At 37.1% G+C, this 113133-nt stretch overlaps 6 protein-coding genes and 1 long non-coding RNA gene across 10 annotated transcripts; 3 read left to right on the top strand and 4 right to left on the bottom strand.

Moving 5' to 3' along the window:
- Positions 1-6354: 6354 nt before the first annotated feature.
- On the bottom strand, positions 6355-7301 carry hes2.1 (hes family bHLH transcription factor 2, tandem duplicate 1; the record flags this gene model as incomplete). The annotated part of the gene is made up of 4 exons (XM_083555142.1): positions 6355-6680; positions 6801-6888; positions 6999-7094; positions 7212-7301. 4 exons carry the CDS (start codon positions 7299-7301, stop codon positions 6355-6357), a joined length of 600 nt encoding a protein of 199 aa, XP_083411268.1.
- Positions 7302-20454: 13153 nt separating this feature from the next.
- Positions 20455-66309, top strand: espn (espin). Of its 3 annotated transcripts, none has more exons than XM_083554656.1 (14): positions 20455-21225; positions 26014-26207; positions 31415-31601; positions 32479-32661; positions 34482-34613; positions 34804-35020; positions 36388-36656; positions 43874-44032; positions 46760-46976; positions 53056-53201; positions 55291-55653; positions 63084-63163; positions 64088-64099; positions 66025-66309. In XM_083554656.1, exons 1-14 carry the CDS (start codon positions 20932-20934, stop codon positions 66170-66172), a joined length of 2601 nt encoding a protein of 866 aa, XP_083410782.1. In that variant the 5' UTR covers positions 20455-20931; the 3' UTR covers positions 66173-66309. The 3 variants fall into 3 exon arrangements, with proteins under 3 accessions (XP_083410782.1, XP_083410781.1, XP_083410780.1); XM_083554655.1 differs by having other exon boundaries at positions 63084-63164; positions 64080-64099; XM_083554654.1 differs by lacking the exons at positions 63084-63163; positions 64088-64099; positions 66025-66309 and adding an exon at positions 57511-60538.
- A 1872-nt stretch (positions 66310-68181) lies between these two features.
- arhgef16 (Rho guanine nucleotide exchange factor (GEF) 16) lies at positions 68182-79864 on the top strand. Its single transcript, XM_083554706.1, has 15 exons — positions 68182-68317; positions 70078-70684; positions 72052-72103; positions 72301-72455; positions 72805-72861; positions 74145-74305; positions 76155-76307; positions 76575-76704; positions 76829-76903; positions 77080-77172; positions 77436-77590; positions 78331-78474; positions 78805-78875; positions 79059-79157; positions 79470-79864. Exons 2-15 carry the CDS (start codon positions 70175-70177, stop codon positions 79607-79609), a joined length of 1995 nt encoding a protein of 664 aa, XP_083410832.1. The 5' UTR covers positions 68182-68317; positions 70078-70174; the 3' UTR covers positions 79610-79864.
- ybx1 (Y box binding protein 1) lies at positions 79779-84657 on the bottom strand. Its single transcript, XM_083554703.1, is given in 9 exon segments — positions 79779-80123; positions 80915-81185; positions 81307-81404; positions 81516-81827; positions 82048-82137; positions 82242-82275; positions 82457-82520; positions 84329-84486; positions 84488-84657. Coding segments are annotated over 8 exon segments (1137 nt in total). The 5' UTR covers positions 84640-84657; the 3' UTR covers positions 79779-80123; positions 80915-80956.
- Positions 84658-85898: 1241 nt separating this feature from the next.
- ppih (peptidylprolyl isomerase H (cyclophilin H)) lies at positions 85899-112584 on the bottom strand. Its single transcript, XM_083554704.1, has 9 exons — positions 112388-112584; positions 99914-99978; positions 98764-98787; positions 98120-98164; positions 94136-94178; positions 91494-91586; positions 90024-90111; positions 89805-89845; positions 85899-86291 (listed from the first exon to the last, which is right to left on the bottom strand). The coding sequence occupies exons 1-9, from the start codon at positions 112451-112453 to the stop codon at positions 86223-86225; spliced, it is 534 nt and encodes a 177-aa protein (XP_083410830.1). The 5' UTR covers positions 112454-112584; the 3' UTR covers positions 85899-86222.
- Positions 105050-107398, top strand: LOC310733450 (putative G-protein coupled receptor 160). Of its 2 annotated transcripts, none has more exons than XM_083554691.1 (2): positions 105050-105190; positions 106151-107398. In XM_083554691.1, exon 2 carries the CDS (start codon positions 106165-106167, stop codon positions 107263-107265), a length of 1101 nt encoding a protein of 366 aa, XP_083410817.1. In that variant the 5' UTR covers positions 105050-105190; positions 106151-106164; the 3' UTR covers positions 107266-107398. The 2 variants fall into 2 exon arrangements, with proteins under 2 accessions (XP_083410817.1, XP_083410818.1); XM_083554692.1 differs by lacking the exon at positions 105050-105190 and adding an exon at positions 105976-106064.
- On the bottom strand, positions 105066-108481 carry LOC310733458. Its single transcript, XR_014535752.1, has 2 exons — positions 107649-108481; positions 105066-107400 (listed from the first exon to the last, which is right to left on the bottom strand). It is a non-coding gene; the product is annotated as an uncharacterized lncRNA (long non-coding RNA).
- Positions 112585-113133: the final 549 nt, after the last annotated feature.

Here is a 113133-nt window from a genome sequence, read left to right as displayed (position 1 = left end):
CGATCAACAATAGTTTTTTTTTTTGTCATCATGCGATGACGTAAGTGTTCACCTGCATCCTTGGTGCGCGAGTGTTGGTGTGTGTGTATATGTGTGTGTGCTTGGCAGGGGGTGGTTTTGAATAGCGTCTCTACGTCTGGCTTATGTTTAGTTTAAAGAGTCCACGAGTACATATAATGAAAGGTCTAGAAAATGTGTATCCAACATGCAAAATAGAAATATTCTGTACTTTTACGCATGAGGACTTTGGGTGTCCATGCTGTGACGCACGACTGAAAACTGTTATATTTGTGACTTAAACAATTTCACCGACTTAAAAGAGAACACGAGGGCTTTGTTTGATGCCCATACAGAAATATTTTCAGTTTGTAATCCGTGGATCCCTACGGGATCCACGCGTCCAGCACGCGTCATTGTAAGGAGACCAGATGGCTGCTAACTATCCACCCCCTCCCCACTCCTTGCGCGCAATGGTTATGCGTATGTACGTGTGTGTGTGTGTGTGTGTGTGTGTGTGTGTGTGTGTGTGTGTGTGTGTGTGTGTGTGTGTGTGTGTGTGTGTGTGTGTGTGTGTGTGTTTATGTGTGTGTGTGCATGCACTATAGTTTTTGAAAAATATTTGGCGTCAGTAGCCCATCTGCATGCCCGTCATCGGTGGATTTGGATTACTTGGATCAGACAAAAGAAGAAGCGTTTCTTGGCCCTTTGCGCGTGCTCATTGGCTGCCATGTTTACGGATGTTAATATTGAACGAGGTTTTGGGACAAAGCGACGCGTGTTTATGATTATTATGCCTGGACTCAAAATGGACGGTTTGGGGAATAAAAAATCCATTCGGTTTGGGCGAATGAGGGCTTTAGTAAACAATGGCCTGCAAAATATTCTTTATAATTGCTGTTTAAAATATATATGATTATATTAAATATTTGGGTTCATTACATTGAAATCTTTGCAGATAAGAGTTGTCTATCGCTATGCGTACCTGTGCGTAAGTGTGTTTAAAATGCGGGTAGATCTGTCTCGTTCGTTTTAAAAAGAAGAAGAAAAGGTTCCTGGGGGGTTTATATGTATTATTTTGTTGTTAAAAACCTGCCTCGTAATGTTGAAATGATGTCGTTTGGATTGCACAAGCAAACACAAGGGTGCGACAGAGGCTCCCCGCTCAATCGCTTGTAACTGACGCGCGCTCCGCACGCGCCCTAATTCCCTGCGGGCATCTTAATTACCGGCCGCACGAGCCGCTCGGCGCGGGCTAGGAATTGTGAACTCGAGAACTTTGTTTTAGATGAATTGCATTCGGTTGGTCTTTCTTTTGTCCTCAGAAACGCGTTTTAGCGTGGGTACCCCATCTGTGAATGCGCAAACTGAGAGCGAGGTTGTTTTTTTTTTTTTTTTGTCCAGGCTACGGAAATGATAAGGTTTGATGTTTCCTAGTAAGAAAGTGATGAGAGAACAGCAAGAGGACATGCCGTTTTAAACCCCCTCCGTTTTCAAGCCCAATCATTGTGGAGAACAATAAAGCTTTGGGTTTACGCATGGGAAGAAAGAGACGCACAAGGCTTTGGCTCACGGGACACGACTCACAGCAGATTGATCAGGTTTTCAGAAAATATCGTGTTTCCTTTGTCATGAAACCTCTTTAATTTAGACAATTTGCTTAGTAAAAGCCTACCATAATATACCTCAATATATTTATAGACAAATATTTAAATTCAGACGTTTTCCTAAACTTTGCTGCATACATTGGGTATTGTTTTCTCCAGGCACTATACCTGAAGTATATACACAACATACATCTGACAGGCTTTTGCAGGAATTAAAGAGGTAAGATCAGAAAAAAAAAAGAAATCACAATCACAATCTTCATTTTGAAGCATAGGTGATTCGTAGCTCAACATTCTTTATTTAGAAAATACATTATAATTCATGACAACAAAATATGTAAAAGCAGCACAAGCTGAGAAATACTAACTGATTAAAGATCAGCTTCAGATACATGGGAAATGCATATGGTGACTGAAAGTTCTAGCAACATGTAGTTAACAATTATAGCATTTATTGTCTTACTTCATATGCAGATTTATTATGCATATATGTTCTTACATTCTTTAATAGATATAATTATTTCCACATTTTCACAGCCCATAGATTGCATATTGTTGCTCTTTAATAAAAAAAAAAAAATCACCTTTTTTTCTCTCTCTCTGTCATATTGAGTCCACCAAGCAACACTCTTTCTTTTGGAAAAAATAAAATGAACTCATTATTTATACATTCTGCCTTCTGAATTTCATTCCACATTTTCATGTTGATGTTCTCAATGCATGCATGATGTGTATAAAAAAAAGTATGGGAAGACAATAAGAATATGGTTAATATAATATATAAAAATCTTGTGCAAAAGGTTTGCACAATCTTAACAATAAGCTGGTGCTGAGGAGGGGGTATAATGATTTTAGAGCCTGCTGAATCAGATGACATGGGGGAAGGGATTTGTCTGATATTCTACAAGTGCACTCAGCTAAAACTGGATGCAGAAAATGTTATAATATAAACTTCTTATTCAACAAGCACAATAAGATAACAGAATTCTGAAAATAATTCAGGATGTTCGTATGAAAATTTCTTAAGTGATGTATATTTTTCACCCTAGGCAAAGCTACTGTATGTCTTTTCCGATGTATTTCCTAATTGTCGTATTGTTTTTATTACAATCACCCCGTTTTAGCCCAAGAATAAACACCTCGGTAATATATTTAAATCTAATCAAAATATCAGTGTCAAGAATTAGTTTGTCACGTTTTTTTCAAAGGAGATCAATAAGTCTTTCACTATTAAAAATGGTGGGCTTTTAGTTTCATCTGTGTTTTACAGAGATTTAAAGTGTATAAATGTGCATACAGCAAATGTATCAGCTAATATGGAGACTACATCTAACTGGGTGACAGATATTTTGTTTTCAGTACTCTGCACTTAACCTAAAATGAATGAACAATTATGAAAGATGATTCTCTTTTCTGGTGCCAGAATAAATCAAAGGTCTGACTGGGCTAACCAGCTGCTAACCCCCACCCCAAGCTCTTGAAGCATGTGGCTACCAGACATGTAGTGATGCGCTACTTTATTTTTGAGTTATGAATCAAGAAAGGAGTAGAAGCACTGAATTAAGTGACTTTATAAGTATTTGCATTCAACTTTCTGTAATGTTACAGATACAGTAGTATCTGTAATGTTACAGATACTACTGTATATTCTCAATTGTTGGTACACACCTAATCATCACCGTATGTACTAGATGATCAGACTTTTTAGTGCGTCTTTTCTCTTATAAAATCCTTCATTGTTCTAGGAGGGCGTGCTACTACATTTTGCAGTGTGGCTGTGTGGATTTTTTTTACATTCAGAGGAGTATAGGTGTATACACCGTTGTCATTGGATTAAGGCCAGGCAAATAAATGCAGTTTGTAATTTTTACAAATAAAACAAAAATAGAAGTACTTATTGTGTATGTAATCACCCTATTGCATTGATACCCCTGATTTAGATTCAGCACTAATAAGAAATAATAAGTCATTGTATGGAGTTCATGTGTGTGCCAGTATTTCATCTGTTTGTCATGTGATCTCAGTATGTGTATCTGAAAAGACAAAGTTTTGAAAATCACAGTTGCTTTAGAAATAAACATCACAAACCATGAACATTCCACATAGCAGCATTAAAAATATGGACAACCACAAATTAAGACTGGACAGAGAAGCAACCAAATGGTCTAGAGTCATGCACAACATGTTGCCATCAACAATATATTTCACTATGTGGATGATGTTCTCAGGTGGATAAGCAATGCTGGGTTTTGACTTTTCCACATGTTTGCTGAGTTTCAAAATGACTTTTATAAATTCAAAACAAAAATATCTTTTCATTTGACAGACTTTCATAATGCCAAGGTTTTTAAGATTGTCCAGGATATGAGTGTATGAATGGACACTGGAGGGATACAGAAACGGTTCACAACTGAAAGGATTGGTGGAACTGTAAACAGTTGCACCCATTAAAGCTGTATCTCTCCAGCTTCTTCAGGGTTACCCTTGAGCGCTTGATGCTTATCCTCCTTACTCAACTAATAACTTTTGGTGGATGGCTGATAAAGCCATGTCATTCCAGTTTAGTAATTAATAAATGAAACTCAAATTTAAAGTTTAGGATATTTTGTATAATTTTTTTGGCATTCTTTTCCATAATTTTGTCTCTGCCTTGTTTTCATATTTGCTTCTTGGTCCTCTAGGAACTTTTGTATTGAGGTTATGTGACACTTTAATCACACATAAGTGGGCTTCACTTAAAGAACTATTTGAGATCTGATGGCAGTTGGATGAACCAGGCCGAGTGAATTTCAGTTAAAGGTTTGTAAAACTGCAAGACTACTGATTTTTCTCTGGATTTCTTTTTCTCAAAAAGATGGTACAGATAATAGTTTTTACTTTCCATCACCCAGTTATTCCAGATAGAAATTTTTTACAGCAACTGTTTTTTTATTGAAGTGTTTTTAATTGAATTCATCCAATGATGAGCCACTGGATTCTCCTGAATACATTTGGTGAAAGCAACACATGAGCTGCCAAATTGTACATTTTGAAAATAAAAGAATTGCCTCAAATTTTTTGGTTTCTGACTCATGTTGAGTTTAGTAATTTTGTTTCTGCTTAGATCTCATCATGTTTGGCAGATATCTCATCACGGATGGCAACTCATCAGATGAAGCTCGATCCCAGCAAAACTGAACAGCTGGTAATCATAAGTGATATATCTCCACAGTAAGATCTTGTGATTTTTACAGACAACTCACTGATCTCCCTCTTTGGTCACTTAATGAAGCCTTGGGGTGATCATGGACAATCAACTGTTCTTTACTTCTACCATGTTAATTTCTCCTTCACAGCATTGGAAGAATTTGCTGGTTTTTGTCCACACAGGCCACTCAGATGATTGTTCCGTCACTCATCATCTCAAAATTTGTCTAATGCCATTTAATCTTGTTAGATCTGCCTTTGAAATTTGACCTCCTCAATGATCCAGAAGGCAGTCGCACAACTTGTTTTCAATCTGCCACACTACCCACTCTAACCCATTGCTACATTTTCCCACTGGTTTCTAGTGGCTGCCTGCATCAGATTTTAAACTCTGATTAAAATTAACTTCCAATTAACAACATTAAACACCTAAAAAACAACCTTTTGAGGAATTAAACATTTAGAGCATACTGTTGTAGTGATACAACCCACAACATTCTCAAAATCTTTTAATAATTGCATGATTTTCCATTTATTAAGGATGTTTAAATATGTTGATTAATAATGCTATATGACAGTTTTAACCATTTATATCTTGGTTATATATATAATATTGCAAAATGCTCACAGTTTATCCTGTAAACAGTCATTCTCTCGCTGGCTTCATTTTTCCCCCCATTCGAAAAAAATAATATAAAAAACACTCAGCTTGATATGCTACCAGGAAAACAAAAATGCAAAGCTCTCTGTTCTTAACACTTTCCAAGTTTACCCATTTATGGTTATGCAAAACATCTGACCTGCAAGTCCCTTTATTGAGACTGTATGAATAAAACCCTTCTTGACTAATCATTTTCCAAATTCCAAAATGTATTATTTGGATCTGTGCTTTGCCTATATTTGATTGATGCGATGTTTCACAGGCTCCAAACACTGCAGCATAGATTTTATTTATGCATAAATAGAAATATCCTGTGCTTTATAGAGGGGCAACAGGATATTTTAATTACCACTGATGCAATCACTCAATATAGACTCTAAGATTTCCAATACTGATTTCACCCTTTGTCCTTTCTGTTATTTTTTGCTTTTATTTATCCTTTCCAAAAATACAATCAACTTAATTTCATTTCAACTTCAGTCACCATTTTATTTAATATGGCAAAATGAAGCAAATCAACTCGCACATAATTTTCATGAAAAATGTGTTTATTATTGTCTGATAACACAAGAACACACAGTGTTTACCATTTCTTTTTTGCACAGACCAAATAAACAAAAGTCAATCGTGCAAACCTCATGAAATACATTATAACCCGTGGGGTTTACAATTTTTGTTGTTTACAACCTGAATGTCTTGACACCCCAGAGAGGATTGCATTAAGTCTCTCTAACATTGTTTCTATACCTATGATCTGTGCTTTACTGGCTCTATATTATATACTGTGTTGGGTCATATTCCACGGCCAGTTTGCAAAGCTTATGACTTACGCATAAAACAATAAATACATTTTTTGCACAAATAAAAATATATATACACAAAATCCGTGGCATGTTCATTGCTCTACCACGGTCTCCACATGTTTGGAGCTGCTGTCTGAGGTGCTGTATGAACTCCACCGGAAATCGGTCCAGTGACGCTCGAGCGGTTTTCACATCGCAGGAGGTCGTTGGATTTCGGGCTCAGAATGCGCTCGTGCTGGTTTGGTGCAAGCACGCTGGAGGTGCGTGCGCTGCACGTGCGGCAGGCTGGCGAGCTCGGGAGCTTCGCCTGCTGGACGAAGTCGTGCACCCGCGCGCGCGTTTCGCGGTCGAGGCTCGTGCGCGGGAGAAGCGCCGAGACCCGCTGCAGGCACGCGTCATAACCCTCTCTGTAACTGTCTGCTTGGGCTGGAGGGGGAAAAAGAGGAGAAACTAACATTAGATATGCTACATTTCAGCAACAAAAAAAGAAATAATGATTCTTCTTATTGTTATTGTTATTGCATAAAAACGCACGCGCGAAATTACCTTCAGCAGGTGAAGACTGGAGATCTCTGAGAAACTTCACGGTCATTTCCAAGATGTCGGCTTTCTCCAGCTTTGAGTAGCGAGACGTCTAAAACAGAGGACGAATTGGAGACATTAGACATCGATTCTTATCAATAATCTTACTGAACTTTGTCATTTGTAATTATATGTGATTAATTCTCGAAACTTGATACTTACATCTTTGCCAGCCAGAGGAACAATCAGATCCTTTAACTTGTTGAGGCTCTCATTGATGCGCGCGCGCCTTCTTTTCTCCATTAGAGGTTTGAGAGTCTGCAATGAAAGAGAGAAAAAAAAAGCAACAATTAAAGACATGAAAATTGAAAAACAAAATGCATTTGTGATGGTGGAAATGATGGGGGGGGGGGAAGCAGCAGAAATGGTCTTCACCTTTCTCAGTTCGTTTGCCTCTTTCCTTTGAGCCACAGTCATTCTGGAGCTCATGGAGTATGTTGTGTCAGGGATGATGTGAGGAGGCATGTTTGCTTTGAGATGTGAGCTCGTTGAAAGTCGATGCTGGTTTGTGGTCCTAAGACCGGACTCCTGTCTTATATAGGGGCCTTGAGCGTCGGTGGGGAGGGTCCCAAACCTATTGTGGCTCTGTGATGAGGAGGAGGAGGAGGAGGAGGGTGCCGTTGGTGTCTCCGCGCGCTTTTTCACGGCCATCTGCTGACTACATGATTGAGGTTTAATCTAAACTCCTGGCACGCGCCGGACTGTTCCGATCGCATGAGCGTGTAATAGTGTATGAACGTTTCATTTCTATATGTTTCTATGAGCATTTCCGACCATTAAAAATGTGCACTATGCAAAATGTGACTTTGCAAATTATTTTTTACATTCCAGAGAATTAATGCATGGTTTCATTTCCTAGAAGGCTTTTTGACGGAGTTCACAGCTTGATTAACTGTTCAATCTTATGGCACAATGAAATTCACAAATGATCACATGTGGGCAGTGTATATTTAGTTTCTTTAATGAGCATGTATAGGCTTTTTATGTGTTTTAGTCACTGGCATGAAAGAAAGAAAGAAAGAAAGAAAGAAAGAAAGAAAGAAAGAAAGAAAGAAAGAAAGAAAGAAAGAAAGAAAGAAAGAAAGAAAAGAAAAATAATCTATATGGCTTTTATCTCGACACATAACATCCTAATAGTTTGTTTTGTAATTAATAAACGAGTTTTTGGTATTACAAGCAAATGATAGATAGATAGATAGATAGATAGATAGATAGATAGATAGATAGATAGATAGATAGATAGATAGATAGATAGATAGATAGATAGATAGATAGATAGATAGATAGATAGATAGATAGATAGATAGATAGATAGATAGATTAACACTTAATGTGTTGCTTCTAAGCAAATTTGCTGTAGTTTTTCTATATAAATGTACTTTGTTGTAGGTTTAAATGTGACATTACTGCAGATGGTCCTTGGAACAGGGGTCATGTATCTCGATCCCCAAGCTTTCAGCACCCAAGCCACGCCATATGCATACACGTATTTGATGTTTACGTAAACTTTACTGCAGTTCTGATTGGCTGAAATAGCTTGTGTAATGACGTTCAGTGTAGATTTGGAACTATGTGGCTTAATGTAAGCTGGGGGAGGGGGGAGTGGTCTGCAAACACCACATGGACATGCTTCAGCTGATCCCGAGTCTAACATGTTTGCATAATGAATATCTAATCAAAACAAGTATATTGTAATGACAAAGAAACGTTTTGGTTGCTTTTAAACTAAAATGAAAGCACAAATCGGAAAGCATTATTTGAAATCCAATTGCAAGCCAATCTAGTAAGAATTGTTGGTTTTATAAATGAAAATAAGTTTAATCTTAAATTCGGCAAAACCGTTTATCGTTATACACGTCGATGTTTCAATGGATACTGTTTTCACGCGCTCGGCACGAGCCAATAATGCGCGCCACATGGACATCTGCTACTGCAACCACTGCGCGCCACCGTACCGTCTACCAACCCCCCACAACCCTGCCCCACTTCTAACCTGTTCAGTACATATTGACAGCAAGTTTGTGTGCATTCATAATGGTGATTGCAAACAATGTTCACAGTATCAAGTTATGATTTTATCTTAACACTAAGTATTGTAATAAAACGAGTTGGCTAAATGCTGCCCAGCGCATGCGCCCTGTGCTTAACGGTGCACCAGCTAAAACTGTCTTCTTTTTTCTTGCTAACTTGAGTCCTAAGAATGATAAGGATCCCAAAGGATGATTTCGGTTTGACGCCGTCTTTTGTGCATATTTATGGCGTGGGTATGCCATCTGTGCACTCTTCAATTTGTGTCAAAGAAAAAACCTGGACCTCCCTGTATACTTCTTGGAGTCCAGAGGCACATAAATAACTTATGCAGTTTTATACTATTAACATTGTTGCTAACATTATTGACCAATTTATGAACAACATTCGACAAATAATAATAATTTTTGCTTAAATGATTGAACCTGTTTAATTAGTCTGTAAATAATTTATTGTGCTCTAAGCAAACAGTTTACAAACTCTATACAAACCTCACACTCATTATGTGTTTCACTAAATAACAGAACAGAATGTCTTTAGTTCTGGTTTAATATTAAAATCTGAACTACACATGTATCTTTACAAAGACTAACATTATTGGATGCTTTATTGACTGCAAACAAAACATAGGTCTAGCAGGAATACAGAGACAGGAAGTAGTCTTAAACTCATGACATAGTGACTCAAAACTCATGTTGGGAATTAGACATTAACAATGCTGACTTGTAATATGGCAAGTCAAAATAAACTGATGAACAAATGCTTTTTTGTTGGCGGAAATTTGTAGCCTGTGCCCACCAATAGTTGTTGAACCCAAGTATTAAAATTGCACTGTATCAGGCTTTCATTTGACTCTAAATATTTTGCTAATTTAAAGTGGCCTTATTTAAACATGAAATGACAACCTTTCATATCACCATTTACATTATTTACATGCTGGCCAAGTTCAAAGCAGGAAGTATTTTAATACGGACCACCAGACATGAAACTAGATCACTGCAAAGCATCACACCCACTCTAACACAATGAATAGCATTTAGGAAAAACAATCCTGGTTTATTTTGAGTGAGAAAACACACTAAAGCACCTGTAACTTATGTTTTGAGCATAACTCTGCACTAACATTAACCAGAGCTCAGGGTCCAACCATAGAAAATGCAGCTTTGGGGCACCAACAACAGCAGGATTTGCTATATAATTTTTGCATATTGGAACATTCTTGGCACCAATCAACAACAAGGGATTGGAGTCCATTTCCATAGGATTGTGTTAAGATGAAGAAACACTAGAGGAAAAAGAAAAGACTTAGAGCAATTATAACATGTAATTCTTTATATATTAATTAATTGGAAAATTCCAGCTTATTCCTTATCGGTCAAATATTAGCAATAAAGTGATGCCAGCAGCTTAATGTTTTATATGCAACAAGCTGAAGTGAATGCAAGGAGTGGAATGTTGATCTCTTTATGTTCATGGCTAGAACATTCTCAGGGTGAGTCTCTGAAGCACTTCCAAGTTCTTTCAGTGGAACTCCCTTATCTTGGTTTTACCTTTTTTACACCTTTCTTTTGCACTGAAAAGAAAGAATATCATCTTACACTCTTCAACTATCTGTTTTGGTCATTCTGTGCCCACTGTTCCCTCTGATTCATGTTCTTGACCAGCAGAAATGGAACCTGAGGGTGTTGTGAAAAAAACAAAAAACAAGGAATCAGTAGTTTTTGAACTATTTAAACCAGTTCATATGACACCTATGCTAAAATTAAAATAACCTTTTTTACCTTTTTGGCTGTTTGATGTGTGTTTGATTGCATTCAAAGACTGTATCTACTCTACTTGCATTTAGTTTGTTTAGCTGATTGATTAAATGTACATAAAGGTGTTCAAGTGTTCAGTAAGTGTATTAGCGGCTATATTACATTTCTTCTTCTATTTGACTAATACACTCGCTAAGACCTAAAGTACTTTGTAAAAATTTTAGGTGGGAAAAATTCTGTAAGGAAAGAATGCTCTTACTTAACAAAATAAAAAGTAAATGAATAGAAAAGAAATCCAAATCAAATGAATATGTGACCGCCCTTTGCCTACAAAACTGCATAAAATCTTCATGGAACACTTTTTGAGTTTTTGAAGGCATTTGGCAGATATTGTTCCAAACATCTTGGAGACCTAAGCACAGCTCTTCTGTGGATATAGGCTGCCTCAAATAATTCTGTATCTTTATGTCATTCCAAACAGGACTCAGAGCTCTGTGGGGGCCGAACTATTACTTTTAGGGCTCCTTGTTCCTGTTTACACTGAATATATATCTTGATTGCATTGGCTGTATTTCTGGGGTAGTTTTATTGCTGCACAATAATTTTGGGGCCATTCAGACATGGTATTGAATGATGGATAAGTACCTGCCTGTATTTCTCAGCAATAAGGTGACCAGCAATCCTGGTCAAAACTCCATTTGCACAAATGCAGCCCCAAACTTACAAGGAACCAAATTTCACTGTTGCCTGCAAGCACCCATTATTGTACCGCTCTCCAGCCACTTGTTTTTTTACTACAGCCAAATATTTCAGATTTTGACTTATCATTCAGAGCACTTGCTGCTTTTTTCTGCCCCCAGTTCCTTTGTTTTTGGTGCATTGTTGAATTGCTTAGCCTTGATTCCATATCAGAGACATGGGTTTTTGGCTCCAATTTTTCCAAGAAGACCACTTCTTGCCAGACTTCTCCAGACAGTAAATGGGTTAACCTGGCTCCATTGGTTTCACCAGTTCTTTGAAGGGAAATAAGCATGATGTGTCTTTTATTTGCTGCATTATTTTTCCTTGGCTGACCACTATGTCTATGTTTCCCAAAATTGCCTGATTCTGATTCAAAGTACTGTAATTTGAACAGCACATATTGAAACCATATTCTGTTTTGAAATCTTTGCCTCAGTGAGACCTTGATGATGCAGTATAACTACCTTGTGTCTCGTTGCCATGGTTTACGACCTGTGACAAGAAACTGATTCTATAAAAAGAATATCTGGTCTGTTTATTTGCTTTCCATTTTTTTATTGATAAAAAAAATTAATGATGAATACAATTTATTTTTTGAAAGCACTTTACATTAAAACTTTTGCACAGTACAATACTGTACTTAATAAGCCCCTGGCTGCAAAACGCTTGCAAACCCTTGACTCTTTACTCAAATAAAGAATGTGTCTGAATCAAACAATGTTATGACAGCTACGCTTAGCCTTTCCAAAGTTTTTCAAGCATCCAAATCAAATGCCACCATTATCAAATCATATATTTACAAGCTTCCCGTTGTGCGAGGGGCACTGTCATGACAGGTTTTGGAAATATCTATTAGGTAAAGTGAATGGAACTCATAACGCAGCTGCATATAAAGACATTCTAGGCAGTACGCTTGACAACTTTGTGGCAATAGTTGGGAAAGACCCACATATGGGTTTGATGGTTAGGTGTCTATGTACTTTTGAAGTGTAGTTTTTAAGAGCAATATTTACATACACACCTTCTAAACAGAAGTTGGGATAGTTGTAAAAACTACACTCTCTTGTAACAACTACAGTTGGTTGATTGATGTTCCAGCAATGTTACTAAATTGAGTTTCAATACAAACTCATTCATACAATATATGGACAATAGTTTGTGGACACCTGAGCATAAGATTCCTATGTGCTTTTGGAACATCCCATTCCACATTTAATCCTTTAGTCTTCTGGAGAAATGTTCCTCTAGATTTTGGAAAGTTTTTCTGGTGATTAAAAGTGAATATGTTCTTTATAAGTGTAAGTTTGTCCCTGATGAGCAAGCCGGTGGCGACTGTGGCAAGGAAAAACTCCCTGAGATAGCATAAGAAAGAAACTTTAAGAGGAACCAGACTCAAGAGGGAACCCATCATCATCTGGGTTGCACTGAATGTCCATTTGTAGCAGATATACGATGTTGCGGGGTACAGTGATGATAATCAGAAAATATATAGCCAAGTACTGATGTAGAGTGAGAAGTCCTGGGGTGCAGCATTCTGATTCACCTCAAACATGTTCAATAGGTTTAAGAACAGATCTCTTCAGCAGGCTACCCAAGATCTTCCACTCCACCCCATGTGAGCCATATTTTCTGGAGCTTGCTTTGTACACAGAGGTATTGCCATGCTGGAACAGGTATGGGTCTGTTAGTTTAAGTGACAGGAATTTTTATGCTATGAATCACATTCAAAGACATCATATACAATTGTGTGCCTCCAGCTTGTTGACCATATACAGTACTGTAATCATTAATATACACATATATTACCCTTGTTTTGAAAGATATATAGGAATAATGTGTAGACACATGTAAAGCCCAATTTACATGTTTCACATTTACAATTTTCATATATATATATATATATATATATATATATATATATATATATATATATATATATATATATATATATATATATATATATATATATATACATATACATACATACATACATACATATGTGTGTGTGTGTGTGTGTGTGTGTGTGTGTGTGTGTGTGTGTGTGTGTGTGTGTGTGTGTGTGTGTGTGTGTGTGTGTGTAAGTATATATCCCTTGGACTTCTGGACTTAGTTCTTTTGTTTATATGAAGTGCACTTTCATACTAAGAATAACAAAATAATTTATTGTTTCAATTTCTATTAAATCGTTTTATTCAGCAGTTTTACTGGTAAGTTAATTAAAAATGCATTTAAAAAATGTTTTAATAGATGTATTAAAAATGTGTCCCCAGTTGATGGTCAGACATGGCTTGGGATGCTGTGCATCAAGCATTTAGGGTCCAATAATTAAGCAATCCAAATCTGCAGTTGAGCTTCCCAAGCCTAACCTAATGTTATTTTTGTGGACATCTGTTATTGTGCACATGTGTTTTGTGTAGAATGAATATAAGATTCAATTTTTGGATTGTGGTTTCTTCTTTGCAATGCATCTGTTGAAACACCAAGCATGTGTGGTTCTGGGCTGTTCAAGGTGGAGTTTGTTCAGTTTCTTTTATCGCTTTATTATTCAATCTGATGGCATAAGACATATCTTTGTACTTCATAACTAAGGTTGAATGTATCTTATTTTTAGAGAAGCTACCCGAAGCCCATAAAGGATCAAGCTTTCAAGAGCGTCCAACAGCCAGACAAGCTTATGTGTAATGTCATAATACCATCAAGACTTACAATTAGGCTTTAATTATACCCAAAAACCCAAGCCAAACATCAAGCCAAATAAAGTGAACATCTGCTGATGTGTAACTTTACGCACAAACATTCCTGTTTTTCGGTCCCACTGCGTATTTTGTGACGTGGAACAGCATGTCTATCTTTTCCACCAATTAAAATGCAGTATTCACTCCTACATAAGGCTTTTGGAGCAATGATGCGCCTGCGTCCATGAGAGAAGCCTGGAAGGTGTGTAGAATGTCACTCTTTATCTGGTTGTCCATGTAGCACGCACACACTGCGCAATGCATCGTAGCATAGCTGTTCTATCAATCCTATTGTGCGCGTGCTGGAAAGAAGGGCGCGTTTTTTGAAAAGTGCTGCGCCCTGGGGTCCCGAGGGTGCTGATTTGGGGTCATATTCAATGCACGAGAACGGCACGAGCCACGCAGACAAAAGAGCAGATGGCTCTGCAATTAGAATGAATTACAGAGACGAACAGGCAGCGAACTCGTGCGTTTTTCATGCCATTTTCCATCTTATGATGATGCAGTCTCGATGGCTGCATGTTCAAAATAAAATAAAAAAAAACCCTGGATGTCCAGCAATAACAGTATAGATACATCTCTAGACATAATGCAAAAAAGATTTCCAATATATTGTATTAGATGTCAAATAAATAAATAAATAAATAGTTTGTAATGCTTGGTGCAAGTCGTTCTTTGCTGCAAGCTACTTGTTCAGATAATACATTTATATAGTTAAAATACTGTATACTAAATGCATTGTTGAATTGCTTTTCGATTTAAAGTCTCCCAGAAAGGACTCCGATGGTTCACGTGGTTGTGGAAAGGGCGGAGATCTGCCCCGCCCCACGAAGCACGTGCTCTCGTCTCATTTGCGCTCGAGCTCCTCGGCGGAAAAGCGCGCTCGATACAAGCGCACGCGCCTGCACTGCACACCTCCAGTATACAGTTCCTGCAGAACCAGGGCGAAAAAGACATCCCCGGTGAGTCCCATCTCAAAATCTATTTTTATGAATTGTTTTTGGTAGACATAAAACAACATTGCATAGTTCTATATCGGTATTTAATCAATTGTATATTTATATATTCGTTATTGCATTGTTAATCTTCACAAGTTTATTCCTAAGAGACGTGGTTCTGAATCGTGCCTCTAATATACTTCTGATGTGATGAAATCATACTCATGGTGCATGCCTGAAGGGTTCTTTGGCTTGACTTGAATAAGGCATATTTATGTATAACCTTGCATCTGTAACTGTAATGTAACCGTAAACAAATGACCCTCAATGAATCACTTGGAAGAGTGAAGAAGACCTGGTAATAAAAATGCTTATTTTAATTTCAGAAATATTACCAGAATTAGTTGTTTTATCAATTTATCTGAAAAGGAATTTGTTTTATGAAATGACCAGCAACAAGAGAAAGGCCACATGTGCACCCATCTTCAGACTGTGGTAAGTCCTATTTCTATGTAAGAATGATAAACAAGAGCAAAGGAGCAAATAAAAAATGAGTGCATTTGTGATTTTTTTGTAAACATCTGTGTAATAATGTTCGCATGCATTAAGTCAGTGTTATTGTATAAAACAATTCAGAATTACTATATTAAAGTTTCATAAATGGTTGAATCGTATTGTAGGTTTTTTAGACCAGGTTTATTTTGGATTTGTTGTACAAAATAATGCTTCAAATAATAAGATCATATTATTTGAAGTATGTATATATATTAAATGTATATAATAGAAGTATGTATTTAAGAAGTATGTCTTTAAATTGTTAAACCCATTATAGTGATTGATCATTTGATAACTATAATAACTATAAAATGATTTCCACATCTGTAATAAAAAAAAAAGTGGACCCACATTGCTTCACCAATCTTAAAAGGCGCCTTAAACTCATCTTGGGAAAAAGTGGTTTATAATATGTCTGACTCTGATATTTACATCTGTAAAATAAAGTACAATTCATATATTTATTTTAGAAGTGGTATTTTAAGCCATACACATTCATGCTTCTTCCAGATGTTTTCATCTCGAGTCATCTAGCACACTATACATGCACATAACAGGTTAGTGTCTTCATATTGATAATTATATATATATATATATATATATGAATAAGTTAATTAAATTATTTCTGAATTTGTACAAGCTGTGTTTCAGCAGTATTGCCTACATTAAACTAATTTGGCATCTAAAAAGATACTTGACAAATTTTATATAGTCATAATATCCTGATTTGGTTCATTGTATAGTATGAAAAATACTTAAACATATTAATGCTCTTTATTTTGTTATGTGCACTCAAAAGCATAAATTGTACTACATAAGTTGGCAGAGTGGCACAGTGGGCAGCACAAGTGAGAGGCCAACCTTAAAACTCCAGAATCTCAGATTTGATCCTGAACTTAGATTGCTTTTCATGTGGAACTATTTATGTTCTCCCTGTATTTTTGTGTGAGCTTCCTCCAGGTTCTTCTGTTTTCTCCCACTGAACAAAACATGGAAGCAGGTGGACTGGCTATTCTTTATAACTCTCAAATGGAAATAAATGTGTGAATGTGTGTAGAAGAGGTGGACTGTGATGGACTGGTGATTCATCTCAGTGAAATCTTCTGTCTTGTGGCCAATGTACCAGCTTTAAATCCATTACAACCCTCACCAGTATTAACTGGTTTCTGAAGATAAATAAACGAATGATTACAGCACATTAATCATTAAATAAATCAATTGTGTGAATAGTAGTTGTCAGGTCCCAGAATATCTACTGGTACATCCGTGTGTGTGTGTGTGTGTGTGTGTGTGTGTGTGTGTGTGTGTGTGTGTGTGTGTGTGTGTGTGTGTGTGTGTGTGTGTGTGAAAGAGAGAGAGAGAGAGAGAGAGAGAGAGAGAGAGGAAGAGAGAGAGAGAGAGAGAGAGAGAAAGAGAGAGAGAGAGAGAGAGAGAGAGAGAGAGAGAGAGAGAGAGAGAGAAATAAAGCTTTTTTATGTGCTTTCTGGTTTTGTGTCTTTTTTGAACACACACCCAAAGCCCAAAATAAAATAATTTTCTCCTTGTTGTCTGTGTTTTTTTTTAAAGAGTTGGCTGTATTTTTTAAGTGTTTCCTTTTACATAAATCCTCAATATGTCCAGCATAATAAAACAATAAATGATTTTGTCATTTGTCTTCAAACGCTTTAAAGTGGTGTACACAAAGCACTGATTACAAAAATACAAAACCATTAACACATAACCCACAAATAAGTGCAAAATTAAAATGGATAAATAAAGAATCATTTATAAGCATGTGGAGTGTCAAAATATTAAGAGAAGAAAACACAGGGTTTCGTTGATCTTTGAGTTCAAATATAAAGAGCTGATTATCCCATAAATAATCAGTATAAAAAAAAAATGCAAAATGAGCTTTGTGAAGAAACGCAATGGTTACTGTTAAAGAAAGGCTACAGTGGTGCATGCAAAATGTTTCTCATGACCGATTTTTTTATTTTATTTTATAAGAGGTCTATAGTTGTTCACACCCGAAATAACCGCATTTGTAAAAAGAAATTATAAATATAGGTACAAAAAAAAAAAAAAAAAAAAAAAAAAAAAATATATATATATATATTCCCGTGGGCTCACCACCTGCAGGAGGGATCATAAGGGACGGTGCTGTGAGGATTGGGCAGCAGTCGAAGGCGGGGGCCTGCTTAGACTGCTGCCCCCGCGACCCGGATTACGGATAAGCGGTAGAAAATGGATGGATGGATGGATGGATATATATATATATATATATATATATATATATATATATATATATATATATATATATATATATATATATATATATATATGTGTGTGTGTGTGTGTGTGTGTGTGTGTGTGTGAGTGTGTGTGTGTGTGTGTGCGTGCGTGTGTGTGTGTGTGTGTGTGTGTGTGTATTCTGCTTCAAGCTGGTTTTAAGCTGGTTATATTAGTTAAAAAAAAAAGGCTATTTAAACACATAATAATGTATAATATTATCAAAAGATCTTTTGACAATGCAATTTCCCGGCTCGCGCCCCAACATGGTGTCCGTGGGTAAAGTTCAAAGCTTTCACTCTCACGCTAAAGGCTTTAGTTCTGTTTTGTTCTGATGAAACTGCCAGAGCAGCAGCAGATGGCACTTTTTCCGTTGGCGCTTTTCTGACTCCTGACTCTGATCATTGGAGGGAAATTTGAATAACTGTCACGCGTCGGACGCGTGCGACTTATAATCCCTGCATTTCCCACGCCACGGCTGAGTGACTCTCAGCAGGCTGGCCAGATCTTCTATATATATAGAAAGTATATATATATATATATATATATATATATATATATATATATATATATATATATATATATATATATATATATATATATATATATATATATATATATATATATATATATATATATATATATACTTTTTAATAAATGTTACTTTTTAAACCAAATTATTATTATTATTATTATTATTATTATTATTATTATTATTATAGTTTGGAATAATTTTTGTTTTCCACATATTGCTATACTTACTTACTCAATATGAATGGAATTGTCTTCAATAATTCAATAATATTTCATTCATATTTAGCATGACGTAAGCAACCTACACGTACACGTTCACATTTCGGTTTTTCAATGGTTGCAATCCCTCCAATATAAATTGCATTTATAATTAATAAATCAATATTTTTTTTTATAATTCTTATTAAAGCAATAAATATTGGGAATTTGCATAAAAATAGCTAAGTCATTTAAACATACGGTGAAGTCCATGCTCAGAGTGAGTGGCTGAGACAACATTCATAGTGGTCTTTGGGGACTTGTTGCCCCCCCCCCCCGACATACACACACACACACACACACACACACACACACACACACACACATGACCCCGAGGAATGAACCACCGCCGTCAGAATGGCGCGTGCGGCTCAATATCTGTTAAGTACTTGAAGAGGAGGGGGGGCGGGGGGGGGGGTGATACGAGTACGCGGCACGCGCCGGGCACGAGCTTGATTTCCCCTTCCAACACACACACACACACACACACACGTTTCCTTCCCAGGGGCTTTGGCTGGACAAAAGCGCGAGAGGAATAATTAGGCTCTGAAATATAAATGTGTTGGACAGTTATGTTGACTGTGAACAAAAAATGCCTGTGTTTGCGTGTAAAAATTATATAAATACAATAATGACATCTAAGGTATAAAGTACATTTGTTTTTATTTGTTTACAATTTAACATAAATAACAAATAATAATATAATTTTTAACGTAAACATATAATCTTACAGTGTAATAAGTGTAATAAGTGTAATAAGGCCTGTCATTGCTTTAAGGTATAATTGGTTGTATTTCACAGCAATCAAACTAAAATGCAAACATTGTACGATACATTTGCAGGGGTCTACTTTTTTACTTTCTTGGGCTGCGGATGTTTTATAAATAAAAATAAATTCCGCTTGTGCCAATTTCCCGCAGTTGTTTCAGTCGCAGGTTTTTATGCATATTATAGTGTGAGATACATTTTCATTATATATTCAACTTAATTAATAATTACATCACATTATACATAATAGTTTTCGTTGGGAGTGACGACGATGGACAGGATTAGAAATGAGTTTATTAGAGGGACAGCGCATGTAGGACGTATTGGAGACAAGGTGAGGGAGGTGAGATTGAGATGGTTTGGACATAGGCAGAGGAGAGACATGAGGTATATCAGTAGGAGAATGCTGAGGATGGAGCCACTAGGAAGGAGGACAAGATGAAGATCAAGGAGGAGGTTTATGGATGTGGTGAAGGAAGACATGCAGGTAGTTGGTTTGAAAGAGGCAGATGGTATGGAGATGGAGATGAATGATCTGCTGTGGCGACTCCTAATGGGAGAAGCTAAAAAAAGAAGAAGAAGAAGATAGAGATAAAATGTGCGGCAGGCACCCACGCTAAAATTGTATTGCATGAAACTGGTCTGTAAAGCAAAAAAAAGGTTGAGGACCGCTGCTTTAATGAATCAACGCAAAATAAAAGCCTCATTAATCAGACTGGGCTTGTCTGCCACCTATTGGTAATGAAGGGTAATACAGGTTATTTTAATATTTATTACAGCCTGGTGTTTATAGGCTACACACAAATGGTAATAATAATAATAATAATAATAATAATAATAATAATAATAATAATAATAATAATAATACCCCGACAAACTATAGTATATAATAATTTAAAAAATTTAAACCAAGGATAAAATCCTTCGTGGGACTGAACGATTCCAATGACACGGAACGCGCGCGCTATTAGACGGCGTGATGAACCGAGGCTCGCGCGCGGCGCTGCTGGTTTGCGCGCGCTGCCCCTTTAACGCTGAGCCGGTTTTAAAGTGAGGCAGGTAACAACTAAAGCAGCTGATCCTCCTCCCCTTCATAGATTATTTAACTAGTTGTCCAGGCAGCGAAGAGCGTCTAAAGGGACCCGAAAGAGAAAACACATCATAACTTCCGATTATTTATCATCATAATGTAGGCGGGCTGACTAGGAAGTAACGGAAACGGGTAACGGGGAAAGTCTGGAGCGCGCACGAGGAAAACTTTAGCTTGCATTCAGATCAAATGTTCCGTCTCCGCTAGCTCGTGCGCATCTTGGGTTCGTTATCAGTTAACAAAAGAGTAACGCTGCGCGGCCATGTGATGCGACATATCCACGGTGCATCTCTTGCATTCATTTTTTTTCCAAACCGTCCAGGCTCCGTTTCTGAGAATTTTTTTGCTTTGCATCGCAGGACACCTGAGGGTTTTTTTTTTACATGTTAAATTGTGCATGAATAGTTGTCACAAGGAGTCGTTATGATCGGGGAGGCGACGCTCCTCGCCGCCAGGCAAGGGGAAATCGAAACCCTTAAAGTGCATTTAGAGGAAAACGTGCTCCACGGGGATGTGAAGGACTCGCTCGGAGCGACACCCGTGCACCACGCGGCGCGCGCTGGGAAGCTCAAGTGCCTCCAGTTCCTGGTAGAAGAAGCCAGCTTACCGGCGAACAGCCTGGCTCATAACGGCGCGAGCCCTGCTCATGACGCCGCCGCCACCGGTAAACTGGCATGTCTGCAGTGGCTGCTGACTCAGGGAGGCTGCCGAGCTTCGGTAAATTTCTTGATATTTTTTTCAACACCAACCATCATGTTTCCGTTAAAAAAAAAAACACATTTATCTCGGGTTGCACACCACACATTGAGCTGGTGCGCCAACTATGCATGGCCTGGCACCTGGCAGCTTTTACCCAATGGAGTGTTCAGTGTTGGTGTGGGTGCATATTTCATTCCAACCAAGCAGCAGCCACACCTGATTCCACCTGTTTCATCAGGTAATCAGTAGATCCAGGTTTGGATTCTGCTTAGCTGGAATAAAAACCTGCACTCATACTGTCCCTATTTGGATAAAAGTGGACACATCATTCATTGAGATCAGAAATCGTCTTAAATGACTATGGGATTAGTTTGATTTCTCTGTGCTGAGTATGATAAACTCACCAAAGTACATATCTTGTTAGTGATGCACTTGAAGTGGTCACCTTTCAATAACAAGACTGAAAATGTTTAGTGTTCCAATTAACAAGTTTATCAAAATAGCAGTATGTGTTGTACTTTTGTCTTTGAATGTTTGTATATTATGTCTCTTTTAGAGGATTAATTAATTGCTCCCAAATTTCGTAAACTGATTATCTCAGAAATGTTGCACATTTGTATCTGCTGTAAGACAATCATGCAGCTTTGTGTGTAACAAATAAAAAAAGCAACGCATCTGTATTAGATGTGGGACACTTTAAATAAAAACAGTCTTTGTTTGCCTATGCATTTGTTTGTATACCGGATAAGTGGCCCAAATCTTTGCATATAGCTGTAGGCATGATAATGGTAATGTTGTTTACTTTCCAGGAATGTACCCAATTTAGGCAGATCGCCCATTCTACTGTCATAGAACATCAAATTATAAGATTATAATATATGTGATATGATTTGTTATCTATTACAACAAATATGTGCTGGTTATTATTTATACACACATTATTTTCATTCAGCTGAATAGACATATAATCGTATATAGTAATTAAAATATAGAAATATGTCAATACTGTTAATTAAGCTCAGTTCCTCTTATAAAGTACAATTATTGATTTGTTTTGTCATGTTAAAGGGGTATGAACTCTTTAGGACCTTAGAGCTGAATCACATTAAACAAATAGCTAGTTTTGGTATGCAGTCTTTGTGTATTTGAGAGAGTTCATTTACAAACAAAGCAAAACTTCTGTCATATTTCTGTACAAATAGTCTGCCTGAAATCAATAGGGTTGGTTAATAAGGTGGCTATTATTCTAAATCTATAAAAGAAATATAGCCCTGTTCAAAAACACGGAAAAAAATATATATTTTCATGGGTAAAAGATGATGACTGTAGTGGGAAAAATAATTCTTCATATAGACCAGGGGTCACCAACGTGGTTCAGGTAGCCCGCAAGGACCACATGAGTAGCTCGTGGGCCTTTTCTAAAAATAGCTGTTTTCTACTTTGTTCAATCATTGTTGATAACTATTATGAGAAATCATTAACATGATCAGTGTCTTCACATAGATGAATATCATTAATTATTAATAATAACATATAATAAAAGGTAAATTTAGCAAATTTCTTATTTCAGATCAAACTGAAAATTGTTGTGTATCAAAGTGGTAGCCCTTCACATTAATTGGTACCTAAGAAGTAGCTCTTAGTTTCAAAAAGGTTGGTGACCCCTGATATAGAACATGTTGTAAATGTAAACGTTAACCACCTGCCTAATCATATGCTACTCCTTCTGCCACATGGATGCCAAAACCTAGGATTTTTCAGGGGAACATTGTCCAAAACAGGGGTCACCAACTTTTTTTTTTTTTTTTTTTTTTTTATTATATGTTATTATTAATAATTAATGATATTCATCTATGTGAAGTCACTAATCATGTTAATGATTTCTCATAATAATTATCAACAATGATTGAACAAAGTAGAAAACAGCTATTTTTAGAAAAAACCCTTGGGCTACTCATGTGGTCCTTGCCACCACCACGTTGGTGACCCCTGGTCCAGAGCATCACAGTGCTTCCACCAGCTTGGCTTTTTCTCATTGTGATTCCTGATGCCATCTTAGAAGTGGCCCTACACACGATGTAAAAGAAAATGACCAGGCCACCTTCTTCTATTGCTCCATGCTCCAGGCCTGTGCCCATTCTGCAGCCACTCAGCCCAATATACTGCATGCTGCGGTGCATGGTGTGTTTAGACACCTTTCTAATAGAGGCAGTATTAATTTTTTCAGCATTTTGTACTCCAGGAGCTCTTCTGTGGTATTGGACAAGAGAGGCTAGCCTTTACTCCCCAAGTGCATCACTGAGCCTGGGGGCCGGTAAACTGCGTTTCTTCCTTGAACCTTTGTTGGAAGGTACTAACCACAGCATACCAGGAACATCCTACATGACCTGGCATTTTGAAGCTGATCCAAATCAATCAACTATTCATCACAATTTGGCCCTGGTCAAAATTGCTCAGATCTTTACAGTTGTCTATTTTTTGCTGCCTATACACCAGTTGACTGTTTTAGAGTAACAGTTACTAGGAAGGTATCTAGAAGTGGCCTGAGACTTGATCACAGAATATACCATAGCTATATTTTCCTTATGTAAAGCAGCACATAAGGCAGTTATTGTTTCTTCCTTCATTTGACCTTGTGCTCTGATTTGCATGACCTAGATGGAATGCCATTTGCATGATTCCACTATGGTACTCCACATGGCTTCCTGTTTCAGCAACCTGATCTCATGTGATATTTGTAGACTTTGTAGGAAGCAAAAGGTAGTGTATTGGTTTTCATATCTAAAAGTCACACGAGAAACCCTGTCTATTTTCTGAATATTATGTACATTTAAGAAGCAACAATACATTGTTTAGATGTTTGGGGAAGGATGACTTTGATGATAACATCTTAACAAAGGTAAATCTAAAGGTTTAGTGAGTATTTTAAGTAACCATATTAAAGACTGCTTAAAGTTGAACAGATTTGAGTGTGATTTGAGAGTGTACACCACTATGTAACTTTAAAGCTATGCACACCGATTTGCAACAAAATTCTAATATGTAATCTGGTCAAAAGCCCCTGAAAAACCTAATATTAAAGCAAAACATGCTGCTACTTTTATAGCAGTAATTGAGGCATTTCTGATGGTTTCTGGTTGGGGATAGTTGCATTTCAAAGTCATGTTACTACCCTAGCTGGTTAGATTGCTAGCTGTATAATAGTATATAACATTTCCTATTCACACGCAGGGTTAAAATCTGCAGACTAAAAATATGCTTAGCAGTATTTACGTGTCTTCAGCTATTTTTTTTTGGGTTTTTTTTGTTAAGATGAACACTTTTTTGGAACAGATAGTGTGGTTCATGAGAATGGGGCAGCATGATACCTGCCCCAATGTGCTTGTCTTAGTTCTAGTTTTTGAACAATAGGCGTAATAACAACACTTTGGGGCTATATAGAGCAGTAAGCATGCTGCTCTATGATTGTGCAATATTTCGAAAATCAACCAAATAAATATGACATTATGTAAAATCAAATAGTCAACATTTTATTTGTATCATTGTGCTATAATGGACTATGATTAATGTCATTTGAAATGTTATTCAGTTTAGGAATAAGGACACTGTCAGTGTGTGATTATGGACATAAACAGTTGATTTATTTTTTGTTACTGACTGACCCAGTTATCGAGAAGTTCTTTTAATTTGCGTGTTTTTAGACATCTTTTATACACACACACACACACACACACACACACACACACACACACACACACACACACACACACACACAGAAATAGAAATAAAGCTAGCATATCATGTAAAAACATAAACGGATTTATATCCAGTGACCTTTGTGTTAAAAGGTTAGGGTGGTAGCTACCATAATAGAGATGTAACAAGAGCTTCTTCTTTCAATTCTATTTCCCTACATTCACTCACATCAGTTATTTTCTCTGCAGTTTGGAAGCTCTGATTCATTCATTGTAACATAAACCTTATGGGATTAGCAAGAACACCGTGTTTGATACATGAGGTGGCTACTGAAGTACTGCTAAAAGAGCTTTTGTTTGTTTGAACTGCCCCTTAAAGCTACAGGTTGCAGAATCTATACATTTGATCCTCTCTGGTAGAGAAACGCTATTGCAAGCAAAGAACATTTAATAATGTGGGCTCTACTGTGCCCATTTTCACTGTCAAATCAAATCTCATTGCTGTGTGCCAACTTCATACACATTCAAACTGAATTCATGGCTGTGTCCTAAACCAGTTTGCCTAAATTGTTTATACCAGTGGTGCACCGATTAACTTTTTAGTACACAGTTTTGGATGCGGCTCAAGAATTTGAGGAAATAATTATTATTTAATTCAATTTAATTCTATTGTATAGTGTAGTATTAACAATGGAAATTGCAGTTTTACAGAAAGAAATAGATCACAAATATAAATGTGATTTATAAATGAGTTTTTAGATTAATCCCAAAGTTTATCCCTAATGCCAGTGCTACAGTGGCAAGAAAATAATTCCCTGAGATAGTAAGAGGAAGAAACTGTTAAAGAAACCAGGCTCACCCTCATATGGGTGACGTCCATTGATTATAAGGCTATCACAGTTAAGGTTAATAACTGTTCACTGATGGAGCCTTGAGAATAAAAATGTTCATGGTGATTGTAGTCCCCAATGAGACTGCAACCCTCTTCAGTAACCTCATGGATTATAAAATGAGAACAGGAGTCATAACATGACTGCAATGATTCATTTCCCATAACTGCATAACCCTCAATGAGCTTATATCTTGTTGTATTTGTCTCCTATATTTGCAGAATAAAGACAACTCTGGAGCCACCGTCCTGCACCTGGCTTCACGCTTCAGCCATCATGAGGTCACAGACTGGTTACTAAAGAGTGGAGAAGGGGATCCCAGCATTGCCATGGACACAGGTGCTCTGCCTGTTCACTATGCTGCTGCTAAAGGCGACTTGGCCATGCTCAGGCTACTATTGGGGCACGACCCAAAGTAAGATGATAACCCTATTCCCTAATAACCCTAATATTACACCTTATCATTGAGCACCCCACTATGTTTAGATTGGTCAAATGAAGCCTAATTAGTCACTAAGCTTAATAAAGTATTTATCCTATATAGAATATCTTTACAAATCCCAGAAAAAGTCTCCCATGGCCACACATACAGTCAATTTTAGATATTGAGCATCTTAAAAAGACATAGAGAGGTCAAAATATGATCAGATAACTGCCAATTTGTTTGTATCAGGTTGGAAAGTTCTATTGTTAGATGTAGAATCTTGGAAGAAATTAGGGTAAGTGTGGTAAAAATTGTTAACGGGAAAATTGGTTAAACAGAAGCCAAATACTGTAGTATAGCTGCTCAACTGTGCAATAGCACAATAAAAAAGACTTACAGATGTATGTCTGTAATTCCAGTCCAAAATGCTACCTCGCATTACTGTATGTATAACCACAGGATTAGTAGCTTTAGTATACTAATACTAATACACCCCTGCATTATGTATGTGGATAAAATGTCCATGCTTGTTAAGTGTTTAAGATCGTTAAAAATGTCTTATTTAATTTATGTAGCTGCCATTTAATTTGTCCATTTCACATAACTCCTGTTGGACAGGAGATCTTTAGAAGATTTATTTTTTTATTAAAAAAAAAAAAAAAAGCATACATATATACACTGTTGCTAATCAGATCTGTCTCAGAGGAACTCTGCCCCATAGAGATAACACTAAACACTTATGGCCTTGTTATTGTGATTCCGATTCTACATGCACCATTGAACATGTACATCCTTAACGACATTGGCCAGGCCTATTATGTAATTTCCAAGTTAAATGGCAGCCTGCAGGTGCATCTGCTGCCATAAATCCACAGCTATATCTTGAACGTAGCATATCTTGAACCTAGAAGTCTTCAGTGTTTAAGGTTCCCATCTAGATGTATTTATGTTGTTTCCTTTCCCTGAAGCAGCCAAGCATGCAACAGTTGAAAGAAAACACTTTAACACTTGAAGATTGAAACAGGACCAGGCAATGTTTTAACAATCTTCATGCAGTCAAGTTTCGGTGAGACTGTGCCCACTGTAGCTTCAGATTCCTGTTCTTGGCAGATAGAAATAGAGCCCGGTGTGGTTCTCTGCTTTTCTAGGCTGTCTGTCTAAAGATTTGACAGATTGAACTTTTTGGGATGCTTTTTCGCTCACTGTGGTTGTAAAGAGAGGTAATATGAGTTACTGTAGATTTCTCAGTCTGGTCATTTTCCCTTGGCCTCTTTCTTTAGCAAGGCAATTTCTCCCACACAAAATGTTTTGTTTCTCCATTCCATAACTGTTGTGTGTGGAAATCCCAGGTCCCAAGTCTGTACGCTACACTATTTGGCATCAACAACCACATCAAAAATCACTGCAATTATATATATTTTTCCCAATATTTTATGTAAATATTGACTGAAGATATTGGCCTGTGCCTCCATGATTTTAGCATTGGCTGTTGCATTGGCTTAGTGGATAACTGTACAAATGCCAGGTGTAAATGAGTTCCTAGGTAACTGGTTTGTAAATGTGCATATTTTAGTCACAACTTCATGTACACCTACTTTGCATGTACATTCACTGGGAATTTTATGGTGTACATCATGTACAGTACATTGAATAGGTCAAAACAAATATTGCAAATGGAGCACCTCTGTCCAAGTGGTGACATATTTATTCTGCACTAAACTGACACTGACTGGTGGGCATTTGGGTCAATTCAATTATGGGATCTTGGACATAACTAGCAACCATACACATGCATCCTACAGCATATGACTCACTTGCATGACAAATTATGTATATACACTGATTACATTTGTTGCTGTCTGCTGTCTGTTTCCCAAATGTTTCCCAAAAATAAGAATAATGGGAAATATTTTTCAAATACTCAGTGACATTTCACACTTATAATTACATATTTGTCAGTTAGCTTTACTGTAGTCACTAAACAATTTGTAGTGTTTACCGAATAATATGCTCGAAGATGAATAACTAAATTATAACTAAAAAATGTAGTGTAGTTCTCAAAAACTCTTGCATGTGCTGGATATGCTTGTGGCATGGTTAGGTTTTAGACCAGGTCTGGACTGTACTAAAGGTGCTCTTACACTAGGAGTTCCCTTTCTAGTGCTTAAATTAGACAGATGCAATACTCATGAAAATTTAATAGGAAAGAAAGCTGTGCTAGAGCTCAGTACCTCAGTCCCATTCAGCAGTGTGTACTTCCGTCACCATGGTAACCCCTGGCTTAATGAGGAAAACAAATACTGTTGAATAGGGGTCCGCTTTCTGCGGGACCTGCCTTGTGTTGATAGGCTTGTTTTAGAACACAGGAGATAACGCCCCCATGGTCGAATCTGTTGCCTCAGTGAAATGTGGCAGATATGGAATAATGGCAGAGAAGGACCGTCATTAGAATTATAGTGTTTTTACTGGCACTTGAGAATGATTTTGATAGGGATTGAATGGTGACCCAACACAAACGCATTTTGGCTCTTTATACTGAGGTGATTTATCTAAGGAAAACTAAAAGTAGATGGATTCTCTCAAGTCTAGTTCCTCTTAAGGGTTATTCCTTCTTCATTCAGGATCTAAAAACTATACTCACATTTCTGTAAAGCTGCTTTGTTGCAATATAAATTATTAAATGTTCTCTACAAATGAAATAAATTGAACTGACACTAAACTTGGCATTAGCACCTTTGAATGGAAATGTACACTATTCTGTTTTATTTTAATGTTATTCCACAACAGTAATGCAATCGTTAATGTCTAATTTAAGAAGATTGAAGATCGGAGGTCCGACTTTTAGCCTCTATATAGAAATAAAACAGTTTCTTTCTTGTGTAAAGAACACCAGATAAACAGAAGGCTAAATGGCTTAATTGCACGGTATCATAAATGAATGCTATCGCACTGTTGAACTGTGTTTTGTCCAAAAGTCTAGCTTGTCACATCTTGTTTTCTTTCTATCTGTTCCAAACACCAGACATGCTGGCTATCAACTGCTATTCACACCAGCTGTTTAATGGTGTGGAATGTGTCCGTCGTTAGGATATCAGTGTCCTTTTGTGCAATAAAGAAATGGATCGGAGACAGGCCTAGATAAAGCCCTCGGACAGCGTGACAGCGATTTATGCGAGTGGATGAGATTGGGCTTTTGTCTGCTTGTATCCTGTTGTCACAGGCTGTGGACTATTATGTGTGGCTGTGCACTGATAACACTAATGGCGTATATACACAAATCAAGACACATGGACATAAAACTGCCCAGACACATAAAACTCAGTTAGTACAGATTAGGTCTTCAGATGGGCTTAGCCACTGTTATGCTCTCTTCAGCCATGCTGAAGAAACACACAGTATAAATGTTGAAAAATAAATAAATGACAGTTAAATTAAGTTTCTCTTTACCATTATTGGACATGTAGTATTTCTATTTTTGTTCATTCAGGGTCTCTTTCTCTCTCTCTCTCTCTCTCTCTCTCTCTCTCTCTCTCTCTCTCTCTCTCTCTCTCTCTCTCTCTCTCTATATATATATATATATATATTGCTAACTCTTATCTTTTTAAAAAGAAACTTCTCTTCAAAGCAACTTATAGTGAGTTATTAGCATTTAGCTAGCAGCTGAGGGGTACAGGTCTTGCTCGCTAATTGAATGATTTGTTTAAGTGATTTAGATATATTTTATCTTTCTTGTTTGTATTTATACATTTTAAATGTAAGTCTGAACAATGAATGAAAGCTAGAGGGAACAAGTAAGGCTGATCACTGCTAGCCAAATTATATTTAAAGCTAACTTTAAACAGCATTGCTTAAAAGTTTGGTAATCTTTTTTATTTTATTTTAGGTTTATGTTAAGATTAAATCAAAAGGTTGCACTTGGTAGACATGATACAGTCTACACCATCAATGAATTTCAATCTTTTTGGTTAGTTAAATTGCAGTAACATTATCATGCTGAACCACAGGTCACCTCATTGAGAAAAGCCTTCAGTATCTCTCACCAGATATCCAATATGTCTGTGCTATGAACATAAGTGTGACACTTTGCTTCGGCCGAAAGTGTTTGTGGTTTAAACAAAAGGTCATCTGAGACTTTTTTAGGCTCCATTTTTCAGCTACTAATTTTTTTAACTTGAGCCTAAATTATTTATACATTTCCACCACTGAGACAAATAGTGACATCAGACATGGAAATCAGGAGATGGCCATATATTGGAAATTGCTTTGAATACATTTCTCAGGTTTCTGTTTCATGAAATATGCCTGTGTTGTTTCTGAAATTTGTGTATGTATACATTTGTTGTGGTGTATAGTGATTCTGAGCTTATTTAGCTTTCTCCTTGACCCAGTACACAGGTGACTAAGCCTGCTAGATTAGGCTCATTAATCTTTCACCTGTCTGACCACTTCCTAATGACAGAGCCCCTGAAAAAGCCCTTCTTCTACTGTGAAATATTCAGTGGACCGGCATAAACAATGTTGACTAGTTTGTGGGACTTGAAATTGTTATAAACACAAAAATTTATCTTGCCGATTTAACTGTAGAATGGAATATTTCCTCCAGTGTGTGGGAGAGCGTGTGTGGGAGGGAGAAAGAGACAACGTGAGAATGTGTTTTGTTTTTTCTGTTGTGAAAAAGGACCCAGGTTTAAAGGGCACTTCTGTTCTCCAGTCTTTTTTTCTTTTCCCCTCTTTGACCCTCTCACTCCATTTCCATCACTTAACCCTGTGCAAACACTGAAACAAATGGAGCAACACTAATCCTCTTAGGGAACTCATTGCTAACATGTCAGTTGGTGTTTAAATAAAACCATCCTTATGGGATTTCAACAGGAGGCTCTCACTCACACTCTGACCTCCTGGTGTGATGGGAGAGTTCAGCTCAGTTTGGCTAATAAGCATGACTTAAATGTTCAAATGGCCATAAGTTTTGTGTAACAGAAAGCTGTTACTCCTTTGCAATAATTCTCGATTTCTCTTGTAGACTGACATAGTTTTAAACTAAATATAAAAATAATAATAATAATAATAATAATAATAATAATAATAATAATAATAATAATAATCAGTTAAGAATTCGATTGTTTTTTTAGGGGGGGGGGGGGGGGGCAGGTTAGACTTGTATAATTCAAGTTCTTCTTTTTGAATTTTTTTTTCAGTGTTGTGAACTTCCAAACAAAGAATGGTGCCACACCTCTGTATCTTGCATGTCAGGAAGGCCATCTAGAGGCTGTCCAGTACCTGGTTAAGGACTGTGGCGCAGAGCCAACTATTAGAGCCAATGATGGAATGACGCCTCTTCATGCTGCCGCCCAGATGGGACATAACACTGTCATTGTTTGGCTGGTGAGTGGGGGAATAGGCGTTGCAGGAACTTGCATTTGTGTCTCATTTACATGTACATTTATGTATGTATGTAAAGCTTTTAAATGACTACTAGACTTTTTTTATACCTTCCTTTGTTGTCACCCAGCATTTGGAATATTGCATTTACTTTTAAGTTGCTCCACTTTTGTCATGAAATCCCAGAAATCTGACACAATCGCAGAAGTCTTTAAAAAACATATATAGTAGAAAAAACATTCTGTAACACAAACACACTGCTTCCCAACTAAGACGAAACAACACTAACATATACAGTAAATTGAGGGAACACATTTCCAAAGCAGGGCAGACAACAAAAGAAGAATTTAAATATAGATATATTGAGTGAGGATGTCCTCTATTGGCCTGGGGGGAGGAGGATTGTCTATGGTGGGCATAACTTTTGTAAAATGTAAATATACAAATAGCTGTTTAAACCCACTGAACTTTACTCATTGCACATTATTTAAACTCACAGTTAATGGAGAATAATTAAAGGAACACATTGGTAAAAAACTAAAATGATATGTGGAAACAAATGGCTCACACAGTTGTTCTGCAATATCATACATATTTAATACAGTGTGGTTTAGATCAAGAGTGTGTAACGTTATAAAGGCAAACACAACTGGATTTAATTTTATTCAAAGCACAGGCCCCAGCAAGTCAATTCTTAATGGTGGAATTATAACAGAAAGCTGAATTTGAATCTACTTGTAACTGAAGCATACAAAGACTATTAAAATTGAATTCATCTGCTTGAATCAATTTAGCTGGATCTGTTTATCTTTAGTGACCAGGATAAAATCAAGCATGCTATATAACTGACATTATAAAGGCACTTCACAATCTTTTGCAGATGAACTTTACAAACATCAGCCTGTCTGACCAGGACAACGATGGTGCCACTGCAATGCACTTTTCTGCCAGCCGAGGCCATGCCAAGGTTCTCAGCTGGCTTCTCCTCCACGGTGGTGAAATTGTGACAGACAACTGGGGAGGGACACCTCTCCATGATGCAGCTGAGAACGGCGAGTTGGAGGTGGGTGATGCACTGAATTAAGTGTGAGGGTATATGCTCTATTACTGTATTATGATTCCTGTTGTTGCATTACGTACCAAAGTGTATTAAGGCGCCAAAACCTTTCAAATATAGCAATTCCGATATACGGAAAATGTAATCTAAATTATCCTATTAAATGCTTAATCATGTTCGCTTTAGTTGCTGTGGAACTCATGCGGACAATTAAATGGAACATGGGCTTGGCACACAGAGGGGAAAGCAGGTGCTGGTTAATTCAAATGCAAAGTGGAAAACCAGCATTTGCATGACTCACAGACTAAAGCGTAAGCGATCTGACGGAGCAGATTTTGCCATTAAAGGGAATATGTGCGTGGCTTTCCTGTCTACGTAGAAAGTTTCGTAACTTGTACAATTAAATAGTATTTTAATGTGATTCCCTCTGCTGCAATGCTATTTCCGTGTTATGTACTATATTCAATATTGGGAGATGACAAAATTGAGTGTTTAGAACGGACAAGGGTAAAATTGTTGTTGTTTAGATATTGGTAATAGGGAATATAAACAAATATTACACAGAGGCAATTGCACTTGACCCTGACTACAAAACAATGCTTTATTTAGCTAGTGTCATTCAGCATAAACAACCATCATATAGTTTTATTCATTTAAATTTTCCAGCACTAATTTGTCTATTAAGCAATTATCTAAATGTTTTCTGGTTAATTTGGATTTAGTTTTCTGATTTGTTTAATGTTTAGTAAACTAGTAAATTTGACTGTGGGACGTGCTTCAGCAGGCTGAAGAAGAAAACCAGACAAAATAAGACTGCAGGGCTAGACACGGTAACTTTATCCTAGCAAAGTGGTGTAGAGAGAACCACTTTGCACCCTGGGTTTAAACGCAGGACAGCTGTCATCCTGAATACGCTCTCTCAACAAGAGGATCTGTTGAATTTTAGCCATTGGTTTAAGAGCCCTTAGCACTTTTTCAGAGATTAACATATGGCACGGAGAAACACTGTCACCGATATGATGTGTTTAATAGAATCCCTGTAAGTAGTGCATTTTGCCATTGTCATGGTTGACTTGTCTTTTACTAATGAGACTAAAAGTGTATAAAAAAAAAATAATGACTATCCATAGTTTATTGGAAATGTATAAATTCTTGGTTGGAGTGGGAAAGTTTATTAGGGCTGAAAAAGTGAAGTCTCTTATCAATGAGAAGAACCACAGTGAAAAGGTTTTTGCAAAGGGTGGTTTAAACAAATAATATATATAAACATCATATCAGATAAGGACAACAGGTACGTAATACTACCTTTGGTTTTTTAACCAGGAACGTGTTAAGGAGTATGATTATGAATTAAAATCGTGGTTGTCATTTATTTTAAGACAACACAATTTTGAATATAATCTGACTCATTAGTGATTCAGTTGTTACTTACAATAATAATCATAACGTAGTAGTATAATATCACTATTGTACCAAGCATTTTATGGGTTTTTTTCACATTAAATGTTTTAACTTTTAAATTTTTTTTACTAGGAAATTAGTAAACGTTCATATTTAGCTTAAATATTGCTATTTGTATTGTGTATCATGAAAAAGTTTCATAGTATATTTACCACACTGATAAACTAGAGACCTGACAGACAAGCATGTAAATAGCAACCATAATAACCATATATGTAACTATGACACTGTTAATTAAAACTTTATTGATTCACTTTATTACACTAGCAAAAACACATCATATTTAATATTTATATGGGAAGGGCCTGGCAAGGGTGCCAGTTGATGTATTGTCTTGCTCTGGCTTACTTTTTCTGTCTTCACAGTGCTGTCAGATTCTGGTTGTGAATGGAGTGGATCTGGGTGTACAGGATCAGGACGGATTCTCTGCAGCAGACCTGGCCGAATACAACGGACATGAGCAGTGTGCCAAGTATCTCCGTACAGTCGAAAATATGGTGAGAAGCACACGTTACTGTTTGTGGACTTTTATATTTAAAAAATCTAGATTTGCATTAATCAAGATATTCACGAGAAACGCTATCAGCAGCAGAGTGATGAAGCTTCAGTATAAATCTAGAATAGGCTTTTTCATGTATAGGGCTATAAAGTAATATAGTGTATTTTTTTTTCCTGACTTTGCTCCAGAGTGTGGAACATCGTGTTTTGTCCCGGGATCCATCAGCAGATCTGGAGTATAAGCAACCTGACTCAGGCCACTCATCTCCACACGCTACGTTAAACACAGCAACCCGTTTCGATATGGGCTCTCCCTCTAGCTCACTGTCTAACTACGACTCGGCCAACTCCAGCCAGTCCAGCACGGGGGAAAAGAAAAACAGCTCTGCACCGTTACGAGTAACAGGTAGTGATAGCATGCATCGAGCTGGACATTTCACACATATTATCATGCTTTCTCACATACACTGTCATACTCTCTCATACTCAGTATCCAAAGTGAAATACACTCAGTCATTCTCTTTTTCATATATTACCATTATCTGTAATATATACTACTAAATAAAGCTTCTTATTTACATCCTTTCCTCGTATACATTCTTATATTCTCTCATGCACCCTACCAAAACTTTTATACACTCCATCTTGCACTCTTACATTTACCTGCACACTGCCATACTCATTCACACACAAACTTTATACACACTTGATCATACATTCTTACACACTATAATATTCTCATATATCTTACTACACCTCTTATGTAGTTTCATACTCTCTCTCATACACACACACACACACACACACACACACACACACACACACACACACACACACACACACACACACACACACACACACACACACACTCTCTTAAAATACTTACTTACCTTGTATGATTATACTCTCATGCTTTGTCATAGGTACTAAAAAACCCTTATATACCTAATGCACACTGTATGATGTGTATGATTCTCTCTCTCCCTCTCTCTTGGAAACACACACACAGATTAAATTAGTAGTCTATTAAAGTAATCCTGTCAGTATATTACTTATTACTTTTTTAAAAAATTCTTAAATCTTAAGTGCCAAAATGCATTTGGTGCAACATTTAGCAAAAAATTTTTTTTAACTATTTTAAAATGTCAGATCTATTTATTTCATTTGCACACAATTCTGAACATAATAATATATTTGGACTATTGCTTTTATTTTCCTGAATTCCTCGCATGCATTACATGCTCGATTGTTCAATGCAGCAAATGTGTGCAAGGTTTTCATAACAATGGGGCACAATGCTGCTCCCAAGGTGCTTTGAGGGACACATGATTAGAGCCTAACTAGTGGTGCCCTCCAGTGGAAAGACAAAGATCTGCATTGGTTTCTTTGATTTTTTTTTTTTTTTTGTAAATCCGGGTAGACAATGTACATTTGAGGCATTTTGATCCCAGTGTTTTGATGCACCTGTATAATCTACTGCTAATCCTTACTCATTTTCTTTTTCTTTGTAAGAAATTCATAAGCTGTACTGTATATGCCTATCCAGCCACCTTTAGATACGTGTACCTGTTCTCACCTGGTTTGAGTTTCAGTCTAAAGGAATGGCAGACCATTTTGTTCAGTGGAGCGCTTTCAGTTCATTGTACAATGATTTGTATTCGAATATGAACATGCTTAGTCATCATCACGTGTAGCAAGCGTATGAATGGATGGTGGATGAATAGACCAGACCTTCCAATGTCAGATAAATTTCAAATGTGTGTGTTGTTAAAGGGAGCCCTGAGACAGCCATCACTGACATGCAGACCTACATGGACATGCTAAACCCTGAACATACTGCTGGTGACCAGAACAAGAAGGGGTCTCTATCGCCGCCTCCACCTCCACCAACTTTCCCCCCACCTCTTCCACCAGGCACTTCACAAATTCTCCCACCTCCACCCACTTACCCAGCACCAAATCTGCCCAAAGAGGAGTCTGTGGAGTTTCTGAAGGTGAAGAGCAACCTACGTCACGTGGAAAATTACACAATGAAAAAAGAGGTGTGTATTATTCTATATATTATTCTTTATCTGACTGAAAAGTAGTCATGCATTTCAAATCTTATCTAATTTTTCATTTTAAATCATATTATTCAGTAACTATAATAAAAAAAGCATGAGGCAAGTGAGTCGGATTTATAGTTATAAAACAGCGAAAGATTATACTCTTTACTTTCTTTGCTTAAGCACTATCCAAGTTCTTTCAATCTTTACACATCCTGCAATATCAAGGTATTAGCATTAATTGGTTTTGGTGGACTCTCTACAGGAGCTCTAATCGTCACAGTGAATGAATTTATTATCCTGCATAGCTGAGTGCTCAGAAACAAAAACCCATTCATCCGTCAAAAGACCATGTGAGTGTAATGCGGTTGCTCTGTAGTGAACGAGCATTACAGAAAGCGAAGAATGCCGCGTCGTGTCTGGCCTCTCTTATCTAAGTGGAAGATTTACTAATCAGATGTCAGCTCACAAGGGTTCTAAGCCTTCTGCACATACAATGCTTTATGGAATGACAGTATTTTGAGAAGAAAAAGATAAGCGGTTATACTTAACCTAATGGACAGTAGATTCAGAGTCTATAAGATAATATGGCATGGAGTAATCCCCTTATCTCCAGGGCTTGAATGATGTGTGGTTTTTCATACGCTTATCGAGCACAGCTCAATTGAACCCCCGAGGATTGTTCCCTGTGTTACTGAAACCTTTGCTAAATTTAAAGTGGCATGTCAGTCCATTACACACAGCCTCATTACATATTACAACGGCCTCACAGGGGCACCTCATCAAGCATGAATAAGCACTGTAAAAAAACGACAGCATTGCGCTGACAAGCTGGTAAGTATCATTTATGTGCAAGGATGTATAAAGTGTTAAACTGTAACGGTGGGAGTATTTAAAATCATTCGCTTCAATATGTCACGGTCTGTTCTTGGTTTTGAGTTAGAAATGTTGACAAAAAAAGTCAGTTTATTTATTAATTCGCAGTTCTGTATATTATACCTTCTTATGGCCAAATATAGCCATTTCTTACATTAGCTTGCTAGCATCATTGCTGGTCCATTATTTTGAAAACCACACTGCATCATTAAGTTATTTGGTGCATTAAGGGTGACACTTACCCCAAGCCATGGATAGTTCATTATATAACAAAAAAAATTATATAATTTCCTTCAATACTCAGTTTTGTCCTTAGGGAATCTCAATTCAACAAATAGCACACTAGGGAATCATTAAGTGCACTTTGGCACATCCACAAATGGGAATATGTGGAGGTGCCAGACAATTTTGGAAACTAACTACCTCACATGAAAAACATGGTCTCCTTGTGCTGCTTGGAGACCATGAGAAAGTACTGGACTGTTGGTGAAGTGAACCTGTGTCCTGGTCTAAATTACCCACTAATTGAGTCAGGGGGACACAAAAGAACACGCACACACGCACACACATATATAATGCAGCATTTGTGTCCTTAATGAAGGAGGCCCATTAGCTGAGCTCCCACTGGTTTTAATGATGTTCTGAATGATGGACCTGCCATTACTTTAAGTAATTATTGACAGTCTCACACAAAATCAGCCCTTAGTTCCAATGAGAGAAGGAAAGCATGTTTTAAAAGCCTTATAAAATAGTGGCGCAATAAGTATGGGATAAACCATAAATGATTATGTAATTATTTTATTTATTTTTCATGTATTCATGAACGACAGATCAACCAAGCATACATAGTTACCAAATATCGTAGAATTTGCTAGTGAAAGTGCATGTTAAGTCGTGTTATCATTTATGTTATAACAGCTAGAAACAATCATTCCTTTACTTATCTTTTTTTTTTTCTTTTAGAAACAATCTAGAAAGTGCAAAGTTCATTTGTTAGGAAAACTGTCCCATGGCAGACACTGGAGACATCTTAAAGATCCCAGCGTTATATTTTACATTGGATCAAGTCTCTGTGAATGAGGTATTATACAGTATAATATTAATATAATATTGTGCATTGAATTATAGCTGGAAGTATCGTTAAAGCCACTTTTATAGAAAATTATTCAATACCTTTTGACCAGATTTGAGAATTTTGCAGTGTTTTACGGTATCACAGTGCGTAAACGGAACAAGAATTCCTGCTGGAATCACATGCTCACGGTGAAGTTCTTTGAGCTCTTTCACAAGAAAGAACTCCGCCTGTTTTTGTAACACAGGCAAACAGATTAGGTGAAGGAGTACACAATCTAATCTAAATACACAGAACATATATACAGTGTGGAAGTAGCAGTCCTGTATGTAGTAGTCATGTATGTATATGTAGCAGTCCTACAGTTGTACAGAACAAATGCATCTAATGTCTACAATGCTTGTTACCACTGTGAGACATGTATGTCAAAATGGTACATATGCATTTATTTGAGGTCTAGTTTCTGGCATCCAATGAAAAGGTTGATTATTTCGAGTAACCTACTTCTCATTTACTTGTCATGAACACATGCATCCTTGCAGCTCTGGTCTAGTTCTTTTCACTTGCATTAAGTATTGAACACTGCTGCCCTAGAACGTATATGCGTGCACGCGCACACACACACACACACACACACACACACACACACACACACACACACACACACACACACACACACACACACACTTTTTCCCCATTTAACAGAAAGCCACAATTTTAGAAACCACTGAATTCAATGTTAAATAGAAAACACATACTACACCAAACAAAGTGTTGCACATTGTGCATATAATGAGTGTTTGTGCCATTTCATAAACAATACCTTGTCTTGCTTTATACGTTTGAATTAAACAAACAAAAAAAATTATAAATCAGTTATACATTTTCTACAATTAAAATAATTATTGCTGGTTCGCTGCTCTTATACACTTCTTGAAAATTCTTTTTGTGCACAAAACATCTGGGTTCAGATAATAAAGGTTGTATTAATGAGGGGTTCAGTTGTGTTAAACTAAAATTGGCTAAAATTGTCTTGTATACACAAAAAGAAAAAAGTTATCATGCCTGCAATGTGCAATTTGTGTGCTCTTTGTTAAGTGGAAAAAGAAAATAGGCACGAACAAAATCCAAACTATTTGAATGGATACATTTTACTACACTAAATAAACCAGTGACTAAAAGGTCGCTAAATGATTGATGCGTTTCAGCAGCACAGTCATCAGAAAAACGTTGATGAAAAAATTTAGCCAAATGCTAAATTGTGTTACTTTTGATTAAATATGAAGTATTTGGTCGCTAAACGTGTGCACTTCTCCTCACAAAAAAGTCACAGATAAATTATATTTTAGATGTTTGCCTTTCACTCAACTGTGCACACCATATGTACACATACATACATGTGGATATATATATACACTCGCACGCAGACTCCTACTCACTATTTGTTTGCAGTAGTAAGGAGGAGAAAGCAGCATAGCAACAATGCACATTGTCCATGAAAGACAATCCCTCGAGGCTACCGCAGCACCACAGGTGCTCATGGTAACCACTTCCTGGGGAACAGGCTTCTGTTTAGCCTAATGGAGATTACTGGAGTTTTATTTGTTTGATGTTATCTTATTTATTTGAAAAGCATGAATGTCTATTATGAGGTCCTATATTTTATATAGCATAAAAACATTTACTTTACCATGCTTATAGTGTTTTCTGGACTGATTATAAACATGCAAATTTCGTTCCTGACTGAGAGCATCAGTGCACTTATACCTGAATTATTAAGAAAAAGAGAATCAAACTGTTGACATACTTTCACAAAGAAGGATCTCTCTGTTTGTAATCAGATTTCTGTTTGCTGCCAGTGCACATAACGCAATCACTAAGCCGGCTGGAGATTCAATACTAGGCAGCCATGTCCTGCCGGTGTGTCACTGTGCTTTGCATAAAAAGTCCTAGCCACTCTGGCTTTCTGATTGGTCAGCATCTGGGCAGTTACATCACTATGCCAGGCTTGGATTGGCTAATGAGTCTGTGAGGGTGGGAAAAGGTAAAGCCAGTGGCAGGTAGAGTGTCACACGCTTGGTGGAATGGGGATCTGGTGTCACCTGTGCAACCTGCAACTCTTGGCTTCTCAGCATTTCTGAAACTGACTGGACTACAGAGACAGAGACAGGGTAAGACGCATTATATCCTTTTTTTTTTTGTTGCCAGATTGCATTTGAATTAATGTTTGCCAATGAGTATGATTCTTCTTGAAACCTCCAGATGGTGCTTAGAGCTTGACTTGTGTTATATGAACTGCACTGAGCAATAAAAGTTAAAGCAAATGTTCTTGGGTTTTTTCATGGTGGAAGATTTTAGAAAGCAAATGTCATTGTTATTTTCTGTAAAAATATACGTAGTGCTTTATACTTTCTTATCGGCGCTGATAAGCCTTCTGTAGATTTCTGTGTGAGCTTACTGGGATCCTGAACATACCGAGAATGAGTCATAACTAAGTCATATTTGCTAAAGGGTGAAGCATTAAAATACGGACTGCAATAATGAAAGTAATGAAAACTTTTACTTGTTCTGAATGGTAAAGGGTTTAGAAAGGCCTATCTGTGTGGTGCAGAGGTCAGTACAAGCTTTCACCAATTTCCCTGAGGTATGACAATCACACCACCTGCGTGGGGCCGGCTTGTGTTACACCAGAAGCCGGTTTACAGGGAGGGAGGAAGGGGCTTACATCAACAATGCAAATAAGTATGGTTAATATGGCTTTCAGGGCCAGTATTTGTTCATAGGAAGAGGTATAGATCTTAAAAGTATCTGCAGTGGCCTGTAAATACAATTCTGTTAAACCTCAGATAGGCTTATAGTGTATTTCTTTTTTTTTTTTTTGTCCAACTATATGTAAATATTTATATATTTTTTTATACAAATATTTCTTCAGATTTATTTAACAGGTGTGGCATCACAATGTCCTCTCTGCTTCATGTACATTTTAATTATTCAGGCTTATTCTTTCAGCCTATTTGTCTGTCACCTGCTTCACCGTTTTATGACACAATTTTTGTTTATTGTTTCGAGTTTTCTTTTTGTTTTGGGGGTTGCATTTGTCATATTGGTACTATAGCAAAATAACATTTGTACATCCTCATTGGCAAACAATTGAGGTGTTTTTGGAACCGTACAAGGTATGACCCTTGAAAGGTGGGATTGAAATGCAAATAGAGGGTTTTTGCATTAGGAAAATTCCTTGAGACCAGGAAAAGCAGCATTGCATTCTTTTTTGTGGAGGGCATGGAAATTTCTAGAAGATGGCTACCTATGTTTAGGTAGAAAAGAACTGGAGGAAAGAACCATGTGACTATTTTTGTACATATTTCACTATTTAATCAGTTAGAATTATAAAATTGACTGTTATCATGTATGAGAGAATTGTGAGCCCGAAGAAAAAGAAATAGAATCAAACAAACTTTCGGACTTAATCTTTGGCATCTTTTTTTATTATGTAATTTGTAAAGCCCTGGAAGTATGTGATATAACACACCATGCTATTGTTTTTCTCTTATATGTTTTTTCCGCATCCACATTTCCAACTCAAATTGATCTTCTGTGTGGAAGAAGCTATTTATATCCCTATGCATATTGCTCTGATAATCTATTTCCTCCTTAGGTGTATGCATCAGTGGCCAGGCAGTAACAAAAAGGCATGTAGGCCTATTCATTCAGTCCTGAGTCAAATGCTTAAGCACAATGTAGCATGATTACATTTCTCAGTGCAGGTCTGTTGTATCAGGATTAGTTTGGCTTTTTGTAAGGAGCTCGTAAACCATGTTGTGTACTATATCTATTACAGTTTCTTGGAAACTTGGAAAGAATTTTGAAACTTAAGTATACATTAGTCTCAAAGTATAGAAGGATAAAAAGATCCACACCATTATTTGATCAGAAATGGTCCTCTACACCCTCACAATCTTGCAGTTTTCTAGTCTAATCATTTGTCTGTCATGAACACAAACTCTTTAAATAGTAGACAAGACTGGAAAATACTTATCTTTGTCTGTCTATGTTGGGTGTACATGTGCTCATGATTCTTGTTTTTGGCTAACAGGCATGAAACCTGATGTGGTCTTCTGCTGTTATGGCCCATCCACCATAATGTTCAATGTTTTGTGAATGCTAAGATGCTTTTTCTTTTTTGTTTTCAGTTATGATTTGAGTTACTATGTCTTTCCTGGCAATTTGAACAAATCTTTCTATTTTACTTTGACCACTGTTGTCAATGAAATATTTTTTTACCTGTAGAACTATTAATTGTGCAATGTTTTTTTGTTTTTTGCACCCCTCTGTGTAAACTCTATAGAGCATGAGCTCACCAGATTCTAAAATATTCAAACCATCTCAAATCCAGCACTGACAACCATGCTACGGTTAAATACACATAGATCATATTTTTCCCCTTTCTGATGTTTGGTGAAAACAATAACTGAAGCTCTTGCTTTTTATCTGTATGGTTTGATACACTGCATTGCTGCCACCTGATTAGCTGATTGGATAACTGCATAAACATGGTGGATGGATAAAAATGTTGTACAGGTGTTCCTGTATATTTGTGAAAGCACACTGACCTTACCAAGAGAAACACTTTTTATCTTTTTATACAGTAGGAAAAAGGTCAGAATGGAATAATTATAATTCAAAGGGAATGCAGAGAAATGACACAGGTCCAACCATATTTCCTCCACCCCAACCTGATTGGAGGAGAAATTTGTGTAAATTCAAATAACCATGTCAATGTTGATAAATTTTGTTTTATTTCATATGAAAGAAAAGAGACAAATGCAAATCCATTATGCCAGTTTTACTTGTCTTTTTTATATAAGAATACTGGATGTGAGGACACATAAATAAAAACAGTAACTCATGATGCTGTGCTACACAATGAAGAAGGCGGTAATTGCTTGATAAAACGATAATAGACTTTTTATTGGAAAATGTGATTAGTTGTAGAAATGCATTTAAAATATGCTTGGAATTGTGATGTGATTTTAATGTTACAATACCCTGACTTAACACTTTGTGCCTAAATATTAGTAATGTACACAAGAGAATGAGAAAAACTACAATCTTTTCAATCTGATCTGAGATATACGTAGAAGCTTTACTCATTCGATCAGATAACAAAATGGATGAATAGTGTACGGTTTCATATTGTAGAGCTCCGGTCCATCACTGATTATCACTTAGTGGTCTCTATTTTTTATTTTGTTTTTGGAACTAGTTGTCAGGAGGGGAAAACTCAGACAGACTGCGGCGGGTGGACTCCAACAGGAAGTCACGAAGCTTCAGTAAGCAGCCCAGCACTGGAGACTATTACAAGTCCCTGGGCAACGACATCACGGACGGGCAACTCGAGACAGAGATGGCACCCAACGAGGAGGTACGTCAAGAAATCTTCCAATTCCTAGATATTGTTTTGGGTGCTGTTTTGGTGCAAGTTGTTTTTACATGTCAAAAAAAGCACAGGAAAGCAATAGCAGCATTTGTGTTCCCGTGTGTTTTTATCTAACTAGCAGTTATTTTACAAATCCGTGCAAGGTGTGGCACAACATTGGCAGAACCTGGCTTTTAATCCACATATCACTTGCATTGCTCGATAAACACTGTGAGCTGTTTGCGCAGCTCTTTCATCGTGTTACATAATTCTGACTGATTTAGGGCCTTTTTTTAAAATATAGATCATCAACACAGAGTTACGCCCCATTTCCAAAACAAAATACGTGTCCTCTGGCCATTGTGCATGTTTAGTATGAAAACAAACTGAAATGGATATAAAACAAATAATTGTTTTCTGCAAATGAGTTAAGAAAAATACAGATTCAGGTTTGACAAGTTCAAATGCTAATAACTGGATTCTTCACTAGATTAAAAAATATTTAAAGCGAGTGTCCTTATTTATTAAATAGAGTAGGAACTACAAAATGCAATAAAATTCTCTCTCATGTCAGTTATTTGTACATTTTTAGTTTAATTAAAAACCTTGTCTTGCTTCAGTCCTTAATGCTTGATATTATAATCAATTTTATAATTAATTTTAACAGAAAAACAATCGAAGGTTCCAATCGAAGAGAACACCACACAGTTCTTGTGTAGTGCAACAACAAAGTGTTTGGCATTTTAATATTGTGAGTTTAAATCTTCACGATGCCACAGCCATCTGTAATTAAGAGTCTTCTCTGGTTTCTCTGGTTGGTGTGTATGCAAAAGAAGGCAGATCAAAGGTTTTTGGATGAGGAGCAGCTTGCTGGCTGGCTTCATGTCTCAGATCACTAAAGTTTTCAAATGATCAGTTAAGTTTTAAAATGCAGCAATGCAATGACATGTCTGGAGGTGTTAGCTCAGAGGATAAATCTCACGTTTACTGATCAGACCATTGGGAGTTCAAGCCAAGCTGCCACTCATGGGGCCCTTGAGCAAGGCCCTTAACCCTCTGTGCTCCAGATGTGATGTATTATGTCTCACCACAGCTTTCTAACTTTCCTGGGACGTGCCAAGAATTTTACTCTGCTGTAAAATTCATGTGACATGTACAGTATAAAGCATGTTTTTCTTCTCTTTATTTATTATCCTTGGAGAAATTTCATGACAGGTGGTTTATTTAACTGTAAATAAGAAACTGTATTTGTTGGACAGTGTAGCCAGCACAAAAATCTCCTTTTTATTCACAGATAAGACATTGATAAGAATCCAGTTCATTCCGGCTTCTATGGGCTTTTATAGCAGATATGAGTATGTGTTTGCTGTGTAATATGTGTAATAGAGCAAAGCTAGATAATGGGCAGAAATTTAAAGAAAGTGGGTAAGAAAATATCGTTGCAGTTTCTGTATTAATGTTATTCACTCATAACCAGTGCACACACAACTCACAATTGGCTGTAATCTCCGTTGAGCTAATTACATTCCCAGTAGGAATCCACCCTCTCCAGTGGAACCAGATGGTACTTGACATGTCCCCTGAGTAAAGACCCATTAGCCCATTATCTGCTTCATTCATCGTGACATGAAGTGAGCCATATGGTGGGAGAAGCGTGGGTTCAGTCATTGCAGGGGAGGGGAATAACATGCACGCGTCTGGCACATGCCACATGCGGGGGGCTGTGTGGGCACGTGCCACAGAGGAGGAGGAGGAAGGAGCAGGGAGGGGAAGTTATTAGTACCGTGACAGCTGGGGGTGCTGACAGGGTAAATAATAGTCCCCTGAGGGCAGGAGTGTGGAGGATTGTAGGGCTTAAGTCAAAACAGATGTCTGCTCATTCCTCCGAGTAGCTGATCGTCTTCACTTAGCTTTTGAACCCTAATGAGACAGCACGAATATGTGAGCATGGAGATGATTTAAAAAAAACTGAGATGAATGAGATGTAATTAGTATGATTATGGTTATTATATGTAACTAATACAGTTGTCACTTATGCAGTTAATTACTAACTTTTGACTAAGCAATTTAATGTATGAATAATAAATACATAAATACATACATACATATATATATATATATGATATTACAATTAATTACTAATATTGGGTTATAATTATTATAATAATAGATGATAATAATAATATTCATATTTCATTTTACAATATACATGGATAAATCTTTTTAGCGGAGTGCATTTGTTCAATCTAGCAAACTTTATGAGTGAAAACCAGGATTGTTCCTCAACACCTAATTTATATGATTCACACAGTCCTCACGAACATCCATCAATGGAAAGAATACAAAAAAAAACGTGATTAAAGTAATGTTACTTGAGTAAAAGCAAACATAAAAGTAATGATCATAAAATTGACTTAAGTGAATAAGACCTCTTCTGAAAAACTAGTATTTGACATTAAAATCACGTCTCTATTTGTCTATTGACACGTATGTAATTCAAAAAGTTTTACTGTCTGTCATGTTCTGTTGATCGGGGAAGGTAAAATACTACAATTACAGTAAACCATGTCCCCGAGTACTGAAATGAGAGTTTCCTTCTACCTCTGATAACTTCCATTCTCCATAAGGAGTGTTAGAGCTACAATGTGGGAGAAACTACTGATGACTCTTGGCTCTTGGTTTAGTTTGCCATGATTTGACAGTAAAATTATGGTGTTTTCTTTCTCCGTACAGGGTTCAGCTCTGGTGGAAGAGCCGGCTGACGCCTCCCCCGTTGTGGAGAACGGGATGGGAGAGACAGAGGAGCCTCCTGCACCTCCTCCTGCACCTCCTCTGCCTCCCTCACAGACTCCACCTCCAGCACCTCCTCTGCCTGAGGTCCCATCACCTCCACAGAGCACCAGTGCTCCTCCAGCGGCCTCCAACCAGCGCCGCATGTCCTCCTGCAGCAGTAAGTACTTTCTGACTCATTAGCCTTTGTCCTTTGTTTCCCGCCTGCTCTTTTTCACGCCATCCTTATTTAAATAGTCCTTCAGTCTTCTTCATTCTTTCTTTAGCTACATGTGCCTTCCTGTTGTGCATGTAGGGCTGATCATGTGGTCTGCTCGATTCGTAACCTGACAGCTGACTCGTCAGCATGGGGTGAAAGTGATGCTACTTGCCATTAGTTTAAACTGGAAACTTAGCATTTTGGACTACAGTGGTTTATCAACACAGTGATAAAATAAAAAAAAAAAAAAAAAAAACCAGTAGACCTGCACAATAAAGGACATTTGTCTCTGGTCTTTGCTGGACAATCCTTAGGTGTAAATGTGTGGGTGAACATGTGCTTGTGTTGCAATGGAATAACATCCAATTTATGCTGTATTCTTGTCTGGTGTCTGAGTGTTTGCAGGATAGGCTTCAGATATTCATGAATCTGACCGCAAAAGGAATGAGATTTCTGTATTTCAGTATTCCATATTTCTGTAAATATTAGTTTCATGTCAGTTACAGCATTAATATTTAGTAAATACTCTCTCTCTCTCTCTCTCTCTCTCTCTCTCTCTCTCTCTCTCTCTCTCTCTCTCTCTCTCTCTCTCTCTCTCTCTCTCTCTTACTTTCTCTTTCTTTTGCTCTCTTCCTTTTTGCCAATCGGAGTAATCCTGTGAGGAAAATGATATTCATTGTTTAAACATGGCAAACACAAACACTTCAGTTCAATATATGATGTGACCCTGATGTATGATCGCTCTGCTAACTTCTGTTGTTGTTTTTAATAAATTGAACGAGCCGATATTTCCTAATATATGGCAACACTTCTTGACGTGTTAATTGAAAATAATAAAAAAAACTTCTCATTGTACATTTTTATTAAGGTAATTTACTATTTTTAAATATATGTAGTGGAACCTCAATACTCGCGACCTTGACACTCGCGAACTCGATAGTTCGTACTTTTCATTTGGAACTGTACTTTTCATTTTGGACTAAAAGTAACTTGCAAAAAATCTGATAGTTCGCGAGAAGATGCGAGTGGCTCGAAAGTTTGGAGGAACATTTCAAAACAGAGTTTGTACAAATATTTTTTTTTTAAATGTAACAAAAACTATTTTATTATTGTATTATTCATTTAAAGCAATAAATAAAACATTTATGACCAGTAATTTATAATTTATGTTGAGTTTACAGTACAGTACATGTACAATTCCCCTTGAAAAAGGAACCATCAAAAGGAGAGTCAAAACCTCGCGATTTTTTGTTTCTCGTGAGGGTCATAAAACGTAACCACCGCGAGCATCGAGGTATATATATATATATATATATATATATATATATATATATATATATATATATATATATATATATATATAAATATATATATATATATATATATAGATATATATATATATATATATATATATATATATATATATATATATATATATATATATATATATATATATAATCATTTGTTCCGGAATTAAGCATTGTGTTCATTTATTACATATATAGCTTATTAAAGATTGTTATAAAGTTATAATAATACAAACCAGATAAGATCATCCAGAAATTTGTAAAACCTCTGCAAATTGTGCATTTGTCTGTAAAAGCAGTTGTATTAGTATTATAGAAGTGTTGGGGGAAGTTCTAAGAATGGTATTAGTCCTTTAAATTCAGAGCTACTCATGCATTTTAAACCACATTATTCAATAACCATTATGAATTATTCATGAAACAAAGCGAAACTGATAGGAAACAGTATGTAGAAGGGAGAGTAAAGGGTGTTAAGTCTTTACCTGGTGATGAGCTCTGGGATTTGAAAGGTTTAATGATGTAACAATGCAGTATGTTCAATTAAAGCACCATTTTAAATATAAGTAATAGAAGCCTAGATTCAGACTCAAGTTATTATATGTCAACTTCACTTAATATAATATGATATAATATAATATAATTTAATATAAAATAATATATTGTTTTCAGGGTGCAGAAAATATACTTTTCTGCATATTTCCATATTAAATGTTTTTTTTTTTTTTACCTATGAGTTTGTTTAAAAAAATTACTTAATGTCAATTAATTAATACATTATCTAAAACATTATCTAAAAATCATCCAAAATATTTTTGGGAATTATGTGATTATTCACAGATCAGGTTCATATTTATGTCACATTCAATCTTTAAGACTTATTTTAATTCATTTGTACCATTTTTGCTAGTTCAGAAAACAAATGCAGCAATAGCACTGTGTTCTTCTTTCGGTTTGTGTTCTGTAAAAAGATCGAGCAGTGACCCCTTTAGGTTACTGTCTGCAACATATTTGATGTTAAGAAAAAAAAAACAGTCAGGAGACAGTTGTAAATATTTTAAAGATTTGCCCTGTTGCCATGAGAGCAGCCTGGCCGAGCTTCCCAAGTATCCGTTTACGAATTAATGCGCGGGGTCTATCGTTACCTCCAAATCAGGTTTAGTGTTATCCCATTTGTGTAATTGCTCGTCTTCCAAGGGACATCAGCATCGGAGCATTTATTTTAGGATTATGTCAACAAAATACCCTGCATTGTATAGCTGGTAGCGCATTTGTGTTAGTCAATCCATTTGTTCTGTCCAAACATCTATGCCTTAAACAAATTTGAATGAGGACCTGAACAGGATGTATACACAGGCTAACAAAAGAGGCCTAATGCCTCAGGGGCGGCTGTGGACAAAAGAGCCCTCTGACAAATAGATTCACTGGTTACACATGAATCTAAGGACTTATATATGCAGTGTATGCAATTGTGTAATACACTCTCAGTGTACATATGCACTCAAATAGATTTTTTCTGTTTGAGATAAAGGTTTAAGTGTAAGATTTGCTTAGTAATTGTGATGTCGCTTTCACTAGTACGTTCTGAATTTACCATTAGACTCCACCCTGAACCCCATGTCACCACGTGTGATGCATTTGCCAAAAAAAGCAGTTCACACATTTTTTATTTTATTTACTAATTTTATTTTTGTCCTTTTTGTGTTTTTCACTCTTCTCTTATTCCTTTTCTATTCATTTTACCTCCATTCTGACTTATCACTTCATTTATCACTTCCCTGCTGCCACTGTCTTTCTGTCACTTGTTCTGTCATTTTCTTTCGCTTGGACTTTAACTTGTTTTTTTTCTACCGGTGTCTTTTTTGGCCAAAATCTTCTTTCCTTCTATGTGGTCACTCTAAAGGAGAGAATCTCTCCTCTGCCTCCTCTGTCACTCCTGCCCCAGAATCACTCCGGCAGAGGAAGAGTAAGTATTCATTTAACCCTCACCACAGAACTCTGTCCTGTGTGTGTGTTTGTGGGTGTATTTATTATATATATATCCTTCCTGCTTCCTGTTCACCTGTAAACTTATTTGGATATGTTCCAGCATCATGGTTGCATTCTCTTATAGCCAATAACTCTGTTTGAGTGCAAGGAACAAAACACATTGGAGCAGTGCTGTTATAGCAAAATAATTAAATTCGGGATGTTGTAAGGCAACCTGATTTACAGTTATTACCTATAACTATTTTTCTATAACAGCATGCTCAAAGTGTTTTATTCCTCTTATACCACAGCAGTTTGAGTTTTTACGAGTTAAAGAATGACACGTCATTCAAATTAGTTCCCGTTATACATCATAGCAGCTATAAAGTTGCAGCTTTATTAAACTACCTTACATAAAACTTCACCATATTGAATATTATTTATTTCTAAAGTGTTTGTGTGACTCATCTACAATACAAGCCAAGTACAAATACAGCAGTACTGTTGCTATAAAAAAATTATCATGTATTATAATGGGAATGTTTATATTGTAGCTGGAATCCCTGTCAGAGCTGCTGTCATAGAAAAATAAGCAACAAATAAGAATTTAGTGTTCCAGCGTGCTGTGGTATACAGAGGATTGTATTCTAAAAAATATTATGTTTTTTAGGATATCATTTTAATATTTAAGATGGACATTTTAAGAGGCTTTTGTTGATATGTTGGTTTAACTGTCTGGCAAAAATAATAAGCACGGGGAGGCCGTTTCACGTATAACATGACATGCGGAGAATTTAGATATGTACATTAAATGTAAGCAATTTTGGTCTTTGAACACTGCAATCATGAAACTAATCATATAAAATAATCCGTATACAATTAAAAATAGTGTTTATTAGTATTTGTATATAATTACAAATACAGTGTCAGTGCTTTAAAGTGCTGAATTCAAAAACTGGGCAAAATGAAAGAAAAAATAATAATAATAATTCTAGAATAAGCAACTAATTAAACTGAATTAAAACATTCAAGTACAAACAAGGTTTGAGAAAGATTTATATATATATAAATATGTGCATATAAGTATTAGTACATTCTTGTAACCTTTATATTTTCATGTTGTTATTTATTCAAGTGTGTTATTTTAAGCACGTTGTGAACTAAACCACAGTAAAACAAAAAAAAGGGTACAATGGTCTGTAAACATTCAGTGGATTAATATCAGAGCACACAGGCTTGGTGACTGACCCCTTCCTTCATCCCTTTGCTCTTGTATCTCTGTATCAGTACTGTCTCTATTATAGCACACACATGAGAGCAAAGTAAGAATACTGGACTTCCTTTAGTTTTAGTAAAAAACGAGTCAAAATCGCACTTATAGGTGCTTGAAGCTGAAGATGAATCAGGACACTAAGGCTGATGGTATTGTTTATTGTCACTGGCATGCATATGTATATATATATATATATATATATATATATATATATATATATATATGTATATTTGGCATGGGTGTTTGCTTGTGAATATAAGTGTAAATTTCATATTAGTTTCCTTTCTGGCCTCCGCAAATTTTCCTCATAGTGCATTTTGAAAGGAAGGTAGAAAAGTGAAAGGCCACTGAATAGGCGATGAGAGGATGATAGAAAAAAAGAGAACGATTGCATGAGAGACCGCAGGAAAGTGTGTGAGAATATAGAAAGGGGAGTCCAGGGTGAGTGACTTGAAATCCATTTCCAATTTGGCAGCGAGCTACTGTCCAAGCTGATTAGAGCTGATCTCTTTAGAATTTAGAGCTGTGACGAGCCTGAGCGTGCTATTTTTTTTTTTTTTTTCAATCATTCCCTGTTGAAAGACATGGAAGCAAGGGTTTGCAGCATTAGTGATGTAAGAACGCCATTGTTCCCAAGGACAGCTAAACCGAACTCAGGTGATGTAGAGTATTGTTTGAAGTTATATAACATCAGGACTGTAAATGCTTGCTTCTTGTTTGGATGAAATTGTAGAGGTAGAAAAAGTAAGTATCCGATTCCAGCGTATGTTTTTAAGGTAGATTTATTCACTGTAATTTGCTTGTGTTTGATGCTAATTTAAATTTTCTTTATAACCTCTAAAGCCTTACTCAAGAATGTACAATGTAATATGTCATATGGTTACATTTACGTGTATGACCTGCTGATCTTTCATATAATACCCCAAAATGACTAGAAGATAGTTGTTCATTGTTTAGTTTGGTATGGAGTAAAAGTTACAGACAAGTGTCTTTTGTTTTTAAAAATGGAACAAAATGAATTATGTGATTAAAACTTTTTGTAAGCTGATTGTGCCTTAATCCTGCATCTTGCACCAAGATTAAGCAGAATTTGATTCTGTGAGAAAATAGATTTATTATAACAGTGTTGTTTACTTTTAAACAATTTGCTTTAATGGCTTTTTCCAAAGCAAGGATTTTATTTAATGTTTAAAAATGTATAATTGAATTGCACAGGCGTGTCACATGTTTAAAACCTTAATAAAAACTTTTTGCCATCTAGGAGTCTCTTTTTTTTTAAACTTATGTTTAAACTAGTTACAATGACCTCTTTCCATTAAGTAATTTTACAATCAGACTATGAAAGTGATAGATAAGTCATAAATAATAGTGCTTATTATTTACATACTTTTATTTTTGTATGTTATTAAGCTTTATAAGTTGTAGATGATGCATTCTCTCTTTCCCTCTCTCACACACATTTTCCTTTGACTCACACTTCCTGTGTTTGCTGTAGGCACTAAATCCTTCAACATGATGTCTCCTACTGGCGATAACTCTGAGCTTCTGGCTGAAATTAAAGCCGGGAAAAGCTTGAAGCCCACTCCTCACAGTAAAGGCTACACAACCATTTACTCCAGCAGCGGCTCTACAGCGGATAACGTAAGTGCTGTTCTGTCATTAACTACAATATGTCCAGGATAGAAAATACACAGTGACTAGTTTCAGAAATGTGTCAGTGTAAATAATTTCATATGCCATAATGAACCATCAAAGCCTCTTCAACATTTCAACAGCTGGCGAAACATTTCTTTGTACCAGAGTGTATGTTAATGAAACGCCAGTAACTTGTACATGCACGTACCTGCACGTGCACACAGCAGCTCATTTGCTTTCAGTGACACCCATAAAACTCAACTCGTAGAGAGCAGGAGCGAAGAGGACAAAACAATTTTCAGAGGCAGAAGTTGATGTTATTTTTACTTATGGTAACACCAAATCAAATTTTATATCATATAGTCATTTTTTTTTTTTTATCTATATAGAAATTAATGAAGTGTGATACAATACAACCAAATACACCCAATTTTTCAATTGCCATTAGATTTTATATATATTTAAAGAAAAAAATCTAATCTATTTAAATTTAACAATGCTATCAATCAAACTGCAGTAGCTCCTCATTAGTTGTGGGATTTAAAGCCCATCATCAACTGAGGTTTTACATTAGATCATTTCCATACATGTATATTTACTCAAACCGAGAAGTTCTAAAAGGATATGAAAATGTTTCTGAACTTTCTGGCATATTTGCTCCTATGAGCACTTTATGAATAAATTCATTCTTATGCAGCTTGTTAAATAAGCTTGAGGTGTCTATAGGCTGGCTGGTTTGTCAGTTTGTCATCTCTGTTGCACATATATGGTGTGTTATTTGAGGAACACAGTAAAACACAAGGCATAGGCCTTTATATTTTATCTGGATGTGTCAGATATAGAATATAGCAGTGGTCCCCAACCCCCGGGTCAATTGGTACCGGGCCGCACAGAAAAAAATACATAACTTACATTATTTCCGTCTTATTTATTATCTGATTCTGAACGATGTTTTATTTTGGAAAATTACTGGATTCTCTCCACCACATCTGTCTATGACTCACTCTTGATGCATGTCAAGATGCTTCCCTAAGTCACATGTCTTAACTACATCCACTACCTTCTTAAATGTGCTGCTCCGGCCGCTAACACAAAATACATTACCGCTAAATTGAAACCCCCAAGCTAGCAAAATAAACAAAAACAACACAGTAGATTCACGTTTATTATAATATTTAGAAAATACCAGTTTTTATGGTCGTATCATTTTATTGTGTTGTATTTATCCGCCACACCTTAAAGGTGAAAATATTGTCTGACATTGAACCGGTCCGTGGCACAAAAAAGTTTGGGGGCCCGCTGGAATATAGTACGGTTTATAATATATTACAGTTTTCACACAGCAGTGGTGTGTGTACACGGCTTCATGGATACAGGACAATAGATCACAAACACAATTGGGGCACAAAAGGATTAAATGGGAAACTTTAATCCTTTTCCCAAAGGGAAACAATAGAATCAGTATGACTAATTGATTTATAAACAAGAACATGAGGAACATGGTATATAAGGAATCTGGAAATGGTAAAAGGAACGAAAGCATAAAGAGAGTGGAAGATGATAGGGAAAGAAAAAGGGAATATGTCAAATATTAGAATCCAAAAATGCTATGCTGAGAATGATCCACTAACTAAATAATGAATCAACAATAGGCCTAGAATTAATTTTGCAATGCCCTTTTTTTTCCTTTTCAACCTGGTCCAAATAGGGTTCCATAACAGTCTTTAAATGTATATGTATAATGGGTGTACCGTACCATACTTATTGGTGTTTAATGGGAGAGAGGGGTAGGTGGTAGCTTAGTGGTTAAGTCATTGGACTTTGCATCCAAAGTTCAAGAGTTCAAAACCCAGCCACATCAAGCAGCCACTCCTAGGCCTCTGAGCAAGGCTCTCAACCCCATAGCTATTCAGTTTTATAAATGAGATAAGATGTAATTCACTCTGGATAAGGGCGCCTGTCAAATACAATAAATGTAAAGGAAAAAAGTCATTTAAGAATCCAGATTTTTGTGCAATGATCTTCAAGATAATGTGTACAATTTTAGAATATAATTCAATTATATTTCTAATCCTACTGTAATTTACCTTTTCAGGGAGAAAGTCCAGCGTCACCTCAGTCCCAATCTGAACCCCAGTCGGAACCCCAAACAGAGCCCCAATCTCAGTCGCAGTCACAGCCTCAGTCCAATCCAGTCCAATCTGCTCCAACCTCCCCATCTACATCCACAAATCCTTTGACTCGTGGCAATGTGAGCACATCACAAAGCTGCGATCAGCTACCGATTGTGGTCAATGGCAGCGGTGGCACTGTTCAGGCGCGCAAGTCCAGTGTGGATATAGAGTCCCTGGTGCCTACCCACGATGAACAAGGCAGAGCCATTCCTGAGTGGAAAAGGCAGGTGATGGTGAGGAAATTGCAAGTGAAGATGCAGGAGGAAGAGGTGAACAAGAAAAAGGTAAGAAAATGGCTAAACCGTTTAAAATATATATATTTTTGGAAGATAAGCTGAGAAATGGTCTTTCCTTTGCTTATAAATATCTATAATTATAGAAGCCATAGTTTACATGAGCCTGTGTACTTCACATTCTCACTTTCTCAGCTTATGCAACAGCTGTTATTTTTTGGCTCCGATCTTGTACTAAGGAGCCTAATGGGTGTGGATGTGCGATTTTGCATGTTGTGGTGTGATAGAGTGCATTTACTGTCAAACCTTCATCTAAAATCATCTCACATTAAATAATCTCTGATACAAGTTCCTTTTAAACCATGATATTTAGCTTTCTTGTGTATGATTGAGGCTTAAATATGTAAAATGTCTCATGATGTAACTTGCTGAACATTTAAGACTTGTTTTTCACAGCAGTGGAATAGAATGTGTCAAGAGATGCTGGGATTAGTTTCTTTAATCTTTTTTGTGTGAACCTCTAGACTGCAAAAAAGCTATTCCAACTCATAACCTTAGTTGATATAGATTTGCTGCATTTGGATAATATTTACATGTGTTAGATGAGAAAGAACAACTCTTTTGTGGGTTCACATAGGTTTTTTTTTTTTAAACAAGAGCATGTTGTGGTCATCAATTTGCTTGTAAAAGCTTCAAATGCATTCATTCACCTGTATGATGTTGACTTGGTCTGGGATGTGACAGACACAACATCCCAGCTCTTTGTAAATATGAAAGTAAACACACCTGTCATTTGCTGATGGGTTGTCAGGCAGGGCTTAATGTCTCACATGTCTGATAGAAGAAGCAATTTATCGGTGCGCATTTTATATAAGACTCATCTGACTAGCTTTAATATTAACAGCTGATATGTGATCTTGATCAAAGACCAAATAGGAGACTTCTGCCAATAGTTCAAGGATTATAAAGAGTTAAAGCTTAATAGGCTTTGAAACAGGAGGCAAAATTTGCAAATGCATTCATCACAACTTCCATTTCTTCCCTAAATGGTCGAGTGGTGTGAATCCGCATCTGCACTTTGATGATTTTTTTTTTTTTGTCTTTTGCATGAGTTTTTGTGCTGTTTGATTGGACAATGACTTCTACTGTGGTGTGATGCAGTATTCACTTTGGGGCTGCTGTGACCATCCCAAGACAATTTGAAATTAAATCAATATTGCTTTTTTCTTGTGAAACCTAAGATGTAGGTATTGGTGATGGGGCATGACAGCTCTAAGTTTTTACATGAGGATTCAGTGGTGTGATGCAAGGTGCCCTCACACTGCATATTATGTCTAAATCTTGGAATGCAGTTATGTCTGTCTACTTTTCCCCCTATTTTCCAAAATTCATGTCTATGTTTTCAAAATCTATCAAGGCCAGTGGTTGTCAATCAAGTATACTAGAAGCACCTGTCATTCCATAAACGTTTACATGTTCAATCGAGGTCATTTGACCATCATGATTGTAGAGCAACTGAATTGCTAGTAGATTGGACTAATAATGTGGAATGACTGCTTAAAGGCTTGGTTCATAATCCAGACTACAAATTCCAAATAGGTTGGATAAGCATTCATGTTCAATAGGAATTTAATAAAGCTGTATTTTAGCCTAAAAGAAAAAGTTTATCCAAATAAACATGCAGTATTGCGATCGGCAACCTCAGCAACTGCAAGTTGCTATAGGTCACACTGCTTCAGCTCATCTCAGCCATAGTAAAGCAGCTACCATTGCACCACTAAATCCATGTAAGGTTTGAAATGTTTGGTGTGAAGAAGCATGTCTGAGAAGCCTTGGACCAACAGACTGAAGGACAACCTATCCTTGTGTTTTTGTTCCTCTCTGTCTCCTCCTCTGACTCTACTTTAGTTTTCTACCAGTGGATACATTGAGGCACGAGACTGGCATTACTCTCATGCACACAATGCTATACTGGGTCCATTTGGAGAACTAATGACTGAGGATGATCTTATTCGCATTGAGAGACAAATTGAGAACCTACAAGTCATGCACAAAGTGACAGAGGTAGAAAAAGAGTTAGAGCAACTGGAGAAGGAATTACATCAGCTTCTCCCTGTGTCTGCTGCCCTGACCCAGGACCACTTTTCTGTCAACCCCAAACAGGTCCATGGGCAAGCAGAGGACCTTCCTGCTTGGTGTAGCAAAATTTCTACACTGCTTAAAAGCATGGCCATCCTTCTTGCTACATTAGGTGGTAAGGAAATTGACATTTTGGAAATGATTAATCAAGGACATACATGTGAAAATCTTAAAGGTGGGAAGGCACAGACAACATCCAGTACCTCAGGAAACATTGGCCGATCACAGTCTTTCTCAACTCGAGATGAGGTTGAGAAGGAACTCAAGCAGTGTGGTGTGTCAGTGAAAAATTTGAAGGTCAATTATGAGATGATCCAGAGCCAGTCCAAGTTTGAAGAGGAAAAAATTAACCGTGTATACAAACGGAAGAGATCCTTGCCAGTGGTGAGTGAGTGCAGTTATTCCCCAGAGCCTAACCTGGAAGATGAACTACTTTTCACACTTTGTGATATGAACACTCAAGGCATTAATGGTCTACCACCAGAGCAAGATCCAAAATTGCCATTAGTAGATGAGCCCGTAGTAGTTCCATCATTTGTACCTTTGACATACAGTAGACCTAATGGTGTCCCCCAGACAGGCATGGACAATTTTGCACCCCCTTTTCCTAGTGACACCACACTAAATGGAAACCATCTCACTCGCAGCCTTGAGGTGCAGACAGATCTGAGCTATGTTCAGGAGTCTATTGAGATGCGAAAGGAGAGAATTGTGTTCTTGTTTCTGGAACACTGGAGAAAGTACGCTATGACAGAGTCTTACAAACCCAAGTACACAGGGAGAAGAGGAAGTCAAAGAGTAGGTATGGATGGCTTTCCCTCCTTGGATAACAATAACCAGTTAGAATTGAATGGGAATGAAGATGACCAGCTCCTGCACTTCATGAAACAGAGACAGGTAGTAGGGAACCTGCTTGGCCACTGGAGGACCATTATGAGCCAGGTACCCTCACGTCAGATCCGTCGGCTTAGTCGTGCTCAAATGATCTACTGGCCTGAGCATTTTCTCCCTCATATAAATGGAGCACCAGTCCATTATGATAACCTGACCCTTGATCTTTTCATGCTTGGCTACTTCCAACTGCTTGAGATGAATATGTCACGTAGTGAGCGGAAATTCAGACACTTGCTTTGCTATGAAATGTTTGATCGAATTGGCAGTCATCCTTGGGAAGTGATTCGTGAGTTTCACCGTGAAGTGATGGAAGTCATTGAGAGGGGAATTTGTGATTGGTCAGATGGCTTTGAGGACATCAAGCTGAAATACTTTGGCGACACTACAGAGGGGGGAGGGCTGTTGGAGAAAACTTTGATTGACTCACCAAAAAGAATTCAGCAGATCTTAGATTCAGGCCTGGGACCCGAGACAACAACGGAACAAGAGTCTCTTGAAAAGACTGAGCAAAATGTAACACAAACAGCTGCATCTGACAACATGCAAGTTTCCATGCAGGAGCCTGTACAGGACACAGCAGACAATGTTTCAAAAAGTGAAGCAAACTCTACAGAGAAGATTACTGAGTATACCATACTGGACAATGATCAAAATGCGAAACAGCCAGAGAACCAGACAACCACACAAGTGACAGTTGAAAAAACACTGCCTGAACCCTTAAACGGACACGCTGAGAAGCAGATTCCAGCAAAAGATAATGAAGAGCTGAATGAGGACTCAATAAAGCTTATATATGATCTTAAAGAGTTTAGCAACGAGGATATAATCCGATACATCGAGCGAAGCTTTGCTTTTTGGAAGGAGAAGGAAGCAGAATTGTTTGATATCTGAACAATGGTTGCAAATATTTGATGAAAAAAAGAAATATACATGAAGCCTTCAGATGAAGCATGTTACTGGGAGATAAAGGTCTGTCCAGACGTAAGAGTTTGGGTTAGAGAAAAAGAAATCATAGATTCTGTCTTTGACTGATGACTGATTGAAAGCAGGCTACTGTTAAAAAAATACAGAATCCATCTAAAAATAATGTTGGGTTATTGGTATTTAAGGTTAGACTTTTTTTTGTTGATCTGAAGCTCGAATGTATTCTGATTTCCATATGGAGCAAGAGTAGAAGGTCCTCAGTCAAAGGCTTTCTGAAATATTTGGATATATGGAAGTAAGGAAATATGGTTTTGTGACTCTTGGTTAGATTGTAGTTATTGGATGATGGTAGGCCATGGTCAATGTTTAAACACATTAACTTTCTGTTGTATTTCAAGAGAATACAATCATAGGATGTACCATCTATGGTCTAGTGCAAATCAAATCAGCTTCACTAGCAAATGGGCCAAACAGGAAAAGGCTGGATATGCGGGCCAAGCCACAAAATATTGTAAACAAATAACTATAACATTGGCCATAATATAGGCCTAATATATAGTAGATTGGTGTAAGCTGCATTCATAACAGTGTATTGAGATTAGCTCTTTCTTATTTTGCTAGTTATTTTATCCATAAACATAACATATACTTGAGACGAATGTATTTTTCATCCTTGACCAGCCTTATGGCTATTTTTTTTTTTTTTTTTCATTTTTATATGGGTTTAGCCACTGATGAAATAATGGCACCAAAACGTCTACCCTGTGCTACAAAAACAGAGTAAGTTTATACTGTGATTATACTTTAAAATGCTTTTTGGTTTGTAGTAAGGAGCTGGTATCTTTATCAAGGTGAGTTCGCAACTAATGCCTAATGTTTTAGGATCAGCTGTGGATTCAGTGTTATACCGACCAGGATATTAAAGATGATTGCCTGTAGATGAATAAATTGACGCATGATTATTTATTTGATTTTTTATTCAGACTTTCTGTATTTTGGAGAATTTAAGGCCCCACTAATGACCAAATAACTCAAAATTGCTATTGTCATTTGAAGATCACCAGCAGTTTTTGTAGTTGCCTTTAAATTATCTTGTTTTGCTTTGCAGATAAACTCTGAATAAATAATAAAAAAAGATTTTTAAACCTCTTTTAAAGCTTCAGTAATCACACCATTCAAGTGTTTGTTGCTGGTTATTTTGGATTTTGATGTTTGGATGTTTCGGATGTTATCTTCGATTTATTAGTTTATTGAAGTTTGAAGTGTTTTTGACATCAATAAATGATGCAAGGTGTTTTTCCTGCTAATGTGTCTTTCCTTTGTAATTTAATTTATATATGTCATTCTTGCAAATCGTTCATACACAAAGTGAGGGGAAATACATATTTAGACACTTATGAATTTGTTCTTTAATATATTTCCAGTGCATTTATTCTGTTTAAATTTACACACATAAATGCTACAAAAACATTCTCACCTAATTGAACCTGATGTCATTATTAAAAACTTGCCTTTGGTTAGATCTAATACTGATCATGGTGAAGGTGTTGAAGCTTTCTAAAGTTCCAGGGACAGTATTATTAAATAACAATTGAACAGAAAATGCTACGGAGCAATAGCAAAAAAAAAAAAATGTGTATATATATATATATATATATATATATATATATATATATATATATATATATATATATATATATATATATATATATCAACAGTTGCAAAGTCAAATATTAGCAATAAAATGCACAGCAGTCATCTCCATTTCCATTCACTATATAAAACACCTCAGCTATAAAATGAAACACAGCAATCCACATCTAGAAGCATTTAGACAAATCAGCATGTTTTGGAACAGTTTACTCGTGTTAGATGAAATAAAAAAATCAAACTATTTGGTAATAATTCATCATGTTGTGTTTGTAGAAAGATAGATTGTGCATATGATTCCAAGAACACCATACAGAGGTGAAAATATGGCAATTTTGGGCAGCTCCTATGCAAATTATAATGCAGCAATACATCACCGTCATCAAAAGAAACATGTATGGTACCAGGGCATGATAAAAGTGTTTAATTCTCATTGTCCGAGAAAGTGACCATGGGAAGAAGGCAAAATGAAACAACCCTAAACGTACAGTAAAAATGACTGAAGAAAGATCTGCATGGCATAGCCAAGCGCCATTATATTTGTGTCTTTAATCCCATGTTAAGGGATGTAATAAGACATAATCCTGATATTTGTAGAGGATTTTAAACCAAACTACATTTTACATCTCAAAGCTGCAATTGCTAACAGTAGTTTGCAAAAAAGTCATTAAGATGTCTGAATATTTTCCACTATCAATTTCTTTTTCATTTTTATTATAATTTTTTACATCTTTGTGCTCATAGAAACTGTTTTTCTTTTTTCATATTTCCAAGGACCGTTTATTGGTTTATTTTGTTATAGTGGTGAACATTATATACAAACATATTACATTTAAGGGACCAAGAATTCAAGTCAGCTCTCACCTAATGTGTTATGTGGGTGGAAAGTTCATGAATAGAAGGTCTTATGGCTTCAAATTTATACTATTATAATATTACATGTAAATAATGTTTATAAAATAAATCTATAGTGATATTATTTTTATGGGTTCAAATGGATCCTGAGGCATACTTGGAAAAAGTTTAAATTAAATTATGATTCTATGAATCAACCTCTGAATCTTCACCTACATTAAATTTGCAATAAATTTCATAATTGATTTGTTTTTTTTTTCTTCAATTATAATTCCCAGGGGAGTATTTAAATATTAATTTGTATATTAGATTACCTACATGCTGTAGTCTTCCAGTAAAATTGCTTCTCTGGAGCAGATTTAGAGTAACTGATACTCTTTAAAGGGTAGATGAGAAGCTCAAAATGGCCACCTCCTGCCCTGGCCTCTTGTTTCAATGTGTAAGGCTGGAGGAGATAATGTTTCATTCCGTGTGAAGACAGAACTGTAGACTTGAACTATAGACTGTAGTGGAATTTGGTTTCAGGTCCTACTTATCTAATTTTCCCTCATGATTTTTTTTTGGGAAATCTTGAAACCTGAGGGTATACTATGTGTGATTTTGTTAAAGGTAGTAATGAAGTCATTTATATTTATAGTGCACTTAATGTGCATAGGAAAATCTTATTAAGTAACGTAAGATATATAAATTAAAATTATATATATATATAAAAGTTAGAAATAAAAGGCTATATTCAGATAAAGTACCAGTTCTTAAAAAACAGAAAAGGCAAGATTTAAAAGTTGTGCAGAAAATAAAGTAGTTTTTTTTTTTAAAGAATAGAAATGTTTATAACTTAATTTATGTTCTGCAGATTGGTTTCAGTCTTTATCATGTTAATTTATCACTTGTAGCATACCATATATTAATGCTGGAAAGGTAATATTGGTTTTCCAGAAGCACCTATGACTAGCATTGTAGTTGATTGAAGTGATGTTTCACTCACTGACCACCACAGCTTTTGTCTTTTTGTCTGATAGGCTGAGGAGGAGGAGGCTCGGCTTGCTTCCATGCCTGCTTGGAGAAGAGACATCATGAAGAAAAAATTGGATGAAGAGAAGTGAGTATAAGCAAACACATGTTATGATAAGCGAATATTTAAAAAAACACAAACATTGAGTCCTACCCTAAATGAAGTATGAAAACAAAGTATGAAGCGAATTCATATGAATTCACAAATTCTGTAAGTAAAAATTAAGTTAAATTAGACTAGATTAGAATAGCTTTGTAGTCAGGAATCATTTCTTGACCATGCTCTGCTGTTTTTTTTTTTTGGTTTTTTTTTTGGGGGGTGGGGGTTTATATGAGTAGACACATTACCAGTAGAATTCTAAAAAATGATCTGACAGAGATTCACACCACACAATTTAATATTTGTATAAAACAAATATTATTAAAATGTAATTATTTGATTAAAAAAAAAAAAAATATATATATATATATATATATATATATATATATATATATATATATATATATATATATATATATATATATATATATATATATATATATATATACACATTTACTTTACTTTAAGAACTTTTGCCGATACGAACACACCTGTCCTCAAAGTGAAATTTGTTCAGAGTCAAAATAATTGACCGTAAAGCGTCTACAAGATGCGCCCTGGATTACGGCAAATCCATTTTTTTAAGTAAATTGTTTAATTAATTTTTATAAATTTGCAAAAACAACATAAAATGTTATTTTATATAAAAAAATACAAAGTACTTTACAGGATGTATTTACATCATTTTACTTCAAACTATTGAATATATATTTTGGCCCACGCAAGAGAACCACAGTAGTAAACTCCTGTAGCCGTGCATTCTACAGACTACACTTATGAGGCTGGAAAATCTCTGTCGGTTTGTTGAAGTTAAAGTTAAAGTCTTGTGTGGTATCTCTTACTTTAATACGTTTACTATAATTTATAAATGTCTTATTTCCAATGTCTTTTATGTACCACCTGGACGGGCAGGGAGCAGAAAAGGTAAGCTATTCACAAGATGGAGAAGTGATAAATGTGCTAGTGCTTTATTTCTTTTCATCTGCTTGCATAATTTCACATTAATCATTATCTTTAAACCTGTTACCAGTTTTCTTCTATTGATCCCTCTCTCTCTCTCTCTCTCTCTCTCTCTCTCTCTCTCTCTCTCTCTCTCTCTCTCTCTCTCTCTCTCTCTCTCTCTCTCTCTCTCTCTCTCTCTCTTTATGTATATATTCATAGCCAGTTATAGGCAGTCATTTATTTTAAATAAGTATTTCAAATTTAAAATAAGATTTTGTAATTTGTAAGATAAGAGAAATTAAGATAAGAGAAATTAAGATAAGATAAGATAAGATAAGATAAGATAAGATAAGATAAGATAAAGATAAGAGAAATTAAGATAAGATAAGATAAGATAAGATAAGATAAGATAAGATAAGATAAGATAAGATAAGATAAGAGAAATTAAGATAAGATAAGATAAGATAAGATAAGATAAGATAAGATAAGATAAGATAAGATAAGATAAGATAAGATATACCTTAAGTTATCCCACAGTGGGGAAATTTCTCTCTTAAAGCAGCAAAGAAAAAGAAATGCAAATATATAAAAGAATAGAGACATAATATAGTATACAGTATATACACAACACAATGTATAAATACAAAGAAGAAAAAAGAGACCACGAGTAAGTAGTTACGCTAACAGACATATTGCACACAGGTAATATTGCACGGTTTTAAAATTAGTGTTATTGCACATTACACTTGTTGAAAATACTTTGTTTATTTTATTATTGCAGTTAAACAGTAATAACAGTGTCTATTATGGTGAGTGGTTCACTGGGAGCAACAGAGTTGCTGCCTGAAGTTACAAATGCATGACAACGAAGCTGTTGCTTTAACCGATTAGATTTTGAGTTGGTGACACTGGGTCTATCTAGCAGGTGTACAATAGCATTGGCATTTTCAAATCCTTTGTTTGGATGAACAGAAGTCGCATAAGTCAGAGCAGCAAACTGCAACTATACCATAATGCACAAAGTAAAATATTTCCAAGTACACTTAATAGCTGGTAAGATATGCTTACAAGACCATTTACAAGACAAAAGCTGGACATTGTTAGAAAAGGTCAGCCAAAACAGTTTAAAACTGTTGTTAAGCTTTTTCAAGAACCATTTATACTTCTGCGTTTCCTTTGCTGTACAGTTTGCGAGTTACATGATCAAGAGAAGGGTATTATGGCATCTATTAAATACTACTACTACTACTACTAATAATAATAATAATAATAATAATAATAAAAGGCAAATCAGTTTAAAACATTTATCAGACCATGTATTCTGCCATAACGATCAAACAGGGCTAGACAGCACAGTACAGAAGGCTTAAGTAGTGCTGCTGAAAAGATCCGAGACCATGTTTATTAAAAAGAACCCCAAAAAACAAAGTTTCCACAAAAACACAGTTTGTAGAAGTGTCGTTAGATGTCTGTAATAAGTCTGTAATTCTTTTCCTCGTCTATCTCTTACGCTCGCCCTTCTGTGTGCACTCTTCTTCTCGTTCTTTGGGCTCCTGCTTGGTGAGCTTTGGCCTTGGTGAATTTCAAATCCCCCATGAAAACCATAATGCATGGGGGAAAAAAAAGAAAAAGGCACTAAAAGTAACTGAAAACCTGGTTTGGATTGTACTTTAGACATTTCAATAGGTTACCCTTGATGCTTCTGCTATAGATGATGTAAGTGGTGCAACTGTAGCTGCAGTAAAAGGAGACTTGTTGAATTGTGTTCATTGGGCTTCTTGCTTTAGTAATGGCATTCATTCTCACTGTATGGGATTCCTGTATATATAAATGTATTGTCATTACTATTTTTGTCTTTTTTATGTGTGATGACTTTCATGTCACTGTGATTTCTTTTGGCTTGGCAGGAAAGAAGAAGAGCGTGCAAAGATAGAAAAGGAGAATGAAGAGAAGATGGAGCTAGAACGGCTGCGCACATTAGGCTATGATGAAACCAAGCTGGCACCATGGCAGCGGCAGGTCATCTTAAAGAAAGGCGACATAGCCAAACAGTAGTTTGTTCCCATCTCTCATGTCTCCTTCCACCATCTGTAGGACAACATATTATCTACAATCCACCAACTCTTTTCCACATACTGCAAGGCTGGATGAATTCAGCCAGCTGCAGATTTGTGCTGTTCAGGACTGTTAACGAATCCATAGTACAGTGAAATAAGAATTATGTGTGATTGTAAAAGCCTTTAATTCAGTAGTGGCCTGTAGGGAAATATATAAAAAAAACAACAACAAAAAAACCAAAAACACAAAATGTCAGCATGCCAGCTATATTATTACAAATACTTACATCATATCACTGCAGCTCATTTCTATACATTTCGACATTTCAAAATCTTCAAAGTATTTTTATGTCCAGAAAGAGTTATAAAATTAATTATTCTGTACAAAATGTTTTTTTAACCCAGCAATATTCTAAAGGACATTTGAATACAGCATACTAAAAATACTATACTGACATCGAACTACATATAAGTGCACTGCAATAATCCTTAAAGTCTGACTTAACAACTATTTTTGGCTTATGAGGAAAAGATACATTAAGTGACCTGGACTTTTGTCCATGTATTTTAGTTTATGTAGTCAGAAATCAACCCATTCATTAATAGGACTCTTAATTACTATATTACATTATATTTGTTTGCATTTTACACAGTTAGGAAAATGTGAAATTGACTACACCTGTCTATAACAATAGCCATAACCATAAGACTATGTCCAAAAAGAATGCATGTCCTCTAGAAAGGTTTACCAAAACACAGAGTTTACTGTAGGGAAAGAATATTTGTGGTTACTTGTTTGGACACATGGGCAGATAAAATAAATAAGTTTTTTTGTTACTATTGTAAATTCATTTTTAGTTTTGTGACTGAAATGGATCATTATAATGAGGGTGAACTGAACATCCGTTTTTACCAGCACACTTTTTTTTTTCCTCACTACTTCTACTCAATGTAGTTGACCACCTCTTCTACACATTGGGTACCTGGACCCCGAAAAAAGTGCCGGACGTGTCTTTCTGAATGTCTGTGTATATATGTGGTGTCTGTTCTGTGTCATAAAATGTGTGATAGTTTAACGTGATGTATTTTTAGTGTACATTTTTTTTGCAAGTGTAAAAAAAAGATATATATTGTCATTCTAATGCAAAGATGTGCAATGCATGCAATATTTGGTTTAACTTTATTTGATGCCATATTGATGTTTAAAAAACAAAGCTACACACAAACGCAATTGCCATTCGAAGATTTTCTTTTTATGAATAATGTACATAGTTCTACTAAGGACAAAAACGCTGCTGCCCTCTTGTTGCAGCATGGAGGTCCAGATTTTCTTCACCATTCTTTGCTTGCATTGATTTATTATTGTACACCATCCTTTGTCAGACAGGCAAAATGTAGCAAAATTAAAAAAAAAAATATTTCTTGGAGTTCATAGGGCTGGCTCTGAATAAATAAAAAAACTGCTCTGAAATGCCTTCCTATATATGATTGAATCCTGAGTTTAGGTAAATTTGTATATGTTCTTCCTGTGTTCATATGGAGTTCCTTCCACCTCTCAGAAACATGGACTTTTCTCTGCGTGCTGGCTTTGTATTTGTTCATGGACTTCTTTGACAGACCCAGCGTTCCTGCAATAGGTTCCAGCTCCATTGTGACCCATTTATAGAAAAAGTATTTACTGATGATGAATAAATGAATTAACATGGATTTATTTTTCAAGAAATTAATATAATTTTTTCTGATTAGATTAATAAGCAAAGGTGCAAAGTCTTGCATTTACAGCAAGGATATATAGAAGGGTTTGAAATGCCCGAGTTGAACCAGCAGATGGCGGTATAATACTTATTACAATTAACCAGCCATAAAATGTGGTGACAATTAAACAAATGACCTTCTGAAATTTTGGAGCGAATAAAAAAACCAATGTCCTAGGGTTTGGAAACGCATTTATATAGCGGCGTTTTAAACCAGATTAATAAATATAAAGTCGGTCTTTTACTTAGTTCACTTAAGATACGCTTATGAGAAACCTCTTGTACTCAAGAGAGGAGTTGTGGGCGGGGCTTTCACACCTGTATTCGTATATCCGGAAAGTTCGCGGTTTACTCGGCGGTTGAGCGTGTCCCAGTGTTCCATTATATAGGTAAGTTATTATTCTTTTTGCTTTATAATTGTCAACTTATGGCATAACATGAGAAACAACTTTTCCCCAAAATCTTTAAAATGCTGAGGATATTTGTGGATTTGGTTTGTGTTGAAGGCGTCTCTCTACCTGAGGAAAAAGTTTGGTGTTAACCTTTAAACTGCAAGGGGGGAAAAATACCTCTGTGGTTTTATCATTCGTTATAACTTTAGTTTGTTTTATGTTTTACTTTAAATAGGATTAAGTCCTGCTACCGAAAACCGATATTTCTGTTTGTACGGGTTTTTCTTATATACACACACACACACGACTGGTTAGTGTTTAAAGCCTGTAATAAATAACAGCACTGCACTGATTAGGGTCAGTGTTTTGTGCGCTTGCGCGTTGATGAATTGGACAACGCGTCCATACATGCACTATATACATATACATGCACTATATACATATACATGCACTATATACATATACATGCACTATATACATATACATGCACTATATACATATACATGCACTATATACATATACATGCATTTTCTAATCAGGACAAAAGTTAATATCTAGTTTATTTGGGGCGTGTATTTTGTTACAGAGCACCACGAGTATGAAAACAAATCGTCTAAATAATCGCAATGACTCATGCACTGCCAGAAAAACAGACAATATAACCGATAAAGGCATAATATCATTTACCAACAACTACACATGACCGATATGCAGGGTTGATATCAAGAGGGAAGCAGGGAATTCTGGCTAAATCTGTCCACATCAGGAACAAACATGCTGTTTAATAAGTCAGTTTCATTATGCACCGATCAGGCATAACATTATGACTGGTGATTGAGTAACATTGATTATCTCTTCATCATGGCACCTGTTAGTGGGTGGGATTTTATTAGGCAGCAAGTTAACATTTTGTCCTGAAAGTTGATGTGTTAGAAGCAGGAAAAATGGGCAAGCATACGGATTTGAGAGTTCAACAAGGGCCAATTCGGATGTCTAGATGACTGGGTCAGAGCATCTCCAAAATTGCAGCTCATGTGGGCTGTTCCTGGTCTGCAGTGGTCAGAATCTATCAAAAGTGCTCCAAAGAAGGAACATTGGTGACCCGGTGACAGGGTCCTGGGTGGCCGAGGCTCATGGATGCACGTGGGAAGCGAAGGCTGGTCCGTGTGGTCCGATCCAACAGACGAGCTCCCGGAGCTCAAATGGGTCAGAACAGTTTTGTCAGCAAAAGGGGGACTAACACAATATTAGGCGGGTGGTCATAATGTTATGGCTGATAGGTGGACATAAAAATTATGTATATTGAGTGCACAGGTTGTGTTGCATTTGTCTTACATTGAATACATATTCAGCCTACTCTCACCTAACTTTTTTTTTTATTTGGTAGATTTATTTTGTGCTTGTAATTTGGTTTCTTAACTAATTCGAAGTTGGAGTCTCAATCGAACCATTTCTATAAGTCGTTTATTTGACTGTCTTGTTTTAAAAAAGCCAAGAAATTGTATTCAAAACAGCATGGAAACTTTGCTTCAGACTTCAAGAGCTTTACGTTTTGGGGAATTTGTGTGACAGTGGAAGTTTCTGTTTTGTTTTCAATGATGTTTATCATCTTTATCTATTGTTAAGCTAATTACGATCGTTTTAACAAATACAGATGAGTGAAACAATAAGTAGAACCTGCTTCTAAACAGGTTTGAGTGAGTTTCCAATTATAAGTCTGATCAATCCCACCCTGCTTGTTTCTTTTACATATACAGGTTATGACAGTGGTCCTCTGAAAGCACCGGGCCAATGTGACATTGCGCCAGAAACTGCAACATTTCAGTTACAAAGTAAAGGGAAAACAGGTCCATCATGTCACACCAACAATCCCAAACATCCACAGGGGACAAGTCTCCTATCATGTTGGACAACATGCTCTCCGAGCTTCATCTGGATTCCCAGGCTGATACTTCATCCTCAAACACAGACATCACTCTACCTGTGCAGCCTTCACGGACTGATATAATCCTGAGCACCAAGAGTGAAGCAGCTCGAAGGCTTGGAACACAGCAGCTCATCCCCAAAAACCTGGCTGTCACTAGTCGACCAAAGAACCGCCACCATACCACGGTGGTCACGCTGCCTGTGGTCAAAGAGGCCCAAAAAAACATACAGCGTTTCTCTCATAATCCTGAAATCTCCTGGGAGGACTATGACAGTGACGATGGTGGCTTGCAAAGGAACCGCAGAAATAAGTCATACAGAGCTGCGGTCACTAGTCTTGATCAAGATTTGACTTGGAAACAGGACCTGCTGCAGCCTGTTATAGAGGAGAAGGAGAAAACACCCAGCTCGAAAACAGTGCCCAGTCCTGGACGCAAAGTGAGCTTCTGGTTTTCTCACAATGTTTTTAAACACCTTAGGTTGTATTCAAAATTGCGTGATGTGTACATAGATGTGTGAAGTTTTAATACCAAAAGTGTATGCGTTTTATTTAGAAAGAAAGGGGAAAAAAACTACATACATAACTAAAGCACTAAACCAGGTGTGTGTCTCAATTACTCACAGTTTGACCGCCTCATTTTTTTGTTTTTCTAATTGTGCAATATCAGAGCATACTGCTATATTAAGATATTCCCATTCCCAGAAAAACATTTTTAATGTAAACAAGGACCTTTTTGCAAGGACCTATTAGATTTTTATAAAAAAATAAATAAAAAAAAAACATTGCTTGCCACCCTATTATCTATAAACAATCATTGTGGCCGTTTTCCTTTAGTACATTTTTCAATTTCTTTAGGTTTTTGCTTTTTCTCTTACGTTTGACAGAAAATTATTCCATATTTTGTCATCTTTGAGTTTTTGCAGGCCTGAAGGCAAGTGCTTGTTTGAAGGTATTGTCTAGATTATTTAAAAAAAGGCAGTTTTAAAAGCTTGAAGCTACATGCAGTTAATTTATCATCTCAATGATTCATGCAAAGCATTTCTCAAAATAACCTTCCCTGTGTAAATATTGGTAGCAGGTTTTAATATAGTCTTGAGTATGACCTAATGCCTATAGGTGAAAGCAGGAGTCTGTATAGTTGATACAGTTGATGGTGTGTGTGTGTGTGTGTGTGTGTATGTATATATATATATATGATTGCATTAAAGTGGTTGTTTATTTCTATAAATACATTTCCAATTGTTTTTAAATGTCCACCGGTTCATTTTTAAAATAATGACGTCTCAACGGTTTATCTTAATTTTAGCAGTATGAACACTACTCATGGAAATGGACACACATTTCATAATATTCTAGATGCTTTTGGATTATCCTGATGGTAGATTTTTTTTTTTTTTAAATTTTTTTTTTTTTTTTTTTTTTCTTCCCCCCCCAAGTTTAATTTTTGAATCCAGTCATCCTTCAAAATAGACAGAGCGATTCACTGAAACACACGGGAGTAATTAGTGTGTTGTGGAAACTTTATGATCTGGCTGAGTGCTCTGTGATTGGCTGTCTTAAAGCAAAGAATGCTTGATTTTGTTGCAGCAGCTCAGCTGTTGACTGAAATGCATTTTGATTGCCATATAAGATACAATAAGTATTTGTTTTGCATCCCTGTTTTAAATGTATTTTACGGCTGGTCATGCACACATATGGTAGACGTTATTGTAGTCTCTTGTGAGTTGTTGCACGAAGAAGCTTCTTGCATTCCGCAGGGATAAGGTCACATTTCACCCTGTTTCTCTCTCTGTCTTTCTCATAGAGAACCCTCGGCAGAAAGAGGAACCAGAAGAATAGTGGATCCTTTAAAGATGGTATGAGACTAAACAGTTGTGGTTGTAATTTCGGCATTGGTTGCATTCTGCTGTTCATTCAGTATGCAGTGTGCCGTTAACTACCAAATATGTCTCTTCTAAAGGTAGAGCAATGTGTGAGATACATGTTCTTCCATCTTTGAACCTGGAGCTAAACATTTGTACCACTATATATTATATATGTTGTTTTGACACAGATCCACGGTTATACCAGGAGATTAAGGAAAGGGGTCTCCAGTCCAACCACCTGGGGCCTGATGATGATGACTTCAGCCAGATGCCAGAGGAGGACCAGGGCATTGTTGTGAAAACCTACAAGGCAGCGTACATGACCTGGAGTCAACTTCCTCAGGTAAAGAGAAGACGGAAGCAGGAATGCCAAGAGTGATTGAGTGAAAGAAGTATTTAAAAGGCCATAGACCTATGCTACATGGGGTTGTCTAAAGACTTTTCAGTGTTCATATCATCAGCTATTATACGCTTTGCAGTTTTTCACAGTAGTTCTTAAACTTTCTAATCTAGAAGCTATTTTTTCCTCTGTAGCTCTTGAGCAGTAAATTGAAACCTGACGGTAGTTTAACAACCATGAAATATATATTCAACAGTTTTGCCGTATCTGATCTGACTATTGGTGCATAACGTATTGTTTTCTAAAGAATTTGACCGTTCTTATGTTCCTTTGTATCATGTAAAACTGCCAGGTAAAAGAGATGGGTATTCTGGAGACCATTACACCTGAGGAGCGTAAACGTCAAGAGGTAAATGGTTTAAAAAGTTTTCTTATTTTAAATAATATCCAGACTTTTTCTGTATAGAAATTATAATTATCACAAGAATAGGCCTTTTACAACATTTTTATTCAACCAAAGTCCTTGCTGACACTAAGCTGTTGTCTTCTAAATATATATTATTATTGCAGCGTTAAAGACATGTGGTTTGAAAAAAAGATCGGACATGGAAACAATGCAAACCTAGCAATAGATTCAAGCAAAATGTAATCGAGCAGGCTTTTAGCTTCTCTTGTTGGGACACAGGAATGATTCTGTCCTGCATTACCCAGCTTCACAAGCACATGACCAGCCTGCCCTCATTCCAGGTGCAGCTTTTTGTTTTGCTTTTTAGGGCATTTTGCAATGCACAGGAAGCAAAAGGTGGCCATTTTTTGACCTTGAATAGAAAAGCTCTTCAAGTGCAACCTAATGAGATTAAAATTATTTTCATTTGCATTTAGCTATACTACCATATTATACCAGAGGTTAAACGCTGGGTATTTTTTATGAGCAAACACAAACTAGTGTCTTATTTTAACCAGGATTTTGACCGTTTTTCCATTGCTATGTTTTTCCAAGTAAAATTTCCCAGCAAAACACTGTCATGTTCATAGTTATTGCACTGATGGAATAGCAGGGAGTGTTTGCACTGTTTGTGGCAAATAAAATTTTCTGAGTCGAGTCTCACTGCTGTGTAAATATCAAGGTCCACCTTTGTACTCGCAGCATGACCACACCCTGTTATCCTATTCTTAAATGTTTCCCGTCACACAACGTTATTGTATGAAGTCAGGTGCTTGTAGTGTTTTCGGATTTTGTACACCTGTGGTTTGCTTTGAAGGCCAAATAGGATATGAAGACCAAATACAGGAATATACCGTATATGTAACATAAGACTTGATTTTGACTCTGCTCCATACATTCAAACTTTGCATATTTTTATCTTATCAGGGACACCATTAAGGGTTGTGGAGTGATGGTTTGATCCTACAAAAATATAAATTTCATATTTAAATATTCCAAAGAAGAGATTCAGACCTACAATGTCTTCTAAATATAGACACACAGACTTTTACATACATACAGCAATTCAGAGTCCAGTATAGCACATGGACTTCAGACAACCAGTGTTTGTTTTTTAAATACTTCTTTTAAAATCTAGAATTGAATAAAACATATTAAATTCAGTATTACTGTCTGCCCACAAAGTGCAGTTGTGCTAATTTTTGTCAAAGTATTTCCAACCCAACTGTTTCTTTGCTATTGTGCAGGTCATTTTCGAGATTATGACGTCTGAATACTCCTACCTGCACAGCTTGGATATCCTGGTGCGCCATTTCAAATGCAATGAGGCTTTGAGGAAGACCATGACCACAACTGAACACCATCACCTCTTCTCTAACATCTCCACAGTCTACGATGTCAGCAAGCGGTACAACATTGGAAATACAACATAATTTCCACATTTCACCAATGTGTTGTTGTTTTTTGTCACCGTCAAACATGTTTTTGCACATTTTCAGGGACTGTATTATCCATAATTTCTGACTCATACAGAGCACAAACACCGTTCATTTTTTTTTAGGTATAATCAGAATTAACCATTCGGATCATTTAAACGGCAACAGCACAGTGCAGCACATAATGCAGATACGGGTGTTTCGGTTGCTTACATAAAACGCAAGAATGGTCTCTATCATGGTCTCCGTGACTTTTTAGAAACCACAGATCTCTTAAGTCTTTCAAATGCAACCATCTCTAGAGTTTACACAGAAAGAACACATTCACTGTGTTCTCTGATTCCTGTTCTTGGCTGACAGGAGTGGAACTCCTCTATCTTCTGCCTATCTAATAAAATAATTTTTATGCTATGCCCAGTGACCACTGTTGCAAAAAATGGTTACTGTGGTTTTCCTGTCAGCTTGAAACATTCTGTGACCATTCTCCTTTGACCTCTCTCAATAACATGACATTTTCACCCCTTGGCATTTACCCACGTTTTTTTCTCCTCTCAAATATAATCTTTGCCAATTCCCACCAACAACTGGGAAGGATAATGCATGATTTTGCTGTGCGACATGAAGCCAATCAACCTCCTCTATTTAAAACACTGCTGATGCAGTGTCAGGGTGCAGAGTAACATTTACAGGCTCTTGTGTGCCATTTTTCCGAACAGAGCATCATCATATAAATAATATGTAAATACAGATAGTTACAGTTAGTGGTTCAACTTATGATTTTTCGATCTTACAATGACTATAACGATTCGGCAAAATAAAAAAAATATTTAGTTTTTGCATATGTTCTGCCCTTCACTTGTGAACCCGTTCCCGCTGCCACATACATATATACTGTAAAATGTATTCATTATGGTACTATAAATTGCTCTGTTTTGATAAATTATGTACTGTAATTTGTTAGATCGTAAACAAATTAGGTAAACTACCCCATACTGATCAGCACTCTTTAAGACTCCTGGGTAGGTAATTCCATGTCTTGACACGATGGGGTCATCGGGTCACATCTCCATCGTACGTCAGTTACTACCTGTAATTTAAGACGACTTAAGCTGGTAATCTAGCTCAACTTGATTAGAGTTCACTGAAAGACTCCAGAGATCTCTGCTTCGATCAGATGTGGAAATTGGTGTGGGAAGAAATCCAAACACTGTCACAATGCTGTGGGTAAAACCGTTTTTCTTCACAAGCTTTCCAGTGTGCCGCTCCTGTCTTTTTAACTTCTTTTATTATGCCATTTGCAACGTTCTCCTGAAGAGAAGATGTGTTGAGACACGCTTGTGAGACACGCTTGTGAAACTGGTTTTGCAGCCTGTCTACTGTAGGAAACAGGTTTCTCGGAATGAGGGTCTTCACGGTTTCAGAGAAATCTGACCTAGACTTTATTGACCAAAATACTATCATGCTATCCCGTGGATAGATGGAACCTTAGATATGGCACTGGTACATCTTAAATTATGCATATCTGGTTAGGTATGCCTTTAGCAACATAGCAAGGTATTCCAGATTAAGCTGTATAGGGTCATGGGGAGGGACTCTTCGTTTCTATTTATTTATTTTTTTTAAAGCCTGGTGATTGTCAAATGGGCGGGAAAAATGAAAGAGGAAACCTTAAGTACACTGTACACGCAGTACAAGATTTTTCAGCAATATAGCACACTAGCCAGAATACTTAATTATTTTAACACGTGTGCTTTAGTTGGCATTTAAAACGTATTTAATGTCTCCTTGCTTAGCTGTTATTTTTATTTCTTTTTTTACTAGATTTTTCGAAGCTCTTGAAAGGCGCCATCAAGTTCATCCTGTCGTTAAGGACATCAGCGACATAGTCCAGGACCACGCAACAAATCGCTTTGAGCCATACATTGTGTATTGCTCCAACGAGACGTTCCAGCAGAGGACGCTGCAGAAACTACTGTAAGCACACACTTTAAAATAAGATAGGGCAGATAACAACTTGTTAATCTTAAACTCGTGGTTAATCTTTAGAATGTTGTTTGAAAGGATTTTGTTTTAAAGGATCTTGATTCATAACTTCACTTCTTATATTGTATATTTAAGTTGATTTTTTTTTTTCTTTCATCAGAAAAAAAATTCACAGCTAAGAAAACTAGTAACAGGTGTTGATATAAGGTGGGAGGTAGCTGATGTGCTGAGACTCCATGCTGTGTGTTTGTGTTTCAGTGCATTTAATACTGCCTTTAAGGAGGTGCTGAAACAAATTGAAAGCAGTCCAGAATGTGGAGCATTGCCTATGATCTCCTTCCTCATTCTGCCCATGCAGAGAGTCACCCGTCTGCCCCTGCTGGTGGATGTGAGAAACACGCACACAAACCCACTGTTTATCTAATAAACCCCAAAATATAAATACTGACTGCACACGTCATATTATATCCGAACGGGGCTGAAGTAAATTTTTTCTCTCTACATTCCTGCAGACCATTTGTCAGAAGACAACAAAGCTGACGACTGAATACTACGCAGCTCGCTGGGCACTGAAGTCCATCAGTAAGGTGTGTTTTTTTTAGCTTGCTTCGGCAGACGGACTGCATGTGGTCTCGTTCTTTGAGGAAACATGAAAATTCTTCATAAATACATGTGTACTGTAAATGTAAAAGAAACGTCTGTGTGTCTGCCACATTGAGTGCATAGTGCACTTGAGTCATTGAATCGTCTGTTTGCGCTTTAGCTGGTAAAGAGCTGCAATGATGGCGCCCGTAGAATGGAGCGCACCGAACAGATGTACACCATCCAGAAACAGATGGATTTTGGAAAGATAAAGGTCTCTCCTCATGCACTGAAATCATATTGAAACAATTTCACATACAATTCCTTTTATATTTATTAGATTACTATTAATATTGACTCCAATTATAGCATTGTAGTAAATTACTACAATGTACTGATGCTTTTGAAATACAGTTTGTCAGTTTATTAACCATTGACAACGAGTGATTTAATAATCGAGAGTATAGATTTCATTAAAATCTTTATGTTTTTAATAAATGCAATGATCTTAATGAGACTTCCAATGTGTTGGTATAGCCGTTCCCTTTAATCTCCTCCTCTCGCTGGCTGCTGAAGAGAGGCGAGCTGGCCGTGTACACAGAGGAGCACGGGATCTTCTGGAAAGCCTTCGGCCATAAGAGCTATTACCTTTTCCTGTTCAATGATGTACTCATTGTTACCAGGAAAAAAAGGCAGGTGAACGGCATCCACCATCCCCACCACATTACATAAAGCTGTCCCTTCATAAACAGGGAGAACGTGGCTTTCTCCATCACCACATATTTTTTTTTTTTTTTCCTTGTGATTAATGGAGTTTGTTACATAGCAGTTCTCCCCATATTTATTATCTTCAGTGGAATGCATGGTACAGACACAGCTTGAGTTGTGGGACATGCAAGATAAATGATATGGCCAGTGTTTATTTTTCACTATAGAAATATAAACGGTTCAATTGCTCAAAACTGTTTTCTTTAGTCCATGCTGGAGGTCAGAAATAACGAGAGGAAGACTGGTGTGAGATGGAGAGATGGGGACAGAGAGAAGAATAGAAAAGACAGACACATGCATGCAAACATGCTGAAAAACAAAGAAAGAAAGGGACAGGAAAAAAGGAGTCAGACAACAAGAAGAATGCAGACACCTGGACAGTGAGCTAGGCAGACAGAAATAAGCAGGCAGAAAGATATAGACGGATGGACAGACATACAGACAAAAAGACAAAGCTAGCAGCAGAGGGGGCAGGACAGTATGTTTACAAGACCATACCTTACATTCCTGCTCTTAAACGTGTTATTTCTCTCAGTCAGAGGAACCAAGCAATCCAGTGAATGAAAGGCTCTTATGCAGATAATGATTATGTTGCTCAATAACATCACGTAATAATTTATCCAACAAGACACGTTGTTGATTGGTCTATAATCTGTGTGTGCAGTGATGAAAGCTACGTGGTGTTTGACTATGCCACTCTGGAGCACGTGGAAGTTGAGGAGCAGGCTGACAAGCTCTGCCTGCGTCTGACGATGAAACACAACAGCGAGGGGCGCTGTGAGCAGATGGCTCTGCTGGCTGAAAGCAAGTAAGTCAATACGCATCTATAGCGCCATCTGCTGACAGAAGTGATCAGATGTTTATCTATACTCTTACCCCTCTTCAATAAATGTAACCTGCAAACCTACAACACGCAGCTGTAGATTATATTAGATTTTATTAATTATTTGAAAAATAAATTTTTTTTTTTTTTAGAGTCCAATATTTCGCACTTTTTCCTTAGCGTTTGTAAAAGGTTTAACTTCGTTCCTTCCTGCTTGTTGTATAAACAATATCGATTATGTAAAGTTTGCTGTACACCATGTATGATTTCTTGCTAGATTTCAGAATGTATGTGTACAAACATCTGTATTTGCAGGCTGGAAAGAGCTCGCTGGGTCACTGCTCTGCGCTGGTTTAAGCAGGGAGAGTCTTCTCCTAACAAAGATGGTAAGTGATGGTGCTTCAATTCTTTGTAAAACCTGCAGTGTTCTCCAATCATTTGTCTGCCATTTTCAAGGTCAGGAAATAAAAACCCTGTATAAGTGGGGTTAATGTTTACTGTACTTTAAATATCTACAATTGCAGAAACCAAATGAGGTAAAATGATAGATGGTTATTGTGTATTTACAGCACTTCAATATGAATCCACCAAAGCGTACATGCCCAAAGAGCCAGATGAGCTGAGCCTCCAGCAAGCTGAAGTTGTCATCGTCCTACAAGAAGTGGATGGTAAAGACAGCTTACACAAACCCCTGCTTCAAGTTTATAAACAGAATAAGACTTTCACTTTCTAAATAACTTTTTTTTTAATAGTTCCCAATGAAAGGAATATTTAATCTAAAACTTTAAGACTTTTCTCAAAGAAAAATTTTTTTTTTTTTTTAAACATAACTCTCAGTACATTAGTTTAAGCAGAATTCCAAGGTAGTAGGTGCAAGTTATTTTGCTATACTGAGTCAAGGTTTGTACTGGACCTATAACATGCTTAAGACTGCTACACCTTATTTTCTTGAGCAGTAACTGAACTGTTCCTTTTTCCAGGTTGGTGCTATGGGGACCGGATGAGAGATGGAGAAAAGGGATGGTTTCCAGCCAGTTGTGCTACACAGATTACTGACCCCATTGCTATCGAGTGCAACATACTGCGCATGCAGCGACTGCGGAAAGAGACCAACGTCTGATCAAGGACTATAAATCACATGCCTCTCAGTTTAAAGCATAATATACCTGCTGTCACTTACTATAAAAGAGGCAGCAGTTGCTCTGAAGAGTAGAAATGTGAGCCTTTAATGGTGTGAATGAACTCTATGCACTTGCCAGAGGGTGGAATCAGACACAACAAACCAGTGAGAAACTTCATGTTTGACTTTTATTTTGAGCTTGCTTTTGTTAAAATTCATGTTTGGATACATAAAAAGTTATTTAAAAATGTCAAACTGACCAGATATCAAATTATTTTTTTTGTTTTAAAAACCATTTGGTGTAAAAACTTAAGACCGATTTAGAAAAACATCTGTTGTTTCCCCAAAACTTTTAGCTGTCACAAAAATAATGGAAAAGAAAAAACAGGGCTGCATAGATTCTGCAGGCAATCGGTGGTAATCTGGTCAAATGCGTGTTGCAAGCTTAGACGATCGTCAGGTCAAATCTGGTTTTTATTGCTCAGATCTTGGATGTTTCTTCGTGTTGACAAAACTGAAAGGAAAAGGAAGAAAAGTTAATCAGGTGTTATTAAGGACACGTTTACAAAGTTTTAAACTTGTGCCATATCCATGCATCACAAAGAAACTGGTGGGAACTCGGAGCAAAACCTCCAGTTTGCTTTCTCAACCCCACCACATTATTAACCAGCCAGCATGAGCTAAAGTCTGATCATAAGGGGGGAAAAATGTGAACTGAATACCATCTCTTCTGGATATTAGATGTTCCCTGTCCACTAAACATTTGCTTATTACTTATATTTAAAATCAATCATTTCTGTGGTGCCTGTATATTTAAACATGGGAGTGTTGCACCAATACTTATTTCGTCTTGCGTTATGAAACGAGTGGGAGTTTATCATCAAACGAATGATTGTGGCGCTTCCTTCTGACGGAACTGTACATAGCATGACCTTTGTATGCACAGTCATTATTACTAGAAACACCACCCTCATCGCAGTACAAGGAATGCGTTTTGCCCACGTCGCATTTTGAAAGCAACTGGTACACAGAAATGCCCCAAATGTGTCAACGTCTAGTCATAAACTACAGTCACCTTATAGCATTAAAAAAAAAAAAAACCTCCTCCATCCACTTTACATTCATCTGAATCAGGTTTTTAATAATTGCTTTAAACACAGACAATTAGAGCTCATTCTTCAGATATTTTTTTTATTTCTCTAACACAATGGTTTTATTTACAGCAATGGTTAAACACTTTTTAGCTACAGCATGATTATATTACAGAATAAATTCTGATTAAGGCAGAAAAGGGTTAAAACCAACCCGGCAGGATGTTCCGAGATGGTGATGCCGGTGGCGGTTGGTCTACTCGTTCCCGCCCTGTTCGGCCTCGGGAGCGGCTGATTTGTCGGATGATGCATCGGCTGCTTTGCTGTCCTTGCCGTCCTGGGGTTTGGTAGTCTGAGGCCGTCTGCGGCGGTAGTTAAAGTTGCGGCGGTAGCGTCGCTGTCTGGGCTCCTGATTTTGACCGCCCTCTCCCTGGTTCTCCTTATCCTCTTCCTCTTCCCGTGCAGGGCGGGGTCGAGGTGGGCCCCTGTGTGTACAAAGCCTTGTAAGCAATAAAGCCTTAGAAAGAACACCTTTCCTACATGTCGTTCCTTCACTTATATTACCAGACAGACAATCAGACCCTAACGCTAACACGATTAATCAACCTTGGTCTGAACCTTGGACGGTAGCCTCTATAGTAGTTCTGCCTCGCTGGTTTATTGCCCTGGTCTTGACCACCCTGGTTCTCGTCACCTTCTCCACCCTAAAAAAAACATGACATGGGGGATGATTAATACCCAAAAAAAAAAAAAAAAAAAAGCCAACCATAAATCTATCAAAACATCAACAAGTGTAGACATAAGTGCCCACATACCTCTGTCATCTCTCCCCTGGATGAAGCATTGGTGTAGGGTGGTCTGCGGCCATAGCGTCTTCTTACATAGTATGGGGGGTAGCGCCTCCTGCCGGGGAAGGAGGGTTTGCGCTGCTGCTGCTGCTCGCCTTCGCCAGCGCTGTCTCCTGCCTCCCTCTTGTCTCCCTCTCCATCACTTGGGTAGTTGTCCTGATAGTCACGTGGTGGGCCCCTTCTGCGTGGGTAGCGTCTGTATCGGTTCCTGTCAGCCGCATATTTGCTGCCCTGCACGGGGACGCCGCCTGGCCCGGTCACATTGGCTGCTTCGGCACCCTGCGGGATTGTGGTTAAAATGTCAGTATTGGGGAAAAATGATTGACCACACAATTTCAAAGGGGACTCACTAACAGATTCAAAACGTTTTAATACTAGGTTGTAACTTCTTTAACTTCTAAAAACCAGCAGCCATATTACAGTGAGAAATATGTACTGAGTCAACCTACTGACAGACTTTCATATGAAGTGTTGCTGATTGTCCATGTGTAGAGCTCACCTTTTCTCCTTCAACCACATCAAACTCCACAGTCTCTCCATCCCCTACACTGCGAAGGTATTTCCTTGGGTTATTCTTCTTTATCGCAGTCTGAAAACAAACCATCAAAAATTTGATTGCATTGCGTTTGTCGAACACCCCCCAATTTATGTAACTACAATGAACACAACCATCAGCAAACAGCAAATGATTACCTGATGTACAAAGACGTCTTCTTTTGTGTCATTCCTTTGAATCAACAACAAAAAACAAACATTAGAAATTGACACATAAAACAGGAATAAATAAACTAAATAAAAAGTGCTGCGAATCAGCAGCTTGCTTATAAGTATTTAAAAACTAATAGGATTGAGGATGTTCCCTGACCCATATATACCATCTAGTTTCTGAGGTTGTTCAAGCAATTTACCTGTTGATGAAACCATAGCCATTTCTTACATTGAACCATTTCACTGTGCCCAGAACCTTTGTTGCTAGAAGGGAAAGAAAAACAGGACATAAGAACTAGAAACATGTGCAACACTTAATTTTCATACACAAACAAAAGTGACTGAAATCTCAAACACCAGAACTATAGGCAGCTAAAGGCACCAGGAGCCTAAACCATTGCCAAACTCGAAGCCAAAACTATTTATAGCTTCCAACTGTCGCGCTGTTTATAGTCCATGATCTAAAATCGTTGGGCTGCATAACCAGCTGCTCAGAGGGTCTTTTATTTCCTAAATCGTCCTGCTAATAAGTCGCGTATGAGTGTTTAAAATGAGATGCTGATTTCGGTAAGGAGTTCAAGCACATGGTACATCCTGGATAAACAATTCTCCTATTACGAGTCACTTCGGGTCACTGAACGGAATCAACGCCGATTCTTTATTTCAAGGAAGTGACACGCTGAAACTAAAAAGCAGGAAGACACGCTCAGGTCCACACGTGGTACACCACCAATTTCCTCGTGGGAAACTACTAGATCACAGCACACATTATTGCTAAGTGTTTAGTTTTACATGAATAAAATCCAGTGAAACCCCATACCCCGGGTTAGGGGGGGGGGGGGGGGGGGACGAGGTGAGTGCACGTACACCGCTCAGCTGCTAACTAGTGCACTTCTAGCAGCTAGCCTCAGCCATGTGGTCGGACAGGAGGTCAATAAGCAAACATCCGACCTATTTCACATCGGGTTTACATTACACGAACCGTTTCATGCTGCCACGGACAAGTTTTTTTGACAAAGCGGCGCGTTTCAGTGTTGTTCCCATGAATCCCCTGAAAGCCGTGTGCGCTCAGACAATAGAAATGTCTGCATCCCGACCGCGCGGCGGACATTTTGGGAAGAGCGAGTTAGGCATCCAGCAACAGCACTTCCAGTTTGGGCCTCCTGGTTCATTTGTGATTATTTCGTGACAATCCAATTAAAATCCCGAGATGAACTATGTTCCTGTTAAAATCACCAGCGTTTGGTTTTCGCTCTATGAACGCACAGTCCAGGTAGGCCAGAAGACTAGTCATATACAAACTACTGCAAACAAAGAGTAGCTACACTCATTCTGAAGAGATTTAATTATTTGAAATTTAAGTAACGGGGGTGGGTTATTAAAACATACGTATTGCTCACAAGCAAACAAACTGAGAACCGGCCATCAGTACGAGTATTTTGAGGACTCACACCGCGGGTCATGATCAAGGCCAAGATCGCCTCGGCACACGGCTAAAGCCAACCGCCGTGTCCCCTACCGGCAGATCAGATCACGTAATTTCGCCCCAAATGGATTCTATTTTGTTCGAGTAACTATTTTACTTACGATCTGAGTAAAATTTCGAATGCAAGTTTTTCGGTGGGGACAAAAAAAGCCAAACAAGCGCTGGAACACGCACGCGCAGGCCTCGCGTTAGCTCTTAGCTAAACTAGCATCTCGGCTAATCCTCCTCTGAGCCCTGAAGCGGCGGCGCGCTGACACGCAACACCAATGGAGGAGCAGAGCGTGTGTTATTTTACGATGAGCCGTGGTCCGGACTGAGGGGTTCTCTGACTAAACAAATTATTCGTATCTATATTCCATGAAGGATACAGAACTGTGTAACGTACTGGACAACCGTACCGTTATATATATTTTTGTTTTCAGTTACCACAGAGCGAACCGCCTAAAATGAAAAAAAAAAAAAACCGATACCCAACAGAGAAAACACGGCTACTGAGGTACCACAGAGCGGTATATATATCCACTGTGTAAAAATACCTCATACTGGTCATTAGACTACTTTGGTTCTACTGAAGCAGGTAACTCACCGATGACCTTCTTATCCCCCGCGGTAGCTGCGGCTGCCGGGCTGGATGGGCTCTCCGCATCGGCGGCAGGCTGCGGCGGCTGCTGCTGTGTTTCGGCCTCGCTGCTCATGGTGGTTTCTTGTTGGTAAAGCCGGCGGTGGCTCTCTAGTGTGTTCTTTCCCGGTGCTAGATGGTAACCTGGGCCGGCGGTGGTGGGGGCTACTGCCTTTAGGCTCTCTGCTTTCCTTTCTCCGCTCCCGTTGCCGATCGAACTGGACGGAATGAGAAAAGGCACTGGAGGATATTCCTGAGCGCACATCCCACACTTTCATCGGATTGGTGGAGACCTTTCACTTCATCCTGCGTCGCATTTTTGCTTCAGGCTCATTGGGTGGCTTACATGTCAATCTTGTATGTCGGTGTGTAGAGGGACTGTGATTGGCTGGCTGCACATCGAGAAAGAAATTGCTTTACATGTAGGTAAAATGGAGACGGAAAGGACTCTAGACGAATGCCTGCAATTATATACACGCGGGCTCGAATGAAAATGTCGGGATATCAGCTCCAACATGTTTTAAAATATGAGAAAAGTCTCTCTGAAATCCAATCTAACTCTTTAATGTGGAATGTCTTCGAAATTACGGCTGATAGATTTTTTTTTTGCTAAATGTAATAAGCACAGGAGCATATTATTTACAACCCCCTGTTACTCAATACACGTCTGAAAACCTCAACACTAACAGGAACATATAGTCCTTTTCTATGAGCCCCCAGTACATGAGAGGCTGTACTTACTTATTACTTAAAAATAATAATGATGTGCTCTCAGACAAAGCTGAACTTGAGACACTTTTTAAAAATTGAAATATATTATATTATGTATATATAATTAGAAACTAAACTTCGTCTAGTCAGTAGTTATCTAAGCAGCCAGACATGTTCATAGAGTAATATGGCACTGTGTGAACCGTGTCTATTTTTAACCTTGTGACTGAATTCAGATTTTTCATTGTAGAAACAAATGCACATCCCCTCACCCAGACACTACACCGCATTGCATTTCAAACTGGAACACTCGATGGTATCGAGTCAAGGCAGTGCGAGTCCCACACAACCTCCTCCACTTTTGTCATGTAAATGTTGTGCTGGCGCTGCAGCCGAGTGGCTGGACGGCGTGTGAAGAGCTTGTTGTTAACGGCCCGGCACAAAGACGGCCTTTAACATTGACCCTCAGAAACCTCCTGCCGAGACCAGAGCTCTTCCAGCACTTCTGCTGAAAGGGCTCTTTTGTGTGGATGGGATGGGGGTATAGGCCATGATGGTGGGTATAGAGGGAGGCTTTCGGATAGGTTAGGATGTGGATTTGAAGAAGAAGCAGAGACAATAGAAATTTCACTAGTCAGAAACTGGCATTAAATGACATGCCTTAGCATAAAGGATCGGTTTGGTTTCAACTCCTGATGCTTTAAATGCTTCAGAACTTGTAGAGCTCGCACAATTTTTTGGCTAAAAAAATAACATTTTAGTTCAATTTTATTTGGGTGCTTTAACAACACGTAGTCATGGAAAGTCGAGGAATAAATGAAACTGATTCTTACAAAAAGAAAGCTGAAATTTATTCAGGATACTTGGCAGAGAATGCGGTCAGACAACATTGTGAATAGTTAACTGTAAAACGATCCAAAAAGTGGACAATGAAAGTATTCTTCCTATGCCTGAAGAAGAACAGGACACACTTGTCTTCTGTATTTATCTTGCCATGGTTTTGTATCAGATTTATAAATGTATAGGTAGGACATCACAGGTATTTGTGTTGGAATTTGTGACGAAAATGCTGCAACACAGCGACGTGGTAAAGTAGACGACAAAAATGTCAGAAATTTGCTGTTTGTAAAGAAAGATAGAAAAACAAAAATCACATTTCTCCACACTGGGTGATGACGATGGGTAGTTTGGGTTTGTTGTTTGGTCCTGTAGGCACGTTCTGCAACACATGGATAAAGAAAGGTTTTTATACATAATAGCCTTTATAAAGTTTATACTAAAAATGTCCCCCCTGGTTTTCCCTCCCCAGAGACATTTTTTTTATGTGACCAAAACCTATTAACGGAACTGAAAGCGAGATGAAAGAATATAGTGAAGTCCAAAACCAATCAGACTCTAAACAGTTACTATGAAGGGAAATCATGATTGTACAATTTGATCATAGTAAGCACTTTTATATATGAGGGACAGACACTTTTGCAAAATTGTACTAACAATATTAAAGCATTCTTGCACAAGTTAGAAGAGCAATGATGATTAGTGAAGAATGAAAACTGTAAAATAAAAGTTAAGAATACTAGTCAGGATATTGCAACTGTCACCTTCATGATCTAGCATAAACTAGCACCAGGAAATAATGACGCTTTAAAGAATGGCCAAGTTACAGTTTGCTAAGTGTGCATTACAGGGGATTGACGGGGTGTGCTGTTCTGGGAAAATAACTGGTGACAAAGTCGAGTTATCTCTCGAACCTATGAGGTTTATTATTTGCTTATAAAGACACACCAAAAGTGATTTAATCAGTAATTTGTCAGCAATACCAGTATCATTAATAAAAATAAAAAAAAACAGGGCACACTTTTTTATTCATTTAAATGTACTTTTGAAGGCGTTATAGTGTCTTTTTCCTTACTCATTTAATCTAAAATAGCCTTAAATACAAATTAATTAGAAGTAAGCTTTTAAAGAAAAACTATTGTCCACATTTGACTTTCCTGTGACCCTAATTCGGATTGAATCGGTTTATTTGCTGGTTATGTTTGCATATTCTATATAAATCCTACAAACATTCCACGACGTGGCTTAAAAAAGTGTGACAGATTCTTTAAAAATGTGAAATCACATTTTTTATTTTGTCACAATAAAATTGCTTAAAACACACTTGGTATTCTTGAATTTCTGTCCACTTTACCAGTGGGAGTGATTCATCTGAGTGTTCATCTGAAATTACAACAGCTTATAACAAGCACATTGCTATAAATCTATCTACAGTTATTTGTATTGCACTGACACAGAGACATGCTGCTTAAGTACAACACCTTTTAGCCAATCAGAATAGAGAATTTGACACCTTTGTGTAATAAAGGCAGTATGAGATAGAGATTAAGCTGTGCCACTGTGATGGAAAAAAGCTAATAATCATCCAATATCACACTCCACAGTGGCCTTGTTCACTTCTTGGCATTAAAATCCACCTCGGGTGATCTGATCGCTCGTGGACAGCTGAGACGGAGAGGAGAGCTGCTGTTTACACCTGGTATTGTTATGCATATTAAATGCTCCTCTACTGAGCACCTAAGGTCAGATTTCATGATATAACTTGGTTAACAAAGTGCTCCAGCAGCCTTTGTAAAAGTTTAAATGGGGATAGCCTTTACTTTACTCTCTGTTTAAATATATAGACTAAAACTCAGGTGGTATTCTGCTGGGTAAAGATTCCACAATGCCATTATTGTAGCCCACATTAACCTAGTGAGCTCATGAGTGAGTATTAAGCTGTGTTGCTTTCAAAATGTGTCGGAGTTGTTCCCAATAACAATAATGTCTGACGTTTCTGGATTATTTTCGTTTTCCTCTTTCGGCTTCTCCCGTTAGGGGTCGCCACAGCGGATCATCCGTCTCCATACCCCCCTGTCCTCTACATCTGCCTCTTTTAACCCAACTACCTGCATGTCTTCCCTCACCACATCCACCTCCTTGGTCTTCCTTTTTTCCTCCTTCCTGGTGGTTGCATCCTCAGCATTCTCCTACCAATATACCCCATGTCCCTCCTCTACACATGTCCAAACCTTCTCAATCTCACCTTGTCTCCAAAACATCCTACATGCGCTGCCCTCTAATAAACTCATTTCTAATCCTATCCATCTTCGTCACTCACAATGCAAATCTCTGAGTAAAATTCACCCCAAAAAACCCCAAGTAAAGGATTTCTACTTAAAAAAATTACAAATGAGTAGGTTTGTTTGCAACCACCGAAAAAACATTTCCTGCAAAACTTTTTGCTAGTAAGTCATCACATTAAAAGATAGTAATCTTGTGTTAATTTTTTGCCAGGTCGCTTGCAGAATGATTAACACTAAGAAAGTACACAGCACTACTCAGTCAGTAAAGTAGTTATTCTACTTATTTTAAAATATGGAGAAGTGGTAGCTCAGTGATTAGGACATCGGATGCCTGATCGAAGAGTGGCGAGTTCAAACCCCAGCACCACTAAGTTGCTGCTTCTGCGCACTTGAGCAAGACCCCGAACCCTCAACGTCTCAGTTGTATAGATAAGATAATTGTAACTCACTCTGGATAAGGGCGTAAACAAATGCTGTACATGTAAATATAAAATAATGATTTAATTACAGTAAAATAAATACTGTAAATGTTCTCATTCTTTTCACAGCTTTTAGATTAAATTATTTACAGAAGCACAATTTATCTACTGTTGCTTAGTTATCCATTAATAGCAAGTCAAATAGTCTCGGACTCTGATTAACCTGATGAGCATGCCATCGTCCAGTAACTGTCAAAGCAAAAAGAATTTAACAAAGCAGATCTGAAGACGGGAATATGACTCGTCTTGTTTTCACCGGTATTTAAAAAAGCAAACGTTGTGGTCACAACCAAAATGTCAAATGTACTTCGACTGCCAAGAAACAGCACAAAATGTAAAAAAAAAAGAAAAAAAGGAAAAACTAAATCGCAGTTAGGATTCAAGTCAACTCTGAAGACAGAGGTGTGATGTCAGAGGTCATAGATTTCAGTCACAGTTTACAGACAGACAAGCAGTAAATATCAGGGACAAATATAATATCAAGTTGATCAGGTATGGTCCAACACCATACTCATTTACTGGTTTTACTTCTACACTCTTTCTCAAAATGGTCCAACCTTCAATACCATAAATACTAAAGGACATAAGCCTTATATACGTTATCATGCTAATCAACGGTCACTACCACTGATGTAAATGCACTAAGATTAAAGTTGTTCTCTGAAAAAATATTATGCGGAGCTGCTACATCATCTTCCCTATAATAGCAACCTGATTATAATAATGTTTATAATTTTTGGAACATGCAAAGCTGTGTATTTGTACTCTTCTGTGAAATTAAGTGCTTCAATGCATCCCTACTTAATCTGGCATTTATTTAAGATCATATTACTTTCAGGAAGTAAGGCAGCTTGAGTGTAACAAAATGCCAATTGTGCGTCCCCTGGTGGGAGTGTAAATACAGTGTAAATCAGGCTGGCATTCTGTGCCCTGAGCTCACAGTCGGAGCCAGTGGAAATGACTAATGCTTCAAACCTATGTTGCTCACCAAATGGCATCATATGCTGCACAAATTCATTCTTAATGTCAAAACACAGGGTCATAAGTATATCCATGTGGCAAATGTTGTCTGACTCGCTAACCTATATCCAGGGTAAGGGCTTGGTTTATGATTTCAAATCAACAACTCACCTCAATTTTTCTCATGATGAGCAAACCATCCACCACTTTGCCTGCAATGAAAAGAAATAAATAAGAAACAGTTCAACAGATTTCTGGAATGCCATTAATCTGGTATCGGGTTTAATTGATTCCTGTTTGCATAAAATATACTTTACTTTGCCCAATGTAGAAAAAAACAACAATATACACCGTATGGTCACCAGGAAAGTACAGTCACTGTGTACTCACCGAACACTACATGCTTCCCGTCTAACCAGTCACATTTTGTGCAGGTGATGAAAAACTGGCAACCATTTGTTCCTGGGCCACTATTTGCCTGTGGAACAGGAAAAACAGGGAATAAAGGAATGTTAATAAGATTCAGAGCTGAAAACCCTTAAACACTCACCACAGGTTGAGTAAAAATATGTGACTTCCAAGATGTGAAATAAAAAAAAAAAATTATATATATAAAAAAAAAAAAAAAATCACAGTACAAAGGGATATTAGATCTCTAATAATACATAAAGTTCCAATGAAATGAAAAATAAAATGATATGTATATAGTTGTATATAGTAAATTAATGGTAAATCATAAAGCTGTTAAGTTAAGTTTCTTTCGGCTTCTCCCGTTAGGGGTCGCCACAGCGGATCCTCCGCACGTTTGATTTGGCATATGTTTTACGCTGGATGCCCTTCCTAACGCAACCCTCCCCAATTTATCCGGGCTTGGGACCGGCACTGAGAGTGGCTGGGGATGGTTCCCTGACCGGGAATCGAACCCGGGTCGCAGCGGTGAGAGCGCTGCATCTTAACCACTAGACCACCAGGGGACCAGTAAATCATAAAGCTGTAATATAATAATATAAAATTTCCCTGAAACTTTCTATAAAGACCATCATATGACCTCTAAATTACATAAATAATGGTCTCCACTTGAACATTCAAGTTTCTTATCGGGAATCAGAAATTTTCTGTATAAAGAATATTTTGTTTCTCTACAAATCATGTAAATGTGCACAATCCAATGTAATTCAGAAACCACTTTTACACTCGTCTTTTAAAACATGCCCCATATGGTTCATATGGCCACTGCCAGCAAGGAATTCCTGACCGCATTAATATTAATATAATAAATATTATCTCATGACCTGAACTTATTAGACCTTCAATGTAAAAAAAATTTTATAATAAGTAAATAAATAAATAAAATGCTTTCATGTATTTGAAAGCTCTGAATTGTTGGTATTGTATTTCTGTATTAGTAATTCTATTTAATCAGTAAATTAAAAAATTTAACAAGTATAATGTTTTTTTTTTTAATGTTTGCTTTAAAACAATGTGAGGGAAAAGCATTCTGTAAAGCATTTGCAAGTTACTTCTTTATTCATAGCATCCTGGTCCAAGTCTTACTGGTATAAATTAGAATTATTTTTTTAACGTATTGTGAACGTAATCAGTGTTGTGGGAGAGGAAGCACAAAAATTAAGATGACAGATCGTTCTCTTGTGCAATATCACGCTGCCTTTCTCACTCACACCAGTACGATCACTTTTAAAACAACAGCCCCAAATTATCTGCTGCAGTCAGGTGAGAAATGTTTTACAATTTCGCATTCGAAAAGAGTCAGAACGTTCCAGCATTTCCTGAACCATTGTGTATGATGGTCCACTACAATGGACATGTTAAAACAATGTGTAAATGTGTGTGATTATGTACCAAAGACAGCAGGCCTGGAGCAGAATGCTTTAGTTTGAAGTTTTCATCTGCGAATGGACCTCTGTAGATGCTGCAGATGCCTGTGCCGTCTCCCTGGGAGAACACATGGTGGAGTGAGAGTTCAGAGATTCATACCCCCCCCCCCCCCCCCCCCCACACACACACACACACACACACACACACACACACACACACACACAAGTAACCCAGCTGCATCAGATTTTGAACACTAGAGGGTGAAAGAGGACATTCAGACAGCTCTATATCTATACTATTTATCTATATTAAGTATACACAAAATATTCCTGGGGGTAAAAGCTATTTCATGCATATGGAGACATTTACAAAGTCTATACGTGTTAAGCACCTACTACACTGTATGGACAAAAGCTTAAGAAATTGCTTTTTAAAACATCCCATTTCACATTTAAACCCCATTTGCTGTTAAATTAACCTCCAGTCTTTTGGGAAGAGATTTGCGCTCATTAAGCAACAAGTAAAGTCAAGCAATGATGTGGAGTGAGGGGGCCTGGGGTGCAGTCAGCGTTCCAATTCAGAGCTCTACAGCAGGTATTATATACACTCTACCAGTTTGACCGGCTCTGCCTTTGTTTTGACGGGCAACATTTCAGTATTAAACGATTTTGGCAACCATGACACAAGTGTTCAAGTACAATCTAAATTATCCTAAGACATTTAATTAAGAATCCAGTTTTATTAATAAACCCAGACTGTGGGAAAAAGATACACAATAAAGACAAATATACCACATATGTGGTTCTTCCCCAAAATGTTACCACAAAGCTGGAGGCACACGGTTGTATAGGATGTCTTTGGACGGGGTAGCATTCAATGTACTAATTACATGAACTAGGAGACACAAACTTGTTCCAGAATGCTCCTGTGCAAGTTCCATGAACATATGGTTTACATGGGTTGGAGTGGAAGATCTTAACCGACCTGCATTCGAGCTCTGATTTCAACCCTGCTGATTACCCTTTAGTATAAACTGTAAAACTGACTGTAACCCAAGCCTCCTCACTCTACATCAGTACCTGACCTCACAAATCTCCACAGCAATACTCCAAAATCTAGTGGAATACCTTCCCAGAAGAGTAGGCTATTAGAACATTAAATGGGGACTAAATGTGAAATGGGCGTTTTTTTTTTTAATCACATAAGAATCTTATGTTCAGGTATCCAAACTTTTGTCTATACAGTATACTTAAACAGAGGAGACTTTTGTTTTAAATATGTTTCGAATCTCTGATGTTTTAATCAAATATATTTTACACTTCTTCATGTTGCAAATGACATGGAACTATCAGAGCAGTTTTCATCGAGTCCCCAGATTTCCATGTTGTTGTTGATCAAAGAAATATAATATAAGCCATTAAATTATATATTAATGCTTACATCCCTCCTATCAGTTGCATTCTAGAAACGTTCCCTTTTTTTTTTTCTCAAAAACAAACAAATAATAAAAAAAAAAATTCTTATGGCATGGTTAGTGTTTAGCACTGGATTTGTTGGATGCCGTACTAAACATTAATCATGCCATGTTACTGTAGATACCCAGTTACCCTGTAGAAGCTAAGGGTGAAATGACCTCATTTAGCAGTAGGAGTCACCTGACCTAACAGAGTGTCAATAGCCCAGTTTGTGAACGTATCTTGTGTGTTTATTCAAAATATTGATTCAGTATAAACAAACCAAACCCATGATTTAAAAATTAAGACTTAAATCAAATATTGATTGGCAAAAACTATTTAAAGTTGCACATAACTGAAACACATGCCGTGGCTGGTCTGTTTTATAGCGTTCACACAGACAATTTGACCCATTTTTATATGAACAATGGACAATTAAAACTTAAATTAAAAGTAATTACACCATTTGAAACTCAAAAGCTTGAATCCTGTCCTTAAAGCTCCTCCTCCTCCTCCCAAATGTTGTTCTAATAAATATAGTGTTTATTGAAATGAAATTTTCACAGATTGAGGGCTAATATTCACAGTATCTATGAGTAAAATTAGAATGTACTTGCAGGGCTGCAGAAACCTAAAGAAATGTGAATATGGGAGGTCAAAGTGTATATTAATTTGCTTCAAGAATGTGAAAGTGTTTTTAACATACAGGTATTTTAAATGTGCATTTATGGGATAATTGTGTTCCCAAACAACATTTTAAAGGCTTCATCAATATGGGTGGAATAAAGATATTATTTTTTTAGTATTGGGATTTAATGGCCAGTATGGATGTTTATGTCTGTAGAAGATCCAAAGTTACAGGATGTGTTAAGTGTAACACTGTGTTTCTGTTAGAATTCTCACATGAATTACAAGCCGCATTACAATGCCTTTTTTAGAAGCCTAATAACAAATCAAACTAAAACTTGAACTAACGCTTTATGGTTTAAAAATTTGCTCTACATCTACAGTGAAATGCTCATTTTGGTACCGAGTGCAACATAAAAATATCAACATATTGAGGCTGTCAGAGGATTTACCGCACCCAGAGTGCAAACACATGGTCACTTGTACAAATTCACAGGTCAAACAATTGCTGTGTACTTTCTGAATTACAGGTCCTGCCTATTTGCTTGAAAACAAAAACAAAAAAAAAAAACAGTTCAAACTTACATTTACAAAGTCACCACCTTGAATCATGAAGTCTTTAATCACCCTGTATTGAGAGGATAAGAAAATAAAACAAGTCAGTATAATACAATGTATTCTAGTATGTGGCTAGAAACATTATATCCAAACAAACATAACAGGTGAAATGAATAACATTGTCCTCGTACTGTGACACATGTCAAGGGATGGGATATATTAGGCAGCAAGTAAACACTTCAAAGTTGATGGGCCGACAGAGAAACAAATGGGCAACCATGAGGATGGGAGCGACACCGATAAGAGGATGTTTCCAATATGCAATGATACCTCCTAAATGTTGTCCAACAACCGGTAAATTGGCAACACGCTCATTGGCACACAAGAAACATTGATCATACGGACAGTAAAGATTAGCCTGTCTGGTCCCATAGATCCCATAGAGCTACTGTAGCACAATTTGCTAAAAAAAGTTCATGATAGAAAGGTGTCAGTACAGCTTGCTGTATCTGCCCATGCTGACTCCTGCCCACCACTAAAAGCTCCTAAAATGTACACTTGAGCATCAGAAATAAACGATTGGAAGAAGGTTGCCTGATAAATCATGTTTACAATATGTAGATGGCCCAGTGTATGCATGTGCATCTTATACCTGAGAAAGAGATGCACTTTATAAAGAAGGCAAGCTGGTGCATGCAGTGCAGTGCACTGGGCAATGTCCTGCTTGGAAACCCTGGGACCTAGCATAAACATTCATGTATGTTTAGGCACTTACCACCTACCTAAACATTGTTGCAGACCAGGTACACCCCTTTCTGGTAATAGTATTCACTATTGGTATTTAGCATGATAATGCACCATGTTCAGGAATGGTTTCAGGAACATGGAAATAGATTTTAATGTCTTGACTTGGCCTCCAGATTTTTCAGATCTCAATTCAACTGTGCATCTCTGGTATGTGCTGGACAAACTAATCTGATCCATGGACGTCCCAGACCACAACTCACAGGACTAATGCTACAATCTTGTTGCCAGGGTCTCTGCCATGAGTCAGAGATGTTTTGGCAGGACCATGGGGAGTTTTATAATATACAGTGGTGTGAAAAAGTGTTTGCCCCCTTCCTGATTTTTTTTCTTTTTTTTTTGCATGTTTGTGACACTTTAGTTTGATGATCTGAAATATTCAAATTTCAAATATTCAATATTTAAATATTAGTAGAAGATAACACAAGTGAACACAACATGCAGTTTTTAAATGAAGGTTTTTATTATTGGGGAAAAAACTTAATCCAAAACTACATGGCCCTGTGTTAAAACTGTGGTTTATCACACCTGAGTTCAATTTCTCTAGCCACACACAGGCCTGATTACTGCCACACCTGTTTGCTATCAAGAAATCTCTTAAATAGGACCTGCCTGACAAAGTGAAGTAGACCAAAAGATTCTCAAAAGCTAGACATCATGCCGAGATCTAAAGAAATTACCCCGACAGCACAGCGATGACTCATCCAAGAGGCCACAAAAGACCCCAGAACAACATCCAAAGAACTGCAGGCCTCATTTGCCTCAGTTAAGGTCAGTGTTTATGACTTCACCATAAAAAAAAGAGACTGGACAAAAATGGTCTGCACGGCAGAGTTCCAAGACGAAAACCACTGCTGAGCAAAAAGAACATAAAGGCTCGTCTCAGTTTTGGCAGAAAACATCTTGATGATCCCCAATACTTTTGGGAAAATACTCTGTGGACTGACGAGACAAAACCTTTTGGAAAGCGTGTGTCCCGTTACATCTGGTGTAAAAGTAACACCACATTTCAGAAAAAGAACATCATATCAACAGTTAAATATGGTGGTGGTAGTGTGATGGTCTGTGGGTGTTTTGCTGCTTCAGGACCTGGAAGACTTGCTGTGATAAATGAAACCATAAATTCTGCTGTTTACCAAACAAATCCTGACAGAGAAAGTCCGGCAATCTGTTTGTGACCTCAAGCTGAAGCAAACTTGGGTTCTGCAGCAGGACAATGATGCCAAAACACACCAGTAAGTCCACCTCTAAATGGCTGAAGAAAAACAAAAGGAAGACTTTGGAGTGGCCTAGTCAAAGTCCTGACCTGAATCCTATTGAGATGCTGTGGCATGAATTTAAAAAGGCGTCATGATCGAAAACCCTCTAATGTGCCTGAATTACAACAATTCTGCATAGATGAGTGATTAAAATTCCTCCACAGCGCTGTAACAGACTCACTGCAAATCATCGCAAACGCTTGATCGCAGTTGTTGCTGCTAAGTGTGGCCCAACCAGTTATGTTTAGGGGACAAACACTTTTTTTACACAGGGCCACGTAGTTTTTTATTTAGTTCCCCCTCAATAATTAAAACCTTCATTTAAAAACTGCATGTTGTGTTCACTTGTTATATTTTACTAATATTTAAATTATTTTGTTGATTTGAAACATTAGTGTAACAAACATGCAAAAAAAAAAAAAAAAAAAAAAAAAAAAGAAACACTTATTCACAGCACTGTATTAGGCAGGTTTTAACATTATAGCTGTTTGTGTATTTGGCAGCTTATCTGTCATCGACATAAGTGTTTATGTGAAGAACTAACCCACAATACCTTCTTGCAGATCCCAACACGTCCCTAATACATCCTTGAGCGCATGTCACAGGTAGCTATGCAAATAAGGATTATACCTGGCATGCTTGGGACAAATGGAATGTCTCCATTTTCCATTCTTTTATTGCCCAATCAGTTTTTTTTTTTAATTGCTTTTTTTTTTTACTTGCTGTCTTGAACAGACACGCACCCGACCACAAACATCTCAGCTTCCATGCCACTTCCTCCATCAAACTTAAACGGCTTTAAACTCCACCCTCTTTAATTATGCTGCGTCCTAAATCCCTCAGATCAGTTCTGTCAATTTATTAGTATACATGTCACTTTCCATTATCGTCCCAATGAACCACACTTACTGGATTACAAAACTCAATTTTTCTCATAATTGCTATACTCCGAGCCAAAAACCTTGCTTTCTGTATGCTTTCAGGAAATTTTTCCCGTTCATTCCAGTTCCTATTGAGAAGGATATATTACAGAGGTATTTTCCAAAATGCACACTACCTCTTTTTCTCGCCTCACTACCATTAATATTACACTACCCACATGTGTGAACTCAGTTTCATGACTCCACCCTGTTACTCAAAACCTTGCAGCTTTTTTTTTTTTTTTTTTTGTGACTATACTTAATTTGATCTTTGAACAACAATGAGCCTCTTGTTGGAGACACAGTGCAACCAACAAGGAAGTAAAGCGTTCTCTTTGATATGGATAGATTTCAATGTCAATGTTTAAATTTGCACCAACTGTCATTTTGGGAGTAAATTTGCTCAGGTACATGATCAAAATCTCTTTACAGGCTTCCATTATTCTGTATATCCTTAAAGAATACCCAGAATTACTCAGTCTCATAAAGAGTGTTAAACATTTTCACAAGCAAAGGAATGGACAGATTTTTGATAAAACAACAAAAAAGTCATAAGATTGTACTCAGTGGCTGCTCTTTCATTTATTATTGCTTTCAAGATGTTAAAAACGAGCAGCAGAAAAGATTTTGTGGTACGTTTTAGGAACTCATGAGTTTCAATCCCAAAAATGCCACAGCTCCATCCTGGATAAAACGAGGCATGTGGTGAGAAGCTTCCCAGCAGTCCATCTCAGTGCTTCACGTGCACATTTTCACAAACTCATTCACACAACAGGGGCGATTTGATTTGAGAATCATTTCAATGTTTTTAGGAACTGGAAGGTGAATGGAGGAAACTGGAGACCAGATAGAACATTTGAAATTCCGCAAACAGTAACTGAGCTGTGAGGCCACTTGTGTGTTTTATGTAAAAAGTTTGAAGAAACAAGTGATTATTATTATTATTATTATTGTAGTGAAATGATTTGTTCAGTGAAATCGATCACAATAATGATAAAGAAAATACATAGCCCTACATACAGCCTTACCTATGGAACGTGCATCCTTTGTATCCAATCGGGACGCCGTCTTTCCTGTTGGAGACGATTTGTATGATGCAAATGAAGGTAATAGATCGAAGAAACAGAAACAAGTTTAAAATAAAAACACAGGTTCCTAGTCTGACTAAATCAAATACCAAAAGAGTTAGTGAACATCTGATCTTTACTGCGTTAGTCAAAATGGATTAAGCAAAACTTTGTGTTAGTCGCAAAAAAGAGGCTTCAATATAGTCTAAAACAGGGGGCACCAACATGGTGCCTGTGGGCCTTTTCTAAAAAAAAAAAAAAAAAAGCTCACCATAGCACCACTTACCAGTGAGCTGCATCTAATATTTATTGTTGCTATTCTTTTTTAAATCGCAGGTGTGTGAATTTGAAAATGACAATATTAAAATATAGATGACTAGATATAGAAGAATCTAATTAATGATGAATAATAACATATAATTAAAGGTAAATTTAGCAAATTTGTTATTTCAGAAGTGTGTATCAAACTGGTAGCCCTTCACATTAATCGGTACCAAAGAAGTAGCTCTTAGTTTCAAAAAGGTTGGTGACCCCTGGTCTAAAATAACACCAATTCTTAGACAAGTTCTCCTGAGACCGAGTACAAAGCAATTAGACCTGGTTACCTGAATTCCCCTGTGCAGAACTGCCTGCAAGACAATACACAAGAGAATTATGTGAAAAAAACACACTGAGACACACACACACACACACACATATATATATATATATATATATATATATATATATATATATAAACACACAAGGGTTTACAAACTAACTGTCAATTAGAAAAAAAAACTTCTCTAATAGTAAAGAGCTTAAGAAATAAATTAACTTCTATTCATATTCTATTTCTAAGTTAAAAATGGTTCTCAATTACTAAAATCTTCCTGAACAGCAGTAGTTCAGTAGCAGCAGTGTAATGCAAAAAAAATCATCCATGTAACATGCCAAGACCCTTTTTAAATAATCACATCAAAAGCTGATCACATTGCCTTTTTTTTAAACCATCGATTATCCATTACTGACCAAGTGATCATCGACTAACCCAGATGGTGACCAATGCAGGCTCAGTTTCCTGTTCTTGGCTAACAGGCGTGGAACCCTATGTAATATTTTGCTAGTGTAGTCCATCTGGCTCAAGGTACGAGGTGTTGTGCATACATTCTTATTATATGGTTTTATAGTACGGTTGTTTGAGTTACCGATGCCTTCCTGTCAGGGTGAAACTGTCTGAACATTCTCACCAATAAGCTAGAACTGCCTGCAGACCCACCACTCAATAGATGTTTTTTGCTTTCTGCACAGTTGTGTGTAAACTCTGCTTTGCATGAAAATGTCAGTTTCCACAGTCAAAGTCACTGAGATCCCTTGCATTCTGATGTTTGATGTGAATATTAACTGGAACTTGTGACATGCATCTCTATGATTTTATACAGTGCATCGTTTCCACGTGATTAGCGAATTGGATAATTGCACGAATGTACAAAATGTAATAAAGGTGATTTGTGAGTCTATAACGAATATACAATATGAATCATTTTTATGCTTGATTCATACATCGTGAAATCAGTACTAAGCTAAATATTCGTGATTTGCTTCATGAATTGACATTAATTTCCCTGAGGGAGTAGATGGAGTATGAGGTGTGTACTGCATATTAGCCTATGACTAATAAACAGACTGCACACAGAACATGTATATCCTGAATCAACTTGTGAACCCAGTTGTGTCAGCTCTGCTGTGAACCTGTTATTAAATCGTTTAACATACCGAAAATTCTCAGCAGTCTTAGGAACAACATCTGCAAACAACTCAATCTTCATTCTTCCTACATCCTGTAAAAACAAACATCAGTCAGTTTAAAACCGAGCCACACATACACATTGGGCTCACTGTTAATTGTAGTTGGGAAATTGTCACTATGTGGTAAAGATGTTAAACTTCTTGTTGGAAGGTTGCAAGTTAAATCTCCGCACCATCAAGCTTCAGCCTAACCCTAAACTGCTCAGTTGTATAAATGAAATCATTGTGAGTTGCTTTAAAATGGGGCATCTGTCAAATGGCATGAATGCAAATGTAAATGGTGCTGCCATTGTAAAGTAGGTTGAATAAGGGCATGTTCTTTGGCCTACACACTCCCATCAATTAAAACTAGACCAAGACAAGCACAGTGTCATTGAGCCGTGTGGGCTTGAGGGGGGACAGTCGGCACGGTCATGGAAAAGGACTTATTTGTCTGTGAAGATTGAAAGTACACGTACGTACTACAGCAAGATCAGAGATTCACTAGAGTACAGAGAATGTTTTAGAATCAGCTAAGGAGAGAAAACTGTCAGAGAAAACAGACCATCAAGTAAATGCTGATAAATGCATTTCTCATCTTTAAAGCACTGCACATGGATATACCCAGGTATGCTAGATCTTCTTCTTCTTCTATGTATATTTGTCAATGTAAGTTTAAATGCTGTAGAATTATCTGTTCTACATAATTTAAGTTAGTAATCACTAAGTGAGAAGTGAATGCACTGCCCCACAAAATTCCCCAATGTGGTGACCACATTTTTGTGCGAGACCATAATTTAAAGGTTACTATATGACAGATGTTTCACAAAACGCCACAAAACATCGGTCATACAGCAACCAAAAATTGCTAAAATCAAAAGATGTAAGTTGTAATTCAATGAAAATTTAAATGTTGTCAATAAGGACATCAAGTCCATCATCACTTGTTGACAATCTCAGTCTTCGCAAAACTGTTACCGTCAAGTTGGAGTCACACATTTTTATATTCTATCACTCAAACTAGGAGACCTTCTAAGAAACCTTTCCAGTCTGGCAAAGCCTCTATACACAAAGCCAGCTCCATAAAGATATGGTTTACATGGTTTGGAGTGGAAAATCTTGAGTGCCCTGCTATAGAGCCCTGGCCTCTACCCCACTGATCTTTAGGATTAATTGACTGCACCCAAGGTCTCCTCACAGAAAAACACATACAAATCATATAATCAGATGTCCACAAACTCTTAATATATGGTAATGTGATTCAGTAATCCCCCATTTATCGCTGTGGTTTCGTTCCAAAACCACCTGCAATAAACGAAAAGAACGCTATTTCTTTATTGTTGAAGCTGCAAATCCTCCCACATACTTTAAACACACACAGATAACATTAGCAAGAATATAGCAATATAATTATCATAATATAATTTTGTGTAAATTCGTAGAAATACAGTACACTGTAACACATTTACAGTTCTGCAGTAGTGTAGCCTATGTGTAGTTTCTCTTCTTGTTTATTGGTTGAAGTGTCTTATAATGTAAAAAAAAAAAAGGGGCGGAGTTAGATACACGTCACCGCATTTTTTACTTTCTGTACTTTATGAACATTTGACTTCATTTTCAAATTAATCATTATATTTTTTATTAATAAATGTCATAATTTCAACATAAAACTCCATAAAAACTATTCCCTATAAGGTTTTTGGTCTATCGTGCTGTCCATGAGAGACCGGGAAAATCGTCCAAACAAATGATGTGGCAAATGTAAGTCCGCGATAAACCGTGGGTGTGAGATTCGAACCGCGGTAAAGCGGGGGATTACCGTATTTCACTGATATTTGCAAGCCAAAATTAAAAAAATACAGTGAAAGATAACTGCATATATAGAACAGTAAGACGATCCAAATGAAGGACTCGCTGATGGCTGGAATAAACAAAGCTGTACAAACCAAAATGTACAAACACACAAGAGAATGTAATGCTTTATTTAAGAACTTGTTAATTTGTGAACAAACTGGAATTGGTGTAAAAGTGGTAACAGCGACTTTGGAGGACAAAAACAGCTGAACAAACAGCGAGACCATTCCTCCTAACTAAATGTTTGCTTCGTTTTTGTGAAAGCCTGCAAACACTACACCATGATGCAACTGCTTAAGGCATTAATTATGCCTCTCTTTATTCCAGCAAACTGTTTCGATGCCTGCAGCTGCAATTCAAACTGAACCCTTTGACGCTTTGTTGCTCACTCCGGCGCTATTTTAACGGCGGCCGATCTTAGTCTACACCAGGGGTCACTAACATGGTGCCCGCGAGCACCACGAGTCACCCGCAAGGACCACGAGTCACCCGTGGGCCTTTTCTGAATATAGCTCACCATAGCGCCACTTACCAGTGAGCTGCATCTAATTTTTTTAATCACACTTGCATTGGTATACATTTATATATAGTTATAGAAGTTTATACAAGTTATAAAAAATAACGTTTTGCATATTGATATTTATCTGTTACCTACCTTGTTAAATCATTGTTGATAATTATTGTGAGAAATCATTAACATGATCAGTGTCTTTACATAGATGAATATCATTCATAATTAATAATAACATACAATCAAAGATAAATTGAGCATGTTTGTTATTTCAGAAGTGTGTATTAAACTGGTAGCCCTTTACTTTAATTGGTACAAAAAAAAAAGTAGCTCAGTTTCAAAAAGGTTGGTGACCCCTGATCTACACACTCCAACACGAACTGATTCTGAGTCAGAAGAAACGAGTAGCGGCAGAATTATTTAGCCGTGTGCACTCAGCAAGGGGCAGTCTGTTCAGTCTTTTACACAAATCCATTTACACAAAAGCGTTAATATAATATCACTAAGTGAGTGGAAATAAACCCAGAAATTCACCCCAACAGAGAATCTCAGAGCTGAAATCACTTCTTATCGATAAAGAGTGAGATTCAAGCACGATATGCTGATGTACTAATTAAAAGCAGATTTGGTCAGGTACAGATTCACACAGACTTGTATGAGATACGCAATGATTACGCCTACACATAGCCTTAATAAATCGCAAGATTATATAAATTTTATTTTACTCATCCAGCATCTGACAGTTAATGACTTATTCAGGAGTTCTGCCTGCTCTTCCAAATAATGGCACATGCTTTACATAGAATCAAGGTCTTTTTTTCAAACCAATTAAAATGGTGTAGGGTTCACACCAAAGTCACACCCAAAGCATTCTGTAGTTATAATCTGGAAATATGACAGCGTTAGTCAACCTGAGGCAACCTCGCGGGATATATGTTAAGCTTATTTTAGTCCAAGTGCACAACCTGTTGTACAATAAGGTGAGTCAGGGAGCGCACTCGTGCACAGTCATGTCAACATTAGGATATATGGATGACAACATGATTTCTTCAGCTGCTCTATACACTTTACAATTGAGAAAATCTATTATTAATTTGACCTGCACTTGGACAAGTTGTCAGATCGACTCCAATTCACTGGTTGCTACTAGTTTTCATTTTTATCAAGGAGAAAAACGTTTATTAACCCAAAGTGTGAATTTTAGAGAAAAACCCATGAATTACCAAGTGCTCTTCAATGGCGTTCAATCTTTATCCTCTAATAAAGTTCTGGTGTTTTTTTTTGTGACACGTTGGTCTTATTCTGACCTCGGTTAAGAATGACATCGGACTATACGGTGAAAGGGGCGTCAGTGAAAATGTAAAGAGGGTTTGCCGCTGCACAATTAAGTCGTTTGCCTTTTGCTTGCTTTCCTGCTTTGTATGTCTAGATGATATGGCCAACAGATCAAGTTCCAAACACCCCAAAACCTGTTTCTCATGATATCAAAATAGCACAGTCTTTGAGGTAACACAAAGCAACTGCATCTTCGAAAACCTGTTTTGCATTCTGAGCCCAACGTCTGTCTTCACTACATCTACACTGGATTTCTCATCACATACAATTACTATAATTGAACACTGCATGATAAAAGAATCACAGTCAGCAGCCATTTAAATATTTGATATGATTATAGCCTGTGACACCAGCGTTAAACAACACGAACAAAACAGATGAAACTAGAATCTAATCAGTCATGAAACTCAGCACTAAATGGACATATTTGCTCCAGCGTGGACCTTTTCTGCACGTTTCTGTGTTCTCACTTCCCATGCGTTTCTATGACTGGTGTTTTATAGCCTATAAAATGAATCATTTCATTACTTCCAGTTCAACCTCATATTTATCCCACCTTAGCTCTTAATGTATGTTTGTTTACTCTTGCTCTTTCTCAGTCTATGCACCATGGGCCGGTTAGTAATGACATGTTTTTATTTGGTATACTGTGTATGTGGAATACAAAACCCGAGCTTAATATTCAATGCATAAAAATAAAAAAATAAATAATAATAATAGCAGTCCGGAGCATTCTGCTGCACACGATCTAAGTATTAGTAATATTTAAGAGTATGAAATGTGTACAAAACAATATGTCTCTCATTTTTTTCTTAAAGTCTCCAATTTACTTTGAGGCCATGAAAAGAAATTCACACCTAGGGGAGAATGATTTCAGGTCTGGTTTCAGTCACGTTCAGGTCGAGGAGCTTTTTTTCCCCCCTCACCACTTTTGTTCTGTAAGTTTCCAGAACAACCTGTTTTAAATTAATCTGTTAATATTATAATTCTTCAACATTTATTTGTGTGCATCTTTCAATATTTTTATGCCTTTAATTAGTGGACGCGCTGGTTGTTGTTCGTCCGATTTCACTTTCTTTTTAGAAGATATTTTTGCATTTTAGCAGTGCTTTATTTGCACATGAGCCTTCCACTGATGAACATTCAAAATAACTCTTGCCACAGGTAACAACAGAAACAGAAAAGAAATGGAATTTTTTTTTAATGCACATATAGATGCTATAACAATTCCTAGAATTCCCTTTTGGGCATCGTTTGTTTTTCCATATGGAGTCTGTAACCCTGGTTGCAAAAGCTACGTTGAAGAAACAGGAGTAGAGGTGTTACTTTAGGACCCAGTGAAGCCACACAATGGCAGGTGTGGTGAGAAGCAGTTGTGTGCTTTGGATTACAGGTGGAACAGGCTGGGTAGAGCTAAAGGAAGGAGTGTCTGTGCTAAACAACTCACAACGCGGCTCGGTTGAAGAACACTTCAGTAGCGTCCAACCAACACGCTTCAATATTGATGGGGTAGGAAGCTCAATATCTTCAGCAGAAGGGGACAACTGGGAAACAAAAGCTTAAAGGTAAAGGGGACAAATGCAATGCACTATTCACTATATTCTCTGTAGGAATCTTTCTTTTTTTAACATGTACATATTCAAGACTTTATCTGATTCCATTTGACTGAGAAAGTGCAGAGTACGTAGATATATTCTGGAAATAGGTTACCAAAAATATCGCTAATGCATTGGTTGATTTTTATATAAATTTTTTGCATGAAAATAATTTGCAAAAAAAATCAAAAATTACTTCAGTTTTGAATGATTATCTGAAATGCCAGAATTTGATCGAAGAACAAGAATTTATTCATTAAAAAAAAATAAGTCCATAGTCCCTTTCATTTCATCTCAATCAGCAAGATCGTCCATTTCGGGCAAAGTACACTGCGAAACATTACGTATTATTCCCCCAAGATAAGCATATGCAGATAATGCAATCATGTTTAGGCACATGTTGTATCCATTTTGCACAATCTAAGCCCCAAACTACATGAATATGTTGTGACGACTGGCAAAAGAATGAGCGGAAAACCAGAGACAGTTTAGAGAACCGGTTGCACGAGGATATAATTTCCTACAGAATTGCATGGATATGTTTGGGTGCAGTAAACCTCTTTGCCTGTCTGTTAGCTAACTTGTAATAGTGTTTACACAACAAACTGTTTTTGATGGTGAGCACCTGCTGTTCTATACAAATGGGTCTTGAAATCAGGAGCTACAATATCACCAAAGAAAACTTGAATACAGGTAAAGTAATGACCATGGCAAGAACATAGTGAACACAATTGCTTACTCATGTTTTGCTTTATTTTGTAATCGGAGTAAATGGCACCGGATAGCGTGACAGGGTAAGATCATGCATGATTAAACCGTTACAAGCCTCGTCTGCATCATTTCGGTAGGCAGAGCTCAGCCTTGCCTTGATTGGTTTCACAAGTTCGCTTCAAATAACTAATACTCTTCTGACTATCATTTATCCACTAGAGTGTGCATCCGAAATGGCTCAAGCTGATGCTACAATGCTGGACTACTATTTCCCAGGGCACATGATGGCAGTGCTCCAGGAAGAAAATGAAACCTGCACATACGATTTGACCCTGCAATACTTGCTGCTCCTTCTTTCCAAAGTGGCTCTGAACACGCTAGTCTTATCCTTCTGGTTGGGGAGCATTCCAAAGACACTCCTTGGTATTTTCAGCATCTCGATATACCTGGCGGATCTCTTGCTGATCTGCTCCATCTCCTGGGCATGGTTGTTTCTGCAGAACCAAGACACCCATGAAGTTGTGTGCTTCAGTCTTTCCCACAGCGCCACAGTTTACTCCCTGCTACCCCTGCCTGTCCTTCTAGCAGGAGCCTTAGACTGTGTTTTTCAGCAACATGTAGGCTTTGGTAAAAGGTCATTAGCCAGGACCATTGTCCATTGCATGGCAGTACTGCTGATCTGGACACTGGCTTGCTTTTTCTCTTCATGCTACACAAAATCAGACCTGCTGACTATTCAGTATAAAGAAGGTGTCAAGGCTTTTGGGTGTTCTGTACAAGGATCTGTAGCAGTTAATAACTTCAGTTTAAATCTGTTCTTCATAGTAGGCTTTGTACTTCTGTTTCACTGCACAAAACTTCCACACTGGGTTCGCCTAGCTAACAGACTATCAAAACATTGGTCCGGTTCACTTTCTATGAGTGATCTGGTCTTTTCTAAGAATCTGGAAAAACTTGAATCAGGAGCTGTCGACGCAACGCACAATGATAACCAGCAGGATCGGCCTCCTCTTATTATCAGCCTTGTTCTGTGCTTTGCTCTGAACTGGATTCCTTACCTGCTGATGAGCACGGTCTGCAATATCTTAGGATTCGCAGTGCCAGCCTACGTAAGCGTCAATCTCCTCTGGACCGCCTGCGCCAACAGCTTACTGGTTGGCGTGGCTTTCTGGTACAAAAGCAATAAGCATGGACCTTACTGCACACTGCCAGATGACATCTGTCCATGGTGCTTTTACTGGTATTTGAGTGAAGAAAATTGTCAGTTTACAGTCAGTACTGAACTCCATGATGAAAAGACTGAGGATTCTCCAATTCTCCAGACTCTAAAATAATTACTACCAGTAAAGATACTGTTTGAAAAGTTTACTTGTCTGATCCGGTCTGGCACAAAACTGGGAAGAAACTAATTGTTGCTGTATCTGAATCTGGCAAAGAAGAAGGGTTTTTTCAAAATATTGGGTTATTTACTGTGGTCCCCTGGTGGTCTAGTGGTTAAGATGCAGCGCTCCGACCGCTGCGACCCGGGTTCGATTCCCGGTCAGGGAACCATCCCCAGCCACTCTTAGTGCCGGTCCCAAGCCCGGATAAATTGGGGAGGGTTGCGTTAGGAAGGGCATCCAGCGTAAAACATGTGCCAAATCAAACGTGCGGAGGATCCGCTGTGGCGACCCCTAACGGGAGAAGCCGAAAAGAAAAAAAAAATTGGGTTATTTACTGTATATTTTGACACTACCAATTTAAGTAGAAAGTGTGGAAAGACTAAAACCTGGGGTGTAAATCTGATTTTCTTTCGATTAGTAATTTACTAATTGATTGTGATACAGTGCCTTAAAGCCTAGCCATAGATTTTCTAAATAAATGATGTTTTATGAGTTTAGCATTTATAAGCAACATACTTCTGACTTTTTAATGAAAAATATATTTTAAATATTATGAGTATTTTTTATGCATATTACAATGTGTGTTCAGTTTATTTTTTTGTACCAAAAAAAAAAAAAAAACCTGCCATATTTGTATCTGTTGCATTACTGTTTCTTACTGTATAAGCTACAAAAGCGACTTTATACAACTTTTATTAAATAATTTCAATGACTTAAGTTGCATATGTATACACATATTTCTGTCAGAGATGGTAAGAGTTTACTTATAAAAGATATATTTACTTAAATAAGTGTACCATTAAAATAATGGTATTCACTCAACTAATTATGTATAATAAAATACAAGTATAAAAATATATCTAGTTAAAAATCTAACCCTGTCCCACCAATACATTCGATTTTATTTGTATCATACTTTTACCCACAGACGTCCTTTTAAAGCCACGTTCCAGAAATGGAGACACATTTTTAATTATAGAAATGTATCCCTAAGAAACATTGTACATCTGTGTACTGTACAATGCAATGTCAAAATTGTTTTCGTCTCATTACATAGGAAGAGTCACATACAACAGTCGGAATGTAAATAAATGTTGGTGCGTCTGATTTACACTTTTGTACTATGATGCATTTTATTAATCAAAAAAAACTCTGCTGGAAAAAAAAATGGAGCTGGCACTGTGCACTGTGGTCTTGTCTTTCTAAAAGTTTTTGTGCTTCCAAGTTTGAGGAAAAACCGCATATTGCTGGGAAAGTCAGGTGTCCCAATACTTTTGTCCATATAATGCATGACTGATGCTTCTGGACAGTATATCAGCATCAATCAGGATTTATTTTCTTTTAATGTTGGTAGTGTTAACCAAAAAATTTATTAAGAAATAAAAATTAAAAGCTGGTTGCCATAAATGAAAAAATCAGTAAGTTTTCAGCACTTTATAAAATCCAACCTCTGCAATATTTACTCATGGCTTACCAAAAACTTTATAGTTGAATACATATTGTACATTAGATAGACCTTGAAATCTATCAAAATTATTATTTAGTACTGGTGAAGTGTCTCTATAAAAGAGTGACCTGCATTTAACTGTTTTTAACTGTATTTGACCTTTCCAGGGACATGAGTAGCAAAATACCCCTTTGTGTTTACATATTTTGTAAGAAATATCAGTACTGCAAGAAAGGCAGCGGTGTGAGAACAAAAGACTGTGCAACGTTACACTCGAGGCAAACGAAAACAGACAGCGAGCACCAGAGCCAGATATCCGAGTCTACATTCATCAGCACATCAGTGCACATCTGCATGTTCAGTAGGTCTGCAGTGTACATTATTTGTTTATATGAAGCAGAAAAAGTATTTTTTTTCTTTTACATGTTGTATATGAAAAACATAAGAGACAATAAAATCAGATCTTCTGTACTACAGTGCAATAGTCAATCATTAACAGCTCATGGCATCTGAGGAACATTATTTGCTCAGAACAATTATTTGGCAACTTTAACTACAGTGTAGAATTTGTCATATCGAATGACATCATGGTCTAAGATTAATGCCTGAAATTATTCTTTTTTATAATGTAATTAATTAAGGCTGTGATGAAATCTAGGGTTTTGAGATTTCTTCATTACAATCATTAAAATGCCGAATATACAGTAGCTTTTAAAAACAAAAGCTGGAACCAAATCCCTTGCGTTTGTAATATTGCGATGTAATTACCTATTCCACGTCAGAAAAAAGCTGTTACTTAAAGGGAAGTATTGGATATCTGACATTTCCAGCCATATGTGGTTCTTCCCTTGTAATGACAATGCCCATGTGCACAATGTGAGATCTATGAAGATATGGTTTACACAGGTTGGTCTGCTATAGAGCTCTGACCTCAACCCTATTGAACACCAATGGAAGGGATTGGAACACAGACTGCACCTCAGGACTCCTCACCCTCCATCAGTACCTGACTTTACTAAAACCCTTATGGCTGAATAAACACACATCACCACCACAATTCAAAACATTTTGTGAAACATTTCCCCAGAAGAATGAAAGCGTTAGTGCCAGTAAATGTAAAAGAGTGGACTGAGGAAAGTCCCATAAACAGCGGGTTTACATGCATTATGTGCATCTTGGGTGAACGGATCACGTGATATACCAGTAAAAACCTTGTATTGTCGAGGTTTCTTAAAAGAAATGTTGATATGGGAGATCAGAGAAGTATGACCAGGCTGGCTTGAGCTACCAGGAAGACTATGGCAGCTCAAAAAAAACACTTTTTACAGCCATAACGAGCAGAGAAGCTTTTCAGCATGCACAAAACATTTGATCTTAAAGTCGCTGGACTTTCAGTACACTTGTTTCCAGTCTTTAACATACATGTTTGAGTCTGTGTGTCAAGGATAAGTATTCCACTTATACTACTGCAATATGACAACACAGAGACTATACCCAAGACTATGAAATATCTCTATACTGAAAACATCATCAGATCAATGATAGTCCACCAACTTTTAGCCAAACAGTCTAAAACACACATTTGCTGTACAAATCTTCATGGCATAAATAGACACCTTTTGATTAAGAAGAGAGAATGTGTATATGCCCTTTAAATTAAATACAACCACTATTCATGCAACACACACACACAGACCCACACACAAAATTGATTACGGAAGGAAAAAGATAAATATTTAAAATCTACATCTCTGGCTTAGAATAGTTCCTTTATCAAGAGCGTCCAGAAATCAGAAACTAAAACCTTGAGGATGTGATTAGAGGGAACACATACAGGGTCATGAAGACCTCCAAATTTATTATAGAGACTAAATCATGAGGTAGAAATGTGAGCAAACTAAAGTCAAAATAAATCGAATGGAAAAATACTGATATTGTATAAACTACGAGTACAAACTACAGCTGTAGCTATCGATTATTTTAGTAATCGAGTATTCTACCGATTATTCCATCGATTAATCAAATAATCAGGTAAGAAGTATTTTTTAAATTCAGACTGGTCTCTTAAAATGAACAAGTAATTTGTTTCTTTAATAGAAAATTTTTCATTTTATTGCCAAAATTACATACAAGTATATCTGTGAAAACTAAACCCATTTCTCCTGTGTTACCTGGCAGCTGGAAAAAGTGTGCGTCCCCATCCAAGGCATGGGAGCATTTTATATCAACCGCAAAAAAAAAAAAAAGACTGTAACCTGCAAGAGATGCAAAGCTGAGCTGAGCTTGTGTGGGATGGAAGTACCACAGTGACGCACAAGCACATGAAAAGAAAACACACTGGTGTCACAGATGAAATATGAGGCTTTTGCATTTTTAAGTACACTTTTAGACATAAATACACTGAATTTAGGTTTTATATAGTTTAAGCATCAAAACATCTACAATTTTCAGCTTTTTATCAGATTAATCGGAAAAACAAAAACAATCAAACACCCGATTAAACAATAATCGAAATAATCGTTTGTCGCAGACCTACAGCTATCCACAAATCCATCCATCCATCCATCCATCCATCTATCCACCAACCAATCCAATTATCCATCCATCCATCCATCCATCCATCCACCAATCAATTCATCCATCCATAAATCCATCCATGCACCAACCCATCCATCCACCAATCAATCAATTAATCAATCAATCCATCCACCAATCAATCCATCTATCAATTGATCCACCAATCAATCAATCAATCCATCCATCCATCCATCTATTAATCAATCAAATCATTCCATCCATCCATCCCACTATCCACCAATACATCCATCCATCCATCAATCAATCCACCAATCAATCTATCCATCCACCCTTCCATACACCAATCAATCCATCCGCCCTTCCATCCAACAATCAATCCATCCATCCATCTATCCAATCTGCCCATCCAACAATCAATTTATATATCCAGCAATCAATCTATCCATCCATCTGTCCATCAACCATTCAATCCATCCATTATTCCATAATCTGTCCTTACATCCATCAACCAATCCATCCATCCTTCATAGTTAAATAATCTTTTTTTTACTTATTAAATGTAATTGGATCATTTCCTACTTCACACTGTACAATCTCTGAGGCACACTGGTTGAAAACCACTGATTTAAATTCTACTTTGCTATGCAAATGAGCAGTATGGAAATTACTCTACGGCGTCATTAAGCGACACTTTGAAAAGTTCTTTGGCTACTTTTCCCTGTAAGGACTTGGTTATAAATCTCTGTAAACAGTGAAAAGAAGAAGCTGAATGTTTTACACAACCTGGAAAACACTTTTGCAACCGGCTGCTTTGCACAAACCTCCAGCTCACAGACTTTATTTTATCAGCTACGTAGTAGTGTGCTAATAGCATATAACTAGCATTGCTTCCCACTTCAGTGTCACGCTAATCAAAATAAAAAGTTCAGTTTAGCTGCATAAAATAAATAAACGAACAAGAAAATAATAATTAAGAAACCCAGTAAAGATAAGATCCACTGTACACTACACGCGCTTGTAGTCCATGGTTAGTTAGCTAGCTTAGCGGTTAGCATTAGCTGCATGAAGTGGTTAAGTGGCAGCTCTTACCTGTCCTCCGATCGTCACATCAAAAAACACAACGGGATTATTGGGGTTTGAAGGTTGGACGTTCATAATGGAGAATTAATGATGATTAAAACCAAACAGGTCTGTATTTTATTATGCTGGTTTAAGTGCACTGGTGGTGTCACACATTCAAAAAGGAACACTACGACAAGCACGAATAGACATTTCTACGGATACCCATGAGGGACATTAGATGCGTTAGACAGTCATTTCATAGTACAGGTTAAGGATAGTTTGATTCACTGATTCGCATCAATGTATCTCCATAAAAATGTACGATGTGATGCATTGATAAAAAAAAAAATGGTGTGCATTCGATACAAGTTGACATTTATACCGCGATGCATCTTGTTTTTTTCTTTTACATCTTTCCCGTAGAAACGATTTATTTGTTTATAATGATTCGTAGATGCGCAATACTTTTATTATTTAAAAAGTAACCAATCATTTGTAAACAATATGTGATATGTAGATTTATTTCTCTTTTCATATCTGTTTCTCAAGCACGTTCTCTCATAAGCACTGCTGCTACGTGAATATGACGCATCACAACACTACAGAGACCGAGGCCTGAGAGTCACATAGAATAGAATACAAATTGACATGGCAGAGGTAGAGCTGTATCTTCCTCAAGACAGAATAGAAAAATAACGTCTGGTTTTATTTAATCGTTTTTTGCTCTACAAAGGCCTTATTGTGCAGTGTATTAAAAGTCAAAGTAAAGTTAG

The sequence above is a fragment of the Silurus aristotelis genome (genome assembly GCF_946808225.1).
Source record: "Silurus aristotelis genome assembly, chromosome: 11".
Taxonomy (NCBI): domain Eukaryota; kingdom Metazoa; phylum Chordata; class Actinopteri; order Siluriformes; family Siluridae; genus Silurus; species Silurus aristotelis.
The sequence above is the reverse complement of the archived record's forward strand: the minus strand, read 5'-3'. Positions and strand labels throughout refer to the sequence as shown.

Coding starts and splice junctions, on each gene's coding strand:
- espn (XM_083554654.1), top strand. CDS start 20,932: ATGATCGGGGAGGCGACGCTCCTCGCCGCCAGGCAAGGGGAAATCGAA. Junction 34,614..34,803: donor TCCGTACAGTCGAAAATATG/GTGAGAAGCACA, acceptor ACTTTGCTCCAG/AGTGTGGAACATCGTGTTTT. Junction 53,202..55,290: donor GCGGCTCTACAGCGGATAAC/GTAAGTGCTGTT, acceptor TTACCTTTTCAG/GGAGAAAGTCCAGCGTCACC.
- arhgef16 (XM_083554706.1), top strand. CDS start 70,175: ATGTCACACCAACAATCCCAAACATCCACAGGGGACAAGTCTCCTATC. Junction 76,308..76,574: donor AGGACGCTGCAGAAACTACT/GTAAGCACACAC, acceptor TTTGTGTTTCAG/TGCATTTAATACTGCCTTTA. Junction 77,173..77,435: donor TGGATTTTGGAAAGATAAAG/GTCTCTCCTCAT, acceptor GTGTTGGTATAG/CCGTTCCCTTTAATCTCCTC.
- LOC310733450 (XM_083554691.1), top strand. CDS start 106,165: ATGGCTCAAGCTGATGCTACAATGCTGGACTACTATTTCCCAGGGCAC.
- ppih (XM_083554704.1), bottom strand. CDS start 112,453: ATGAACGTCCAACCTTCAAACCCCAATAATCCCGTTGTGTTTTTTGAT. Junction 98,788..99,913: donor AAGACTGCTGAGAATTTTCG/GTATGTTAAACG, acceptor ATTGTCTTGCAG/GCAGTTCTGCACAGGGGAAT. Junction 90,112..91,493: donor CTCCAGGCCTGCTGTCTTTG/GTACATAATCAC, acceptor CCTGTTCCACAG/GCAAATAGTGGCCCAGGAAC.